Source organism: Lonchura striata, chromosome 1 (assembly GCF_050655825.1).
Source record: "Lonchura striata isolate lonStrDom1 chromosome 1, ASM5065582v1, whole genome shotgun sequence".
Classification (NCBI taxonomy): Eukaryota; Metazoa; Chordata; class Aves; order Passeriformes; family Estrildidae; genus Lonchura; species Lonchura striata.
Genome location: NC_140703.1, coordinates 64,693,298 through 64,837,476, shown reverse-complemented (window position 1 = coordinate 64,837,476; position 144,179 = coordinate 64,693,298). Strand labels below are relative to the sequence as shown.

The 144,179-nt window shown below is 40.4% G+C and overlaps 1 protein-coding gene and 1 long non-coding RNA gene across 6 annotated transcripts; one reads left to right on the top strand and one right to left on the bottom strand.

Annotated features, from left to right (window-relative positions):
* Nucleotides 1–25,378: 25,378 nt before the first annotated feature.
* RNASEH2B (ribonuclease H2 subunit B) lies at nucleotides 25,379–65,075 on the bottom strand. Of its 4 annotated transcripts, none has more exons than XM_021526626.3 (11): nucleotides 64,896–65,075; nucleotides 54,132–54,203; nucleotides 51,099–51,206; nucleotides 48,807–48,883; nucleotides 45,415–45,535; nucleotides 38,966–39,030; nucleotides 37,633–37,738; nucleotides 34,467–34,545; nucleotides 33,656–33,698; nucleotides 28,570–28,650; nucleotides 25,379–26,653 (listed from the first exon to the last, which is right to left on the bottom strand). In XM_021526626.3, the coding sequence occupies exons 1-11, from the start codon at nucleotides 65,011–65,013 to the stop codon at nucleotides 26,546–26,548; spliced, it is 978 nt and encodes a 325-aa protein (XP_021382301.3). In that variant the 5' UTR covers nucleotides 65,014–65,075; the 3' UTR covers nucleotides 25,379–26,545. The 4 variants fall into 4 exon arrangements, with proteins under 4 accessions (XP_021382301.3, XP_085434269.1, XP_085434270.1 ...); XM_085578143.1 differs by having other exon boundaries at nucleotides 45,415–45,532; nucleotides 64,896–65,056; XM_085578144.1 differs by lacking the exon at nucleotides 64,896–65,075 and adding an exon at nucleotides 64,435–64,799.
* Nucleotides 65,076–65,131: 56 nt separating this feature from the next.
* LOC144245912 (uncharacterized) lies at nucleotides 65,132–115,813 on the top strand. Of its 2 annotated transcripts, XR_013339491.2 has the most exons (4): nucleotides 65,132–70,915; nucleotides 109,957–110,052; nucleotides 110,678–111,053; nucleotides 111,382–115,813. It is a non-coding gene; the product is annotated as an uncharacterized LOC144245912 (long non-coding RNA). The 2 variants fall into 2 exon arrangements; XR_014954898.1 differs by lacking the exon at nucleotides 109,957–110,052 and having other exon boundaries at nucleotides 65,137–70,915.
* The last annotated feature ends 28,366 nt before the right edge of the window (nucleotides 115,814–144,179 follow it).

The following is a 144,179-nucleotide window of genomic DNA, read 5'->3' as shown; positions in this document are numbered from 1 at the left end:
TTCCATGCACAGTGCTCTCACCACAGTGCATGGACAGACTGCTCTTAGGATTTTTCTTTTCAAGGATGCCTTGCCAAGAGGGGAAAAACAACAATTCAGTTTTTCATTTTGGGATTGCAGTCCCCCCATTTCCCCCTGGGGCCAAGGGTCCAAGAACAGAGATCTTCTTCTCTTCTTCTTCACTGAAGACAGGGGGCATCACTACAGCTTTCCTCAGCTTTTCTCTGTTCACTCTACTCCTGTCTTTTTCACAGCTGCTGAAGCAGGTCTCTTGGCTCACCGTGCATCCTCCTAAAATACAGTCTCTCTTGGAGGAGAAATTGGTTCAGTCTATGGCTAACAAGAAAAAGTCCGGCCAAAAGCCACTCAATCATCTTCCCCCCCAACATTTTTTTTCCTAACATTTCAGGTCCCAGGCTGTCTCTCTTCCTCTCTTTCAAACAGAGGAGAAGTAAAATTTCACATAGCTTTCATTTCTCAGGGAAGGGTTAAAAGTCTCAATTTCCCTGGATGCCAGGCTCTCTGCCCAGACCTCCAGCTCCCATGCTGGGCACCTTGCCCCCCACTTCCTCTTCTGCCAGAGTACTGCTGGCACCGTCGCTGTCTCTTTCTCTCTCTCTCCAGAGAGATTCTGCAGGGGGAAAAACAAGCATCCCAGATTTCCTCCACCCTTCCATCCGCAGGGAGCCAGAGCTGGTTCCAGTCCACCCACCCTTCGGCCTACCTCAGCTTCCCTCCCCCACCCACCCACGGGCTGGGCAGCGGAGAATCTGCACTTTCTGATGACTGGAACCAAAGAGAGCGAGTTCCCCTGGGAATTCTGCTTTTAACCCCTCTGTGTTCTCAGAGGCGTGTTCACCTTCAATTACCCCAAGTGTCAATGAAGCAAACCAACCTGCATGTTTTCTTCCCCATCACTTTTTAGAGCAATCATACAACAAGGGTTATTTTGGAATTATCTACAGCAGGTTACTTTGGAGATTTCATTTTAGGGATGTCCCTAAGATCAGTCAAATCAACATGAATCAGTGGAAAAAGGTAGGTGATACAGGGGGATAATCCAACGTGTCTAAGAGAGGCATCAAGGGAAGCTGTAAGTGGAGGTGTTAGCACTGCCACCCACACACACATACCATGTGAACAGAATTATTTTCACATTACTTAATATTTCCACCCACCACCTAAAATCCAGGTGCTTAAATGGAGGAGTAAGATTCTCCTAACCCTCACCTTGTAAAAATCCTAGCAATTGCTTTACTCACACAAGACCCAATTGTTGGCAGACAGATCCAGACCTGTAAGCAGTAGCATGCTTCCATGCCTGGACAGACTTCCATGGGCTCAAGGTCCCTGAGAGCAACAGAGTGTATTGAGTGAGGTAATAATTTGGAAAGGGTGTAACATCCACTGGCTTCCGTGTTTGGACTTTTTTGCTGGCAGGCTCTTTTTTTTTCCTCTTGGGCTTCAACCTGGAGAAATTTGATCCACACAGGATCTAGCTATTTCTTGAGTATCTTAGACTTGTACTCTCTAGTGCTGCTTGGAAGGAGTTCTTCTGCAAGTTTGGTGCAAAATGCATGACAAAGGAGTTGGAAACTTTCTGTGGATATCCAACAAAGAGGAAGCACAGAATAGAGTGGTAAAGAAGGCAAGATATATACAGGATGCAGAGAAGTTGCTTGGGCACATAAACCTGAGTTCTTTGCAGGCACCTAAAGATTTTGTGGAATAATTGAGGCAACTTCCTTAAAAGCAAGAACTTCGGATTTATGTTTACCCATACCCATAGAAGAAAAACGAACCTATTTCCTAGTAGTCCTGATTCTGATTTCCTATTTTATATTATCAAGGTCTCCAGCAGGAACATGTCTCTGATTTATGATTCGCATATTTTTTATTGGTCATGGTCTTTCAGAATAATTCACAGATAAAGCAATTTTTGGGGCATATAAATGAGCAATGCTTAAAAATAAAATTTCCATGACCAGCAATTGATTTAGTACCTGGCACAAATCCTAACCAACCCTAAATTCAGCAATAAATAACTTACATAACAGCTTTCTTACTGTGGCATTTCTTCCTTCCCTAGTGAACAAAGAGTCTGACTCTGCATTCCACATCTAGGCAAAATTTCTGTTGATGTTAGTGTGACTTTTTCCCTCAGGATCCTAAAATCTGGTCTGCAGTTGTCATAATGGTGATACAGTGGATTGAAGATGCTCCACTCTGCTCCCTGTGCAAAACCCAAGGTTTTCATCTGGCTCTTACAACCTAGTCACATTCAGCATCACTTCATGTCATGCAACATAGGACAATTTTGAGTTTATCTGCAGGAGAAACAATTCCCAGTTTGTGAGATAAAGTAATTTACTTGTTGTTATAGAAAGGAGATAAAAATGCTCTTGTAATGTACTTTAAGAACCAAGAATCATGGATTCTTTCTGACTTTTGCTTTGGGCGTTACCAATACATGCTCTCCCAAGAACAGAGAGAAATACTCATTAAGTAAAGTCACAAAATGCTGCTTGCTGTGCTTGACATATAGCACCTTCATGTATTTCACACCACCAATAACTACTACAAAGTGCAATAACAAACAGGGAAATTGTGCAAATGAAGCCTTAAATGTCTAGAGCACACTCCTTTCTGAGAATTCTTGCAAAGCTCACTTCTGCTTAAAAAAATTGCTAGTAACAAATAATTGTTACTAGCACTGTAGAGCTAATGGAGCTGTAGCAGAGAACTCTGGATTTATTTTTGATTCATGCTTCACAGTGGAATTGTTAAATTCCAGTTGCAGGAATTTTTTTTTTTCCCTGGTGATGATCTATGAGCCAGAGAAGAACAGGGGCCAAATGGTTGCAGAGCTGGTACTCATGAAAGAGATTTTCTGGTATAAACTGAATGAATCAGACCAGAATCCACAAATATGGACCCTCACACTCTCTTTTTTATCAACTCATTTTTTCCTGGTTTATGTGTGAAATTTGGATACTTAAATGAAATATGAATTACAGAAGGCTTCTCTGAGCCCCAGCCCCACAACATGACATGCCTGGGCAGAGTGCTACATGTACAGGGAGGGAGGCAGAAGAACTCCATGTGGTTTAGCTATCTACCCATGTGCCGTGCATTAAGAGATACTTATTGAGAGGTTATTGAATTCTACTTATTGAATTCTACTTGAATTCTTTTGTACAACTCCTTAATATCTTGAAAATCTATCTTCCATCCAGCTTTTTGGTATCCTTTCTCAAAGTAAATGAGGTTTTTGATGTCTCTTCCACTGCAGGCAGACCCTTACCAGAAGTAGGAAACAGTGGTATATTGGCTCCTTGGAGTGTTTGGTCTGACACTACTCGGTGCTTTTATGCCATTCTACGTAAATGAGCAGAGTACACAGGAAGCTGTTTTCACCCAAAACCAAATACAGCAGAAAGTGACCTAGAACAATAAACTATGGCCTTGGATACCACTGCCCTGGCCATCAAAATGTATGCAGTAATAATGAGGGTACACTGTCATTTCAGTTTTTTAATTTCCTTCAAATAATTCTTAGTCCCCATGTTAGCTTCCTTATTCTAGGAATATTATAGGCTTCCTTATTCTAACTTCCACATTTTGTCTTGTTCAGAAATCTGCCAAATGATAAACTTTAAAATAGATGGAAGAAGAGAAACTAAAGAGGAAGTGAAAGGGAGAAGGGTTTTTCAAGGAAGCATCTGCAACTGAGGATGAAATCAAAGCCTCTCTGCAGCCAGGCTGAGCAGAAAGGTTCATACAGGAGGCTTGCTGGCCCAATATAAAGCAGCTAAAACAATATTGCTCTGAATTATAGGAAAAGGTAGCAAGCTCCATTTATTTTGAAGTGTTACGTAATTCAGCCATTCTCCATTTCAGGCCTAAAGAAAATCCCTCAAGAAATTCAATTTGTATCCCAGTGCCCAGCTGTACTTTCTTTTCTTCTTTCATGTTGGCTGTCAGAGAACACTCTGGATGATATGAAAATGAGACAGCAGGATGTCTTTTGAAAGTAGATATAGAGGAAACTTGATGCAGCAGACATAGAATTAGATCTATGCCTCACCATGCTGTAGAAACCATAAATGTAAAAAGGACTAAATATTGCCCTGGCCCTGAACAGATAGTGACCAAGAACCTTGAACTGGAGGACACAACAAAAAACCTGTGTGAATAAGATATCAAATTACATAAATGCTGAAGTTTATTTGTTGCTGTTACCTCAATATTTTTTGAGGCTGCTGGTGGAAGGGGAGAGGAGGGCCAGCAAGGTGGAAATAGGGAAACATGTCTTGAAACAATCTGGGTAAACCAGTAGAAAGACACGCAGAAGGACAAAGGAGCAGGCAAACAGCTTGGCAGTGGGTCAGGAGCACAAGTATAAATCTTCTGCATGGTAGGATAGGGAAGTTTAAGGGTTAACTTAGATTTAGAACCATGACTCAAATATCTGGTTTTGAGCCCTTTTCCAGCCCCACTATTTGGAATATGGACTGCCTCTTACCTTCACATGCAGCAGCCTATGCTTGCATAGACAGGTGTGTCTCACTGGGCCATGCACCTTCTGTACATGGAAGGCAGAAAAAATCTCTCTGATTAGCACATCTCTGCCCTCGAGACGAGGGGGTTTCACTCCATCACATGCTCAGTGACTTCTCTTTCAAATACCCATGGGTGAAGCATTGACTCCTACCCTACAGTAAATCAAACAAATGTCAGCAATGTACCATGAAATGCCCCAGGAACCTTGGTCCATATGCAAACACTTTGCCTGCTTGTTGGCTCATATATCACTGCTTGCAGGGATGGGACCTCACCTTAGAGTGAAATTCTGACAGAGCAGGATTACTCATGGCAGAAAGCAAGTCAGCAGGATCCCACTTCACATATAGAGAGACAAAAAGGCTATTGTTTCTGGCAAAGACTGTGTTTTTAACCTCAGGACTGTGAAAACATAACAGATTTGTGAATTTCTCTTCAATACATGAAGCCACCAGCCTTTAGCTAGCACATGTGAGGAACACATATCCTACAGAAGCATTGGGCATGCTGGGGATGTTGCTGGGACTGAGGAGGACAGCTAAGCTCATTCCCCACTCTTTGTGCCCGTGTTATATACAGGAATAACAACATGAAGTTGGCAGAACACAGTCAGATCAAAGGTCTGCCTAGGTCAGCATTCAGTAGAAAATCCTTAGGGAAGATCTTTAAGAATGGGAAATGCAGGGACTAAGGCTCTGGTTGGTATCCTGTCCTGGCTTCCAGCAATCAGCAACTTAAAGGCTTTCTAGGCCTGAGGTTGTGTCCAGACCACCAAGTTTAACAGCCACCACAGATTTACCCTCTCTGAATCTGTCTAATCCCTTTTTGGATCCATTACCCCATAAGCTGTGTGATAGCTGCACACACAAACCCAACTTGGCAACTACCCACATGCCTTTGTGTGGATGTGAGGATCCAAGCAAGCCTGTACTCATTAAAGGAAAAGAAAACGTAAGAAAACTTGGCTCTTAAAAGCCTTTTTTCCCTCCTGCTTTTGAGTCTGTGTTTTCCTGGCTCCTCAGAGCACTATGTATTGTCACCCCTGCTTTCTTCCTCCTCTGAGCCCTTCAGGAGGCAGATGCTGCAGGAAGCCTGGGCAGAGAAGTGGTAACTGCTATGGAGCATTCTAATACTTTATTTCACACAAGGGGAGGTGGGCTGAGGATGATCCAGATGAGCCTAGTAAAGCCAGGTCATACCTCATCTGCATGCTATAGCAAATAGCTCCCCAAGGGTCAAGTTTTTTTTTCTACAGCATTTATGGGCTTCCCTCCTCCTTACTAACATGGGAGAGAGGGAACTAAACCCCTTTAAAATCTGTCCCTTTGGCTTTGCTACTGGAGTCCCCACATCCTTAATGAGTTACCTCATCTTGAGAGACAGGAGGTGTAAACTGTGGCTTTGTTTGTTGACCTGGGTTTGTACCTGGCCCTGCCTGTTTCCAGGTCAGACATTCCTAATTGCTGATGCCAGTGGAAAGCTTTGCTCAAGGCTAATAAGCTTGCACAGCAGCAGAGGGATTTGGCAGATGTATTTACGTTAGTGCTAAACCCAACCATAGTTAAAGGGCACCACTACGAAGTCCACACCACAGCAAGCCATGCTAAACACCAGATTTCCAATTTTGTACCATGTGAGACCCACAAGCTGAAGCAGTTTTATAGTCTGATTTGTCCTTATTCATGCTGAACACTGTGAATAAAACCATACTCCATTAAATACAGTACTAATCTGATTTGATCACTGCAGAGTTCTCACCTTTATGTGTTGATGATAGGTGACCATGAGGGTCATTCACATTGTGCAGAACAAAGCACCACCCATCTCTCTAATAGCCATTTGTCTCACAGCAGCCTCACTTCAAAGTCTCCTTCATCACCGAGTTTTCAAGAATGTTTTTGAAGACTTTGAAGTTTCCTGAAGACGTCATAAAATTGCTATTGGCTATATGGGGAATTGAAGGTAGCGAAAAGTCAGACAGTTCAAAGGAAAAAAAATGGCTCTAAGGATGTGGACACCTACAGTAATGCTCCCACAGCTGTGGTCTGCTGGGTGATAGTCACAAAACAGAAGGGAATAATTCTCCAGGTTTTTCACTCCACTTCTCTGATCTGATATGGCCCTTCAAGCCACCTCACATGCATTTGCTGTGCCTGGTTTTGGTCCACTCCACCTGACTTACTCCATCTTCCATAAGGAAGTTTCTAGTACAGTTTTCCTCTGAGGTTTTTGGGTTTGCTGCTTTTGCTATGTGAGCTGTAGTGTTGGTGATATGGCAGATGACAAAAGAAATCAAAAGCAAAGTAGCAGCTCTGTCAGACAGCTGCATGCGATGCACCAGCCCTGCCACGGAGAATGAGCAAATCCCACAGGACGGCCCATGCATAGAATCATCATAGTCAATGAATGGTATGGATTGGAAGGAATCTTAAAGATCATTTAGTTCCAACTCCCCTGCCGTGGGCAGGGACACCTCCCACTAGACCAGGTTGCCCAAAGCCCCATCCAGCCTGGTCTTGAGCACTTCCAGGGATGAGGCACCCTCAGATTTTCTGGGAAATATGTGACAGCACTTCACCATTCTCACAGCAAATTCTTCGTAATATTTAATCTAAAACCCACTCCTTTCAGTTTAAAGCCATTTTCCCTCTTCCTACTACTATATATCCTTGTAAAAAATCATTCTCCAGCTTCCTTGTAAGCCTTTGTCCTAGGGTGAAGTTATGATGCTTGTATCCCCAGTCACCCATTTTGTTTATGCTGGATATTATGTTCTGTGCCTTCTGGACTGGCTCTGAAAAGCAAAGTTATGTTTTGTTATCAGCCTGCTCACTCCCCCACGGTCTGCTGGACACAGACAGAGGTACATAGTGCTGCTTTTGCTTTTTGCTTTTGCTTTCACCTTTGCTCTTGCTCTTTGCCCTTGCTCCTGCTTCTGTTTGTTTTGCTTTTTGCTTGTTAGTTTATCTGGGCAGTCTGAATTTTCCCTGGACTGTCTTTCTTTCCCTTTTCTTGGAACTATTTGAACCTGCTCCAGACTGGGACCTGGGAAACACCAAGAGTTTTGCACTTTGTGGCCTGCAGCAGGCATTCCCAGTGCTGGAGGGACTGATAACAGGGCGACCACTCCCAGGAGAGACTTTCTGAATTTGTCATCTCTTCAGAGCAGTGAAAGAGTTTTGTCTTTTTTTTTTTTTTTTTTTTTTTTTGGTGCTGGGGAGTGCTTTGCCTATTAAATAAACAGGTTTTTTCCACTTCTCTCCGAGGAAATTCTTCCTGAACCAGGTGGGGAGAGGGGCCATGGGAGTTTGCTTTCTGGGGGCTCCTTCCAGAGATTTTCTCCCAAATTTGCCCTAAACCAGGACAGCCCTCTTGAGGTACTGCAAGGATGCCAGAAAGTCTTCTCTTCTCCAGGCTGAACAGCTCCAGCTCTCTCTGCCTGTCTTCACAGGAGAGGTGCTCCAGCACTCTGATCATCTTTGTGGCCCTTCTCTGGACTTGCTCCAGTAAGTCCATGTTCTTCTAATGTTGGTGATCCCAGAGCTGAATGCAGCACTCAAGAAAGTGTCTTGTCAGCCTTACCAGAGTTTTCTCCTGAGGTGACTGACAAGCTAGATCTGTTCACACTGAGGACTGCTTGGAGATTTTCTTGGCACTTTTTTAATACCTCTTTTTGTTCTCACTTTTTATGTGCCAGCAACTAAAGCCAGTTGGCCTTAATGTAGAATGAAAAAAAAGGAACAATGAAGAGTGGCTTTCCAATTAGCAATGGCAACAGACATTCTAGGATTAGTGTTTTGTCATAATACATGGAAAATAAGGAACAATAAATTGCAGAAAGCCTGATATTAGGCACTTTATGAAAAAAGATGATGAGTTTTCAGTCCAGGCTTTAGTAATGCCAATACTGTGTAATAAAGGTAAACAGAAGTGTTCAGTGCTTTTGGTCTCAAGTTCCAAAATGAAAAAAGATGAAATTTTATTACCTATATTTTAAAAATCAAATACAGCCTACAGCCTTTCTCTTTGGCTGCTAATATAAAGTTCAAGATGAGCTATATGTCATTCCAGAGTGACTGCCCTTTAAAAGAGGAAAGAGCCCCCAAATTTCAGTTTGCTAATATATGACATTAATGAGATATTATTTTAATAAGAAACACACAGCATGAGGGTAGGTGTCTTCAAGCTGGATCTGGAGCCATAATTTAAGTCCTTTGCGTGATACAGAAAGTTCCGACTAACATTGACCATGAACTTTGGATCACTGTCTTTGACTTCATTCACAGGTGAAGCAGAGCACAGAGTTAAGCATGATGAGCCACAGGTTCAGCAGTAGGTGACCCATGTAATACCTTGGCTAAGAAACTGAGATTCTGTCATCCTGTAAAGTCTGGAAGAAGAAGCACCTAGGAGCCATTACTTTCAGTTATAGCAGAGATTTTCTACCTCAATTCTTTGAGATCAGGAATGCCTCTTGCTAGTGGACTTAAATTCACAATAAAGCAATGTGTCTTTCCTTTAGAAAAGCTTTGAGGGACCTGCAAAAAGGGAAAACTTGGAAGTCATGAATCTTTTTTCATTGAAGTGCCTAATATCAGGCTTTCTGCAATTTATTGTTCCTTATTTTCCATGTATTATGACAAAACACTAATCTATAGAATCTATAGAATTTTGTAGAGCTATAATTACTAGCCCTAACACTTGCATCTTACGCTGATGGGTTTTGTCACTCAATGTCTGCACTGACCTCTGTAAATATTTTGCCAGTGACTTCTTCCTTTCCTGTTGCAGGCATTCCCAAGGTCAAACTCTATAAACAGTTCATAGTAGCTTGGTTACTCCTCGAAGCAATTCAGATTCTTCATTGTAGAAGCTCCAGATAGGTGACAGAAGGAAAGTTCTGATGCCATCTCATCTCTTCACGCTTCTGGGGGATGCAGAGTTGAGTTTAGAGAGGAATGGAGTGATTGTGGTGAGGCTTATGGGCTCTGATGGGGCTAGAGAAACAAGAGACCCGTCAACAGCATTTTAGTGGATCAAAGAAATTCACGTTATAGACCAGCTCAATGGGACAGGCAAGGAAGGAATCAGGAGTGGTTGGATGGCCACAGCCATATGGTGAATAAGCAACCAGCAACAGGAAGGAAGTTACGGACTTTCAGGCAAGAGATGTTACCTCTAGCAGCCCAAACTTCTAGCTCTTTGTTAGATTTTATGCCTGGTTGTGCCATTTCATGTATGTGTTAAATGAAGCAGAAGTATTTGTGTCTTCTGGCATCTGGTGTTAAGTCTCCAATACCTCTGAAGGATATTCCAAAGAAGTTCTGCAAGCTTGTCCACTAGATATGAAAAAAGAAGCTTGGCCTCCTATTCTTGGAGCAATGTTGGCTGTGTCTCAGTGACACAAGGGGAGAAGATGAGGATATCATAGTCAATATATCATTCAATTAATCGTAAAAGGAAGTTCTTTCACCCCAAGAGTTGAAGATGGATATCAGTTGTGAATCTTATGAGTATTTTGCCTTCTTGGATAGTCCATTTCTATTTCCTGTTCACTGTTCTACCAAAGGGTGCCACTATAAACAGAGAATAGATAAATAAAAATTTGGAATATTTATGCTAATAATAAGAGTTTGTGGCTAAGTTGTGTTTTCTTGCAATGCTAAATCACCTGTAATCATGAGCAGGAAGCCTCTCCCACAGGACACCCAAGTATCGCCTCCAGTTATCAAAGACAGCATATCAGAGGGCCAGGCATCAGGGCAAAGGGTGCAGCCCTAAACTGCAGGATGACTCATTTGGGAGCAGGGGGCCTGTTGACAAGGCACCCCTCTGCTGTTTTGTGACCACCAGGTGATGAGCAAGCTGCCAACAGAGGTGGCCAGCTGGCTGTCCTTTGAAAGAAGGGCCAGTGAGTACAGCAGAGTGGAACTGCAGATGTATGACTGGAGGGCAACCGGGCCCTGAGGGAGAAGCCAGTTGTGGGACTTCCCCTCTCAGCCCATGAGAGATGCCGTGCGTGCACCCAGCACGTGTACTTTTGGCATTTCTGTCATAAAAACCAGGCCATGGGTGGAGGCATGAGACTACAAACTTTCTGGGCAGAAAGGAGTTCTTGAGTCCTTTGAGATGCTACTTCCTCAGGAGAGCTGAATGACCTCCTTCCAGCTATCTCACTTCATCATCTTATGGACTATATCTGATCTAAAAAATATTGGCAATAGGTGTGCCCAAATTAAAACTACTGGAATTACTGATTTTCCACTTGAGGAGGAGATTGTCCATTAAACTGAAACAGAAAAAAAAAAAAAATTCCTAATATTTAGTGGAATTAAACAATTCATTCTGTTTGACTGAAGAATTCAAAGTGACCCCAAACAAATGCTTTCCTTCCATTGCCTTGGGGCTTTAAAAAGAGTCAAAGAAAGAAAGACAGACAGCCAAAGGGGAAAGCTAGGTGTCCTGGTCAAAGCTATCAAGACAAATGCTGCCTTTCTTCTCACTTCGTGTCTGAGGGACTTCAACAATAGTGTGGGAGGTGGGGTAGGGAGAGGGGTTGGACTCTTGCCTGGGATGTGTACAAATGGGCTTCAAACTTTTGGCTTGCCCAGTTGAGGCTAATGAGCCTGCGCTGAAATCTCATGAGAAGATGAGGGGATGGACACATGCTCCAGGTGTTGGCGTTTTTCCATTTTCTAAAAGGTGGTAAAGGGAGAAAATGTGTAATGAGGACTTGAGACTGGAGCTGAGGGAACTGAGATCCAACTGCAGCCAGCAAATACCCATCTTCTTTTGCCTATTGACCAATAAACTAGTTAAGACAGCTTTGACTAGCATGCTGGGAAGAACGTGCTGATGCTGGGAAGATTCATTTTGGAAGTCCCTGTGCAGAACTGCACATGAGGCAGAACAGGTATTTGAACATATTTCCTGTATACTAGGTAGACAGGGGAAGTTCCAAAATCCCAAATCCAAAATCCAAATCCCCCTGAGAAACCAACTTCAGCAGATGAAAATGTTTTGTAGTGGAAATGTTTTGTAGCAGAAATGTCAGCACAGAGGACAAATAATGCTGGTGGCCACCCACTGTTGTCTTTTGGAAAATCAAAGCTGTGACCAGCTCATCTTGGAACTTTTTCCTTTATTCAGCATTGTCACAGGTCAAGCAGGATGCAGGACAAGCACAACATGGGAATTCAGTGAGCCTTTCAATACACATGTGTGGCACATTCATTTCCTAGACCCACTGGCTGCTAACTTTGTCATTTACTTGGGCTGCTTGTTCTGCCAAGTCCACATAGGTCATCAGTAGAAATGCAAACACATTATATTTTTTAATAGGCTTTCTTATATTTTTCTTTTATGGAAAATACATTTTTCTGTCATTTTCTACCCGGAAGTTTTCTTCCTACACATCATGCAGACAAATAAACAACTCCACAGTCCAGTCAGGGAGGCAAGCAGGCCTCCTGAGCTATGCTGTGCTATGTCAAACTGAGCCAGTCTTTTACATATGTTATATATTCACCTTTTCTCTGGCATCTGCATTGCACTTGGGAAAACACTCGCACGCAAAGGGATGGGCTCTGGGGAATGGAGAAACATTATCTAGCACGGGAATACTCAATTAATTTTCAGCAAGCAGCTTTTATAATACATAACATACACTTAACATAATACACTTTGGTCTTGTGCCAGAGATTCTAAATGATTAGGCTGTATCAATTTACTCTTGAAATACTGATTAAAATCTCAAAACTTTCATAGCAAATGATGCATGAACCAGAATCTGAAATGTGATGATTGAAATATTGCAATGTCACAGATTAATCACACAGCCTTTCCAAATCCACTCTCCATTTCAGCTGGCCCCTTAAATGTTCTACTCACACATCCTAGTGATCAGCTTTTTTCTCCTGTTCTGTCTCCCCCTCCCCAACTCTCTGCCTCTTGGAAAGATAATAGCCAGGCCTTAATTGAAGCAAACAGGTCATTAAAACAGTAATTTTGTAGATATTCACAATGACAGACATTCATTCAGTGCCAAAGACAAGAAAAGAATCGATGACTGGATATTCCATGCACATTAATTCTACCGTAGACCAAATCAAAGTTAAACATCCTCCTCATTTCTTACTGTGAAATTTCCATTGGGAACAGAATTTAAACAAAGAAAACTGAAAAATACCTATTCAATTCTTGCCCTCTGAATGGTGCCCCAGCCTTGAAGGACGCCTTAACAAATGGTGTCACAACTTCTCCAAAGAGAAGGAAGATTCTCATCTCCTGTTTCTTGGTGCACAGTCACAACTCATCATTTGTTGCAGATAAGAGAGGTCAAATCACCCTGATTATTTTTACAACCTCTCTGTAGGACAGCCCTCAGGACAGTGTCACAGAAATGCATTTTGTTCTAACTGGAATCCAGAGACTCCAAGCAAAATTTCCTGCTGCATGAAGCACATTGGCCAAAGATGATGTCTGTCCTAGGAACCATTGTACCAGAGCTTTTGTGAAATGATACTTTAGCAGAAAGCCAGCACTGTAAATTTCATATTGGGTCTCAAATGCCTGTAAAGATAAGTGCACTTGGACTTCTTCAAACTGTCAGCTACAGGTCCCTTCCTTAGCTGTCAAACTGCAGTGTCTCAGGGGAGAAACCATGTGTAATTCAGATAGTTTGACAGTGAGGATGTCCTGACCTGCTCTGGCAAAGGACAGCACTCATCACCCTGAAGGGAGACATCTGAGCCTGGATTCATCCCATTTCACTTCAGGCCAAGCTGAGAGTCTTATTACACTTTGACTTTTTCCCACAGTCTGTAGAGAGAGGCACCACCAGACCCCTTGTCAACACTCAAATGAAGATGTGTTTTTGTCCCCAGTGACCCTGAAGGAAACTGTTCCTAGCTAAGTATTCAGTTAAATGCCTAAAATGAGATGAGGTGGCCTGGACCAGACAGCAGCCTGGTGTAGCTGCCTCCACATGAACTGCAAATGTGCTCAGTTCAAGTCCAGTCTTGGCAGGCCAGGACCAAACATGCCAGGCCATGCCTGGCATCACACTAACATCTAAGGATGCTAGGTACTGGGACTTTAGGGAGATGACCTCTGCTCCAACTATTTTAAGGACCATCTGAAGTAGAGAGAAGTCAGAGGGAGAAGCACATACATCTTCATTTCAAGGTGCAGAGTAGACACCTGGCTAGACCCCGTGGCTATCCCCTGAGGGCTCTCCTCCTCCCAGCTGGCAGTGCTCTCCACTGTGCTTTGGCATGCTTGAACTGGTCCATCCAACCAGCTTTCCTGGTCCATCACATGCCACCATTAAGGAACAACTTCTGTGTTCTTTTCAGAACTTTTACTCTGCTCCAGCTCAAACTGTATGTATGCAAGGACAAAAAAAACTCTGAATGAGATCATTTTTCTCTTCTCATCTCAGACATTCAGCCTGCTAGCCAGGGTTACTGGAGTAAAGCAGGGAAGCTCTTTTTCCATAGCAAGCCATCTGGTTGACATAGACTCACACTGATGCTAATCTGTTGGTTTCTTTCTTTTTATTATTTTTTTTTTCCTGAGGAACACTTCATCTGCAGCTGTAAATTCAGACCTGCTCCCTCTGTGTGCGGAGCATTCATTTTGCACACATATTTATTACCACATTATGCCCCATTGTAGGTGTCAGGAAATCATTGTTATCCTTGGTGTGTCTACGTTGTTCTAATGTCAGGGATGTACTTTCAAATGGAAATCAAGCAATTATGTTTCACATGGGGAAACCTGACAGACGCATAGATTTTTACACCACTGGCAATGTTGCTGTCACAAAAGCAGACATTGTTCTCAGTGGACTGCCAAAGAAATATAATGTATTTCAAGAGCAAAGTGGGAGAGGGAGGGGAGCAAGAAGGGGGAATGTAGTGTAATTAACTGTGTGATTTGAGTTCATAGATCATGGAGCTGTTTAACTTCAAAATGCAGAAGCGACATGACAATGAGGCTACTTAACTCATCCTTGAAAAGGAGGTTTCCAGTAGCCTTTTAAAACACGAATAAATGCTTTCAGCACTGTCTTCAACTCCTAGTTAAATCAGGATGCTACTGCATGTTGATTATTTGTAGAGCTTATTTAGGAATCGGTCTTATTAGCTACTAAGTGCCATAGGAACAAAGAGCCATGCTGGTTCCCATTTTATTGAACACCAGCCCTGTAGCCCAGTCAGTTAGGTAGTGTCCCTGGGACAGGGAGCTGGGCAGTCCTTCACCTGGTGAGGAATGTGTGCTGGAGGTTGGTGCCATACATCCTCTAGGGATGGGAACATTCCGCTCGTCCCCCATGGCTCTGTTGTTGTAACGCAGCACGCAGAGTCCATCTGGAACCTCGTGCAGCACAACCCTCCTTCCTCCTCCTCCTCTCACCTCCCCCCCCAGCTATTTTTGGTTTGTTGCAGGCTTTATTCAGCAGCCTTTTGTGTAACTCTCCTCTGCCCTTGGTCATTAGCCTCATACTACTCCCTCGGGTGTAATAGACCAACAGCAGTCCAAAGCCAGGAGCCAGTGAGCTCAGGCAAAGGGCTGTACTTGTGCCCAGTTGAAAGCAATAGAAATCTGGGGCCCAAGGAAGAGAATATCTTAAAAAATGAAGTATTTTAAAAATATTTCAATCAAATCCTCACGTTTTATAAAGAGGTCTGTTAAGAAGCACAGCAGTGTACAACATAAACCAAGCCTTCACTTAAATGGATTTCTAGAAAATATCAAAAAGGACTTAGGACTCTTCAAGGAGAATTTATTTGTTTCATGGATATTTTAGATGGGCAAATCCCATAGCCCTGAATAAAACAAAATTCTTACAATTGAGATTGAGAGGAATAACAAGTGATCAAGACTTCTGTAAGCCATGAAGATGACTGAGAAAATAACTGTTGCCTCAATGAGCTCATAGCAAAATGCAAGGCACCACAAAACCACTGAGATGGGGGAAAAGTAGAAATTTCTATCCTTCCTCCCCTCCATGAGGCAAAAAAGGTATGTTTATCATCCCAGGTATCAATGGAGTTTTGGAGCAAGGGAAGAAATGTAATCAGATTTTTGGATGCCAGTCAGGGCTTTTAAGCTCCTCCTCTGGCTGTTCAGGTCACTTTTACCTAAGTGAGAGGGGAATAAAGCTCACAGATGTCTGTTTGGGTCCAGCTGGCTGCAGATATCCTGCTCATAGAGATGCAGAGCAGAAACACTTGTTGGCACCTGGACACTTCTGAACATCAGACCCTATCCTATCTCCACAGTCCAAGAAGGCTCAGTGGGCAACTGTGCCTCTTGTCATAGCTTTTGGGCTGGGAAGCAGTGCTGATGTAATTTCCTTCAGGACATGAACCTTTCTTTTCCCATCCTTCACCTCTTCCTGCCCACTCACCAACCCTGGTCACAGGATCTAGTTTAAATCTTTTCCTGGCTCCCCAGGGAAGACATCTCTTTTTCATTAAGACACACCACTCCTCATTCTTCTTCCTGTTTCATTTATGTCTTTCTCTATCTCCTGCAGAAGGTAAACCATATGAGACCTGGAAGCTTTCCTTGAAGAGATTGATGATCACTGGACAAACAGGTGCTGCTCTAACACCAGTAGATTGATACCACATAGCTTCCTCAACAAGAGGGAAAAATCTGTGTCCCACAGATCAGGTGGGAAAAATGAACCAACAGACACAAATTACAGAGCTCCCTGTAGGTGCAGAAGGGGAATCAGTATCAGCATCAGCTGAGTTTCTGTAAAGCAAGGCTGGGGTGGAGGGACACATGACCTTTTTTGGCCCTCTGCAAATACATCTTTTACAACAACTTGGAAAAATGTCCAAAATGTTTTCTAGGAATACTTGAAGGTGATAGGGTGCTAAAAAAGGTAAAAAAGTTAGTCACAGTGTCAGGACAGTGCGCCACAAGCAAACCATGAAGCATGGCCAAACCCAGGTGTAAAGAGCACAGACCATCCCAGGAAGCAATGGGTGTGAGAAAAAGGCATGATGAGGGCTCAGTGTACTCCTGATGGACCACCCTCACCATCCACTATATTGTGGCCAGCAGGGCGAATGTAATTCTTGGCTATTAAACTGCAAAATCTTGAGTAGGATCCAGATTTTTAATGAAAGACTCCAATCTAATCAGCTTTCCCCCCTGAAAAGTGACAACTTGGAGCACAGATGATGACTATGTTCTCCACCTCACAAATGGGGACAAAAACAAGCCCATCTCTTCCACAGAGGAGCTCCATACAGCCAAAAGGCTTCTTCACAAAGACAATAATCCCTCTCTGCATCTTCCCTGCTTTGTTCCTAAGCTTGTATCAATCTGCTACAACTCTCCATTTGGGCAAACTCTCCACTTTTTCAGATGCATCCCACCTGTTCCTAGCAGGTCTCATCCTCAAAGTGGGTTCCATAGTTGTCAATGCCTGATTCCTGTTGGCATCAGTGTGCAGCCAGGTGTTTACCCATTGCAGCTTCCCAAGCCCTTCCCTTCACTCATGGAGACCAGGTATTGTGAGCCTTATGGCTTAGGTTATGTCAACCAAAAAACACACTGTTTATACACACTGTTAGTTTAAGCTCAGTGCTTCCAAACCCCTGGGCAGAATTCAGATACACAACTCCCCTTCTGCCCAATAAGATTTGTGTGGTTACACTTTGGCAGAGTTGAAAATACTCACACACACGTGGAACAGAACACATGGACACAAGTATGAGGACATCTGAGAATGTCACTGTTTGTAGTTATTCTGTAAGCCCACTGGGACAGATACCTCATCTCTCAGTGGCTTCAAAGCCAAGTAGGACTGTTTTGTACACTGTAAAAATAAACAGTTTTCTATGAAGAACTGCTGAAAAAGGCCCTGGCAAACTGCACCAAGAATCTTTCTGATCCTTGCAAGTGCTACTGGCAAACTCATTTCTATAGTGGTTTTCTCTTAAAAGAGCCCAGTAACATTTTCTTCTTGTTGTGGAGTATTATGTCCATTTTAATGAGTTACTGCCTTTTGTAGTTGCCTGCTGTCTAGTGGTTTACACATACCACTGGCACAAGTAAAGAAGAACTTCCAAAGCACAACTTCCAGATAAAATGAGAGCATGGAAAAGTGCTGAACCATGATCCTCTTAGCTTCCCTGTGCTATTCCAGCTCTCTTTTCTCTCTGCCCTTCCTATCTCCACTCCTTTATTTCCAATCTTATCAGAGTGACAGAATTGTTTGGGTTGGAAGTGCCCTCTGGAGATCATTTTCCCTGCCCAGGAAGGGTCACTTGGAGCAGGTTACACAGGCATGCATCCAGGTGGGTTTTGAATATCTTCAGAGTTGGAGACTCCACAATCTTCCTTTGAGCCTTTTATTCCCCCATATTTTCCTGCAAAAAAAAAACCTCCAAACAAACCAACAACAAAACCCTCTGATCTCCATAGATCATTTGGTTCATGCTGCTTGTCATTAAGCAATAGTCCTGGAAGGGAAATAAAGTCAGGTATATGCATACAGGGACAACTTTCTTTGGAAAAAAAAACCACAGCAAATAATCCTTCCTGAAGGTCTCCTCTCTGCCAAAGCTGCACTCTAACCAATGGGCTGGGAAAAAAGCACATAGCACTCACTCTTGCTACAATTCTGTGGTAGCACATCCATTACAGATTTCACAGAACTGTAGAACAGCCCATGTTGGAAGGGACTCCAAACCATTCATGGTCCAACTATTCACAGAAGAGCCTAAGAAAGATTATCTAGCACTCTGTCCAACTGACCCTTGAAAACCACCAGTGATGGGGACTCTACAACAATCCATGAAAGGTTGTTCCAGTGAATTATTGTTCCTAATGTAAACGATTTCTGTCTATGTCAAGACAAAAGCTCTCCTAATGCAACTTATATTTGTTGCCCCTTGTCTTAATGTCCTGGGAGGACTTTATGATGGTATTCCCAATTGTTTGTTCTATTTATGCTGGATATTAAGTTCTGTACCTTTAAGATTGGTTCTGAGAGCGAAGAGGGGAGAGAAGAAGTGCAGAGTTTGTATCAGGGACTGCACTTGCTCCCCCACATCATGCTCCTCGACTGTGCTGTCTGCAGCACAGACAGACGGCCAGAGAGAGCTCTCCTTTGCTGTTTTGTTGGGATTCTTTTAGCTAGCTGAGGCAGAGAAGTTCCTGGACAGTTTTTCTTTTTCTTGGAACTGTTCAAACCTGCTTTGGACAGAAAACTCAGAAGTACACCATGAGCTCACACCTGTGGCCCACTAGGCACAGTGATGCTGCATTCCAGCATTGGAGGGACTGATAAGAGACTGAGTGAGCTGAGCTATGCCCCACGAAAAGGGCTTTCTGAATTTGCCATCTCTTCTGAACAGCAAGAGGTTATACTGTTTAATATTCATTTTTATGCTTGTGAATACTTTGCTTGTTAAATAAATAAACAGTTTTTTCTATCTTTCTCCAATGAAATCTTTTCCTGAACCAGCTGGGGGAGGGGTGGCTTGAATTTGCTTTTTTAGAGGGACTCCATTCAAAGGTTTCCTCCCAAAATTTGCCCTAAACCAGGACACTTTTCCATGTGACTCTGCAGGAAGACAGAGACAATTCTCTTTTGGGAATGTGACTCTGCAGCACCAGTAGCTTTTGCAAGTGGTACTCACTCATTAGGAGTCTTCAGGCATTGGTGCCACCAAGATAATTTTGAAATACAAGAAATGGCGTGGTCCAGTGGCTGCACCATCAAGAGATGATGTGGCAGGATGTGACTTTGCAGGAGGAAATTGAAGTCAGAAGAAGGATGAAACACATGTAAGGAGTTGCAGACACCACACAAGCCACCCAGTGCCATCTGCTGCTGTCTGGAGATGATGTGAGCCCTGTAAAGGGCATGACGCTTTGGGATCTACCTCATGTGGAAGGAACAGCAGGATTGAGCTCAGTGCTGCTCCATCTGCATCTGGAGGAAAGGTGCAGCAGCAAATCCCGCTGCTGACAACAGCAGCCCGATCTCCGTATCCAGTGTGCCCACTCAAGTGGCACCAGATCCCATAGCATGACTGATGCCAATAAAGGTAGAGGAATTCAGCAGAAATTAAATATAATCATTCTCATTTGCGCCCACATTGCTGTTGCTTTCTTCATATCCAACCTTTCAACAGTTTGTTTTCCACTATTTCCTTCCTCACTGCCTACTTTTCCTTCATTTTCAACATTGCCCTTTTCATTTGAGCCAGCTTTGCTGCCTTCTTCTTAATTTCCATCCTCATTGTTGTCTCTCTAACCTTTCTGCTCAGTTTGTCCAGCATAGGATTGACTACAAGAGAAGAAAATACATCAGGTTGGGGTTTTTTTCACTTTCACCCCTACTGAATACACTTTGAACTGTTTTGGAAGAACCTGTAGCAATGCCAGCTTGTGCAAGAAATTCAAGAGGAAGTGGTTATGTTTCCATTCACAACTAGGCCTGCAGAGTTTTGATTCTGGCTGTCCTCATGAATGTGGATTCCTGTTCTGAAACAGTTGGCTCAGTTGGCCTGAAGTCAAGGGGAGAGGAGGCTATAACAAATTAGCATCTTCTGAAAAACAATCAGATCCTCAGATTGAAAAGAGAAAGGGTGAACAAAACAATGACCATAATTCCAAATCAGAAGTCAAATTTTAAAGCAGAATTTTTCACCTATCTATTAGCTTCCTCTTTTGAAAACTGAGGAGCCTCACGGGGCATTGTTTTACCTGACACACCACTGTTTGCTTTGCAACTATCTCAGGGTATGCAATGCATTTTAAAAGGGAAATTTGGAAAAATTAGGGCAATTTGCAATGTGACAGACCCTAAAAGACAACAGCTGTGCACAGAGGGGGCACTAGAGTTCAGCTTGGACACTGGAGCTATAGAAGCTGTTTTCAAGATAACTTCATTAAACTAAGAAATGTAAATGCTACTTCATATTTAAATAGATGCTGTGCCATTGCTTTGTTTTTATATTGGCGCTTCTGTTTCTTCAGACAAACGCTGGTGAGCGATGGGTATATGAAATGGTACAAGCCTTATTTCTTTCCTTGTTTGGTTTCATAATACCAATAAACCAACTTGACAGCCAAATAAAAATACCCATCCCCTTTGCTTTGCCCCTTGTTGTCTGAATTTTATAAATGCAATGACTGTGAGTATCCTAACAGCCTTGAAGCTTCATGTCAGCACTTACAATACCAGGGTGATACCAGGATAATATTTTGGCAGAGGAACAGCTTTTCCTCTGTGCTTTATTAACTGTCTGCTATTAAAAAACATGGAAAAGAATTGTTCCATGTCAGTCTGTGATGGAGCATCTATGTATCACACATGTGATGGTGAAGAATGCAAAATACGTAAAAAGTTACACAAATAACCACATCATTCTCTTCACCTCCATGCTCTTCATCCCACAAACACTCAAAGATTCACCACCATGTTCACAAAAATGACAATGTCCAGAGTGTGTAGGCCAGCAACTGTATGTAGAAAGAGATGGGTTCTCTTTAGAACACCTGGACAGTAAGGTTCTTAGGGATTAGACTAATTGCATCACTGAATCTGTCTAAATGAACTTTTAGATTTGCATTTGTATCAGGATTCATTATTTCCTCCAACTCCGTCCAAGAATTACTGACTACCCTGTGGAGGGTAACAGCATCAGTAGCCTGACTGCACCGTGTTTTTCTTTGCATTCCTCTGTGACACTAGTGAAGAAATAATCAGCAAATTATTCCAAAGGCATTTATTTCTTTCTTGTACATGAATTAAAAATAAAATTTTACAAAATAAGAAACTACATACTGAAATATATCATCTTAATTTATACATCAAGCATTTTTTAATGTAAGCTAGAAAAATAGAAATTTAATTTTGGACCCCTATAATAATCTTGCTAAAATTCCTAATATTCCTAATAATTTCTAAAATTCCTAATAATATTCCTAATTCATAATAATATTCCTACAACTGATGTTTAAATACTTTTTCCTTAAAAAAGAGAAAGTGCACATTGATTCACCAGACTAACAAAAATAATTCAGTGCAATTTCCTAAAACAGGCATTCAGATTACATATCCTTTCATATATGATTTCTAAACAGTTAATAGTTCAGGTTTTTCATTTTCTGAAACAGCAATGAACAGAATTAGGTGAAAAAAAAGTTGAATAAAATATTGCCTCTGCCTGGAATTTAGTTTTCAGCAAGGTCATAACAAATTCTTCTTGGAGCTCTTCTTTACTCAAAGTTAGGCAAAATTTGCTAGAGTTGATGCAAAATATTTCTTTACATTTTACCTAGAACACTTCAAATATATTCAAGCTTTACCAGCCATTTTGGCCATTTGCTATAGGCATCTGTGAACCGGGGTCACAGTTGGAATTTACAGAAATAAACATTCATTCTGTTCAAAATTTTGTCAATTATTGACTTTAAAAATTTCTCCAGCAAGGAGTAGTTTGATTAATAGTAGTTTGATATCCAGGTATTTAAGTTAAGAACATCAGACTGCATAAGACACAAATCAATTCCAGTTCTCATTAGCATCCACTTTCTGCATGTTTTATATAGACATAGGCTGACATTTTGGTTGAAGCCCATTCCATAGAAAGTGTCACATTAATAAATAAAGGATGATTAGGTCTTTTTTTTAAAAAAAACATGAAAAAATACATAGGTTTTGGTTTAGTTCTTAACACAAAATGTACATGTTATCTTATACATGTTTGTAAGGCTTCAATCCCTTAGAATAAAAGAAGTAAAATAAAAAATACAGCTTCTCTATCTACCCTTCTCTACCTGAAGCTTTAGCACTTAAGAGTCACACTGTCCACACAACCTGAGCTAGGTGACACCTTCTGTGAAACACATCAGCATTGGACAAAATAATGTACATCAAACTCGGTGAAAATATTTTTAAGAATGTAAATGTCCTAAAAAGAGTCAATATTGGTTTTTTTCCATTTTGGTTGATTTTATGACTGAACATTGGACTTCTTATCCAAAAAGGCCACTTTTCTGAATTTGGATAGATTTTGAAAAAGAAAGAAGAAATTGCATAAAACATGCTATACAAACATATTTTGCTATACAGTTTTTAAAACTTGTAATTACAGTCACTAAAAGCATACATTCTATTAAAAAAATGAGTACAAAACATAGAAAATCAAGTATTTAAGACTTGCTCAAGGGTGCAGTTGGTCTGATCTTGCAAAATACTTGGGCAGGTGCTTAATATTAAGCATATGAGTCATTGTGCCAAGAGAGATTTTATGGTGAACACTAATGCACAAATATTAGACTGGCTCTTCCACTTCAAGATAAGCATGGACGTAAGTGCTTTGCTGGATATGGATCAGGATGCTCAGCACCTAACAGGGCTGCAGGCACTGATCCAGCAAAGCACTTACCCACACGAACAACACGGCTGACTTTAGGATCACTGCTCATGTGCTTAACATTAGGCATGCTCGTAAGTGCTTTCCTGGAAGGGCCTGATAGACCAATCGTGTGTAAGCTGTAAAATTTGAAGCAGAGTATGTTTAACACACTGCATATTTAACAATGCTAATCTGCTGAGATTTGCTCTTTCTTGGAACAGGGCATGTCTGATGTCAAACATTTATTTTTCAGAAAGTGCGTAAAAAAAGCCGTCAAAAGCAGCTTTGCGATTATGGCAAGTTACTATAAGAAAGTCTCCTTATGCTCCTTTCATTTCTTCTTTGCATGTCTTTTCTCAGGCATCTACAAAGGAAAGAGAAAACCCTAGTCAAAACCATTACTTATTCAAATAACCATCCATGCATTTAATTTTGCCCCAATAAACATCACACCAGATGCAACTGAACACCTGAAAACAAGCTCACTGAACCCTTCCAGATTTCAGATCTGAATGCAAGTTCTGCCAACTATGCCACCTCTTCCACTGAAAATATTCAAATCACCAATCACTTCTACAAATAGAACTAAGTTTATTACTTAAGACTAAAAATGATGTGCCAGTTTGACCCTTACATATTCCTAAGTCAGCGCTTGTTATTTCCATGTTTTCCATGCCCACTAACGTTAACCCATTTGCTATGCAGTCTAAAAAAGTGAAAATGTGAAAGCTGTTTAATCCCAGATAAACAACTATAAAATCATCACAGCTCATCAGATATTTTCATGAACATGTAGATATGTCATGTTAATCCAGAAAAAGAAATAAAGTAAGACCACATTTCTATAATAGTGCTTGCATATTGCTCCATACTATGCTAACCAAGGAAGAAATAGCAAACAGCACTTCATAATGATCTACTGCTACTGCTGGCCAGGCAGGGTAACTATATTTAAATCGTTATTGTGGCAGGAAATATTGTTTTATGCACTTGGCACCATATACTCTTCGTAACTTCTTACAGATACATGTAAGTATCAAAGTTACAAAATGTATTTCATGCCTTCCTTAAGGAAAAAGAGTTCTTGTTTTCACATGAAAGTTCTAAGGGTTTTTGGAAATGGCTTAATTTTTTTTGTCATGCACAAATTCCTGCTCAACTAAAACCACAGTCACTAATAAAATTACTATTGTGGTAAGTTACAGCATAGCTGACAGCTGAAGTTGAGATGTGGCACTAAAGCAAAATGCATCCCTGAACAGAGGAAGAACTCTAGACTTAGTCCTTGAGCACAGCAGCATATGTGAAAGTCATGGGGACAGCAAGAAAAAATAAAATCTGGAAGATCAGAAGTTAGCACTAAGACCTCTCATCTGTATCAATTTTTGTCTCTCTCTGTCCCAAATTCTGACCAGAGAAACTGGGACTTTTTCATAGAAGGTTCTTGAATAGCTCAGTCAATGAAAAGATGCACTTGCAAAATTTATTTCACAAAACCTTTGAACTGATAAAACCCACACCCCTAAAACTAGCATATTTAAATATCCAGATGAGCTTGTACCATATATCTGTTCTGCTCCATAACTCCTGTTGCTAACATAATTCTCCCCCATTCTTGGTTTTCCAACAAGCACCCTCCCATGCTTGTCTTTCTCAGCATTTTCTAGAACTGGCTTTTCATTAATAGATACAAAACTCCTTTTTTCTATCAAAACACTTCCTAACTTGTTGCTTGATGCACAGAACTTCTCCATTAACATGACAGAATGTGCCTGCTCTTTTTCTTTCTTTTTTTCTCATAGTATCATCCTGCATTTTTGACAGGTGTTTTTCAAAACTGCCATTACTTCTGCATCCCTTCTATTCACATGAATTTGGGAGGTTGAATGTTTTATGAAATTAACCCTTCCAGTTCATAACAACAATTGCTCATTCTGGGCTCATCAAACACTATTTATTATCAGAGAAATAATTCTGTAGATTTCCAAGTATTTTCCTTATCTGGAATTCCAACCATGCTGACCCTCTGTGCATTTGCAAACTACATCTGACACTTTGTAAAAAACACCAGTTTGAAAGGCACACAAGACCAAACAAGAACGACAAAACTGCACAGAACACATGGAAAGGCTTCTCCTTCATTTCTGGCTGGAACAGAGTGCCACAGAGCTTTTTAACCTAACAGACACCATTTTAATCCAAGGGTTGTAAATGACAGAAAGTAAGATTGAAGTGGAAAAATGGCCTAAGTACTCAAAAAGAGGGAATTCCTAATTTTCTGAAACTCACATGACCAAGGGATACAAGCAGATTCTCTAGTGAGTTGAAGTAGCAAAGACTGATGTGTTTTAAGAGGGTCTTTCAAAAACACAAATTGTAGTTGATCCACAGTAACGACTCAGTACAACAACTGACGGATGACATTTTTTATTGTATGGAATAGGCTAGATTGGTACAAATGATCCCAGTGACTCAATCTCTTTTTCAATTCTGTGACTGAGGGAAGCCACATCATCAGCTATCCCTCTAAATACACAGGAATACTCTCTAATGGTGAAAGAACACAGAAAAGAGTGGGTAGTGGATTTTAAGTAACAATCCTACCTTGTGCAAAACTTTGTAAAACTAAACCTTATCTAAGACACTCATACTTAAGCTTTTGAATCCAACGCCAAACAGGCTTCTTAAAAAAAACCCCACCCGTTCTTGCCTTTAAATCAATTTTTCCCTGATTATTTTTGTAAGGACCTTTTGACCTTGGAACGGAACATAAAAATACCCCTATATTGCTATGTGCTAAGAGATTTATCATGTAACGCCAAAGAGATGCCAGAACTCTTTAAGGATTACAATTTATACACAGAAAAATACTGAAAACACTTAAAAAATGTGCTGAAACCCAACCTAACTTTTGAAGCATACGGCAAATACAGCAAGCACAAGTTTGTTACACAAAGCACTTTATTGCATTACATGTACACTGACATTCATTGCCATTTGTTTCCAGCATATTGAAAACAACCCAAATCCCAATACAGAGTATCCTTGCCTCACTAAAATACCACCACTGACAATGCTTACGTCAGCACTTATATGTGGGTCCAAGTAAAAATGCAATAATGCCATCCTACTCTGATATAACACTGGGTAAAAAACTTCAGACAGTTTTAAAAAAATAATGCTCCTTACGAATTTAAGAAAAAAAAATCATAAAAGGTGGGCAAGTTTTCAGCCTAGAATGAAGTGTAATGGAGAAAACTCCACAGTGGGCTTGACTGGGCTTGCTCTAGAAGGAGCGCCAGCACAGTGTGGTACCCTGCTAAGCCTTGCTTCTAGCTCACAGCACCATAGTAATGCAGCTGAGCCATCTTCCCAGTCCAGGCTGGAAAATCAGTTATCATGGTACTGCCTAGTCTCACTAAGGCCCAACAGCTTTGTGCCCTGCCAGCTCACAGACCTCTCCATGACACTCATACCCAGACATGCCCTGATACACTATACTAACAAAAATCTGCAGGAGACATTTTTAGCTTAACATAAAAATAGCCACTGTATAAAATTATTTCAAGAACAAGTCTTCATTTTGATGTTTTAGGTTTGGAGCTGAAGAAAGTAGAAATGGATTTCATTCCACTCTTATCAACTTTGGCCAGAGCCTTCTGTGCTGCAGACATCTTGGTGTTTGCCTGTGAGTGAAATGGTGAACAGAAACAGTTAAACAACAACTCCACAGGGGGGAAACAGATGCTACAAACTTCTAAATACGGAAGTCAAGCAATAAGTTGAATTGCTTTTTTAGTGTACAGCCATAAAGATAATGTTATGCAGGCTTTGAATTGTAGGAGACAAACATTAAAAAACAAATTTGAGATTATTCAAACTGAAGAATACTTGTGATGAATTACTTAACCTCAAACAAAGACAGAAAACCAACTACAAGTAGAAGAAGGTGAAACATCTCTCCTTTCTGCAGAATGAGTTATCCCAAATCAAATGTTTACTTTGGGATAATCCCTGAGTGTACATTAAGAGGAATAATGCATGCAATAGAACAGATGCATTCTGTACCCTCCGACTCAATCTCATGATTATGCTGTCAGCAGGCTGAATTACAGACCTGCATTACAGATGATGAATAATTCACACTGATTTACTATCAAAGGCTATGCACAGTGAAATAAAGAGAAAAGAGATTAAGAACTAGGAATGAAAAAGGTAACTAACATTTCCAAAGCACTTTTGAGGCCACTGGGACAACTTCCCAGACGTCTACACCTAAAACACATTTTATGAACCACATTTTATAGAGCTGACCTCTTTTCTTTCTTGTATTTTAAAGTGTTATGTTTTAAATCTCTAGTTGCTTTCCCTATTAAAAAAAACTTTGCATTGACCTTTCTTTATGATACTCCTCAGTCTACAGGACTTCCCAATAATAGTACTTGGGATCAGCTAGATGGCTATGGATTGAATGGAGATAGGCAACAACTGTATGATTGTCTGCGTTACTCTACAAACAAAACCACTGCCAAAGTATTTTAAAAAGAGCTGTACAGAGTCCAAGGGCTATATTTTCTTTCCCAGATTCCCTCATCAATGTGCATTATTTTCAGAAGTAAATTATATTTAATGTTAAAATGAATTATCCCTCCTCAGTTTATTTCTATCTTTATGCTAAGTTCAAAAGCTATAGTATATAATGTGGAGAGGGGGGAAATATGCATATTTAAACTATTTATCACCTTCACTTAGGGGGCAATCCTCTTACTTCCAAACTAGAATGTGCAATGAGTACAAAAGGAAATCTGGGGTTTTGGGGGGGAGGAAGGAATACATCTGTCACCAGCTGCTTCTCTTTGCAAAGGGATAACGAGTAGTCAGCATTAGACTGAAGGTCACAAGACCAGCACAGCGGGCCATTTTGGTTCCCCATGGATTGGAGGAAGATTCATTTTCAATGTTCAGAGAAATAAGCCAGTACAAGCCTCACAGCTTTGGCAGACATAGACAGGATCTATTTCTTTTCACATCTCTGTTGCTCTCCTAGGAATAGTACAGTGGCAGGCATTGCTGGACTCAGATTTGGATTGGCCTCCAAACATGCATTGGAGCTGGCAATCAGTAAGTTCTGTGTTGTTTTAACTTCATTAAGTTGACATAAGTGCACAAGCAATATTTCTAGGTAAAAGTAAAGTCTGTCCTAGCATCCCTTGGAATTTAAGTAAATGCTGCCATCTTCATTTCTTTTTTGAGTTACTGAAATTTACCAGTTGCTATCACTAAGCCATAGGATTTCTCATCTAAAGATCTCAGAGCTTTTCAAGCATTAGCTGAGCGTGTCTGAGTCTGTGAGGCTTACTGGAATGTTCACTGGTGAAATACAGCCCAGCAGTAATAGTACAAAACAGTTCTGTATAGGAAATTAAAACTGTCACATTAAACCTGAGAAAAGGTCAAAGAGATATAATTACAGATGTCAGATGATTTTGTATTTGTTTTGTATTTGTGATGTATTTCGAAGGAGAAAGTTAAGCATTCTGTGTTAGTATTTGCTATTCATCTACACTTTGGCAAAACATGTATGAATGCAAGGCTTGCTTACCTTTTTGGTTTTCAGATTGTCGCTGTTAAATTTAGTATAGTCTTCTTGTGGTTCCACAGGGACATCTGACAATTTTCTTTTCTGAAATGTTAGAGTGAGGAAGTTGCTCTGTCAACCACTTTTATGATGTACACACATGGAAGTTCAAAGCTTTGGTTTTAAAATGTAACCATAGCACCAAAACAGGATTGGCAATCAACTGAAGAATCTGCAGCAAGAGTGGAAGATTTCTGTCTGCAATTGTCTTCTCTACATGTGAATATAAACCATCTTTACAGCATTCAGAAGAGAGCATTCTGTGTCAGAGGAAGCATTTTCTTCCTAGCCTTCTGAAGAATGTCAATTAGAAATCAGCCATGATTGTGGCTTTGGTGTCAGTCTATTTAGAGAACTTTCTGGAGCAGCTGTTGGAAGTTAGTGTCTGACAGTCAAGGAACTGTGGTGCTCATAATCTCATGGACCTGTGAAGCAACTCCAGTGCTGTAGCTATCTGCCAACACAAGTCGATCATCATCTAGTCTGTTGTCTGTTTGATCACAGCCTTTAGAATTAATTCCTTTTTACAGGCTGGCAGCAGTTAAATAGTGCCATAGCTCCACTGACTGCTTCATCACTTGAATCCAACAGCATATTATGGAAGTTTGACTCTGCATGTGCTGTGTGCCTTCTAACTTCAGAAATAATACATGTGAACGATTCTCGGTACTCCACATGATCAGGCCATAAAAATGAATATTTCTTTCCATAAACTGTGAGCATGTGTTTAGTTTAAAGGTGAAAACTTTCTGGTATGTTTCCAAAAGAGAAAAAAAAGTATGTAGTATTTTACAACACTGTATTTTTATTATTATTATGTATCTGATATTACTACCCTGTCCTTAATATCCTGTGAAATCTAGACCGTGGCCTTCCCAGCTTTTGTGCCAGAGAGTGATTTTGCAAGCAACTTGGATGGTACCATACATTTTAAGATCCTGTTTTATTCATTTTGTTTATGGTGCTTGTGATATCTCTCTCCTTCTCCCCCTCCCTCTCTCTCTTTGGCACAGAAGCCAAGTCTTCAGCCTAGATTTCTCAGCTCTTAGAACCAGATCCAGCTGAAGCCTTTTCTTTTGATTTCAATGGAATCTGGATCAGCCTCTTTAGGAGGCTGTTTACTGTGCTGTGATTACATTTTCAAATGACAATCTAATGAAGAATTACTCTTCTCCTCTTTTTGGAATCTGATAAACAAGCTTTTAAAATTTGTAACAAAAATGTTTGCATTTCAGCAAAGCATTTGCTGTTTAGCTGTAGCAAAGTCTTCATATTCTTTGTAAATGTCTCTCATCATCTGCCAATGGCCAGACTCCCTTTGCTGACAAACTGGACAGTGTGATGATTACAACACAAGATCAACAGCTTACAATTAATACAAAGAACATGCAATTTTGATTTAATCATTAAATCACAAAGACTAGGCTGTACCCAGTTTGTTCCTGTTCAAGAAAGAGAATGTGTTATTGCTTTTCGGCTGATCACTGAAGTTTCTACATCTTCCCTCCCTTCAGAGTTTAATGTAATGCCCAAACATGCAATTATTTTTCCAAAAAGGAAATGCATGTTAGAATCTTATTTTGGAATAACTATATATTATGTCTGTTAATACACCTTGTCCTCATGAAGAAAAATGTCAACACAAGTGATTAAAAATGGTCTGAAGGAGATGAAGTTTCCATGTATAAGCCTACCTTGCTCCTCTCAGATTGTGAAATAAAGGAGTGTTTTAATCTCTGAAGTTGCAAGGACTTATCATACACACCCTGGTCAGTGCTCTGGAAATTAATCAGATCCTCAGCAAGGTCTCACTGCCCAACAACTGAACAGTTCTAAGCCTCATTTCCTCTGCAACCTAACTGCTGAAATAAAACTGTTTTTAAAAATAGATTCTCAGAACTATCCCAATGGTATAAAAGCTATTCGTACACAATATGGAATGTACATCACATGCAGTTTAATACAGTTGTTTTAACATGCTTATACAGCTAATGACTATCAGTTGGCTCCTGATGTGTGCTTAATATTTCTTACAACATATAAAGATAATTCTTTAACTGAATCAAAGGGCCAAGTAACTGTGCAGCCAGAACAACTGTCCAGCCACATGGAAATAACATATCTCTGGATATCCATTGGAGAACAAATGCTATTAATAACAGTAGGGCTCAATTATTCTTCTATGTGCTAGCTGACATGCTGCTAAACAGAACAGTCACTGAACCAGCCAGAAATGAGGTTTTTTTTAGACTTTCTTTCGGTAAGTAGCAGGGACACTGCAGGAAAGGCCAGCATGGTATGTAATCTCATTTCAGCAGACATAGGCTGCTCAGTTTAAATTAAATAGAAAGGATTATCTGAAGTGGGGTTATTGGTTCTAGCGGGGCAAACCTTGCAAACCATATGCCTTACTTGTCTTGAGGCAAAGCAAAGGGACTTGATGTGTGAGAAAGATACTTGGAAGGTAAAAGACTGAAGAAGTGATTTTGGATCTTTTACTTCAAACAAGGTGAAAATCTCGGAAGAAAAAGCTTCTCAGACTAAACACTATAAATGCGGCTCCTTGCTCACACAGATGCACACATATTCCATCACCCCCATCCATCCCCAAAAAAATCCAACTGACACTAGGTGTAAGCAGAAGTATCTAATGAATGGAGGAAAAAAACAACTGAGGAAAAGAAATATTAAAAAAAGAGATCGGTTTAGGGGTCAGGTAATCCTGGGACTAAGTGGGAACTGCCAAAAAGTCAAGCTGAGTTAGACCTTGGAAAGGAAATTAAAACAAACAGTACAAGGTCGTTTAGCCACAGAGGCAAAAAGGGAATTAAAAAAGAGAAAGTGAAGCTGCTGTACTGTAGGGATTGGATAGGTATTAAAGTTAACCTATGTGTGGACCTAAAATCAAAGAACCATTTTGCCTCAATAAATAATTTTCAATAAAAATGAAGAGGTTAAGCACAGGGACAGAAGACAGAATAGAAATCACTCTATTTAAGATAGAAGTAAAACTCAAAATATGCTGATCTGGTTGGAAGACTGCATCAGAAATGACAAGATGAGAGACAGAACCTGGCATATATTTTATCAGGCAGGGACCATATTAGTGCAGAATAGCCAAGGACCCATCTCTAATATAAGAAAGAAGAAAAAGTGATAGTAGGACTCAGGAGAAGAGAGTGGGGGAAAAAAGTGAAAGAAGGAAGAATAATTAAAGAGGAAATGAAACACAGAATCATAGAGTGGTTTGGCTTTGAAGGGACATTAAAAGATCATCTAGTTCCAACCTTTCTGCCATGGGTGGGAATACCTTCCACTGGATCAGGTGACTCAGAGCCCCACCCAACCTGGCCTTCAACACTGCCAGGATGGGAGTTCACAACATCTCTGGGCAACCTGTTCCACTGCCTCACCACCTTTACATCTAATTTAGACCTACGTTTTCTCTCAGCTTAAGGCCATTGTCCCTTGTCCTGTCACTACATGCCCCTGTGAAAGTTTCTTGCCAGCTCTCCTGTAGCCCCCTTAAGGTACTTGAAGGTGCTCTACAGTCTCCCTGGAGCCTTCTCTTCTCCAGACTGAACAACCCAACTCTCTCAGTATGTCTCAGCCTAAAAACAAAACAAGGTAATGCCTACTAACTTGCCTTTATTTTCTCAAATATAACACATTTTCTGGCGACAGAATGTGAAGGATTGCCAGAGGACTTGACATGGTGCCACTTAAGCAGCTGATATTACAGAAAACAAATACTGCATAAGATTAAAGTAGGTGAGAAACTGGGAAAAATGGAAACAAAGGCAAATAATGCAGAAAGGGATGTAATTGGATCAGATGGAGATCACTAGTTAATTACTAGTTAAAAATAATAATAGAATGCTAACATTTGCTGAATGTACACCACTGAGTAGCATTATGAACACCTGAAGAGCTTTTAACACTGTGTAAAAAAGTCAGGGAACCTTCAAGACTGGAAACCTTAAAGCCAGATTAAATGTACAGAAGAAGTAAAAGGTCATGTACACAGAAACTAACTGCATGAACTTCTTGTAAATCTGAGAACTGATCAAGTAAAAACCGAAGTGGAAAAAAACTCCAACTGTGTGTCTTAACTACTCCCAACATAACAAAGAGCTATCTGATCACACATCAATAGAAACAAATGAGATTCTAGTCTGTAATGGGACAAAGTATTTCTAGTTAAGACAAGAAAGGAAGAATGCCATCATATTGTACGAGTAAAGGTTTTATCAGAAATAATTACACATTTTTCTGGTCACCTGCTTTGAAACAACTGAATTCATCTTGGAATAGGTGTAAAAAAATGTTTTCACAATGAGGGAATGGAGAACCCATGTCACACAACCAAACTGGCTTCTCAAAATGAAAACGCAAAGCAAGTATGTTTTCCCTTCACACATTGAAAGAACTAATGTTAGGGAGGGAAAGGAGCCATTTCAATTTCAAAAAACAATGATAAAGTTAGCACAAAAGGGCAGGGGAATAAATTGGCCATGAATAAATTCAAGGTGGAATTTACAGAAAGGTTTCTGAGCATCAGAGGAATGAGGTTATAGAACACGCTTCCAAGAGATGTAATGGAAATAAAAAATCCTAATGAGACTTGCAGTGAAGAATGATCAGTGTATGAGAGATTATTCAACATGGTTGTCTGGGAATCCATAACCCAGGAGGTCCCTTTCAGGGTTCTCATAAATTATATATGAAAGAAAACCTATGAGGTCATATTGTCCCATCAACCTCAATAAAACTAAATAAGCAAAACATGTATGAAAAAGACTGTTGACCAAAACCATAAAATATGCCTCTCTTTTTCCCCTCCCCTTTTTTAAACAGGAAAACCAACCAAAATATTCCTTATTAAAAATATGAGTTACCTGCTAAATTTCTTGAGTCTGTTTCAGACTGGCTTTTCACAAGGTAACCTTACTTAATGTATTGTACCCAGTGCTTGGTCTGGTCCAGTTTAAATAATAACTCAGAAAAATTGAATTATAACACATCTCTCAATATCTTAATGTTCTCCTACCTTCAGTGGTGGCTCTGGTTCTGGGCTTCTAAATTCTGGGAGCCTGCAGAACAGAAGATTTTAAAGATGAATTGCACAACCTAAAGTTTGGAAATCCTTCTTCATGAAAGCTGCTTTGGTTATCAGCTGCTCACACATGGCAAGCACTTGCAAAAAAAGCAGCTCATGGACTGTATTTCTGACTTATGAAACTGCTCAGCTATGGGGCTTCAGGCTGCAAATTACACACTTTTCCAAAGGCCACCATAACAGAAGCCTTTGAACAGAACTGAGCTGATGAGTAGGTGCAGAGTCACAATGATGATCCAAGCGAAGTCTGCCGCTGGCAGGGAACACCAGGAGGAGGATGCTGGCTCACCTTCCAGATTTAAATACAAACTAACATAGGTGAGATAAATAAGTCCAACCCAGGCAGCACTGAGTGAATAAGGAAAAGGAAAGAGGACTGGGGATGAAGACGCAATTCCTGGCTCTGCTGTTTGTGCTTGACAATTCTGGACAAACTTTTTCTGGATTTTCCTCCCACTTGCTTTCAAACAGGATACATTACTCAGGGTTTCATCATGCAACACTGGTAACAGACATATCCAACTTTAATATTACATCTCCCCCAGCTCACAGTCCTTAAAACCACAGGAAAGCCAAAAAATAACCCATATCTATGTTTGAAAAATCACATTTTAAGTGTGGCAAATATAATCTCATTGTGTCATTCACTGCAACCTTGATGAACAAAACTCAGTATACAACTGAAAAGACCAAATGGACATTAATCCATGTAAAGCTATAGGCTAGCTGGAACAATACTTACCCTAAGTATTTTAACAACTCCTTACTCAGATCTTCAGGAATATACTCTGATATTAACCCATGGGCATACCGTACATAGTCTTCAGGAGGAGGTCAGGGAGTGGGAAGGAGGAGAAAAAGAACATTCATGTTACATAGTCACGTTGCTTTAGCCATGTTGCATGTGCTACCATGAGGCACAAGGTTGAATCACTAGTAACAGACTCCTAATGGATACACTGTGATGCTTCTCTGTGTCGAGTAGTTTATGTTATATGACACTTGTAGGTTTATTTAAAAAGTAAAGACTTATTACACTCACTTTGTCAGCACATGTTATTAATATCTGCTGCATGTACTTTACAAAGCTGTTCACTTTCTGAGAGTACTAGATATCATGTATTTTTCCGAAGAAATTAAATTTTAAAAACCTGCAAAAGTAAAAAGCTGACTCAACAGAACATACAATCATTAATTTTAAAGCATCTGGATCTTACAATTATTTGGCAAGGGCTTCAGTACTAAAGAACATTTTCTGGCTTCAACTGAAAACAATTAGATGAGACAATGAGTCTATTTCAAAGTCTTGTACTTAATTTTCAGTACTTTATAGAAAATGCCAAGGCCTATCTAAATATCACTGGCAAGACAGGATAATTATCTGTGGAAATATGAACTACTAGAAGCTGTTTTCAGTACAGGGCACTCCTGCTATAAATGTTTTTCTGAGAGACTGGGGGAAAAAAAGTGACCATTTTATAACATGAAGTCCTAAACCAGATCTTTTCCGGTCACGTTCTACACAAGTACTTACTGATTGTGGGCTGGATGAGCTGGACTTCTTTAAACTTGCTGTTGTTGAGGCTGCTAGGGAATAACTGCACCATGCACAGGAAGCATTTGCCAGACAGATATTAAGTTAAAATCTCCCCTCTGAATTCCAACTCCAACAGGCCAGTTTATCTGCTCATGTGCCTACACACTTAGAGTTCAGAAGCACATGGCATACCAACCTTAAAGTGGCAAAAAACTATTACTTTAGTGCCAGAGATAAATGTATCTTCTTTTTCCCCATTTTTCTTTCTTTTTAACCTGAAAAGCTCAATGCAAACTGGCAAGGAGAAAGCATTAACAAACTTACAGCAGCTTATGCATTTCAACTGTTCTGATAAAAAAAATTTACTATCACCTATCTGCACTTCTCCTTCCTTCACTGTATAGATTCATCAAAGATTTTTCACTCTCTAAGCCCACTTTAGGGTCAGGAGAGAACAAGAAATAATTCCAACCCAAGAGAATTTCACCTTAGCACTTAATATGTCCAATTTCTTGCTTAAGAAACAGGTCCCGATCATTTCACACTTTGCATTATGAGTCATTATGGTGAGTCCAAATCAACTGCTATTATTTCATACTAAATACAAAAATCCATTCTCTTTGCATTTCTGACTTGAGGCAATCCTCACTTACTTCCTTTACCAATTTAAAAATACCACTATTTGCCTCCTATGGAGTCTGTGTTCGTACTGCACCCTAGCTTTGCTATTAATCTTTTGTCAAACATCAGGAATACTTGCACACCTCCCTTCTTTGTCTTCTGAATGAAATATTCAAGTCCCATATGATGAACCTCCCCTACTTCCCTATTTGCTCTTATTATATTCTCCACTCTTTTTGCCCTACAACATCTGTAGATGCTAACTACATGCACCCACCTATTTTTAAGGAGCTGAAATTTCATAATACCCCTATGAAAACAATTTTCTACAGAAATAAATTGCACTGTCACAGCAACGAAAGGATCAGACAAGAAAATGCGACTTACTAGAAATAAGTGTTGAGTAATATCCATTTCACTTCCTATCATTCACCTTGCCACATGCAGTGGGACTATCTCCAAAACTCACCTACTTTAAATCCCAGTATTCCCAGTTTCAATGCTGCTGTATCAAATATGAAAAACCAAGGTTTTTAAAAAGACTATTATAATCATGTCACTGGAAAGGTGGAAGAAACCCACTGCAGATGAAATATTTAATAATAAATTTCAGAGAAAAAGTGATTAAGCATAGTCAAGATGGTTGTTGCCAGGACTCTCCCCTTTCTTTAAAAACACAGGGGTTGGGAAAAAGATGAAAAGCTACCATGAAGTTAAGTCACAACTTTCGCAGCTTTGTCTCTTTTTAAAAACCATATATTACAACCCCTGTTCTCTAAAATTGTCTGTTTGCCTCATGAATCTCATTTATGTTGTTTCCTTTGATATCACGACTTGGTAGCTCATTTTCCACTTTGTCAGCAAGCTGCTTTGTTTCTTCTAATTTTCACAAGCATGAAGAGTTCTGAATGTCTTTGTAATAAGAAACAATTTGCTTTGATTCATCTTGCTCTAAACTGTTCTTAATTTTCATTAAAATGCAAAGATTTTATTATGAGTCCATTTTCAGGTTTCTCCACAGAATTTTGTGTCAGTGACATTCAGGACATTGCCCTCCCCAGTAAAATGGTGAATAAAAGCAAAGAAGATCACACCTGGTAACAGGATTGTTACAATTTAATACATATATCATTAAAATTTTGCCCTTATTAATTACAATTTTGTGTATTTGTAGTGGGTTGAAGCTGTTAAAATGCCAGTGAACTCAAAAAAAATCATCCAATTCATACATTTGTTGCATAAAGTAATGTTTGGACCAGGAGCCTTTTCCCTGTGACAATGACTTCCTAAGATCCCTTCAGCCTTTTGAAGAATTCTATGAATGCTAATATTCCATGCATCCTAATAAAAATAATAATAAAAAGAAGCATGTTCTAATACAGACACACTTACCAGGTTAGAATTCATATATATTATAAATATGTGTCCTATTCTTTAAAACAGCCTCAGTTCAGCAAATCACTTCAGCATGTATTTCACTGAGAAAAATGTTTCCTCCTTGAATTTTGAAGAAGCTAAGAGAATCCTAGCTGAGATAATTGTAATTGTTAATTACAGTGTCATCTGATTAAGCTAGCAAAAAACTTGGAAAAGCCAAGGCACAATCACAACTTATATGGAATTTTCTGTACAGGGTATAAATTTACCCAAAAGGCCAATTTCAATATATTTTAGTTTCTAATCATGTGTTTTATCTCTACTTATGTGACTTCACAAAAATGGAATTCATTACCATGTTTAGTTTTCTTACCTTCCTGAGCATCTGTGATCTGTTTACTGTTGATAAATGTACTTGCAAGCACTCTTTCACCTACTGATACATTGTTGCTTTTAAGTGCTTTCACTGTTTGATTAACCTACAGAAAACCAAAAAATGAAATGCCTGTATCAATATTGTTATGCACATGTTAATGCAGTGACAAAGCTCTTGTAATTTTGTTTCAAGCATATAAAACACTCAAGTTATGGACTGTGGTGAAATTTAATATACATTTGTAATGACTAGCAGATGAACTCAAAAAAACCAAAGAAACTAGCATGTCTTTGAACATGTTGCCTTGGCAACACAGCACCACTTTTGCAGCACCCTAAGATGAGCTGATCTACTCAGACTCAACATCCATGATTATACAGGTGAGAAATACACCTGCTCAGAGAACACTCCTGAGCTCAGCAGGATGGCAAAGGCAGTCCGGGTGGAAATCAACTATTAAAGACTTTACAGGCATTGATGTGCTGGATCCAACAGAGAGAGATCTGTCAGATGAAAGTATTTTCAACAACACAAACAGGTACCTGTTCACATGTAAATATTCTATTTGGGTAATCATTGCAAAATAGGTATTCATTCCCATGCCTCATCACTGCAGAAAGTGGACCAGATTTTGTGCTTGTATTGATTAATTTAAATTACAAGACCGTCTCATCATTTGATGCATACCCTCTTTTTCTATAGAGTGGCATCATGTTAAGGGTACATGTGTGTGAGTAAAATGAAATTCACCTTCTTTATACCAAAACAAAGACCCCATCAATCTCAGCTTTAACACTAGTTTATTTCTGGCAAACTCTACAGACCTCTTGAACAGCATGACTGGATCAGGATAACAGCAACCAAACCAGGATCGTTCTGAGTGAACTGTGCCAAAACTTCAGGAAACACATTTGTAGTACAAAACCAAGGCAGTTCTGTCCAGCTTCAAAGCACAGCAGAATTTAGAAACTGTAACAATCAGAACTCTCCTCTAGCCCATCTATGAAAGGGACAAAGCAAAAGCAAGCCCCTCATATTATGCAAAGCCTACAGCTATAAGCTGACAGCTTCTTCTTCCTTCCCACACCCCATATGAGCCCGTTTCATGGCCAGTCTCATCAAAAAGTGAAATGCAACAAACTTATTAACATCTCTTAACACCTGATCACATTCCCAAGTGGAGCAACTTTACTGTGATGTCTGTCCTTGGACAGGACACATACCTTGAACTGAGGCACAGCACATGGCTCCAATGCAAATATGGACAAGTTAATAAGCATTTCCATTTTGAACATATAGCAATTTTTAAACCAAAAGGGAAACACAATACCTTTTTCTTTAACCACTTCAGTGTCTTCTCTTGGCTGTATTTGTGGAATTTCTGACTGCCAATCTCTGAGAAAAAAGCAAGCAACGGGAAAAAAGTCACGTCTGGTTTGGATTGCATTTTCAATACCTTTAAAGTCTTTTAACTTGTAGATAGAATACAAATGTTAATTTGCATCTTGCACATGTTTGATATCAGGGCAGCAAGTTTAAAAATATTGGAAGCAAAAAAAAAATAGACTGAGCTGATATGAAGAAGTCTGGAAAATCTGATGGTTCTTTAATTAGAACCTAATCCAGCAAAGCACATATTTTATTTATTTATGTGTAATCTTGGGTTCTCTTATTCACTAAGACTCTTCTCAAGCCCTTATAGTTTCACTTCACCTTCACTGCCCTGTATTACCAGAATGGTGCTTTTAACTACATATCTCATAACACAAAATGTTGGTTCTATGATTTTCTTTTTTTTCCCTTTTTTTTAAACAACAGATTATCTCAAATCTTTATGTACTGAATTCCAGCACTTAGTAAGGGACCAGGACAGAGAGTTGGCTACTGAACTATCCACCTCTTCAATAAACCATTTCCCTATCAGTTCTCCTCTCTCGTGTCAGAGTGACTAAAGTAGAATTTTTATTTCTATCCCCCTTTTACATAACTCAATATAATGCTAAAAGAAAATACAGAATCCAAAATAGTAAAACTCACTCCTTGTGGGAGGAAGTACATGATTCACTCATGATTTATGGAGCAACACAAATTAACTTGATGATATAAGAACTTTGGAGAGTGTTTCCCCTGCGATAATGAGGGCATTATGAACACTTGCTATTCAGATGTGATCAGTTATCTGGAGGTAAGCGAGTTCAGAACATCCAGGCAAAAGAGAAAATTACCAAGGCTCAGGGAAATTTCAGTATAAAAATTCAGTATTAATTCACAGAAAGCTGTATTTGGGAAATGGAATCATATGCCTAATATGATTTCACAGGAGATTTTTGAGCCTGCTGCTTCAGTCTTATTCTTTAACAGGTATTTCAATATGTTTTGATCTCCGGTATACTACCATTCCCATAAATACCTACATCTGTTTCATGTAATTTACTGATACAGTGTCATATTCCAACACTCATTTCATGGATTTCCCTTCTCCCCTGGCAAACAACAACATATTATTTATGATTCCTTCAGCATTTCCTTCTTTGGGGTTTATCTTGGCTCTTCCAAATTGCAAACAGTGAACTATTATGTGCTCTTTCTGTACGTATGGCAGGGGGTATGGAGAGGTCGAGGAAAGCTGTTTGCAAGATAAAAGTTTAAATCTGTCTCAATAGTTGTACAATAGCAAAATACAAAAATTCTTCAGGGCAAATAATGTACACTTTGCTTTATGATGAGCTGCAGGTAAAAGAATTAGCTGTGACATGGTTGGCTGCAGGCTTTAGGACTTAGAAGCTTCTAAACGGCTATGAAAGAAAAGAAGCAGAAAATGGAGAAACTCTCTGGACACTTGAACCTGCTTCTCAAAGGGCTAACATGGTTTGGGTTCAAGCACAGTGAGTACAATTCATGGATTCCTCTCTTATCTAAGAAAGTTCGAGGAAGGAACATCCTCTGGGCACCATCCCCCTACCCATGCTGAAAAGTAATTCTAGTCTGGATTCCCAGGCAGACTCCCCCACAACAGCATGATTCAGAGTGACTCAGGGAAAGGAAATGTAGAACTGTGAAGCCATTTTCATTAAAACATGTGAAAAATAATTACATTGAACCCTTCAGAGATCACTCTGTTTGAAAATATTTTGTGTGCTTGACAGTTTTGACTATTAAACTCTAGAAACTGACAATATTCAAGACCTCTGAAGAATTAAAGTGAGTTATGAAAGTCACAAACTGCTGACAAAAGGATTCAATATTGGAACGTGGATTTAACATGTGATGCACATTTGATATTGGTGAGAGTTAGTGACTATGTTTGATAATATGAGTATATATTGGAAAGCCTTTTGTTCCCTAATGTGTCTGGTGCCTATAAAACTGGTCGGAGACATCTGGAAAGATTGGGTTTGAGAAATACAGATGGAATATAAGTGGTTCTACAATTAAATAATATGTTCAGTGATCGGGTAATCACTATGTAGACTTGGAAGTTTCCCTGATGTATTGTTGAGCAAACTGCCTAAAGCACATTTTAAAATCCATTTTCTCAGTGTTTTCCATAACTCTGAAACTTAGAGGGCCCCCTTTTTCCTACCTCCTGGGAATACAAGCTTGGCAATATTATTTAGTTCTTCTAATCAGGTAAGTTTTCTTGGCTCTTCATGTTAATCACATCAGACAAGATCATAGTGCAGCTTTTGCCTTGCAAAATGAAACAAAGAGTAACATTCTAGAACTGGAATTCATAACCCTTTCTTAAACTTTCTCTACTGTACATTCAATCCAATGTCAGAATTTATTAGCAAACAACCTGCCTCACCCAGACTTAGTGAGCTGTAACACACCCTTTCCACAACTACTAAAGCAGGTAATTCAGAATTTAATTCAGCTAAATGAATTTTCAGTGCCCTTCAAGAATGAGGCCAGGGAAGGTGGATTTTCTGCTAATTCAGTAAGTGTAAACTGTGAGAGCTCTGGGGTAAGAATTTCTTAGACAGATGTTAAAAGTCTTAAGACTAAATGAAGAGTGAAATAATTATGTTGTTAAGTTCTGTCAAGCAGAACAGAGCTGCAGAAGCCTTAACACAACTGGTATTTCTTGCCCTAATGTTCTACTCCTAAAATGAGAAAGGCTACAAAGTGGACAACAGGTCTTAAGAACCAGCAAAGAGTGAGTACCTCAAGTCATAATGCCGGTATTTTTTACAAGCAATAAAAGACATGAGAATATGAAACACATAGAAGTGGATTAAACAGAAAGGTGATGTGTGCATGACAGGCAAGCAAGTGCCAATGGGTTCATTGCATAACAGTACTCTTGGTGTTCCCAAAAAAGAAAGAAATCCTAAGAACAAGCCCCACTGTAATCCAATCCAAATCCGAGCAAGAAAAGAAGCAGCATGTATATGCAGGTACATGCCTGGGAAAATACAAGAACATCACATAAAGCTGGCGTGTGCACATATGTACAGCTTTTATGACAAAAGCATTGCTCACCTCACATTTCAGAACAAAACCCAGAAAGTGAACTCACATTTAACAGCTAATACAATTTGTTGTCAAAACAACACAAACTTATAGGTGTACATAATACATTACTTAAAATGGGAAAAAACCAAGAAGTGAAGCATCTTCACTACTGTCTAACAGATTACAGTTTATGGGAGGATGCTCCCAGACAGATAACTGCAAATACAGTATCAGAATGGATACGGAAGTTAGACCAAGACACAAGATCTTGTCTATAGCAAACACTTTTTTAAAAAGCTTTGTTTTGGGAACATAAGTACTGCCCAAAGTTTGTACTGTTGTTTGGAGGAAGTGCCCTTTCAAAAAAATAATCCAGATCCTGTCCTAAATTCCTATGTAGACTCAAGTATGACAGTCAAAAGGATGTGGCTCCATTTTTCCCCTTCTGGGATGGGTGATCAACCTGACCTCCATTATGATAATGTGAACTCCTTAGTAGATGAGGGAAAGGCTGTGGATGTTGTCTATCTAGACTTCTAGAAAGCATTTGACACTGTCTCTCCCAGCACTGTCCTACAGAAGCTGGCAGCTCATGGCTTGGACAGGTACACTCTGCACTGGGTAAAAACCAGTCTGGATGGCCAGGCCCAGAGAACTGTGTTACATCCAGCTGGCAGCGAGCCACTAGTGACCCCAGGGCCAATTCTTTATCTAATATCTTTATCAATGATCTGTATGGGGAGATTGAGTGCTCCTCAGTTAGTTCACAGATGACAGCAAGTTGGGCAGGAGTGTTGATCTGCTGCAGGGTAGGAAGGCTCTGCAGGGGGATCTGGAAAGGTTGGATTGATGAGCTGAGACTCAACAGCATGAGGCTCAACATGGACAAAAGCCAGGTCCTACACTTGGGTCAACAAACTACAAACCTCTGCAGCACTACAGGCTGGGGGCAGAGTGGCTGAAAAGCTGCTCAGCAGAAATGGATCTGGAGGTGCTGGTCAACAGTGGCTGTATATGAGCCAGAGTGTGTCCTGACGGCCAAGAAGGCCAAGAACGCACCCTGGCCTGTATCAGATATAGGGTGGCCAGCAGGACCAGGACAGTGATTGTCCCAATAAGCACTGATAAGACCACACCTCAAGTTCTGGGCCTCTCATTACAAGAAGGACATTGGGGTGCTGGAGTGTGTCCAGAGAAGGGCAAGAGAACTGGTAAAGGGTCTGGAGCACAAGTCTGATGAGGAGCAGCTGAAGGTGCTGGGGGTGTTTACTCTCAATGAGGCTCAGCAGGGATCTTATTGCTCTCTACACTGAACAGAAACAGAAAGGAGTTGCACTGAAGTGGGGGTCAGTCTCTTTTGCCATGTCTCAAGTGAAAGTACAAAAGGAAATGGCTGTAAGTTGTACCAGGAGATCTTCACATTAGACATTAGAAAAATTTGTTCACTGAAATGGTGGTCAGGCCTTGGAATAAAGTGCCCAGGTCAGTGGTGGAATCAGTCTCTGGAAGTGTCCAAGAGGAGGCTGGATGTGACACTTGGAAATACGGTTTAGGAGTGCTTATGGTTGACACTTGTATTAGACCATCTTGAAGTTTTCATCCAACCTTAATAATTGTGTCACTCTGTACGCAGAAGTTTAACAGCTCTTCTCTCACCCTGGCTATTTATCCCATGATACACAAGTTGTAAAGCACAGCAACTGCCTAAAAGCTTAAAAATACTTTTTAATGGAAATATTTGCCACTTCATGAGAAGCCAAAAGTGGTTTTGCATTTCAGATGCACCTGTCCTAAAGAAGCCTTCTCAAAAGTCAGAACTCACCCAAAGAAAAAGGTTGTTTGGTCCAAATGATACAAAATGTAACTAGATGTTTCTGTTTTGGAAATGAAGGAGGAATAGTAATATTATTCCACAATTATGTATTTATGCATAAACACATAATTCCAATTATGTGTTTATTCCAATTACCCCGGTCCCAAACAGAATGTGACAACAGCCTTGCTACCTAGATTTTCTGCTCCCTTGTGAAAGTGAGCATTTTCAACAGAAACATGTCCTGCCCTGAAGTTCAAATGCAACTTCCATACCTTACTGCACATGCACCATATCAAGTTCAAAATACTTAAACTGGTTCACCTAAATAAACTTACAGCTTCTGCCCCCACAAACATCTTAATGTTCTCTACAGCTAGAAGGAGGTCTGGTCATTTACTTAGCAGACTTTATTTGTTCATCATCTTTCCTTAGCTGCTTCCCAGTTATCTGTAGATCATCAAAATATTTCTTCTAATATATATATCAATGATAAGGGTGAGCTTGCTTTGTGAAAGCAAATTTTTAATGTTTGTAGTTTTCAATCTGTTTTTTAACTTTAACCTCAACTCCTTGGACGAGCTCTAGTGCATAAGAATCAGACAGGTAACTAGTTTTGTACTTGATGGTGCAAAAGATTCCTGTACATTCTCCTGCAGATCTCCATGTGCACATAGGGAAATCTCAATTCCCTATCAGGAAGTTAGCAAGCTTACTTAAAGGACTGAAAATAAAACCTGAGGTCTTGCAAGTTTTGCATATCTGCAAACCTGCAAAAACAATGTCATGTCCCTGTCCCTTCCCTAGAAAGCATATATTGTCCTCAAATAAAATTAAAGCCCCCACAAAGGGAATTCTGAGCAAAGGCTGAGGAAACTATGTACAGAATTGATAGCCTGCTAACCTTTTCTATTTGAGTTTTCTCTCTCATATACTTATGCATCCCAACCAATTTTTGTACTTTAAAACAATTAAGTCTCTAAGCTTAAGCCCACAACACTAAATTATGCAAAGCCAGAAAATTTGTGTTCTTTTGTCTCAGCAGCATATTCGTTCTTCTCCAGCTTTTTTCTACTTATTGTTTTAATGCTTTGTGACAAAGGATGAAAAAAAATAAAATGGACCACTTCCATGCCAGACCATCCTACACTAAATAAAGAATAAAGAGAGATGTAAAATTCTGATCAAAGTCAAAGAGACTTCATAACATATACAATAATGTCAAAAAGCCAGCTCTGATTGGTTTATCATTTGTATGACACCTAGCAACAAGACTGCATGAGATTTTCAGAGTTACAGCAGATAATCTGAGATCCACATATTTCTATTCACAAAATTGCAATGAAAGCCTCTAAGCCTAAGCTTCTGTTTTTTGAAGTACAGCTGTGTCCAGCACTTTGGTTGTTTGGTAAAGCAAAAACCAATATTTAAATACATCTTGTAATGAGGTGACACTAACAAATTGAGTATTTTTTTTGTCCTCCCTCCCCCCCACCCCTTTTTTTCACCTTTTTCTTCTGTTATGTGCTGTATGTACTGTTTAACATCTGCACACTTCAGCAGCAATGGGCAGCTAGGGTACTCTGAGTCTAGCACAACTTGATCAAGTGGCTGGAACTTTCCTTGCTGCTGAAAGTACATCAAAGGGATTACAAAAGCATTACTAAAATGTTAAGACACATATATACACACTACACATATGTATATAAATATATATGCATGCAATGGCAATAGTTTTAAAATAAAGGATTTAAAGAAGATTGTATTTTGAATGGTAACACATGACACATTCAGAAACTGATTACAAAGCAAGCTATAAATATTTATTTCAGACGAGTAAATACCTGCAAAATGCTGAACTCCTCAAACACTACACTTAAAAGGCCAAATTTAAAACATAGGGAGAAACTAATGTGAAGTACAGCAGAATTTTTTGGAAGATGACATAAGACACAGTAGTCAGTGTGAGCCAATAGTGTTTTAGACCAAAACCTGTTGGATTAAACCCAGTGTCATAACTTCCAGTCAAATTTTGCTTTTTCTTCCACAAAGATAAATCTCGAAGGAGCAGGGCAGCTTCTGGAACACAGTATTAACCTTTCACCTCTGCAAAGTCAATTCCAGTTTGGCCAGAGTAGGGATATAAAGTGATTTTGGCACAACTTAAATAGCCCCACACATGACAGAACCATCAAACAAATTTTGCCATTGCCAAACAATGTATAATCATTCAGCATGGTTTGGCACAACTGGCAACCTTCCCTTTGGAAAGATCCGTTAGTGCATCAGTACAAAGACTCTGTGAACTTCTCATGCTCAGAGAGTGCATGATCTCTGCAGCCAAGGCTGAACTCATTACACTGGTCAGCATGAAAAACCCACTTGGAGTACACTGCTTTCATTATTAATTAATTCTCTTGCTAGACACTCAGAGGCTTAATAAAAGTAACCATCTATTGTTAAATCACAATAAAAACAAGGAAAAAAAAATCCCAAACACACAAAAAGCAGAACTAAGAAAGTATTTAGAGGGTTCCTTCTCCTTAAAAGGGAAAAGGCAAAATAACCATGGAAAAAAGAAGTTAGGAGACACAAAAATAAAACTGCAACAAGCTCTTTCTTGTAGGTAACTTACCTCTTTGTGTCCCAAAACAAGATAGCTGCATTTACATCATGCATGGGCACAGAACTTAAGCCAAGAAAGGTGCTGTATAGGAGATGGCTCTGCTCAGAGACACACCAAGCAATCCTGCATCACACTATCAGAATCAAAGGATAGTGCAAAGGATGATTCTATCATATCCAGTGATATCCATTAGTTCAAGCTGGAAGTGACTGTGCTTCAGTCATGCTAACCTTGCCACAAGACTGTAGAATACACTAACGTAGGCAAGGTGCTGCAGGAAAGCATTGGCCCTTTTTTAGGACCCACAACAGCTCTATGCATTTATGTGGCATCATGCCTGGCCCAGAAAACCTAGAAAACAATGTACTGAAAAAGTGAAGGGCAGCACAGGACTCTTCCTAAGCACAGAAACAACAGAAGTAGCTGTCCCTTACTCAGGCTTTCTCAACACCACTCCACATAAACAGAGGAGATTTACTACTTCCCTAATTTAAGTTTGGTATAAAGCTTTCAAAGGAATTATGAATTCAGAGTGCAGTGCCCAGGGAACAAACTGAACTACTTGTGGAATGACCTCTGAACTACTTGTGGAATGACCTCTTCTGATGGACCAGCCTGACTGATATACAGAATACATCTGCACACCCTATACCTTAAATAATTAAAAAATCATGATGGAACAGTAACATAATATAACAGAGGTATAGGAAGACTTTATATCTTCACCATAAATAATCTGTTCTCCTGTGTTGGAACTCAAAATGTCTCTCAGACATTTTTAGAGGTTCCAGGCCTTGGTCAGAAGCATTTTAGACCCTGACAGGCAGCTGCAAACAGCTGTGATTTTGAGTTTGAGCCATGGAATGAGTTACCAACTTTGAAGGTGGAACAAGCAGTCACAAAGGGTTAGATAGTATAGTAGAAGTAGTTACAAAGTAGAGGGGAAATTTTTTTAGTATTGTACAGGGGGGTTTTAGCACCTGTACAGGGGGGTTTTTACTTTGTACATGGGGGTCAGAAGTTCTAAGATGGAGGAAGGTGGCCTGATCCTGTTCTTTCTCCTTTTTCCTTGCCTCCATGTTCCTGGTGATGCTGGCACTTATGGATTCGTTTAGAGTAGAAAAGCACCTTGTAACATAGGTAGTAGGTATTGGAGAAAAACTGTAAACATGTAATACATAATATATCATATAAAAGATAGCAGCAGCCCTGGGCAGGGAGGGAGAACAAGAAGACAGCAGACAGAGAGGATGTCAGTGTGTGTGTGTGTCTCTGCCTGGGCCACTGACCAAACTGCAGTAGCCAGAGAAGACAATCTTTTAGATAACTAACAATAAACTGCCTTGAGACTGAACAGCAAGAGGTTGCGGAGTTTTTCTTTGGAAGCACGGGTTGGAGGAGAGACTTTACCACCACACGGGACCCCAGAGCAAGGCCGGGGTTCTCACACTCCTGCATTCTCCACAATCTAAAGCAGAAAATAGCAAGCAACCTTATAGAAATTCTTTTAGAGCAAAAACTCTTAGAATGCATAAAGTGCATTGTCCACAAAACAAAACAAACAAGAAGAGAAATAAGAAAAAAATCAACATTTCGATTTTATTTTGTGCCCCTTTTCTTCACAGGTTGCTTATTAAAAAAATCAGAAAATGTGCCTATGATTTTTGATATATTTCAGAAATTAAGTGAGGTTTTGCTACACCCACGATAAATCAATGAAGCCATTTTTTAATTACCCAATACTTGGATACTCAATCATCCCATTCTGTTCTACGATATGGCATCTCTACAAATGTGGCTGTTTCCTTTCAAGTTCAAACTGCCACAGAAATGTTCCTCCTTCCTCCTCCACAGCATCCAAGTTTTTCTTTCTTTTCCCCTTCTTTCCCAAAATAACCATTTTATTGATGCCTCAGAAAGGGCTCTGATCAAAAACTCAGAAAGGTTTTGATCTGATGACATGTCAGCATTTTAAATTCAACAGTTCTGAAAGAGTCTCTCATAAAAAGACAAAAGAGATTCTCCTCTCTTAAAAAAGGTGATTAGTGTTTGTTGAGATTGAAAGCTGACTCTTGTAACATAATGTACCAACTAAAAATCTTGATGCAAACAAAAATACTTCTAGGTATTAAGATAATTCTGCTTTAAAAGCAAATTAAATTTCCATTATTATGGAAGCCACTCTTTGTAAAATTAATAGAACTGTTGCGTAACTGAAGTCAGAAATAATGTTTTCTCCTGGGAATTCCAGATAGAAAAATAAAGCAGGCTTACCTCTTTGTCTGCCTTTATGAGGTAGTAAAGTATCAGAAATAAGGGATCCATTGGTGTAACAAACAGCAGGCGCCCATCTAGGTGACAGACATGCAAAAGTAAGCTTCTACAATAGATTGACTTTTTTTTTAGTAACTATCCCAATATTTTAATAAAACAAACAGAAAAATTGTATTTGTGATTTTATATTAAAAAACCAGAAATAACTCAATTGTCTACCCTGCCAAACCAAAGCACAAACTCCAGTTCTGGAGTTCTGCTTTATGTACTCTGAGTTTTGCCTTTTTTCTGGACTGTATTAAAACCAGCAAAATTGAAGCTGCCCTCTATGGGCAGATTTGGGGGCAACAGAAATTGGATTGGTACACTAGAGATATTCAGCAATACTCCACCTCTAGCACTGGACAAGGTAACACTGTGCTGGCAGGACAAGAAAGAATTTCAAAGGCTAGTTAAGTGAGAGTTGCCTTCATTTGTAAAAGGAGAATCTGTTGCAGTCTCCTAATGGAACAAAATAAACTTAGATCAGAAAATATGGCCCAGTGTGTTGCATTCAAGGTTACACACAGAGGAAGAACTTGGTCTCCCACTGAAAGAGACACCTCTGCCCATCTGGAGTTCATTGCAGGACAATGGCTTAGTCAGGCCTTTTGTACAACTGCAGATAATTGGAAACAATGTAACATCAAGGAAATTCACTAATGAAACCAAGTAATTGATGACAATTTGATAGTAATTAGTAAACCAAAAGCAAATAAATGTAATATATTTTTTGTTTTAAAGCACATGATTAAGATAATTAAAGAAAAGGAAATCCTATTATGGTGACCCTAAAATTAACAAAAGATCATGTGGGAAGAATTTTTTTTGGGCAAAGCTGGTATCCAATCTACCATGTACTACCAACATGATGCTCAGTGTGAGGCAAAGCAAGCATCAGGACTACCTACAAACACAAAAGCTTTGCTATTGAAATTGGGAGGAAAAAGACCCACTTTCTCAAAGCTTCCATTTAAATGCTTTCTACCCAAACTCCAGGAAGAGTTATTTTTGTTTGTTCTGAGGATTCAGATTCACTAGAGGTGTATAAAGACCTCTGCCCTTCTCTGCAGATAACCAGATAATTTGTTTTAACTGCAAACACACAGATTTTTTTTTTTTTTTTTTGTGGTGTTCTTCTCCTGATCATTTCAGAGATACACTAGCCCTAACATTCAGGAACAATTTTTCCACTGTATTTTTAAAAGAAAACTGAGGGCATGATTTCTTAAGCCAACTGTTTCCCAAGGGCCAAAATAAAGGTTAGAAAGGGAGAGAGAGAACACAATGTGGACATAATTGGGAGCAGGGAGCAGACCCAGTCTGTTGGCTCACCCCCAAGACAGAGAAAGGAAAAGCTCAGAGACATACTGCTTGCATTGCTTTATGTGCCTGCAGAGGATGTTTAAAAGTTAGCACACACTTTGGGATATTACCGTTAAAGAAGGCATATGTCTGGAAGGGTTGCTTTTATTTATTACTATAAATGGACTTTTCTCTAATGGAAAGAAATAAAACAAATATACCTTAATCTTCTGAATTAATACTTATGGACATGCTGGTCTGTGGACATGCTGGCAGAGAAACACTGCTATAATGACATCTGTACTGAAAATAGATTGTGAAAACCATCACAAGTAAGTTACACAAGCTTCCTCCTCATTTCAGAAGGGTGTGCAGGATCAGAGAATGTCCAGGATAGTACAGACCAGCTGCCTTCGGAGAGGACACTGAAATAGGAGCTTCAGACCACTCCTGAGAACCCAGCACTTAGGCTACAGACTACAGAGGCAATTTAAAGAATGCAAGACCATACATTCCAGTGCTTAGAGCTCTAACACACCACTTCACTTGGCTAGCTAAGGCCTTCCAGCCCTTTCTTTTCTTTCCCGTAGGATAATACATATTAACTTACACAGAGGACTTGCTGGTGTGATTGACATGGAAAGCTAACTATTTTATGGCACTTCAGTTTAAACACAATGAATTACTTACCCCTCCTTTCCCCTTCAAGAGATGACAAATGAACATCTGTCTAATTGAGGCTGCCAAAGGCAACATTTTAAAGAGAAATGACAAAGCCCCCAGCCCTGGCTAAATCTATATGGCAAATGAGTCTATCAGAAGGTGGGGATATGATGCAGCATGTCTCAAGCAACTAGGAAAACACCTGTAAATTTACTAGAAGAAAGAGGGAAAGTCTGTGTACAAACATTAGTTAAAGATGGGGGAAAGACACATTATCCAACTCACCCTGTTGAACAGTCTGACCTATAAACCAGGAACGACATTCCTCGTGAAAAGCTTTTACTTCAAACAGCTGCTGTGCACCACTATTGAATAAGTAAAGGGTTGCTTCCCCTGTTGAAAAGAAATCTGGTTTGTGTTTGTAAGCTTTCAAAAAAATCAAAAGAATAGCCAATATGTTTGAAGAATGCGCCTTATATACATACAGACACACAAACATACACACAGTCTATATAAACTCACTACAAAGAGAGCTCAGACAAAAACCACTATTATATACAGATGTTCATTTACCAGCTCTATAAACGAAACTGAATTTGAATCAATAAATAAGATGTGTGAATAGTTCATCTTGCAACACAAAGTCTTTGATCCAAACCCAAATCAAAATCACTCAAGAAATCAGCTTTTTTCTACAGTGAAGAGGGAAGGTGAAAACCAAGAGAATTCCCCCTCCTCCCATCATGTTTATCTTGAGGATATCAGACTCTGGGTTAGGGAAGCAAAAGTCTCAACCCTTTCATGGACAATTTGAAATAATCTTTTTTTTGTGCACCAAAATAGATTGTGATGACTCTGTATGGGTAGATATATAAGTAAACGAGGAAGCAAGAAGAAGTTGGTTTGAAGTGCCCATCAGAACCTTAATAGTTGGGAAAGGAAAAGAAAAGCTTTATTTTAGGTCATCCCATAACACAGCTCTACCATTTTACATTAGTTTTGGGTTACAATGAAAGGGTGACAAACACACTGCAAACAAGACTGGCATTTTCCATATCTGAAATGGGAAGTTGCCACAACTACAGAAGGGGCCACTGAAATGCAGTCAGCTGAGTCTGTTGGCTGGACTGCTTCTATCTTAGTTATCAATCCATCTTCAAGAAACAAGGACAACTACAGCAGGGCTGTCCTGCTCAGAGCACATAAATTGCAAAGGTGCAATAACTTGCAGATGATGGGCTGGCTCAGAGAAGTCTCAGTGTAAGCCCTGAAAGCTGACATCAGCACTGCTCTTCTCAGTCTGCAGACACCCCCAGGTGCAGAGGAAGGTCAGCAAAAATGGGCAGACACATGAATTCCCAAAAATTACTGATAATGCATTTTTTCCCCCTTTATCCAGAAGGCTGACCAGATGTTTAACCTCACTTAAGGATATACTTTCAGTACTCTGATAATTTTTCTTTTGGGTAGGGGAGGAGGGGAGCAATGAGTAGTCATAAGGGGGAGCAGAGGTTTCAATCATTACCATGTGCACCCTCAAAAAGGGTCTACACCACAGTTTGATCAGCCCCATATCAAACTACTCACAGAAGTGCTGACTGAACAACTTAAGACTCCTACCAGTGATTGTGCTAGCCAAATCCAGTGGTGAGCTATGAAATCTTGGGAAAAGGATCCTTCTTATTACCTAAATACAGCTCCTTAATTTATGTCATTATGCTATAAGGACAGCCACCACAGGTTCCCTATAGTACTGTTAGACAGGAACTGCAGGGGATGGAGAGAGAACCCTGACAGCTTTGCTCACAGCTTCACTGGTGGTTCTTGTGGTACTTCCGAATTGCAGTCTGATCTTACTTTATAGTCTTTGTAAGGAATAGAAATTTTGTTCTTTTTACTTGTCTACATAAAGGACGAAGTATGCTTTTATTTAATAAAGTTAGTATGAATTCTATAGTGTGCTTAGTGCACTGAGTCCTTCAGTGCCTACTTATACAGTATCTGGCATCAACAATTCATCTGGTAGACCCAAAGGTAAGGAAAATACATTAATAGTGTGTTCTCAGTTCTTCCATTTTCAGACTTTGTATTTATAACAGGCTACATAACTGAAAGTCTATGCAGGCCTATAAATAAGGTCCTGTAAATTCTAAAGGAACACACCCAGGCGATTACACTTTAGGTTTCCCCCAGAAAACTTTCCCAAGATCTCTGATTCTACAAGGTAAACAGATCTTTTTTTACACAGAGAAAAACAAATTAACATACATGCTTTTAAGAATATAACAAACTACAAAGGCAGTATGCCACAGCAGGAAATAATAACACAGGTGGAAAATAAATGTGGCTTTATATTCCCACTGTAAATCTGAGCAATCAAGAAACAGGTATAATGATGAGTAAGTGATTTAACATTCTGTATTATTATTTTTGACAATTTTCCTCTTTCAAGAACAAATATGGTTCCTATACTGTGACACTAAAATGCATTTGAAGACTCAGTTACACACATATATGTAAATACATATAAATACAAGCAGTCAATTTCAGACCAAAACCATAAAACTTCAATCTACAGAAAGGAAACAAGCTCAGATAAAGGAAAAAAGCCAGTATGAAAAACATTTTTCAAACTGAATGTTAACCCTAACAAAGCCTTACTGCAAGGTTCTGTTGCAATATCACATACTCCAATTATTAATTAATCATAGAATAATTACAAATCCTTGACAAAAAGAACAATATGACTAGAGAAAGTAATGGTGGGATGGTGGTGTCATTTGTATTGCCTGCATTTGCTGGTCTTTCTCATGTATTTTGAATTCAAAATGCCTCATCCTCTGTTAAGGGGAAATGAGACACCATGACCTGGGCCACAAAAAGAAAATTAGATTTAAACATGAAAAGATCCACAATGCTTGGTAAGTACAAGTGAATCACATGTTCTAACTCTGTTTATTTTATAGCATAAGATGAATGCTAAGAAGCCTAAATTTGGATTTAAAAAAAAAAGCTTGGACTCAACACCCAACACTGTATACTCCCCAAAACTAATGCACTTAAAAACAGAACTTAAATTACACCCCCTTTTTTGTTCTGCCAGTATTTCTGATGAATAAACAGTTCAACCAATTAAAATTATAAAAGAAATCCTAAATGTTTGCACAGCATTAACCGTCTGGCATAACCAGCAGTATCTTTGGCACTTAAGACTTGTAGCTATCATCATTATTTCAGCTCTGCGAAATATGAATCTTTTGGTGGCGGAGAAAATCAACCAGAATTTTAACAGGCTCACGTCACAGTTCCAGAACTTGCCTGTGCTTGGGTTGCGCAGTTTTGTAAACAAGGGTTCGCTGTCAGGTGTCTTAGGGGGGTCAAGAGCAGCCTCTGTAGGGGGAGAGGAAAAAGTTATGAACTTGTAAATTGTGAAGTATTTCACATCTGCTTCACCAAGACATTCAGAATTAATTGGATTGACACTTTTTGAAAACACACACACACACATCTGCCTAAAAACTGTATGCCTCAGCCCAAATTCATCCTACCTGATCAAGGCACTTAAATTATGATTCCAGACTTCCTGGCACTCTCTATCTGTCACAGGAAAGATATGCACCTGGGGATGATTTAGATTTTGAAAACCACTTCCCCCTAGAGAGCCTTCAGGCAAGAGAGCTCCTAAATTTGACATCTCAGTTAAGTAAGATGAACTGATATGCTGCCCTGATTAGTCACAAAGACAAAGAGAATGCTTTGGTTAGTTAGGCCAAACACAACGTGGACATTAAGGAAGTCCAAAAGGTAAAATACACACGGGAAGAAACTATCCTTTAAGACTTTCACAAAGTCAAATTATGCAGGAATTAGCCTATTCTAATTGTTGTATCTGTGAAAAACATGCACACTTATTTATCTGTTATGTATAAACTTGAAATATAAAGACTGCATTTAATTTCCCCCACAAGAGAAAGAAGCTCAGAGAATGTAGTATCTCTGGCTGAAGCCCCTTACAGTTATTTTCTCTCCTGTATCTTTGAACAAAGAGAAGATAAAAAGCAGAGCCACAAAAGCATAAATTTTTCCTGTGAAACTGAAAAAAGAAGGAAACAGCTACCACAAGGACGCTGACTCAAGTACAAAAAAACACATCTATATCCATCCCCAGTTAATTATATTCTAGCCAAGTTCTCTTTGTAGGGAAAATCTAACTTATATTTATGAAAACAACTTCCCACATCTCAGTAAAGAGCACCATGACAGCATCATCTTTCTTAGCCTGCAAATTGCCAGTTCTGCCTCAATTCCTTTCATACAGGCATTCATCAGAGCAAGGAAAATTACTAAAACATTTCACATATATAATGAGTATCCAGACCCCAGAGAATGGACTGACAGAGATCAGGCTGATGTTTGTGTTACAGTGCTCCTGAGAAAAGCAGAGAAGAGCAGTAGAGGCAGACTGCATGATTATTCAAAGGAACAGAAGTGCCCATCAGTTATGGGAAGAGGGAGCTGACACAATTCTTTGGCAAACAGGGAAGTAAGAACAACTGAAAGTAGCTGTCCTCCACCCTGCCTGAAAGCCCCAACATATCTGAAAAGGACAAGTGGACTTCTCACACTTGACTCTTCACGAACACCTCATGGGCAAAAAAGAAAAAGGTCCAAATAACTCCAACCTTCGTATCCACTCCTTGTTATTCAGTTGTGCCACCAACAGAAGTTACCCAGATAAAGACATTAAGTGGGACACAAAAAACAACTGTGTTCAGTGATAAGAGTGTTGAAGGGTAATAATTCTCAGAGTTGTTCAGAGAACTGAAAGACATTTTCTTCCCTTCAATACTCAACTGAGTCTTCAGGTGGCCTGAAAAATACTTCAAAATGTTTCAATACAAGTTGAGGGCTTTTAATGGAAAAAGTCCGTATTTGCTAACCAGACTTTCTTCATATGCTGATACATAAACATATGGTTGTCAAGCTACATTTGCCCTGGCAAAGGCGACTTTCCAATTTCTAGAGCTGTATATATTTCAATTCTTGACCACAGTTTAACGTTAGTGTATTTTTTGTTACTTTTTAAAACACTGAAGTGATTAATGATAGTGAAAGAAACACACTGCACGTGTTTACTTTGATGTGTTTCACATGAACATATTAAAATATACACAGTAAATGTGAGCTTCAAAATTTAAAACAAAAAGCAAAACAAAAAACCCCAAAGGAACTTTCAGTGCTCACTTGTTCTGCTTTCTTCATGCATAGATTGATGAACACCGGGAATGAGTCCAACTGAGCCTGAAGTTGCATCTTGTCAGCAATTAAGTCGACAATCCTTCCTAATTTTTTGTTGTTTTTAATGACATTTGCATCTTTACTGGGTTGAGATGTTATCTTCCTAACCTGCTAGTAACACACTGAATTTATCCATCTCTGCTAAGTCTGCCCCTACTGGCCCTGCCAGGAGCTCTTCCCCACGTGGTGAAGAGCAGCACAGCTCTGTCCAAAGGGGTTCTTTGGTGCTCCTCAGGCTCCAAGGGGCTCAGCACAGCACAGAGGGCAGCAGGGATCAAACCCCAACAAACAGTCCGAGTTGCAGGCTTCTGTCCCAGTATCTCATGGCAATGGGATCAGAGCGTCTATCACACTCTCCATGGCTGCCACGGAAAATAGTTTGCCTGAAGGAACATGCACACACACAAGAAGAAGGGAAGGACCGGGCAAAGGCAAAAGCGGTTTCTTTGAGTTTCTTTAACATTCAATTTCCTCAAAATGTAGGCAGTATTCCACTCCATTTCCAGGGGCATCTGAAGTATATTTTTGTTATAGATTGGCTTACTATATGTCAAGTTGGCAGACAAAAAAAAGAGGCAATTGGGAGAATGCCTGCTTGGAAAACTGGATGCAGTATTAATATGGCCTTAAGGGCAAAGAAGGCCCTATTTATCTGAATTTAAATACCTCATGACTAGGAAAATGCTGAGCAAGGGATTTTTAATGTTAGGTGTCCAAACCTAACTTATTTGTGTTCTGGACTTTAGCCAGGAAAGGTAACTGGATTTCTTTAATGCCATTACATTTATCAGTCCTTCTATTTCAGCAAGGATCTCTTATAGCTAAGTAAACATGGACTTTTAAAAACAAGTACTGTAGTTATTTTCTACCAAAACTGAGAGTTAATCTGGGTTAGGAATTTTCTTTCAATTTTAAGGTTCACCTCCAGATAAGAAATCACCTTACAGAAAATAAACAGTAAAAAGTAACATACAGGAAGAGCTGTTTTGTTAAATTCTAAAGAAAAACATTGGATGATTGCCACTATGCTTATTATTTTCTTTTTGGTAGTTCCCATAGCTCAGCCTTGAGGAACTTTTTCCCCCAAGAATACTTGGGGAGAGATAGGTAAAAGCTTTTTGAACAGTACACTTTCTACCAACAATGGCCCACAGTCAGGTCAGCTTACAGGTAATGTGTCATTACCACATGACTTTCTCCTAGGACAACATACACTACAATGATGTAAAAACTGATAGAAGGGTATGGAGGGGCTCAATTAATCCTGTCTCAAGGAGGTATCTCAGCCAGCAAGTCACTCTTTAAACTGCCTGGGAAGACAGAAGGCAGAAACCAGGAGGCCACTGAAGAAAAGGAGAATATATTATGGTGTTTCATGGAGGTCAGACATACAATCAGGCAAATTCTATAAAATACATAAGCAAAACAAAGTGAAAATGAACCAAAGGATTTCTGACAATAATTTCTTCCACAATGGATAGATATGAGGTACTAATGAATCTGGTAATTAAAACAAAAACGCGTTACCTGGTACAGCAACATAAATAAATTGAAAAACAACGCAAAACTCCCACTAAGAGCTGTGAAACTGTTATGGATGATGCAAAGTCTATTCACCTTCTTTTTGTTAAAAAATGCTTATAGAATACTACATATAACAGACTAATATCAAGTTATATGGAGTTCCCATGCAAAATGCTGCCAGCCAAGCAAGCAAAAAGGCTGTAAATATCTGTCAAATGCGTAAGAGGAAAAAATCCTCTGAGAGCACAAATTTCCCAACCACCACCACCCTGCATAGAAAAAGGACTATTTAAGTCTGGAAATATAAAGTTAAGATTTCATTTAAAAACAGATATTAAACCATACGTCACCTATACAAGTCTTTTCCATTCCCTTCTTAACTTCTAACTGTGCATGAAAGGTGTGTCAGATGGAGACATTATGATGGAGCCCATTAAATAGACATTTTATGGAAGACTTTAAACTATGTAGCCTAAGGGTACAGATAGGTTAGATCTATTAAACATTTTATTTGTGTTCTTTTCAGAATCTCAGCCCTCAAGAAAGAGGCTTTAATTCACTGTTCATGTCTTTGTTGTGCAGCATGCCCTGAAAAAAGCCTAGTGAAAATAATTAATAAATCCAGTATTTGTATCACCCAAATTTTTGGTAACTTTTCTATGTTACAAGGTAATCAACTGCAAGCATAATAAATGAATTCAGGTATGCACAGACTGAGGATACAGTTTCATAAATGGCTTCAAATGACCAAAGATCACAGTCCAGAGAAAACTGCAGTCCTGGGGTCCCCAACCACGCTCCCTTCTTGTTTTGTACCTCTTCTGCTTTTTTCCACCAAAACTAGCAAGCTCATGATCCCACAGCAAGTCAGCTCAGTTCACTCATCCAGCTGAGAAGTAACCAATGAAGAATTAAGTAGCTTTCAATCCTATCAGTAAGCCCACTGGAACAAGAGACAGACAGAACCCACAGCAGGAGCAGATGGTATAGAATATATTCTACTCCATATGTGACACAGGTCTCTTAGAACAGTACACATGAGTTAATAAACTAGATCATACGTGAATTTACAGAGTTGAGAAAGCAGGAGATGACCCACAGGTCGACATTGTTGCTTCCTCAGCTCATTTCCCCTCTGCAAACAGCCAATATTTTGCAGGTGCTTACATGGAAGGTATGGGTTTGTACCTGCCCAAACTTGATTTTTGGAAATAATCTTAATTGTTAGTCAGTTATGTAAACTTGATGTTACCTCACCACCTTACTCCTTCTATGACTGTACATAGTACTTGCTTCTGTAAGGGGACTTCTGCCAGGCCTATTGTAAAAGACAGAATGATAATCAGTTTGGTAATGGCATTTATTATTTGGTGCCCTAAGGAAACAATGTTCAGTGTGACATAATTTAGAATATTCTACAATAAAAACACAGTATCTAAAAATGGCACGGTTTTCTATCTTGACCACAACTTCAGAAAGAAACTTGACAGTTTGAATGGTCTTTTCACCAAGACACAGCTAGGCAATACAGCTAAATTTTAAGACTTAAGCCTGAGAGCATCTTTTGGCTTCCCCTTATGCTGGCACAATTCACTTCTTAGCCAAAAAACCCCTATGTTCACGGACTCACTAGTAGCAACTGACGCTAATTCATCCATGACTGAAGTCAAGATACTTGGCAGAACATGCCAAGTTTCAGCTGAATAAAGAGGAGGTCAGTCTTGAGAAGTTCAAGAACTGGTTATCACTTGAAAGGATAAAAACTACAGTCTTCCCTTCTCAATATTTATAGGGTCAGCACTGGGCAGCTGTATTACTGGCTGAATCAGCCCTATTCCCATATGCAGAGAGGCCTAAGTTGGCATAGGTTGGTCTCTTCCAAGCCAGATGGCAGAAGGCAGAAGTGGGAGATGGTGTTACACATTAAAACATCTCTTTTCAGTTATTTTATTTGCTATGCTTCCTTCTGGCTCCTTAGCTTGCCAGTTATATCTGCTTTATTCACAGCAGAGCTCATATGCCTTTTAGGAGATGACATGTAAGAAAGAGTGCAAATTACCTGCAGGCAAAAGGCTTTGTTCAGGAGATGCAAATGCCAGTTTAGGGGGAGGTTTAGTAAAATATGTGCACAGAGTGCTAATTTCTAAAATAAGCATATTCACATTCACCTTATTAAAAAGGTATATAAACATGTACAATTATTTTATATAGGTTTTCTGATGTTTTGACTCAGGTATTAAAAAAATACATATTTGTTTATTGCAAACATTATTTCCAAGTTCTTTACCTAGATTATTCTGGAAATTATTAATGTTCAATTATTCTGCTTAATTTCGATACTCATTACAATTTTTCATTCAAGCACTCTAACAGCCCAGCAGTGCAATCTATTTCGTAGCAGATAAACTAAATTTTTTTAAAAACACTAAGTGAAAGCCTGTATCAAAGTGCAAGGATGGAAAAAAAATTAATGCAAAACCAGTCTACTTCTGTTTTTAAAGCAAACCACTTTCACAAATGAAGTATTCCACAGCTTCTTTTGCTACGACACCTTCTCTCACTAAGACCCAAAATTTTCAAGTCAAATACTTCCTCGGTTACTGCATGAAGACAAAAGCTCCTTAGTCTCAACTGAAAGGATGGAGGATTAATTTAATATGTGCTGATGCCCCATAGTTTGGCATCACAGTCCATTTATTTCTGCCTCCATTTGACTTTTGGCATATATGAGATTTCTTCAAACAATTTGCCAAGTATAATGTGAAACTGCTCCTTTTATTTTGAATAAGTAATTCCTAAAAATAATAGGATTGTTAAATTTCCCTCCCCCATTGAACCCTTCCAGTTCTATTCATACGGCAGTTCCCATAAAACAATAAAAGAGCTAATCAATTTACTGTTTAAGAAAACAGCAGACTGAAAAAATGTGCTCAGCTAAATTTGTCTAGCTCAGAAAAATAAAGGCTGACAGTAATTTTCAGCATGCAGCTAACCCCTACTTATTTTCCTAATACAGACAAAGACAGAACATATTAAATACATCAGTCTTAACTTTAGGTGTAGAGTGGAACATCACACTTTAAAAACTGCCTTCAATTCCTGACCTCTTTGCTAAAACCAGTGAAGGATATAAATAGTTTCAGTTCTGACATAACACCTGTCCTTGAGGAATACTGAAAAAGAGACTGTCCTTCACACCAATCCTGTTAAGCAGCTAGTGTGATTTTGGTAAGACTGGTTTGAAGCCATTGCGTAAGAATATTTATTTGTTCTACAGAGCTCAGATCACATCTATGTCAGACACAGTGACTTTACCGCAGTATTTGAGTTTTCCAAAGCTCTGCCTTTAGATGTAGATAGCCCTAAAATTAAAAATCTTTAGATTTAGATAGCCCTAAAATACTGCTGGGTCTCAGCAATATTTCTCAGTCTGGAACACAACTTCTAGCTCTTATGATTTTCAGAGAACACATAAAAAATGGTAGTTCCACAGTCCCAGCTCAAAAGGCAGGTAGAAATTTCCTACATTCACATTAAAAAGTAGCAGTATTTTTTTTACAGTACATGGATACTCAGTAAATACAGACAGAATTTGCTCTGTTAAAGCACATCATTAGTAACTTTGTAGCTGTGAGAGAGCCAAGGTTTAATCCCCAAGAGCTACTATTTTTCTCTTGTACCTGTTCAGTAGCTAGACCAGCAACAGAAAGACAGTACAGGCATTTCTACATTCTCACGGGTAAAGAGTTTGCATACAAGTGTAAGGATTACCCAACCCCCACTAGAAATGCAGGAAAGCACTATCTGGAAACTCAGCCATCCACCAGCAAAGCCCGTGTGGTCCTTCAGGACTTGTTAGCACTTTGGTGTCTCTGTACCATGATTCCTCCAGAACTCCAGATTCAGGAGGTCTTCTTAACCATCGACGTCAACTACTCTGCACAGAGCAAGCTCACATCCAGATTTCCAGCCAAGCTAATAAAATCCCCTGGAACATGGAGCACAGCACAGAAACACCCAAGTGGGTCTACAGAGCCAGCTTGGTCCATCAGGACTCATTAGTTCAGACACTGTCTGAAAGCAGCTGCACTGCAAAGCTGGTTCTGGAAACAGCAGAGATGTGTTAACATGGCATAGCACTTGAACTAATAAACTGCTAGTTCTGAGCCGAGCCTGCCCCAGGCTAAATCTGGAGCCTGTATATCCACTGCACAGTTAATCTGCAACTGCAGAAAGAGCCCAAAGAGCTGACTCTATTTCAAGGCCAGCATGCACAGCTCTACCACTACCAACACAACCAAGTTCTCTGTCCTTTCACCTTTCTCCACAACAACCAATCCTTCCATCTACCCTCTTCCTGTTTGTTCACTGTTTTCTCTCCTGGCCACCCACCTCCATTTCTCAACCTTTCACTACACATCCCCAATAAGGCTGCACAATGTACATCGGCAGCTTCCAGCCTTTCTGGAGTGATTAATATGGTTGCCACCCTCTTCTCACCCTGTCTGAGCAGCACTTCTGGCTTCCCTCTTTGTCCTGTCCTTGGTGGTTCAATCTCTAACCAAGGAACCATTGCATTCACAAAAATAAAACAAAAATATGATTGTATTTGCATGTCAAATTGTCCCGTCTTCGTGGAAAAAAGCAAGTATCAGTAGAAACATCAGCACAAGACCTCTCACCAGGCCAAGGGCAAGCTACCAGCTCTAAAGGTAAAATTTGCAATCTCACCCAGAAGAGCAGACTTGCTTAGCAGTCATATCAGATATGGCTGAGGCACTCCTCTTCCCTTCCTACTTGGACTCCCCTTTGTGCCATGCTCCTGTGCCAAACAGCCCAAGTGTCTTGGTGTGGCAGAAGAGCTGATGAGGACAAAGACTGGGACAGTCAACCCTGCTTCCCCTCCCCACCTTCACCCACCTCTACAAACCATGCAAAGTAACTGCTGAGCGTATGGTTTGTAGCTCTGTCCTGTGATGTGCAGGCATGAGAGGACCATGAATTACCAAACTTTTAAAGTACTGGAAATATGACTGAATTAATCATAATTATTTTGCTACAGAAAGTAATAGTCTGTCTCTCTAAAAACAGTTCACACCATTGGTAAAAAACTCACTCTGACTGCATTCCTCTAGCCAGAATCATGACTTCAACAAAGAACATGCTCAGTTCTACCTGACAGAAGAGATTCCTTGCTTCTGAGCTGTTTCCAGAACACTGAAACCAATATAAAAACTACGAAATCAAAAATAAAACTGAAATTTGTCCTGTCAGTCATCACACATGCTCTGAATGGCAGAGCAGCAATTCATTGTCCATGCAATAGAACAGTATATAAATGTGTACTTAAACAAGGAAATCAGTAGTAATTTCGTAACCTTCAATATTAAAGCAGACAAGCTTTTTTTAGTAGACTCAGGAACAAATGGCATTGAACTCGCACCCAGAAACAGATCCTGCAGTTATCTGTACCAGCTGGTTTTATGTATGTATGTATCATAATGCCATACAGGTATTATGAAGATAGAGATTGTCATATGAACAGAATTTTACCATCAAAGGACATTTTTGTTCTAAATCCAACTGCAACCATCTTCATTCCTGAAAGTAATCCTACTACACATTCTGCTAAACAGCCAATGAAAAATTTCTGAGATTCATTCAACAGAGCAGTTATGAAATGCAAAATTCTGAAAAGTAACATACTAAGTAACATGTTAATTTAAAAAAGCTTTTCTGAAAATAATGTTAAAATAAAACTAAAATCATGAAATGTTTTGTTTGGCTGGCTCTAATCAGCTGTGGAGTTCTGAATTTATCAGCCACAGACGTTTTTTAAAAATCACTATGTGCTTTGAAGTTCAACTAAGGCTTAATAAACTTTCTTACAGGTCTGGAGTACTATATAAATTTTGTCAGAGCTATGCTGGCATAACTGGTAATACAAACTGTCTGGCTTCATGAAAGTTACAAGCTCTGGCTCCAATCCTGCAAACACTTACTGAAGAATTCAACTTACTGCACAGAACTGACTACTCATGCATAAGCTAAGCATATTTGTAAATATTTGCACAGTATGGACATCTGTTGGCATAGCCAGTCATCTGATACAAGATTCAGCTTTAAATCCTAGTCTTCATAGAGTCAATATCAAAAAAAGGAATTCCTTGCTTTATAAATTCCTTTCTTAGGCATCAAGCATGTCAGATACCAAAGGGTGGAACCAAAAAGTTAAAACTAGAGGAAGAGAGGAATCAGTGAAATCATAACAGCTTTTTCTGTTTCCCATGTAACTAGAGAAGCCTGGTTTCTTATGGGCACATGTCTCAAGATAGAGTTCTTGCCTTATTTTCAACCTTTGCTGAACAAAGCTCTTTCTATACCTTTCCTTCAGTGATGCCATTTACAGCATTTCTCACACCACACCCAAAGTTCACTAAATTACTCCAGAGAACGCATCCTCTTTATCAGGTTTGGTTATTAACACTCACCAGTTATGGACGAGTTAGGAAATAACCACAGCACAAAGCTGGCCAACAGATAATCATGAAGGTTGCATTTCCTTAAAAACCAAATTAGAAAAAGACAGCTCTGTCTCCTTCCTCTTAATGTCTTGGCATTTGAACATATCCCGTTTCACTCACATCCTGTTTTCACTCTTTAACAGCTAAACATTTTGTGATCTGTTTGTTTAAACCTGTTACTAGACAGAAATACATGTAAGGAGCAAAGGCATCCTTCCACTGATTCAGAGCGGCATGGGAGAGAGGAAGCCTCCACAACACAGCGGATATCGCACCTGCAGAGCTGCCATGTGGAGCTCTGCTGCGGCACATTCGGGAGCTCAGATCTCACTCTGGCTTAGGACTGGAGTCTGAGAGCTGTGGCTTAGGGCACTGAACCCTTTCCTTCAAAAACTGCAGGAAGGGAATGAAGGCATGGAGGCAAGGCGGGCCGCCAGCTCCGGGGAGAAGATAGCGAGACCCCATCAGGGACATGGGCGGCAGAAGCCCTTGGCAAAACCCTAATGACAGAAACGGGGTCCCTGGAGAGGGGAGGGCGGGAACCGTGCGGGGCCTCGAGTAGAGGCCGTGCCTCAAAGCGGCCTTAGCACAGCCGGGCGGGGCCCGGCCGCCCGCCGCAGCCCCGGCACCTGCCCAGGCCCCGGGACGATCGCCCGCCTCCGGCCCGAGCCGGCGGCGGGGCGGAGAGCTCGGCGCTGCGGCAGAGCCGCCCCGCGGAGCGACCCCGCCGGGTTACCTGGGGCAATGAGCACCCACTGCGCGGGCTGCGCGCCCGCGGGACGCCGCTCCGCGCCCGGCCCGCTCCGTGCGCCCGGCCCGCTCCGTGCGCCCGGCCCGCTCCGTGCGCCCCGCATGCTCCCAGCGCCCCGCGGTCCCGCGATCCCGCCGCTCCCGCCGCCGCCGCAACATGGCGGGCGGGGCGGGCCGCGGCCGTGAGTCGGGCTGTGCCGCCGCTCCGCCTCTTCCCCTTTCCCTTCCCGGCACCCGCGGGGAGCGGGGACACGGCGGCGGCGGCGGCGGGAGGGAGTGCCGGCGGCGCAGCTCCTCCTCTCCCCCGCCCCGCGGGACTCCGGCGGGCGGGATGTCCCGTCCGCAGCGGGGAGGGAGCCCCCGAGGTTCCTAAAGGCTCGTGGTCCAAAGGAGCGACAGAAGTCACACGGTCCGCAAACAGTCGGAAAGTTTTATTATAGTGAATTGCACGCTTGGCGCGGAAGCTGTTTTGTTAGTCGCTGACCTACTGTGTAAGAGCACGGGAGTGGGTTTTGGATATAGGGGTAGGTTGAAAAGAAGAGAGAAAGGAAGAGATGAGTTAAAGAGGGGCAGAGAGAAAGAGAGAGAGGAAAAGAGATCACCAGTCCTGATTCCAGCATTGATCTAGCTCACGGTCCTAGGGGTCTCTGCCCAGGCTTGGGAGGGGTACCTGTTTATGGACAGGCTTTCTCCACCCTGAAGACACGCCTCTCACTTTCCGTGTAATTTAGTTAGCAAGTGCAGTCTGATCATTCTGGAAATGGGTCAGAGGGCTTTGAAGGGCTTTGGTGGTCTTGATCCCCCTCTACAGTCCATGCTTGTCTCCTAGCTTTATCATTCCCGTGCTTAAACTGTACTGTGTTATGCTCATCTCTAGGAACTGGAACAAGGGTGTTTCTCCAAGAAAAGTGCTGCCCAACCTCTGTATGTTCCCGTTCTCCAGTCACATCTTGTTCTATCTCATGACATGTCAGTACTGTAGTAGTTAGTTCTTTCTAACTGTGGCAGGGGTTGACACAAACGGTGCAGACTGAAAGAAATTCCATTTAAACATAAAAAAATGTGTCTTTAGTGGAGCAAGTTGTCATGAATGACTGTAGCATGTCTATCAGGGGTGTATCAAAAACCAGGCTGAGTGTTGCTCTGAGCAGCCACTGTAGCTATAGCCCTGAGAAGGGTGCTGGACTAGACCCTCTCCAGAGGTGCCTGCCAGCCTTGGCCACTCAATGGAACCTCAGTCCTACAAGGCTGGTTGAGGGCAGAGCCACAGTTCTCTCATAGCTGCCATCCTACCAGCTGTGTGGGTCATGTGTACAACATAGGTAAATAGCTTCTTTACCTCCAGATCGCACTGAGAAGCCATAGCCACAACACAAAATGCACATTTTCTTGCACTTGTACATATATGTACATAAACTTGGCTTTACCCGCACAAGACCGGATTGATGGCCACCTTCCCAGAGATTTAGGAATAAATATTATGTTATCAAAAGTATTAAAGTATACATTTCAATTGTAAATCTCAGAGATATGAAAAAAATATTAAAAACATACTAACATCTATTCCCCAAAATAGAGCAGAACTAACCAAGGCCAGCATATGCAAAACAGCTGAGTTGATGTAAGGCTAAAAAAATAATTTCCTGAAGTTTGAGCATATACCTTCATCACTGAGATTACATTAATCTAAATTTGTTTTATTTTAATTTTTGTGACTTCTTTTCATCTGATTGAAGTAAGGCAAGATTTAAGTGCCAAAGACCGCACTGCACCATGTGTTTTGAAGTCCCCAGAGAAATCACTTGCTCTCAGAGTGATTGCAATTTGCCGTGGCGTATGCCTGGATTGCAACGCTCACTGATGGGTCTTGTAAAACTCTCCTCACTACTTGAGTTAGCAAAGAGAGAAAGAAGCTCACCAGTTCCACTGTAATCTGTACAAAACTGCTGGAAGAGCAGAACAGAGCCGATCGCTGTGTTTGAAACCTTCCTAGAAAGAAAGCCTTCCATGTGGAAAAAATGGTTCTCCATAACATTTGGCTTCTAGTCCTGAAAATGGCAACTCATAGCATGTTGTACACCACTGAGTTTTATAAAGCTCTGGAAAAGCCAGGAATCCAAGTCTGCCAGCCTCCAGATGCAACATGTGTCAGGATCAAGTCTAGAAGCATAAGCTGCAGTTGTTCCAGACCTCCTATTTCCTTCCTGACTGTAGTATGTGATGGAAATGTAGCAAACGTTGCTGTATGTTTACAAAACTGACTTATTAAGCTCACATTTTTCAAAGCACCAATCTATCCTTATTTAGGCACCTGGTAAGCAAACTAATTTTCAGAGTTGCTGAGTACTCCTACCATCAAATGAGCTGAATGGACATTTCAGCCATTCATTTCTTTTGATTTATGAGCAACTCCCACAATCTCTAGATGTATATTGGCCCTGGACCTATAATGTCCTTTTCCAGGAACCTTCAGATAGAAATGTTTTTCTCAGATACTTTGAAATGCCCCAAATGGAAATTCTCAAATAGGCCTGGATAAGGCTCTAGAATGACATCAGTTTTGGAATACAAATAATGCAGTAATTTATATGTATTAAATATTTAAAACTTCCTGTTGTTACTCATCCACACTTGATATATACTGTTCCCCTTTATAAACAAAGGATATACTATATCATTATAAGCAAAAGATAAACTAATTAGGGATTTCTGTCAAGAGTTGATGATACTCTTACTTGCTTAAGAATTAAATACTTTACATTCAGGCTTGCCAACACTTTTAAACTGTAGTGGTGTCTCCCTGAAAGAAAATGCTGATGTTTAAAATATTAGACTGATCTGATCTGCTGTGGTGATATCATTTTAAATAGTCAAATCTTAATTTCATGCACGTGGGTATTCTCATTTGGGTCCATATGACTCATTAAATCCAGAAAGTTAAATACATCCAATATGGGGCTAACCCTAACCCTAATCTGAGGACAATTGTTTTCCACATTTCAGAGCCATTTGATTTGCATTCAGACTTCACCTATGTGCTGTCTGTTCATTCATTTCTGCTAGGCCTGCTTCTTATAATGCAAACGTCTGTGCAAATGAAAGCATCCCTTTTTCCAAACAAAAATTACTTTTGGTGCCAAAGAAATGCTACCTCTTGTCCACCTGCAGCTGCAGAATTTACTCCTTCCTTCTACCCTACACTAGTTGTAAGTGAAGGCAGTTTTAAGTTTTGCTCAGAGCAAGAAAAAAAGACTGTCTAGAAAGAAGTGTGATTAATTGTTAAGAAGAGGTTGTTGTGTAAAAGACAAAATTATTTCCACATAATTATGTTTCATTTTACACTGTTTCAACAAATATGGGCCAAGTTTAACTAGCTTATGCTTCAGTGGTTCAAGCATTTACATGCATGGCTTAAAATCCATTGCTCTGCACATTTGAGGGTCACCTGTATGTAGGTATGCAAAGGTTACATTGAATGCCAGTAAAAGGCCTAGTGATACATGTAACTAGAGGATGTACCATGATAATTATGATCAATTTTAAGTTATCTTTTTTAAAATACTGCTGCAAGTTAATCACAGGCCAAATTATCACTTTGTTTGGTTTTGTTCAAAACAAAGCATATGTGGCGTTAAAACAAATTGAAATATGGAGGCCAGACACAGAGATGGCATTGACCTGAAAGGACACATACTAACATTGCAAACCTGTAAAATATCATTTGAATTTCTAACTGAAATTTCAAGTCAATTTGTCAGACTGAAAAATAATTATTTTAAATTGTTTTTCATGACAGCATTTGTCTAAGCAAGTGTTTCTCTTATTGAAAATAGTCCATTTTAAGGAAATTAACAGTATTCATTTAAAAGCATTCAAGCAATGGTGAAAAATATTCTAACCAGCTCTGAACAGAAATCACTGTCCTTTGCACTGAACAAGGTTGCATCACCTTGTGCACCTATAGGTAAAAATTATAGTTTTTGGCCTTAATAGAAATACCTACTGAGTTCCAGGGTTTGCGAGTATGTCAGGTCAAATAGCAGCAAGAGACAGAAAAGGAAGAAAGCTGAATTAGATGGGAAAATGGCACACCCACAGAAACCATGGGATTCATATCTCCTACCTTTATACTGTAAATGTGTAGTTTCAATCTGATTATATAGTGTCTTTTTTTACTAAATGGAGAGAAACAGACTAGCATCCATCTGGACTATTTCATTAGTTTATGTCAGAGTTAACCCACCTATCTAGAGATAGGTATCAAAACTGGCGAAACCTCAGATGAAAGGTAAGAACTTTCTTCCACGATATTTTTTTTTGTCTGTACTGGGAGAGACCCCTGTTTACATACAGTTGTGATCATTGTTGTCATTCTCCCTTTCCCCCTGTTTTTGGTGCATCCATCGCACCCTAAGAATGTATGAGGACCTTATTGTGGGGTTAGCACAAACATATATTTATTGACACAAGTATGCTAGATAAGAAATGTTATCGTTCCTCTGTTCAATCAGCCAGAAAATCCACTTATTGGAGGTGTGTTGCTATAGCAAGCAGACCTTAGTCTGTTTATAGAAGCTGCTCAGAATGATGTATACTGTTTAGAGAAAAAAGTTGAATGAGTATACAGATTGTGAGCTGGCTTGAAATGAACAGTAGCAGCACTTGTTTAAAGTGCTTGATACATTTATCCACAGCAGTAAGTTACTGCAAAATATCCTCATTATGATTCAGACACTGATAAAAAACCCAAAACAGACACACACACACACACACACACACACACACAAAAGCCCAAACCAAAAACAAACCCCCCTGCCCCAAAGCCAACCAACAGCAAACAAAACAAAACAAACAAACAAAAAAACCCCACACCAAATAAAACCCCAAAACCCAACCAAAAATAAAAAAAGCCTACAAAGCCCCTGAAATATGGGGTTTTTTAAAAGTGAAACATATGAGACTTTACTAATATTTTCAGATTAAAAGTTATTGCATCAAAAGCATTGTAGCAGCCATATTAACCCTGCTTTCCTTTACTGTGTATTTGAACAAATTTCTCAGCCCCATTAGGACACTCTCAGAAATCAAATGTTCACTTGAAAAACAGAGCATGAGTAAAAGCTATGAAACAAAATGTCCAGGTTGGTAAGAAAGAAGCTAACACTTGAGATTGAATGTTACAGTGAAACTTTTAAGTGCTGTGTGATGGCATTATTATTGCTATTTTTGCTGGTATTATTATTAGCCAAAAGTACTTTGTTGATGTTATTATTATGAGCCAAAAGTACTTTGATAGTCTGGAAGCTGCAATTTTCCTTCCAGAGTATCAATGATTAAAAATGTAATATCTGTAAGATAAAAAAAATGTTAACAATACCTTTCTACCACAGTTTATATACATGGATACATACACTGTACATATATCTGTGTATACACCTGGCCATCCACTTCTGCTCTAGCAGGCACTGTCTCCCATAGGTCTTTTGTCATAACCTCTAGCTGCATGTCCACATGTCAGATACCTTAGTGTATCTCAGATGACATTAGTGACCTTTCTAGGGAAGAAGAGGATTGTGAGATAAAGAAACACAAATTCTAAATGCCTTAGAAATGAGTGTTTCAATGTTCAAATGCTGTAAAGCAGTGGGATATCAATATCATAGCCAAGATTTCTCTCTCTTAATTATTGCTTCTTGTTGTCATGCTTTCGGCTGGGATGGAGTTAATTTTCTTCTGAGTAGCTGGTGCAGTGATGTGTTTTGAAGTTGGTAGGAGAATATATCTCAATGTTGACAACAACTGACGTTTTAGTTGTTGCTAAGTAGTGCTTACTCTGAATCAAGGGTTTTTCAGTTTCCCATACTCTGCCAGCCAGCAGGTGGACAAGAAACTGGCCAGAGGAGTATTCCATACTGCAGAGTACATGGCCAGTATTTAAACTGTGGGAATTTGACCAGAAGAAGCAGATCACTGCTTGGGGACCGGCTGGGCATCAGTCAGTGTGTGGTGAGCAAATGTATTGAGCATTGCTTGTTTTTTGGGGGTTTTATTTATTTCCCTTCCTTTTTCATTATGAATATTGTTGTTATTAATATAATTAATATAATTAGAATTATTAATATATTTTATTTTGTTTGAATTGTTAAACTGTTCCTACCTCAGCCCACGAGGCTGAAGATTTTCTGATTCTCCTCCTGATCAGGAAGGGTGAGAATGAGTGAGCAGTTGCAATGGTGCTCAGCAGCCAGCTGGGGTTAAACCACCACACATGTAGGTGTGAATATTCCTGAAGGCTTCCCAGCTTTGAATAATAGCATTTGCAAAATGGCTAACATGTGCATGGATTATGTGATGTCTAACAAGAACTTGAGCTTATGCCACAGTTAAAAGGAAAATTCAATCACCTAAAAAACTCAAATTCATTAGAAAATGAGCTTGATCCAGAACATTGTTTTGTTGTTGTTATTCTAAAACCCAAATATTTATAAGGGTTTATCTCCCTATACCCATCTTTGGTCATGCACAGAAATCCCTCCATGGGGCCAGAGGTGTGGGCTGTGTAGTGGTTGTGTGAGAACCGAGCTTTGCCTACAAGTGAAAGCAGAGTGAGCTGTAAGCAGAAGGCACAGGTAGTGGGTTTAGAAAGAACACATCTATAGCAGTTTGAGACACCCGAGTTTTAAATCCAAGAAGCCTCATTGATGCAGAATACAAACACTGCCCTCACAGATGAAGAAACATGTTTAAGACAAGTTATTGGTTCTGGCAAGTTAATAGAAGTTATTGTATCTGGCCACTGTTGGAGTGGCCAATTCCCACAGAACACAGATGTCTTCTCCTGCTTCTTTCATAATTCCTGGTTGTGGCTTCTTTACTGTAACTGTGACTGTTACTAATATCAGGAGAAGTAAAATAAACAGGCTTAGAACATGGCCTCAAACACTGTCCAGAAAGCATCTGTATTTTCTAATTGATAGCAACTCCAGGCTTGATCCTGTGCCATGTAGTAAACTTCCCAGACATTGCACCAGCACAATGCCAGGGACAACAAGACTTTGCCCAATTAGTAGTGTGAGCAGTGTGAGTTGGATTTGCACGGCAAGGTTTTGATAGTAGGAGGGCCTAGAGGATCTGCTAGAAGCTTTCCCCATGTCTGAGAGACCCAATGCCAGCCATCTGCAGGACAGACTCTCCACTGGCCAGGGCTGAGCTCAGCAATGACAGTGATAGTGCCTCTGGGATAGCAGAGTTAAGAAGGGGAAAATCCCTGCACCATTGCAGACAGAAAGAGGAGTGAGACTACGCAAGAGCAACAGTTCTGCAGACACCAAGGTCAGTGCAGAAGGAGGGGCAGGAGGTGCTCCAGGCATCAGAGTTGAGATTCCCCTGCAGCTGCAGACCATGGGGAGGCAGCTGTGCCCCTGCAGCCCATGGATGTCCACAGCGGAGCAGAGATCCACCTGCAGAATATGTAAGACCCCACCCAGAGCAGGTGGATACCCCAAAGGAGGCTGTCACCCTATGGGAAGCTTGTGCTGGAGGAGGTTCTTGGCAGGACTTGTGCCTCCGTGGGGACTCACACTGGAGCAGCCTCTTCCTGAAGGACTGCACCCCATGGAAAGTGCCCACACAGGAACAATTTGTGAAGAACTGCAGCCTGTGGGAAGGATTCATGTAGGAGAAGCTTGTGAAGGACTGTTTCTTGTGGGAGGGACACTATGCTAGAGCTGGGAAAGAGTGAGTCATCCTGCTGAGAATGTGTGATGACAATGTGTGATGAACTGACCACAGCTCTCATTCACCATCCCCCTGCGCCACTGGCAGGGCAGAAGTAGAAAAATTATGAGTGAAGCTGTGCCCTGCCTGAAGGAAGGGAGGGTGGGGAGAGTTTTAGGATTTGGGTTTATTTCTTATTACGCTGCTCTGTTTTGATTTGCAATAAATTAATTTCCCCAAGTTGAATCTGTTTTGCCCATGACAGTAATTGTTGAGTGATTTTTCCCTGCCCATATCTCTATTCACAAGCTTTTCCTTATATTTTCTTCCCCCTATCCAGTTGATAAGGAGAGTGACAAAGAGGCTTTGGTGGACATCTGGCACTCAAGGTCAACCCACTGCACAGGGCCACCCTGTGTTGGGGAAAGAGTATCAGCATCATGCTTCTTCCCTTGGGTCCATGGAAGGCACTCTGGGTTGGTTTATTTACTAGTTTAGACACAGCCATGCTTCACTACAGCTCATAACATGCCCAGTGAGAATTTTTTCCAAATTGGATGGCTGCAAGCAGGCACAACAGGTCAGTAGTCAAATAAATCTTGCAAGGCTCACCTATTTCTAGGACTTGTGGATGAAGATTTCATAGGCATGGATAGTTCATGCACTGTGAGCTTGACATTTTTGTAAGTGTAAGACTGCACACGAAGAAAACTTACTGCAGATCTGCATCTTTGTGAAATAGACTATGTAACAACTGCAGGTGTGTGCAGGTACTGGTGCGCACACAGTGTCCATTTATCCAGAACTACCAGCCCAGACAAAGTGATTGCCATGGCTCCAAACGGACAGCCCAGCATGCAGGAATCCTTGACCATGTTTTCTTCTGACAGTAGAAATTTTCAGGAAGCAAAGAAGGTCTTTTCTATGGAAATGTGAAGATATACCTAAGAATTTAGGCTTTCCAGTTGTTTCTGAGTTAATGGTTTCAGCTCCTATACCTTATAAAACTTCTCACTTCATAGCAGTTTTTCATTTATCTTTTTAAAGTCTCCTGAATTCATGTGCAAAATAAATCTTACTAGAAATTAGGTATTTGGTGAATTCTTAGCTTGCTGCATGTGTTAATCATATTGAAACTAGCTATACTCTCAGGTTACTTTTAATTCAGACTGAAAATCAGTATTCTCAGTTGAATTATGTATTGTCTTATGAAGTGTTGTGTCTTCACTAATGCAATTAACTCTTATTTTGTGAGCACTGCAAAAAGATTATATTGTTAATATATATAAAATTTTATTTCAGCCAAGTATGTTCTCAAGGGAAATTCTAGGAGGAAAAGAGTCCTTGTTACTTGGAACATCATTAATAGTATTTTGTGACCTTCAAGGCAGATAATTAGAAGAATAACTTGTTAAGGTTTACGTACCATCCATAGCTTTATTGAAACAAAGTACCTGTGTGAGATGCTGTTTCAAAGATTCTATACAGATCAAGAATTGTTGTCTTTGACATAACCCTTATCAAGAACATCATACCAGAAATAAAGAATTGGCAATAAAACATCTCCTGTACTGGATTTGGGAAGTAACCAAACTGATTACAAAGAAAGATTGTAAATTGATTTAAAATGTGAAAGGGTTGTATTAAACTTAAAGACTGCTGTACTTGTTCCATATCTTTAGAAGTGACTGGCTGAAGACTGACTCGCCCATAGTCTGAAACAGACCTTTTATCATCTGTCTGCTGGATGGAACAATACAGGCATCTTTCATTTATTTAGAATATGGCCAGGGGCCAAAGAAAGATTAAAAATGTAAGCAAGAGTCAGTGCAATGGTTGTTCCTGTAAGAGTTAGGCTTTTGGACTGCAATATCAGCAAATCCGCCCACAAAAGATATATTCCTACAACAGAGGATTTTCATTTGATGTCCTGAAAAAGCAATTGGTATGGTAAGGACAGGCTTACCCATTACTCCAACAGTTGAATTTGGAATGCATTTGGCATTTACAAGAGTAAACAAAAGCAACTGACACACTTGAATTAGTTGTTTTGTGCTCAGCAGAACTAATGAATGCAAACAAATTCTAAAAGGAACAAATTGTTCCTTATGGAATTCTGTCTTTGTTCTTCAGCCTCCCTCATCATAACCCCAGCTCCCCTGCCCAGGTCCTCTGCATTTTAGAGGCAGCTGAGACTCATCATATGCTGCAGCTTACTCAGAGCTGGGGTGTGCTGTTGGCTCCCAGGCCCTGCCATAGCTGAGCTCATTGTGTCTCTGTCTCAGTGAAGACAAGTTGTCTGAGGACCTCTGTCCTCCAGAAAAACTTAATTGTTTCATAGATGCCTGAGAGGGGCTCGAGCTTGCTTAACTGAGGGACCTAACTTGAGCTTAAATTCAAGAAAGCCAGAGAGCCAGACTTATTTCAGTGTTTCTGCCCTACCAAAGCAATAGTAGATCATTGCTGCCTTCCTGAGACTAGGCATGTAATTTTTTGCAGACAAGGTCTGCCTTCAGAGAGATCCAAAGGTATTCACCTGTCTGCACTGACTGTAGAGGGAAACTTTATTCTAGGAGAGCTTATTCTTCAGTTTTCTGAAATGTTTGGTCAAGTTGAGAACCTAGGGTAAGACTCCAGTTTGAGCCTTGTTCTCTCAAATTTGGTTGAAAATGGCCATGGATGTCAGGAGGACAGACAGATTGCCCCATTGTGAGAATTATCGGAAACTATGCTAAGAGTAATAGCAATTAGGAGGCACATGTATTTGATATAGTGGTTTATATGCTTTAATATTGCTCTAGATACTGTAGAAATAGATTAAATTTCCATTTTGTTTCATTAAAATTTTCTTTGAATAGTTGAATGCAAGTTCAAATTTGTGTCTATCTGGAATAATTTAATTCAAAAATACAGAAGAGTTCAGTCCAAAATTTCATTTCAGGTAAGGCAACTGATTCTGCTACATACATTGGTACTGAATTGAACAGAAGATGAAAACTTCTTGAGCACAAATTTCTGTAGAAATGCCATGCATCCCCAGTTGAACTCAGCTTCTCTAATATATCTGTGTCTTCTGAAAGTACCCAGACGAGTGGCTGATGTGATTCCTTAATCTTTCTCCAAAATATATTTTTAATTTTTCCTTGACACTCAGGTGGAACAGAGATCTACTATTTTATGATTTAATTCTCTTTGTCTGTTTTGGAACATGTACAGCTCATTACACAAAAAGAGCAGGAGAACTGCTGGTTCAAAGGGATAGTAACAGAATTTTAAATAAGTCCATTTGAATAAGAGAAGAAACCAGCAGAGCCTGTAGTCAAAAATTTGGACTGATTTCAGATCTGACTGAAAATCTGGCTTAAATCTTTTGCACATTTGGATAACAAAAACCACACTATAAAATGAAGGTTTGTGCCTTCTCATCCTCTTGGAGTGAAGCCAGAGTGAGGGGATACTCTGATGGCAGTTCCACTGTGCCAGCTCAACTACAAGTGTGACTAGAAGTGGATGATGTCTCACAGGAAACCTGTTTCCAGCTCAGCTGCACAACAGACAAACTGAGCTGTTCAGGAGTAAGCATACCTAGTTTTCTTCAGTGAATGCTTGAAGACTTTCCTATAAGACCTTGATATTCACAGTATGGAATACCTATTTGTCCATCTTTTTTTTGGTTGGTTGGTTGGTTTTTTTAATATTAAGTGCCAGTTTGGCCAAAGTATGCATTCATGAAAAGAGCTAACAAATCTCTGATCACCTGGGCTGGCTTTGTTTCATAGACAGCTCCCACAGGAGTGCTGTCCCCTCTTCTGTGAGCAGTGACATTGGCACAAAGAAGAGCAGTTCTTGCCACCAAAAACCAACCTTCCTTAAGAGGGCAAACGGGTGAGTTCCTTCACTTGCAGCCAGGCTTTGTTTCTTTTCTTTTCCACCATTCAAATACTCTCTAAGCCTTCTATGGTCTGGCTCTAGACCCATCTGCAGTCACATTTTTCTTCACAGTTGAAATAAAATTTTACAAGTCAGTTTTGCTTAAGCAGCAGAATGCTTGGGGAACCATCTTGGACTCAGGGAGAGGTATTTCCAATGAGGTATTAAAAATACTAAAGTGCTAAAACTATTAATAATTTGAATATTTCTGAAAAAGAAGAAAGCCTAAGAAATATAGAAAAACCAGCTGGGTTTATTTATGCAATATAGAATTTGTGAATTACATAGAACACATCTAGGACACTATCAGTCCTTGGGGAGGCTATCTTAGCTCTGCCTCGCAGGATTTCCACATTTAATGCACTTAGGAGTAGAGAGGTAAACCAAAGCTAACACCTTTTTTTTTGTTAAACTAAGATTTCTATGCTCAACTCTAAAGTGATTTAATGAGGAAATTCTGAGGGACAAAAAGCAGAAAAAGGAAAGAGCAATTGTAAATAAACTCACAAGAAATAAGGAGGATTTTGGCAAAGGAGGATAAAAAGATAGAAACAAAGAAGTGAAATATGTCTAGTGGGAGAGAAGGAAGGAGTAACTGCAGGGGTCACCAGAAATTTCCTACCCATGGGACAATATTAGCAACTCAGACAGAAGTAGCTGTGAGCTGCAGAGCCACCCAGATTTTTGAGAGACCCTAGGCCTGTCTTGACATAAACTAGACACATCTTCCAAATGCCAAGCAAGACAGGGTTAGAGATGAAGAAAACTTTTTACCTTAAAAAAAAAAAAATCTTTGCCTTAAATAAAAACTTTCAAAGGGCTGGCCCCTTCTCCTCTGCTACATGAGAAATAGAAAACTTTAGCAGTCAATGGCTGTTGGGCTCTATTGTCAAGGACTTGGTTATAATACAGCTTGGAAAGCCACAGTGGAAAAGACCAATGGGGTATACAAATGGAATGACCTTCTTTTGTTGCATTTTGCTTTTCGGTTTTTATTAAAAAAAACTCTTTAGCTGAAGTCTCTACCTAGGCTTTTTTTTTTGTAACCGAGATATAAAACAGTTTGGCTCCATCTTAACTGGCCAGCCAAACTTACAAGGTCAGGCCATAAACAAATTTAACAACTGTTGTTAATTAAATAGTTATTGTAGTATAGATGGGGTCAAACAAAGGGTATGTGTGGGAGGGGAGGGAAAGAGAGGGCCTAAGTGGCAAAAGGTGGGGGAATCTTGGCTCCTGACTTAGAAGGCGTGAACAAGCAAGAACTCTGTGGAAAAGACCTCTGGGACATAACAATAACAGTTAGCATTTCAGATTTTGGTGCAAATATTAAGAAATTAATAGCAAAAACCCTCAACTCATGTTCTCTCATTTGCACTTTCCTATTATGTGAAACCATCCTGGTAAGACTTGGCTTTCCTCCAGCAGAAATCCTGTATCTGCCTCTATCAGTGGTATCACTTCAATGACATATTAATGCCTCCCCATGCCAGGATGTTGTCCAAGTTCCAGCTGTTTGAAGGAGTTGTTACAGAGTGGGAATTCCAGTTGGAGATTTATAGAACAGCAACAGGGAAAAAAAAAAAGGAGGATTACATTTAATTTTAATACTCAGAAATGTGCTTTTCTTGTCATGAAAGTGGAACCCTGCCTGCGTGTCTGCAGCCTGCCCTGCATACTGATTTTATGTGTGCCTAGCTAAAACCAGTGCCTGTGATATGATCTGATTGTGATTCTACAGAGAAAGGTAGGAGGAGCAAAATTTATGTTTCAGGTCTGTAAGGCATTTTAAAGTTAATCGGGTCCTTTGGGTCTGATATAATTTGTGTAAGATTGCTGTTGATGATTAGAATAGCTATTTAAGATTTTTGTTAATAGTCTGTTACATGGACCCAGTGGAAAGATTCCAATAGCAGTCTGTTAGTTTTTCCCTGTCACATTCAGGTTACAGACCCTTCACAGATGTTGTAAATAGACATCAATACTAAAAGGGAATATTACACAAATTAAAATCATAAGTGTGCTCAAACTGCCAACATAGACATTTTGTTAAAAACATCTGTCACATAAAAGCAAACATTTAAGGCCATTATATTTATAACAATTGTTTTCATTTTTAATATGTACTACATATTTTTCTTTTCTTCTGTTATTATTGATTTGAATTTTTTTTCTTAGACTTTAATACTTATTTTTTTCCAACATTACTTATGTTCTTGACCATATAAATAATAATGTGGACTTTTAATGAAAATAAATAAATCTCAGTGGTTGGAAATCTAGTGGATACTTTCACAATGAATGAGTCAACAGAGAATCCAACACCATGTTCTCCAAAAAATATAGTTACCAAATGTTACAAACACAGGTATTAAGCTGGATGTCTGTTCAATTAGATCCAGTTATTTCATTCTGTTCTGAAATTAATTTCTTAGGTGAAAAGGATAAATGACATATAAATGTCCTATTCTGTGCCTTTTTGTTGCATTGCTGCTGATGCAGCTGTTCTGACTGCACAAGTACTCACCATAACACCATGCAATAGAGCCCCCCAAAGCTGGACAGCCCTGAGGGGCTTTCTAACTAACTACTGCACTGATATTATCTACCCTTCCTTCTCCCTTTCCCATATAGTTTCTGGGTAAATCTATGGAATCTCTAAACCCAAGCTGCTCTAGGTTTGTCTCACCAGTGCTTTTGTTTCTGCTACAAAATAGAAGAGGGTTAGAAGCAATCAGTGCCCCCTTTTACCCTGCTTACAGCTCCTCTCTTTCTTACGTTTGCTTTGTGGAGAACTATTTGGAGCTAAGGAAGAAAAGAAGCTAACAGTAAAGAAGTGGGGACACCTGGACCTTGTGCTCAAGTTCAGCCTTAGCTCCTTCCATTTGTAGCAGCACACCTTCACACCTCCTAACAGCTCAAACTTGTCAAAAGATCATATAAATACAATGAATTGTCACAATCAGGAAGAATTTGCTGCTCATGGAACAAGAGTCTTGGTCTAGTTAAAATCAATACTTGCTATTTTCTCGATTATCTGTGTTCTGAAAACCTCTTACATATATGATCAGCTTTAAGTTCATACTCAGCTTTTCCTTAAGTTGGTGAGATATTTCTCCATGTAAAGCCTCCATATAATTAGATCCAGTTGAAGAATACTTGCAGTATCTTGAGACACTGTTATTTGCATGGCACAGAAGGTGTGCTGGACCCTTTACAAATGTAGAGATACAGCCCTTTGCCAGGGGACTTGTTGAACCAATTCAGACTCAAAAAAAAAAGTCATTAAAAATGTAAATACTTCAGGTTCCACACAAGAACAGAACAGATCTTGTGAAGAGATTATGAAGGTGCTCTGTTGTGTAGGAATGAGTAAGCCAGGCCTGTAGCATCATAGAAATGTCAGATGGAAGAGATGCCTAGAGATTTCCTGGTCATGCAGTGTAACGTCCCTCCCAAAGCAAGATTGCCACTAGTGCTAGAGCAGCCCTTAGTCTGAAAGAACATTGTGATTTTTTTTCATTGCTGTGCATCATAGTGTATAATTATCGTTTGAAAGTGTCACGTACAGCTTCTTCAGAATTATCCTGCATGTCAGGATCAGGACCAGGTCACTCAATAAAGGCATGATATATTAAAAAGTGCAATTATTATAGTAACAAAAAAGGCAAAACCAGAAGTCACTGGGCTTCATTGAATTGTTGAAACATAGTCAAGAGTCAGATAGTAAAGGGCATCTTTGTAGCATCCTGCTGCTGCAGGGTTCTGGTTTGCCACGTGTCCTATCCTAACTCTCTGTCACATCTGCCAGCCTGTATAGATGCCTCTTTATGGAACCAGGTAGTCTCAACTAGACACATATTTTTAGGAACCCCCAATAACAGTGGTAAATACATTTCACCTGACTGCAATGGGAGTTTACACAATATGCCCTCAGATAAATACCTGCATAGACACACCTTTAGGATCCAGATCTTAGCTGGAGTGGCAAAGGAGGAGGTTTCTGGAAGAAGAGTTTTGAACCCTGCTTTGAAAAATAATATGTTCATCACCTGTCTTTATTGTGGAGGTACATATTACATGTCCCTGTTGTGCCCAATAAAATATTGAGGAGGCCATGCTGTATATGCACTAAACCTGCCTCACTTTTCTCACATATTCTACAGGGTTTCTCTGCTAACACTTAACTGTGCAATCATTGCAATTTTTAAAAGAATTTAATAGAATATGTTCTATTGTATTATGTTCTTATTTTACATTTAACAGAAGATCCCCAAGAAAAACAATAAGAAAATAAAGTGAACGTGCATAAAAAGATTAGCTATTACAGTTTACAAAAAATGAGATAACGCATTTTTAGGGGTTTTCAGTGAGAAAACAATGGAAATTGGAAACACAATGGGTCACAAATAAAATGTTGCACTCAGAATAACTGCTTTTATTAACTGCAAACCAGAACCACCAGACATTTGGGCAGTGTGTAGATAAGAACCATCAGCATCAAGGTACTAAACTGACAGATTCCTGTAAAGCACATTGCTCCTAGGTATGTGGCCTGCATGGGAAAAATATACAATTCCTGAAATATGTCAGTTCCTAGGTTTTCTGCTCATTTTAATTTTTTCTGTGTGTCTTACTTCAAGATGCCTAATTTGCTGTGTTTGGCATTATTTTCAGCAATGATCTCTCAGCATGTATGTGTGTCTTGTGTCTTTATTTCCACTATTTTGCTCTACAGACACAGTTACTGCTGTTTGCAACATGAGTTCTGGTAGTATTGTCCATCTCTGATCTTTATGAGCTTAAAAGTGCATTAACTCAGGCATTTATCTACATGTCTTTCTAATTTATTACCAAATTATGCCATCCTCTAGAACTTGTCAGTACTTACGCCAGTAGAGATCTCAGAGAACAGGTTTAGGGTGCATATACTTCCAAAATATTTATCTAGAGTTTAAGGAAAGAAGGTTTTTTAATGGTTTTTGTTTATTTGTTTGTTTGGGGGTTGTGTTTGATTTTCTTTTCTTTCTGGGCAAATGAATTGGAAGGTTTGGCAGGAAACAAAATGCAAGAATCAAATTGCTAGGCTATTTTTTTCAGAAAGAATGAAACAATAGAGTCTATGTTAAGAGGTAGCTGAGGGCCAATGTAACCTCTGTAGGGGTCTGGGGAAGATTTCTCCCCTGTATGATTTAATTGTATTGCAGCTTTGCCTTGCAATTAGACTCTGCTGGGATCGAGGTAAGCTACCATGGGGAAAAGACAGCATGCAAATATTAGCTGGAAATCCACTGACATCATCCCTCAGTAACTCCATGTGCCCTTTTGTCTTGCAGAAAAGTGGTCCTTTGAAATCTCTTGCCTGTCAGCCAGAAACAGGTTGAAAAGCAACAGTCCCCTGGTGCCAGAGGGGAAAGGCTGTGCTGGCCAGCACACTGGCAAAACACAGCTGCTACCTCTGCACTCTGTGACAGGCTGGGAAAACACAATCTCTGGGGCTTGTTCTAGGTCCTTCCAGACCTCAGTTGGAATGTTCATTGCGTTTTCTGGTACTGGCTGAGATCATCTATGCACAGATTTTCCCAGTACCCCATTCAGATCCTACTTCAGGCACTCCCTGGCAAACATGATTTTGTAAACACTTTGTAGCACTCTGCCTTTGTGCCTGACTGTTGTGTCTATGGCTGATCTCTTCCTTCAAGCATACAGCTGTGCAGGAACCTGTATTTATCCTCATATTCATTGTGCTTTCAACTGTGTTCAGCTCTTACAAGTGTCTTCTATTTGTTATTTTTCTGTTGAAGCCTTTGTTTGCCTAAGTGTCACACATGTCTCACATATCCAAACATAAATATTCTCTCAAACACTGTACTCAGATGGCCAGAGGAAGGAACAGCCTTTGCAAATATGCATTGTGTCAGTATCTCAAAAATCAGGCAAAGTCAGATCCATAAATTATCCTATATTTATAAGTCAGTAAAGAGTAGGGAAGCTTCTTATCACTGCACAGAGCAGTCCTGGGCAGGAGTGGAGAGGTTCCAGAGGGGGTCAGTCTTGTGCTGGTAAGGTATTGTGGTGACATGGGGCAGGGTGAGCAGGTCATGGGAGTGCAAGAAAGTCATGAAACCTTTTCCTGCTCTCGCCTCTTCCCCAGCAGAAGGCTGAGGTCCCTTACAGTCCCCATAGCGTGGCTTTAGGGTGGGGGTGATTAGGACCAGTCAGGGGTGGTTGGGGAGCACGGTGTCTTCAGGTACTCTTCATGGTTGCTACAAGGGAGGCTCTTAGAGCCAGCTAGTTCTTTGGTCTCCCTAACAGGACAGCTGCCTTGTGGAGTGGGAAGGTAGGGATTTGGCCACTGTGATTTACTTTTGGGCAGTAAAGTCGAGTAAGAGACAGAGATGTGCCTTGCTTCAAAATGCCTGGACACTCTGGGAGTACTGTAAATGGTATGACTGAGCTGTCATTTCATAGGGGAGAATCCGAGGATGGGCTGGTAGCTTCATGACTTCTGCTGTGGCATATATATGCTTTCCAGTTGATATCTCCTACAAAGATGGCCTCCCAGATTCTTTGGAATAAACAGAATGAATGCGACAAAAAACCCAACCCCCAAAAATGCTACTTGCTTACTTCTGATATGACAATAAATTAAATGCATGTTTAAAATTAAATGTATGTGTTTCTTTATGCCTAGAATCATAAACTGTTTTGTTAAGGATATTTTTTAAATGGATCAAATTCCAGACCCAGTTCCTCCTCTGGCATGAATTCCCACAGATATCTATGCAAACATATCTGTTTCCATAAATTGTGGATCTGCTCCTGGTAATTTAAAGTATAAATTTTAATTTTGGAACAGTTAGACTCTCTGTCTTCTCTAGAGAGACCATAAGTCACTGGGGTTTACATGTTTTCAACACCTAGAAACTCTGTATCCATACACCGACAAAAGAGGAGGGTCAGTGACTGGTCAGAAAGCAGTGTTTGTAATAATTCTAGTATTTTCACCTTAGTTTAAAAAAAACCCAAAACATTAAAATATTATTATAACTTGATTGGCAATGACAGTGCTGGAGGGTGTTAAAGAAAAGGACTCTGATGGCCTTCAAGGCATAGTTGTGGAGGGCATTTATAAGCCTGCAAGCTTCTCTCCCAGGAGGCTAAAGAGTCATATAGTCATAGAATGGCTTGGTTGGAAATGCTCATCTAGTTCCAGCTCCTGTGCCATGGGCAGGGACACCTTCCACTAGATCAAGCCTGCCCTTGAAAACTTCCAGGGATGGGACATCCACAGTTTCTCTAGGCAATCTGTGCCAGGGCCACACCACCCTCATAGTAAAGAGTTTCTTCCTAATATCTAATCTAAACATACCCTGTTTCAATTTAAGGCCATTCTCCCTTGTCCTAGCCCTACATGTCCTTGTAAAAAGGCCCAGGTCTCCTGGGCCCCCTTTTAGGTATTGGAAGGCAGGTACAAGGTCTCCCAGAAATTTCTCCAGGCTGAACATTCCCACCTTTCTCAGCCTGTGTTTGTAAGAGATCTGTTTCAGCTCTCTGATCATCTTTGTGGCACTCCTCTCACCCTCTCCAATAGATCCACATCCTTCCTATGTTGGGGGCCACAGAGCTCAGGGCCCCATTCTCTCACACAGTGCCTTCCCCAGCCATGGCCCAGCACACTTGCCATGCTGGGCAGTACCAGTGCACCAGCCATGAGGAAACCAGGTATGAAGAGAACACAAGCTGTGTTTTCTTTGGCACTGTACAAATTTTCCAAGTATGGTTGCCACAGCAACAGCTGTCAGCTACACCATGAGTTTGCCATGCAAAGTGGGTGAGAAACTCAATCTTTATTTTGTGTCAGTGTTGTGAATGGACTGTCCACCTCTACCTATGGGATCCATAGGGAGTATGTTCAGAATCTGCACTGCCTGCCCATGGTGCCTCAAGTCTCCTAAAGCATAATTTAATCTCTCTTCTGCTCTTATTCACTTGCTGCCATTCAGGCTTTCCCTGAGTACCTCATCAATGGAGAGTAAGTGCAGTACTGGATTTGGTCCTTTCACTTCAATTTTTATGGTTTGTTCTTATATAAACACATTTCAAGGAGTTTTACAAAAGCTGCATAATTCAAGACAGCTTTTGGCATTATGAAAAGAAAGTGAAAAGAGAGGAGAAAAGATCCTTTCACTCTGATTTCAAAATGAAGGAGTAAAAATTGTCCCAGACATCTGAGATGGGAAGGTCCAGAAAAGACTTCTTAGCAGCCCCTTATCTACATAAACAGTGAGACAAATGAGCCAGTATGAAATGCTGTGAAAAGCCACAGCAGCTCTGACTGTACTTTTCAGAGTCTCAGAGGTTGAAAAAACCCACCACTTTCTCAGCATAGAGCTTGTTGGAAATTTTTCGCTTGGGCTGACCTTCCAGACAAGAAACAGTACTCTCAGCAAAAACCTACACTGGAAAGCACTGCTTTTGCTGAAAAAAAAAACCAAAAACCAAAACCAAATCCAAAACCAAAAAAGCAAACACCAAACAAACAAAAAACAAACAAAAAAAAGCAGAAAAACCAACAACAACTAGTTTTTGTTTAGAAAAGTCTAATTAAATATTTCATTTGAGGTTATCTATTTAGCCAGTTAAAAGGTATTTAAAATCATTCCAAAAATCAAAGTGCAAGGCACTGCAAGAAAGAATCAAAGAGTGCACATTGCTGCTTAAATGTAAACCACACAATGGTGACTGAGGTGTGTTGCTGTACCTCTCCTGCTTTCCAGCTGCTGCCCTAGACAGGTGCTGGTCTGCCACAGCCTTGTGTCTCATCTGTCAGCCCTTCGGGGATGTCTTTGGATCCTTTACAGCACCCCACTCTCCTTAGAGGCTGCAGCTGACCCAGACCATTTCTTCCCTGCCACCTTTTTTCAGGCCCAAAACTGAAACTCATTTACCAGTGCATGCTCTGCAGAGGCCAATGATGAAGTCACAGAAGTCTGACATCCATCTGTCTGGTTCCCCACTCATCTGCTGAGCACACTGCTAGGTCTGGTTTGGGAGCCCTGTTAAACTGGTTCTAGCTCTGCCATGAGCATGACCTACAGACTTAACTTTACATATATTTCACCAACTCCTCATGCAAAATTCAGAGCAAAAGCAGAGAGATACCTGGAGAGAGTCCCAGGTAACTGGGAGGGATACGGGAGAAGATTTCTGCAAGTTTTTTCTCACAAGCTTGGGAAGAGATTGAATATGTATTGTATCCAGTGCACGTCCTTTTTACAAATGTTCTTACATTGAGTAACTATAACCATCCATAATATAAACTCTAAATTACCCACCACATGGTATGAATCTATAGGTAAGTGAAATTAGAAATGGTTCAAATGAAGTCTTCCAGAAACAAAAGTTTCCCTCTTTTTCTTTTTTTTCTTCCTCTGGCCTGTAATGGAAAATAGAAAATTATATCCCTGGACTTTTCACATCTTCCAACTAACTTTTAGTATGACCATGGGGCATTCAGGTGAGTGAAGATGCAGAGAGTTCATTGTAAAATGTCCAACAGCCCATTACAATTTCAAACATGCGTGAATGAAGATCTAAACAAGAAAATTAACCACTTCCTCCAAGTATTCAAGAAAATGACAGCATCTTGCCTTATATGAACAGGACTAAAACATGTATATGTGTTTTACAATCCTGTTAACACATCTAATAGAATCTGATTCCTTTTAGGCACATTGCCTTAATAGAATCATAGAATAAAAATGAGACATTGTGTTTTGTCTTAATTTCTACTCTAAGGAACTCAATGCTCTTTGGTCACGGACATACCTTAGCAATGGTAATTTAATTGAATTATGATTTTTAAATGCTTACCTGTCCAAACCATATTATATATTACATAACAGAGCAGAAAAAAATTAATCTGGGTTAATTTTTCGTATTATAGTAGTGGAATGTTAATTTATAATGACATTAAAAAGCAAATCACCTACGGCGTGCACCAGGAAGTTGTTGTTAATTGAGGTGGGTTTTTTCCTATTGCAAGGACTATACTGTGAGGTACTTTCAGGGTCAAATATAGCTCTGATCTGGGAGGGGGCCTGCAATGGAAATACTCAAGTGCTCCCATGTCATGCTGCTCCTCTGGCTGGTTATAATGTTAACAGGCAGCCATATAATTTTCACCTTTCCTTGTAAGCCCATCCCTGCTTCTGCCATTCAGTTTGACAGTTGTGTTTTGGGGGGCTTTTTTCCCTTTTCTTTTTTCTTTTCTATTCACATTCTTCAATTTTTCTATAGAAATTGCACATTTGATTGCCACACCTCTGACAGAAAAACACAATGTGAAAACAGATAATGCTGTATTTGTGGAAGGGCTGGCGTCCACTTCCATGGATCTAAGCCCAATCCTGCAGGCTCTTCCCTAAGATGCAAAGCCACACTGAATTTAATAGCGGTTCATGACCATGTTTGCAAAATAAGAACACACACTGCATTGGCCTCTCTTTCTAGAGAAATCAGGTTTGTATTTATAGCCTTTGTAATAGTCTCCATTTCTACATTTGGAAGAAAAACAAAAACAAACCCCAAAGTTCAGTATTTTCAGCAAATCTCTAAGGAAACTCCCAACTAAATTATGCAAACCATCAAGTTTATGGCTATGGCTGTTAAACTCAGTTGCTGTCTAATTGTATTAGTGCTTTAGCCTGAGCTGTAGGAAAGGGACTGAGCCATAATATAATTGGATTAAAAATATAGTGTATCCTATGTAGAGACCCTGGTCCTCTCCAAGACTAGATGATAGAGGGATTTGGATGGAAGCAAACAGGCTGTCATCACTTCTTCCTATACTGAAAAGCTAACTGCACATATAAGATTTTTCTTCCAGACTGACCCTATTTTTGCCTTGCCACTTCATCATGGATTCTTCCAGTCTTTGGTAAAAGGTACAGACTTCCTTCTTCTCTGATTAAGCAATAGTGAGGCCTGGGGCTTTAGGGACTGTCTTTTCTGAGGCTTCAGCAGCATGGGCTGCTGACCTCCCTACCCTAAATGTAGGTACCAGCACAGCCCCAGCTGTAGGGTCTACACAACCACTATTCCAAGAAAAACTGGGGTTCATTTGAAAAGAACCCTAAGCTGAAGGAAAGTCAGGGCATCATCTGAAAGTTGCAACAGATATAATCTCTGGTTTCTGTTAATCTGGAACCTGGAAAAAGGTTTAACTGGATTAAGAACGTCCATTTAGCGGGCACCAACTGGCTTTAGTCTACACTGTATGGGACAAGCCTTTTCCCAAGCAAACTGCATCCATGGCCCCTTGGCTCAGGATTTCCTGCAGGCTTCATATAGCACATCTTGCCCTCAGGTGTCAGCATTATCCTATGAAACATTTTCAGTTGAACCTTTCCAGAAAAGTTCAGACCAAACCTGCCAGTGATGTTTTTAAAGCAAGATTGTGAGGTCAGGTTTTATGCCCTGGACTGTGACATAAAAGCATATGGAGAAGTTTGACAATGAAAAGTCTACTGGAATAGCATTAAGGAGTGCTATAAATGGAGTGAACCAAAGCTGGCACAGGCTTCATTAAAACCATGATTGGGCACTATCTTGGACAGAGTTATTTGTGGTCCAAAATAAAGCCCAGGAAAAAATAAACCAGTAAGTAGTGTGGGTAAATAAAGGGTTCAGAAGTGGAATTCATTCCCGGTCCTCTTTTCCTTAACACTACAGAAATACTCAGAACTGCATTGCACAGCTCAGTCTGCTGCCTGCAGTTATTGTCAGCAGGCAAGGACAGTCTGCCTATAAGCCACACTGGGCCATATGTTCCACATCACTGCCAGATTTAAGCTGTGCTGCTTGATTGTACACAGGTATGGAGAGAGTTGGTACTACCCACCGAGTGCCCTGTGCTGCCCTCCCAGCTCTGAGAGATTCTCCAGGAGCTGGAGCAGGGGTGAAGGGACTCAGCAGTTAACCATTTACCTCAGCTGAAATTGTGATTGCAAATAGGAGGAGGAAATTATCCAGCAGGGCCCCACTGATCTGTGTTCCGCAGGGACAGAAGCTCAGGCTTGCATCCACCTTCTTGCTTCTGGACTGCCCGTGGTGAGTCCAGACCCTCTCCTTTCTGGCATGAGGGCTTGGCAGCAAGTGTGACACAACTGTCATGTACTTGGCTGGGCACCTGACTAGCTGTTGGTGGGTTTATGATGAGGACAGCACTAAGGTCAAAGGGATGGGCGTGGCAGGATTCAGGAACTTGATGTGTACATCCTGAGCTATAACAATCTTCAAACCCATTTCTGTGGATTGAAGCAACCTGAGTGTTTTTGTGCTCACTGCCAATGGCATTACTTTTCTACTGTCTTCCTTTTCTTTCACATATGGCTTTCTGAAAGGACTGGATAAAATGAGCAGTATTACAGTTTTATTAAATAACTTTGGTTTATGTTAGTACATGTCTCAGCATTGCCAGCATATGTCCAATTTCTGAGTATTTTTAAGCTGGAGTAGGCAAGGTGCTGAAAAATACACATGAGAAATCATCGGAGTTAACAGAAGAGATGTCTTCCTGTGAAAAATGGTGACACTGAGGATTCTCAAAACCAGCCTAAAACCCCTCTCAAAAGATCCATGGTTTTACCTCAGTTACTTAAAGAAACCTTTCCCATTTAAATGTTCTCTAATTCTGTAAATGAGCAATATCATTCATCTTAGGTTTGTCAGATAAAGAAAAAAAATATACATATGAATTTAATCCCTCAGTTGGTTTATAACCTTACAATTCCAGCAGGAGAGCCACAAATCCATGTAGACATCCAAGTGCTGACTTTTGCATTTAGATCTCTGATTTAGTTGAAAAAAATATAAAAAACTTGTGTAGCCAAACAGCTCCCTATTGGCTACACATCTGTATAGGCTCAAGAGCATCGTATATTTCTGCAAAGATCTGGAATAAATTGTGCTCAATGCATTGGCCCCTCGCATGCTTGTTTCAAACAGGAGACTTGGATGAACTCATGTATCGTGGGAGTATCAATAGCAAAACAATACCTCTTTGGTCAAATCTAGTGGGAACTGCCATCATAAATATGGAAGATGGGTAGATGCAGAAATAAATAATTTTGAGGGAGATGGAAATGTACTTACAGATCAATATTAGCAACTGCAAGCTACATTCAGCTTCTCAAGCATTAGTTTTAAATTTTGAAAACTCCACAATAACTCTGAAGAAAAGTACTTTCTGTGGTTGGGATTCATCCACCTAACTCAGCCATCTTAGAAAAGAGACACCTGCTCTGAGCCACCCACCTGTATACATCCTTTATAGGGAGTTCTGTGACAGTTTGACAACAGAATATGTCCCCATGTGAGATTGCCTCTTTTTCCATTGACAAAAGGGAAAACATACAGGACTCCATTTAGAGTGGTACGCTCAAGTTTTATCCAGCTAAAATTAGAAATCTACAGATGAATGTGTACTCACTTGGCCCCTTGCCCAGCCCACATGCATAAGTGGCAAGTGCATAGTACCGACAGCAGATTTATTAATGGTTCTGTTTATGTAACTTCATCCACACCCCACTCTGAAGTCCTTACTCAGCCCCTTTTGTTATACAAACAATATCTTATCCTTTTTATTCACCTGACACGACCTTGTTTCTTTAACAGTGGGATATTTGTATGCCATTCTTCTTCTGTGAACATAAACAGCTTTCTGTTTGCAATCACTAACTCTTAACCAACAGCCAGCCTCTCATTCAGCTGCTCAGCTGAGCATTCACCCATAGAAACTGCTCATGTGTTGCTGTGCAGATCTCAAGCATGAACATTTGGTTTTCCTTCATGTCTGGGATTTTTTGAGAGCAGGTAAAAACTGTGCACAGATTTATGATTTCTGCTGTTCACCCAGCCTAATTTTTGGCTCTGCTTCCACCTCTTTCTCTTCCTGTTTTCCCAAGAACTTTTCCCCTTTGAAAGCCAGCCTCATTAATGCAAATTCAAAACTTTTCAGAGACCTCCCTTCCATCTTCTTTAGCCAGCTCACATCCTCACTAGGAGCCTTACAGGTCTGTCCCTACCAAGCCAGGCTCCTTTTCAGGCCCCTCTGGTCAGAGTCAGTTCCTCCTCCACCACCTGATATCCTGTGTTCAGCACAAGCTCAAGTCTCTCAGGTCTTTTAAGCTCAGTTTCCTCCCTCTGGACTCTTTGCTGAATGTAGGTGACCCATAATGTTTCCCAGAAGGTCCAATTATAGTCACTTGCTGCTAACATCCTTCAGCACATCTGCAAAGTGAACTATGGCTAGCACAGGTGAGACTTAGCCTCCCTTCCATGCCAAATAACATGCATTTAGACTTCCAGAAAAATGTAAACCATTCTCATGGCCTCTCTTGTAAAGACACAGAACTATATCTATTTGTGGTTTTTAATAAATAAATATCTAGTCCCACTTAGTACTGGCTAATATTAATATTTCTACTCTTAGGTTAGTGGGGTGACAGCCTGATGAACGCTGTAAATTGGCAAAAGTATTGCTAAGGAAAGAAATCTCTGATATTCCATCACTGGTTCATGCCTCACAGCGTTCTTCCCTATGCTAGCACAGCAGCCTCCATATCTGCAAAATTAGCTTTTCTGGGGAGGGAAGTGGTTTTGCTGGGTAGGTTTAAACCTAGATCAGCTTCTCACTCCAGTTCTCTGTACAACTATGACAGAGGAGGTGATGCACAAGCAGGAACGTGAGGCCAGATTGGGAGAAGGAAGGGCTGTGTCTTTCTGCATCAATGCCCCTCTAAACTGACTTTCAGTGTCCATTGAATTGCAGCTTCCATTAGTTGTGCCTAAGGAAAATTACATCTTTTTCAGAGACTCAGAAAATTTTAAAAAATCATGAACTTATATGGTGGAAACTGTCCTGAGAACAAAAGAGTCACTTCAGATAATTGCATTTTCTGCAATTCCTGTTAGACTTTACACCCTAGATTTTATGTGGAGCTCTTAATGGTTTCAGAATTAAAGAAAAAAAAAATTTTTGTGACTTATGAACCATCAGTTAGCCATTAAAAAATGCGTATACAGCATATGAAACAGTTAATGCAGAATGATAAAGCTGTACTTCACTCATCCAGGACAAATAAGAACCATTTTTTTACTCCAACATCAACATGTTTACCACTGGGCTGGAGGGAAGACAACACCCCTGGATATACTCTAAAGAATAAAGTTATTTTCACTTGCAGGAATTTTCATTACTTTTACCCTCACAAATACAGTACAGATGTGGATATTAGGAGAAAGCATCTGAAAAGCCATAAAACTGCTACTCATTTTATCATGTACTTATAGTCTCTGTATGATTACACTGTCTTTAGCTACAGCAGTGCATTAGTCAGCTGTGTTTAGCACTGACACGTCACAGATGAACCACTCTCTGCGCTGCTCCTGTGGTGCTCTAAAGCTGATAAAACTCAGCAGCTGTTATTTTCACTGGCTCGTGCAGGACATAGTGGGTGTTCTGGTCACTTTATAAATATCACCTTTACACTTCCAAATGCTTATAAGCACATTTATTTCTAACAGAGTATCTCCACTTAGGTGCAATGTGTATTTAGCTGGTGTTATATAAAAAGGCCGGTTCTGAGGGCAAAATGTCTCCCCAGAATGACACATATGAGACTGAAAATATTTTTGTGTTTGTATCCTAGAAACACGCACCTAAGTCTGGTCAAGTGCTCCCCACAGGAAGAGCCACAGTGGTGGAAGAGGCTGCAGCATCCAGCTGCTGTGCCTGACCCTTGGCTGCAGAGCCCAGAGCCCAGGGCTGAGCCAGCAGAGCCAGCACGTGGGCTGTCTGCACCACACCAGTGCTAAGCCACCCATGCCAATTCAGTTTTTCAGGGTTTTGTGAGCGAATTGGGCTGACTACATTCTTTCAGGAGAAGGGACAATCCCAGCTGGCCTTCTGTGGGGACACTAACCTGTAGCAGGGGAATGGGAAGCATCAGGAAAGGAACATCAGGAAAAAGAGATCTGCAAAATGCTGTCTGCCAAGAAGAAGGATTGACTATTGACTTGCCCCTTTCAGTGTAAGACAGATGTGCTATGAGGGACAGATGTGCTATCAGGGAGGCAGGCTAAAACAAACATAAAGTGATTCCCCAAGTAACCAGTGGGCATGACTTTGTTGCCAAAAGACATTGTGTCTGCCCAGGTTTAAAGGGACAGTGAACAGGCACTTGGATCTACTATGGGTTACTAAGCAGGAGAAACTGTCACAGGCACAAGAAAATGCCTCCAGTTGCGAAAGGTCAGAGACTGAGGAAACACTTGACAGCTTACTTGCCTTTTTTAATTCATCAACAAGCATCACAATGAGGACACTATTTTTCTTTTTCCCTGGGGGAGATCACAAATGTGGTCCCCCATTGCCACAATTCAGGGAGATGAGTTGCCTCAGGTGTTTTGGGGACACCTGCAAGATGAGTGCAACCAAAATGCTAGGGATGAGCCTGATCCAGGGAAAGCACTGAGGGTATCGCCTGTGACTCTTGGAATCAGAATGTGGGCTCAAGTTGCCCTAATCAAAACCATCACAGCTATCAACATCCAGCCAAAGCAATGGACAAGTAAATGGCAGAAATTATGTCTGTGCTCAAAACTGTGTTCCTAAAAACCTCTGCTTGTTTTCCCATAAGGATTTTACTGGGTCTCTGAAATTCTCTGGAGCATCTGTAATTGTTCAGCACCTGGCTTTTGCCTAAGATCCATTAATATGCACTGGGCAGGTATTTCTCTGGATGAATCCCTAAAGGCTTATCTCCAAGGGCAGTTGCACAGCACTCAAGCAATCCCCAGCACCTCCATGCTGGACAGCAGTGGTTTCCACCCCTCTTTGTATAGATGGTGGAAAAAGGGGAGGGAAGGGAAAGGAAGGGAAGGGAAGGGAAGGGAAGGGAAGGGAAGGGAAGGGAAGGGAAGGGAAGGGAAGGGAAGGGAAGGGAAGGGAAGGGAAGGGAAGGGAAGGGAAGGGAAGGGAAGGGAAGGGAAGAATTAGGACAGCCTAATCAAGTTCAGATTAGAACTGCAGAATTCTGGGAAGACATGTGCCACATTTCCTGGAAACATTATCTCTCCTGAGCATAAGTACTCCCTAAGATCCTGCACCCCCGGGGCCATGCCACCAGCACTGTAAGGTGCAAAGAGCAATAGCAGCAACCAACAGCAGTGCAGAACCCAACCATTCCTGCTAAATGCTACTATTACCAGCTGGGGACAAAGGCTTACTGATTCACAACCCCTTAAACATTTTTAAAATTAGTATCAAGTGGGACTGGGCTTTGGAGCTAATTGCTACAAAATCTCAGCCTCCTCTTGCAGTCCAGACTCAAGGATAGGGGAAGCATCCCAAATCCATGCCACCAAAAGCCCCAGCACTATGTCTGCGAGGCGTCATAGTCCCAATACCTTCAGCGTGTGCCAACTCAAACAAGAAACAGTGAGCACGGCGCAGGTGGGGGAAATAGGCTCCTCCCCATGTGCCAATGGAAAAGGAGTGGCACGTGGCACCAGCCCGGCAGCCCCTCCTTGTCCAAGAGGCACAGAGCAGGGACAGCATACTGCTGCAGGTGCAGGAAAGCCACAGAGTTTGAGTATCCCCACAGATTTCCTATGTTCCTTCCAAAGTCACAGTGTTTTAATTGATATTTCTTATGAGAATTCAACAGGTGCAACATAAATCCCATGGATTGTGCTGAATCCCACAAAATCTTGACTTTCATTTTGGAAGGGCAGGGGGGGAAGAGGAGTTTTCTTGCTCTTTGGGTTTTCAGCCTTGAGCTACATGAGACAGAAAAAATGCTGTATTTGCTCAAAGTGCTGCCAGATTAAAATAAGCAGCTATTCATCTTATTTTTCTGAAAGGATGGTTAAGTCATTGCGAAAAACTCATTGAATATAGAAATATTTTCAGCTATAGCAAAAGTACAGAGGGGAAAAATTTGGCTGTTCCCTTAATGTCCTGGAGTGGGGAGCAAATGCTCCTATGTCCACTTCTGCCCCTTCAGGCACGCACAGCAATGCAGATGGGACAGCAGCAGTGCCAGGAAAAGAACCTCTGGGCTTATGGATAAACACTGGAACCCTGCTAAAACCAGTTAACTGACCCATCCTGCCAAGGTTTTAGTTGTGAGGTGCTAGTGGTAACACAGGTAGATGTCACAGCATATGATTTCTTTAGCAGGAAGTCATGATAGATCTCCTCTTGGATTACTTTCTACTTGACCAATGGCTCAGTATCTGCAGGACTCCACATAGTACACAGATAAACAAAGAGCAGATAGAGAGGTAGATGTTGGAAATACACACTTCTACTTCTTAATTTGCAATTGGCCTTGTATAGTATTTCTTAAGAAAACTCCTGATACAAGTTTGTTAGATGGTTTAACGATTTTTAAGTTTCTGTATTAAAAAGTATTATAAAAATGCTAATTCTGCCCAAGACTTCAGACCACCTAGGAAGATCATAGTTCTAGCACTTAGGAAGAGATAAAGCTGGTAAACTGCAAATCTGCATGGTTTTCTCCCTACTCCTGTACCCATTCTTCACTATCTGCACATTTGCAGTTTGGTCTGAGTGCCTGATATGTGTCCTGCACTCATGCCAGGCCAGTCTGATAGTCCTCAAGAGGAAGGAACAGATATCCAGCTGCTGACAGATGTTTATCCACTGATAGATGAGGTTTACATCTTTAGGAAAACAACTGTTTTCTTCTAACATCAACGCTAATGCTCAGCACCACAACAACAACAACAGTAAAACTGCTGGCAGTAGTAATAAAATGGTAACACTGAAAATAATGACAAGCTTTACTGAAAACATACTGAAGACCCTTAAATCCTATAATACTGATTTCACTTAACACAATCAGGTGTGATTTCAAAGCAGAAATAAAAAACTAGGCAGAGAGGACAATTTCTCATTTCTCTTCATTGTATATAGCAGAGGGGAAGAAATGATGCCTTTTCCTCCCCCACAAAAGTCTGAGGTTTTTCACTAGAATGAAAATTTGAAATATCACAATTTTTGAAAATGAAAATCTAAAGCAATACAAAAGACAAAATACCTTAGTCCTCCTTGGTGCCTGTTGTCTATACCTTGACTTAAAAGCAATCTAAAAAGTCTTTACAATATATACTTGGGTTTTTAAAGGTGTTATTCTGACTTTCTAAGCATTTTTCCTGATTTTTAACCAAAAAAAATTATGAAAATGGCTGTTCTCCAACAGAAAGTGCATGTTTATGATGCAGAATTTTTGACAAAAAGACAACTGCTTAATACTAAAACATTGTCACCCTCTTCTAAAAGCCTGCTGAATTTTAATACCTGACATTTTCACTGTACAGTTCCTAAAACAGGTCACCATGGGAGTAAACATCATTATCCCCATTTGCCACAGTGAACAACTGAGGGAGTCACCCCAGGACAAGCAACATACCATGGAGCTGAAACAAGAGCTTTCCTCTGCTGGTTGCAGTCCAGTGCTCTTTGGTCTTAGCTGTGTAACCAAAAAATAGTCTCTGAACAGATAGTTTACTATCTAGCCCTGATTTTGGAAGAAACTGTGACAATAAATCCCGTCTCTACAGAACAGGAGAAAGACCAGCACTTCTCCGCTGGGAATTAATGTAAGAAATTCTGCTGAGTGATTGAAGCAATATAGTTTGGTGGGGGGAGCATCTAAAGGGACTGGGACCTGGCATGCCCCTCTTAATTTCCCCCTAACAACACAGATTTATCTACATTTATAAAAAACACAACTCTGAGAGGATGTTACCTAAAGTTTAACTAGGGAGCGTAAGGAAAGTTTGAATAAAAGTCTTTCAAGGAAAAATAATGAGCAAAATTACAGCAGAAACAGTTGCTATCTGGATAAGGCAAAATATTTGACAAGAAAAACATCTCGGAGGAGAAAGCACAAGGGCAGAGCTATTATAGCCTCACAGGCCTTTTCCCTCAGACTTCTTATTTTATAACATATTTCTAAAACACAACACCCACAACTGTTTTTCTTCATCTATCAAAGCATAAAATTGCCAGTCCTTTGACCTAACTTAAATGAAGGAAGTAGCAATGTTAGGTTTAATTAAAAACAGCAAATATTTGTACAGCTGTCCCTGGTTTCACAGCACAGAAATAGGTTTAGCATCAAATCTTACAGTTTTAAGTCCTCTGGGAACTATATACAAAAACATATAGGATCCTTCTGGCTGACTTGCTAAAGCCAAAAATACGTTTTTTTTGAGTTATTTCAGGTGAGGCTCATTCAACCTTCCCGTTTCCAACCCACTGTTTTCCTACTTGAGGCTTTTTTTTTCCATGCTCCAAACGTGATATTCTCAGCTTGACAGGTTTGGATGCATTTGATGCATTTTGGGGTTGTGAATAATAGTAATAAAAATGGAGTTAGTCTGAGAAGTTTTGGCTTATCATCAGCCTTTCTGGTGGAAACCCTGATGGCCAGACTCATCTGGGCATTTCCAGGTATCTCTGCCTCTCCTTGTGGGCGTCACTGGGAGGTACCTGCCATGGGATGAAGGAGTATCAACCAGATCCATCCCCAAAACTTGGAGAGGTGTGGTGTGGGAACTCAAAATGTCTTTCAGACATTTTTAGAGGTTCCAGGCCTTGGTCAGAAGCATTTTAGATCATGGCAGGCAGCTGGAAACAGCTGTGATTTTGAGTTTGAGCCATGGAATGAGTTACCAACTTTGAAGGTGGAACAAGCAGTCACAAAGGGTTAGATAGTATAGTAGAAGTAGTTACAAAGTAGAGGGGAATTTTTTTTAGTATTGTACAGGGGGGTTTTAGCACCTGTACAGGGGGGGTTGTTATTTTGTACATGGGGGTCAGAAGTTCTAAGATGGAGGAAAGTGGGCTGATCCTGTTCTTTCTCCTTCCTTTTCCTTGTCTCCATGTTCTTGGTGATGTTGGCACTCACAGATTGGTTTAGAGTAGAAAAGCACTTGGTAATATATGTAGTAGGTATTGGGGAAAAACTGTAAACATGTAATACGTAATATATATCGTATAAAAGATAGCAGCAGCCCTGGGCAGGGAGAGAGAAGGAGAAGACAGCAGACAGTCAGGGTGTCAGGGTGTGTGTGTGCCTCTGCCTGGGCCACTGACCAAACTGCAGTAGCCAGAGAAGACAATCTTTTAGATAACTAGCAATAAACTGCCTTGAGACCGAACAACGAAAGGCTGCAGGGTTTTTCTTTGGAAGCACGGGTTGGAGGAGAGACTTTACCACCACACGAGACCCCAAACTAAACCCGGGGTTCTCACAGTGTGGTATGAAGGACTTTGCTCCTGGCCCTTGCTCTCATTTTAAGTTACACATTGCAACACCCTGCAAAATCCTTCGGCACCAAGGTTGCTAATGCAGCCTTCAGAGGGCCGACTCCACACGCACCTCAGCCCCTTGACTGGGCCAGCCAGGACAAGCCCACTCCCAGCAGGGACCACGGGAGGATTTTCAGCACCATGAGCAAGAGGCTTGGCAACCCCAGCTCTGGACTCACCTGCCTGTTCCTCCCAGGGACCTGCAGCTCTCAGCCTGCTGGGGGGTGTTGGAGAGGCAGGTGGGGTGGGTGGCTACCCACCACAGAGCCAGAGATAAGAGGGAAGAAGAAAAGAAAGGGTCACACTGGGCTAAAAAAGCCTCACCCAGGTCTGGAGCAGGAAGAGAGTTGGGAATGCTGATGGCCAGTTCGGGTGCTCTGCTCTCACCTGTCAGGCACCAGGCAAGGGCTCTCCTCCTCCTCTGGGCTGCTGCAGCCCCCCAGCCTCCCCACAGCCCCCACGGCCTTCCCACACCCAAACCTCCAGCACCAGCACGGACCAGGAGACGAGGGGAAGGTGTCTGAGCATGGTGGGGCTCAGGGGCTGGAAGGAGAGAGAAAAGCTCTGGAGAAGAGAGAGCCCTAAGGAGGGAGAAGAGAGTGGAGACCTGCCTCTTAGCCCTGGTGAGCCCAGGCCAGGTGGGCTGGCCCGGCCAAGGCTGGAGAGATGTGAAACACTTCAAGAGATAGCTCTGCGCAGCAAGATGTCACTACTTGTAGAAGCAACTTCCCATCTTCTACATGTTGAACATCTCCTGTTGCCTCTCCTACAGTGAAATCCTCTTCCTCCTCACCCAAGCCTAAGTAAGAGAGAGATAAAAAGTAGACTGATCTCAGGTTTCTGACAGAATGGCAGTGGACTGCACTCATAATTGCACATGCTGGGTCTTTCCATGTGAACTGCAACAGTTTCAATTACAGTAATTTTCAGTTAAGTAATTTAAGTCTAAAAACCGTAAAACAGAAAGCTACTTGACAGTTAAGTGCAGTTGCATCACAGGAGTTCAGGGGATAAAAAAGCTTTTTTGGCAGAATGAAGGCTTACTGACATACTCAGTAGCCTGGAAAGATTATTTAGAGCTTTTTCAGAAGCCAGTTTCATATGTCTAAATTTCTAGAAATATACATAAAGTCTTAAACTGCGAAGCTATTCTCCAGTCCTCAAGGAGCCTCAAAGCAGCACAAGATGCAGAGTTGTAACCTGCAAGTGGAATATGACTGACCCACAGAGCTCAGAACTGTTCAAAACTAATACACTGGGTATATTTATCCAGCATAAGAGGTGAAATGGAAAAATCCTCAATTTTCCAATAAATACAATTGTTATGCATATTAGCCCAGGAAGAAGTCTGAGAAAAAGCCTTGGTGTGGGCTTGTGATTCATGGGTTTAGTTGTCCAATATCTCTCCAATGTCTTGTCCCCAGTCAGTTTACTTTGACATTGTCTAAAATGTTTTTACCTTATTATCTCTTGGGTATACCATGTAGAACAAGATGGCAGTTCTTGTCCAATTTTTAGCACCGAGGGTGCATGCCACAGAAACACCATCAGTAATAGACACAAATTACTGGGCCAGGTGAGCTAAAACTAGAATTTGTTTTTGCTTCTATGCCAATTTTCCCAGTAAAGACCAGTACAGTGTGGGAAACTGGGGCATACTGAAGCAGCAAAGATGTAACCACTTCAAAGTCTCATCTGGTGGATAAATATTTGTGAATTAAGTTTTGCTGTGTCTTTTTGTTTCTCAGTATCTGGATGATGAACTTGACATATTTAAGGATGCTGTTTTCATGCGTACCGTGTCCAGCTTTGTGGTTGTTCATAATGTGTTAAAAATTAAATCCAAGCTATCTCAAATCAAGATACATCTCAGTCATAAGCTCAGTCACCAAGAATTAGGAGTGCCTTTAAACGTTTGGATCCAAATATTTTCAGTCTCCAGGAAGACTCACCTGAGAGTCCACTAGAAACAAATATAAGCTGAGGTGGAAAGGATGATAATGGAAACTAAAAAGAGTGTGTTAAAAAATCAAATTAAATACTCAGACATTATTCTTTAAAATTAGAGGATAGTGACAGACTGGAGTTCTGCAATACTAATTTTCCAGTAACTTCTTTGTTACTCATAATTTAAAATAAACAAGGCTAATGACATTTGGCTTTTGCTAGTTTGATGAAATACAGCCATCTCAATTAAGGTTTTATTTTCTTCCTTTTCTTTCCCAGAACAGCTTTAATATCTACTTGCATGAAAGCATGTGTTTAGATACCGCTGGGACTATGGTTTACTTTGGGTTCTGACTTTTGTATACTACTTGAAGCAAAGTTAGGTCCTATTTTCCCATTATCATGAGCTGTTGGGACTTTCCATTCCAAGCCTCTTCAGTGAAGGTCTATACATTCTATAATAGGTTTCCTCAAACACTGTAACTAATACCTTTAATTGCAAGTAATTTCACTGCTGCAGATTTGAATTTGAGGTAAATTGAATGCAAGTGATCCATTTATATTCAAACCTTTTTATAAATTCCAATGAGCAAGCCCTTAAAGGCAAGCTCTGAGATGATGAATTGGCCAAAGTCTCTTCAAAATGGCAGCCCTTGATAACATGTTTCTCCACTCATTGTTTTTAAACGAAAGCTCCAGGTTTATGGCTCAGAGACACTCATGCTAGGAGTCAGTATTTGATACTTCTCATTTATTGCTACAGTTACATCTCTTTCAGTTAGTTATTGGGAAACCTGATTTTCCTGTTACCCTTTTGTTTTAAGGTTGTTCCTTGTTTTCCCCATATTAGTCGGTTTAGCAGCTGAACTGCTAAATTTTTTAAAAAATCACTCTATAAAATACTCCCAAAACACAGACGCAGTCTTGAAGAAAATACAGAATCAAGGACTGGGGAAATCACACTGAAATAGCTCATCCTCTGTAGGTACTGACAACACTTCATGTGGTGCATATCACAGTGCAAGTCCTCAGCAATTAAAAGGCAGGTGTCAATTTCTGATGAACAAGTGACACCTTCACAGCAACTTGGAGCAAACCTTTTGCTACTGACAGCAAGCATGTTGTTACTAAGCTTGCAGTACAACTGTAGAGATGGCTTAGCCAAAGGGGAGATGGAAGATGGGGAAGGCCAAGGGGCCCCTTTCTCCCATCCCAGGATCCAGGTGACTCCTTCGCCCCCCTGCCTACCCAACTGATTACCCACAAGCAAACTCCTCGTGCCTTCTGCCCCCACAAAGGCACCCTGTATTAATGGCCGTGCTGTCTCTCTCCTGTAATTATACACTGCTAAGGTGAACAGAACAGCCTCTTTTAAAAATAGATTCTGTATTTTAAGCAGCAATATGACTGCTTTTGAAAAGGAAAAATACAAGGTATAAAAGCTTCCCAAAATAGCAGTGTGTGGCTTGCCCTGGCTGTGCTCAGGTGCAGTTATGCATTACTCCAGCTTTTTGATAACATCCTGTCTCCTGCACTGAAGTTACCAAGGGGTTGTAAGGGTGGTCCTAAATCAGAAATGTGTAGTGGATAGGACTGGGCCAATCTCAATGGCAGACAGAAGGGAATGGAACATAAATCACGCCAAGTTAAAATAGCCATCCCAATTGCAAAAGAGTCATGGTGTTTTCTTTAAGGGGGAAAAGAAAATAGTGTCCTTAAAAGGTGCCAGATTGGCAGAGAGGGATAATAAAAAACTTCTGACAGTGCAAGTTTCTCCTGCCCCTCTGCTATGGTGCTGCTGATCTGCCCAGCACAGAGAAAGGCTTGGGACTCCTAGACAAAAGGAGCAGCATCACAAGACCTACATGTCCACCTGTAGTTCCCTTGCTCTGGATCTTCCATCTGGGTGAAACAGTGCAGTTAGTGTGAAATCAGCCCAGTAGCACTTAGTTTGTACTGAGAGTGAGTCACATCACCAAGACTCAGGTGGTGGCAGAGGCAGCTCTGCCAGGCTCCTTGCAGGCTGGCAGGCAGGCAGGAGGGCAGTGCATTGCCTCTGCCAAGTCTGCCACAGTGGTGCCAGACACAGGCTTTGTTTTCCTGCTAGAGAGAGACCCACCCCTAGGGAACAAAAAAGAAACGTCAAGTTCACTGAAGGCCAAACAGCAGCACATCATCAGGCATTGCTGGCTTTGGCCACAGGTGACCTGAAGATCTGGAGATGTCCTCAGGAGATCAGCGAGGGCTGGTGCAGCCAGGCAGCTGTGCCAGCTGCTCAGCATAGCATAAACCTAGGGCTTTTCACCCTGGGGATTTGCCAGTTTTGGGTGATGAATATGGAAAGGTGGCAGTTGCTAGATGACATTTCTAATGGTAGTTAATTAGCTTGTTTTCTGGTTGCTGATTTCCTGCCACAAATCAGAGATTGGTCCTCCATACCAAACTAACTCATTCTTCCTCATGCAGGAGATCTGATGACTGATTCATAAACAAGAGCTTCGGGTTGGCGGAAACCCGAAGATAAATTGCTTTCATTAAAATTCACATAAAACAGAAGCAGAGTCCCTGCTTGACACCACAGATTGAACAAATGTGCCAACATGCACGTTTTACATTTTGCCGCCACTGATATTATGAAGTTGTTCCTGGACCAAATAGCTTTGAATGTTCATTTTTTAAAGTAATTAATATGAAGACTGATGCTGGAAAAAATTGCCTCACCCTCCTTAAAGTTATTTGCAAGCTGTAGGCATCAATACTCATTTGTGTAGCTATTTTTTTTCCTTGAATACTGAAAAATGAACAATTTGAACTTTTTCAGGTGTGGATATGCTTCCAAGATCTTTCTGGAAGCTCAGAGGAAATACACTCAGGTGATTCCATTTTATTAATATAATAGTGCTGCACTCTGCATGAATCTGCACCTGCTGTGCTAGAAAAAGGCTTTGCAGTTACAAACTGCAGAATAAACTACCTGAGGGGCTTGGGGGACTTCTTTTTTTCCACAGGAACAGTAACTTTACAAGAAATTATTAAAAACTCCACCATTCTCCATGGTATATGTCTTAGGAGATATCTTCCAAATGCAACCTTTTTAGAAAACAGACGGTGAGAGATGAATACAGACTTGAAGTGGGGCTTATCTGTTTCATGATGTTTCCTGAGGATGAACTGCTCAAACCATGTTTCCTTTTAGGATCATGACAGAGAAAGAGGCACTCCAGATTCAGTTCATCCTGTAGCAGCTATCTAGGCTGGGTCAGATAAACCATTCCTATTGCTTCCCAGTGACCCCATGCAGAGCCTCTCTGGAAAAGTTTCAGTTCAGACTTTTGTGTACCCAAGGAATCATTTTCTAAAATGGCCATTTTATTTCTCCAATAGTTGAGCTATGCTGAGAGTTTATACTGGAAAAATATAAAATAGGTCAGATGGAGGTGGTAGTCCTGAATTACCAGAAATGGACATTAGAAGCTCTGGCACTTCAGCCATGATTCCCAGATTTTGGCCCGCCCATCATGGAGCACATCCAGCACCTGGACTAGGGCACCACCACTGCCACTCTGCCTGGAGTGGAAATTTTGTCTACCAGAACACATGGAGATTAAGCAAAAATGTTGAGGGTTGGCAGCAGGCCTGGGTCTAAAAGCTGAGTGTGCTGAAGAAAAAGGCAGCTGTCTGTAACAGCCAGCTGTAGGAATCTGTTTGATGGGTCAGGTTGGCATCTCTGAGTAAAACAAAAGATGGAAGAAAGCTGTTTGTATTTTCTCCAAGGAAGCTTTTATAAAAGTGGCTTCTTCATAAATGTGGAGCAAGTTGGTGGATAATATCAATTTAATGTTAAGGTTCAAAAATAAAAGCTGGGCCATCAGAAACATCCTGAAACTTCAGCCTCCCACTGAATGACAACTGCATGAAACAGACCCAGAGCAGTGGAAAATTTTAAGCTGTAAATTAGCCTTGAAGCTAGTAGGCCATGTTGTTTTTATTCTGGGGGAGGTTCTTTATTAACTCATCTGTCTAAACATATGGGTCTTGACAAATGAAAGCTGCAGGGAGGATCTGCTCCTGTCCTGCAATTGAAAATACTTAAAATTAAATTACTGCAAATATTCTTGTTACCCTCTCTTAAATGGCAAAGTACCACAGGAGCTGTTGCTCTCTATCAGTTCAGCTCACAAGGGACCTATTTCCTGACGCTAAAATGGAAAAAAATTTTTTAGTCTGAAACATTTTCTTCAGTTAGGTGCTGCCCACTTTTACTGAAAGGAGATAAATAAGTTAAGTTTTTGTTCTCTGTCATGTATCCTAACACTCCCATGTGCTGGACACCTGCAAAAGCTAGCAAAGCCAGCTTGTTTACTTAGTGCAATTTATTTGACCTTTTAATATATTTGAGTAAGGATTTTATATCTAAAGCAACTTTACAGAACAGATTTGAAAGGTGACCTTCAAAGGAAACATCAAAATCTTTCTGAAAAAGGAAACTTTGGAAATATATGTGAAAAAGGCTGCTTTTCAGCTAAGCTCCTGACTCAGGAATCCCTGGCTTTTCGGCACAGGGACATACCATTGCAGTGAGTTCACCTTGCCTACAGCAGACCTACAAGCACTACCATACAATATTGAAGGGCTCAAGAAAGGTTTTGGAAGGCCAGTTACAGAGTTTCCATAACAAATGCCTTCTATCTTCTGGCTGGAGCAGTCACTCAACACTGGTTTTGATGTTAACCTGCATTTTAATTCTTAACTGCAAATCTTTCTTGGCTTTATGAACCTGGGATTGTCTAGGTCAAGTGGAGCTCTTTTAGGGAGGGATGGGAGGAGACAGAGGCAAAAGGGAATGTTTTCCTTTAGTGATTGTATAAATATGCACCCCCTTACAGTACTCACAAACTTATGCTGGCCCTGGTCAGTGGCAGGGAGAAGGCTGTCCCTGCCACAGGCAAGGTCCTACAGCCAGCAGCACTACACATCCTTAGGGAAAACTGTCTCCACTTGGCTTTTATTTCCGAACACAGCAGACAAGGGGTTCCATGAGCTTCAACATACAATGTTATTTTGACTACATTAAGGAATGCGTTTATCTCATGCAGAGCATTTCTTCATCACAGGCAGCTGTTAGAGGAGCACTTTCCATGCTGCAGGCCATGCCACCTCTTGGGGACTGGGAAGCCTTCAGGATTTGTTATGGTGTGCAATGGGCAGAGCTGTTGAGTTCACCTGCCTTACTGGTGATCTCATTCCCATCACAGATGAGGAGCACTGCATGGAAGTCATGCTTCAGCAAGGGCTGCTGTCATAAAGTCCCCTCAGGAGCCATTGGGAGCTCTCCAGAGACCTCTGGATATAACATTTCCCTGAGGTCCTACCCCTGCCTAATGGGGTAGAGGGAATTAAATTGCTTGAGGACAGATGCAAAAGGTCTGTCTGGCAGAAATAAAATTTTTTAAAAATTAATTGTTGAGGCCTAGAGAAGTAGGTGCCCATTCATACTGAGCAGGTGTAATTGCTATCTAGGGCTTCTTGCCAAGACAGCTTGCAGTGGTATTTAATGGTTACACACATTTATCTCAAACCTGAAGATCTTTCACACTAAATCAGAAAACATGCATAATTAGGAAAATTCTGCTTAGAAAATCATGCCTAGAATGCTTGTGGAGGAGTATTTTCCCCTCATTTCTTTTTGGTAGTTGTTTTAGGCTAGCATTGAGTAAAGAAACATCTGTAGTCATATGACTTTACAAAGAGAGAGACAACAATTTGAGAAAGACTTACTTGAAGCTCATCAGTATTTGAAGGCCATCATTAAGAAACTCATTTGTTCATTGGCAGTTTTCCCCTCAGATTCTTATATTCCAGTCCGATCTGCTCTGAGACAAATCCTGCAAAATCCCTTGGCAATGTGAAGGAGCAGGCTGCTTGCCCAAGGAACGAGCAAAGCTTATGAGCTGTAACGTTCCTATAAAAATAACAGATATCTTGAAAGGTGAATCCTGGAGATTTCACTGTAGTGAGAGCTCCTGCTGACTTTACATCAGTGAAGATTTCCCAGAGGAAATGGTGTTCCTGCAAAGTAGTGAATAGCCTTCTCATATCAAATTTATACCAAAATCATGTTATTAGTAGCTGGGAATATCTCCAGAAGTTGCTCTGGAGGAGCAAGAATTCATTCTTAAATAATAAGGTCTTGAAATGAATACAGAAATGTGGAGGCTGAGAAGACAACCATCAGAAATCTCTCTGTTTTCATCACAGCTCAGGAAAACGTGTTTTCAAGTAATTCTTTATTGAGTGAACACTTGAGAGAGACAGAGAAAACAGAGTGCTTAAGTATGGACTCTTTCATAAGAAGGTATACAGCCTGATTACGTTGCAAGTAAAGACAGTCTGCTAGATCTTTACTGAATTTTACCATAATAAGTCAACTAGCCAATGGAGAGGTGTAAGTGCAGTATCTTCTGTTGAGAAAAGGGAAAAAAAAAAAAAAAAGAAGAAGAAGAAAAATATGTGGGCCCAGTGGGATCAATCACTTTAAAGCAATAAAAGGTCTTGGTAGATGATCCAGTGACGGTGAATGGAAAGCAAAGCAAAAGAGGCATTAACACAGTGAAGCGAAGGTATTTATAAACTGAGGTGAAACATTTGTGAAGATTGCTTTGCAGAGCTTTCTCAGCCCCGTGACTGTGCAGCAGACAGCATAAAACTCTGCTCTTCTATTGCCAAATCAGGATGGTTTATGAAGTCACTTACTTCTGTCAAACAGCTGCAGCTGTAATGCTGAGAAGAGACATTCCCCCCCACCCCCTTTCTGTAATAACATTTAATGTCTGTGTGATTGCTGAGCAGGAATAAGGGCTTGTAATTTTTTTTTTTAAGGGAGAAATTAAGCTACTTTAAACTGTGATTTGGGCAGTAGGTGAGGGAATTTTGTAGACTATGAGATAGAAAAATATCTCTTTCCATTGGCTTAAAGAAGTAAATTTCCACATGTGATTTTAAAATTTTTTATTATTATTTTTTAGAATTTGCTAACATGTGATCAGGAACATCATCAGCTGAATACTTTCCAAATGTGGTTACACAGTCTGATTGATTTGCCATATTTTATGTTCACACTTTAAATGTTACACTGGTGTCATTCTCACAACTACAATTAAGTCTACCTTAAAAAACTTACTCATTGGTTCTTGGTGTGAACGCAGATAGCTGCCTGGGTTGGAATTTTGCATGGGATATCTTAGCTTAGGAGTTATTTAGAAATAGTAAAAAAGTGCCATGAAGGTCCAGCCAGCACTAGATACCTGTTTTCTTTTTTCAAGTGTGACTCTGTCCCTCAAGGGAGGAAGGAAAAGGGCTCTGTTGGGAGCACAACACGGTGGTGTTTGCTGAAATGTTGTGATCTCCAGGGCAACGCTGAGCATAACAGCAGGCAGCAAATAAACAGAGAGAATGCACACAAAGGTGTTATACACATTCCTACACTGCTTTCTAGTGAGCGTGCATCTACTGTTGTAGCACTACCCACCATAGGGAAGGACAGAAAGCTGAAGAAGTCCTATGAAATGAGACTTTTGGCTATTTTTCTAATGGTATCCTCTTGGAGGGGAGACGTGGGCAGCAGAGAGGCCAGGGGAGGAAACCTGTGAGAAGGCAGCTGCAGCTGCAGCCCTGAGATTGCCCTGCTTTGCAGAGCAAAAAGTGACACCACCAGCCCCACACACTTTGGTGTGACAGCCACCCGCTGGAGCCCAGACCTCTGCTGCCCCAGCTTCAAGGGGCTCTTTTGTTATTTCCTACTATTTAGGCTTTTTACAGTTGTTTCTATAAGTTCACTCCATCTGCTCTCACAAACAAAAATACCCTATTACAGGGCCTGAGTTCCAGTTTCTTCAGCAATGCATTAGCCTCAAGCACAAATGGTTTTATCTCCAATTCAATTAAAAGGACATTAAAAAAAAGCTTCCCAAAGAATCTCTATACCCCTCACTTGTAGGCAGCTCAGTGTGTTGAAATCCTGGTCTGAAGATCACTAGGAAGATCCCATTGACATAATCAGTGCAAGAATCTGAGCTATGCTGTCCAGGTCAAAGCTCACTTCATCAGTGCTGCTAACAGGGTTGGCATCAGGAAGATTCTGAAAATAAACAAACAAACCAACCCCTGGCTGATTTGAACTCTGTTTGTCAGGTCACATGCATGTGTACAGAAAACTAATGAGAGAATTGCAGAGGAGTGAAAGTATTTGGCAGATCATTTTCTCCTCAAGCTTCCTAGAAACCAGCAAGTCCAGCCACAGTTCCACCAAATTGGACAGGTTCCTTTGTGGATGGCTCAGGGCTTGCAGAGATTCCTAGCTGAAGAAACACAAGGCCCAGAGACTTGGGGGGAATTTAGGCCTTCTGAATATCACTCTTCATGTCTTTTTACAAGAACTAGTGTTTATGCTGAAAATTTCCAGAACTGTTTCTTTCCCAAACATTCCCACTTAAAATGAATATTTTGATTCATGGTCATTTAAAAAGAAAACATTGTTAAATTCTTTGAAATTCTGGCTAGAAATTCAAGAATCCCTTGGGAAATTCATCTTGCATCAGAATATACAGCACAGGTTTTCAATTCCTCTCCCTGTCCTCAAGATGACGGTGCAACGGAATGAGAGGGCAATGGATTCTGAGGCCCTGAGTCTGCAAACACTTTGGGTATGGTTTCATGACTCAAAGTGCTCACATTACTGTGGTTTAATAAGATACCAGCCATCAGCTGAGCTGTGGCAACTGCCTGTGCATATACAATTAGCTCACCCTAATTGCAAAATGCGCAACCCCTTTCAGGAGATACGTGCAGCTGCACATTTATCTCAAGTTACCCCTTGGCATGTTTGCTGCTCAAGGTCCCGTTTCATCATGCCTTAACTGAGATGAAGTGTGCTGGAAGAGACAAGCATCCGACATGCCCCTGGGGTGGGGATTCACAGCTCTCCTGGCCTCGGCAGGCTGGCAGTCCCCCACCAGGGTGAGCAGCCCTTGGGCCAGGGTGCAAGGTGCTCTCTGCAGTGCCTTGTGTTTGCTTTGCAGCTGGTGAAATTTAGAGCATCAGAGAGAAGAGCCTACATTCTGCTTCCCTGCCCTAGACACGTGCAAAAGGACCTGCTGTCACCAGCTCAAGTGTCACACACAGTGCTGCCACACCTAAATCGCTCAGATTTTAATGCCAGGATATTCTACTTTGGGTTCAGAAGGAGAACGAACACTGCTTGCACTTCTGTGATTCCATATACCCACCCCAACATCCTACACTGAAGCATCTTTGATTCAGAGCTCTCTGTATGCACCTTTTCTGTCATGCTTTCCAAATGACACCACCCAGTTTAGCACAACTGCTGTGCATATGATCCACAAAATCAGCCTCTTTGCCTGGGTTATGTATTTACATCTCCTGCTACCAGGCTTTTGATGAAACAGCTTCCTCCTCCTTACCAGTTCTTTTGGGCTTGGATGACTCACATGAGCAGTCCTTGCTTGAGCACACACTATTGTTTCAGCTGGATCTTCCTACAGTAGCATCTAAAGGATCAGGATGTTTCCCAGCAGCAGGCAAAGTTTCAAACTCAAGGTATCCTTGTTACAGCAGGGAACTAGTGAATAAGAAACGGAACCAGCAAGGAAACCCTGAGCATGAATGTATCAACAATTCCAGCTGATAAAAGTATCCTCCTGTTGTACTTTGCACATGAGGCTCAGGTTAACAAATGAGGCAAAGTAGTCCAGGAAAATAGAAAACTTGCATAGTAACGAAACAAAAAATGGACATATACACCATTCTCATAGCTTATATAGAACTACTTGAATTTTGTTTCCAAAATCTAGGATGAAGTTGAAAACTGAAAAAAATTAATTGGAAAAAATTATAATGATTTTTCATATGGATATTTTTCCTTAAATAAATCTCATGCTAACTGCCCTGCTTTTTTTTTTGTCTGTTTGTTTGTGTTTGGGTTTGTTTTTTTTTTTTTTTTTGTTATGTTTTGGGTTTTTTTTAGCTGCTTGGAACATTTTGAGATTTAAATCATAAAAGAAGACTGGAACAATTATTTCCAGAAGGTGTTGGCTTTGCTCTGACCTGTGCTACCACTTGGGTAACCTTTCCATATCTCTGTAGCACATTTCATCTGTCGCTCACCTTTGAGCAGCACACCTGAGCTCATTAATCCCTGCTCTGAGATTGCATTAGCCTTCCAAATTCCTGACCAGATTCAAAGAAGCAGAGCTCCTTGTTTGTCAGATATTAAAGTGTACTTCCCTTACCATCAACTTCAAATACTCAGTGCCAGACAAAATATGCAATATCTGACAGGCCCCCACAGCTAGAAATTGAGTTTTCTAAACAATTTTAAGCTGAATATCGCATGGCTTAGGTGTGACTGTCATTTTGAACCTCTCCAGACAGTGCAGAGGTTGCGAAATTTGTGTTATGTGCAAACTTACACATCCTAAGAAAATGTCACGCAAAGCATCTAAAACTTCCCTAGGAAAACTGATTTTATAACTGTATCACACCATGGAATGTTCTGGTTTCTTCTTTAGCCATTAGAGAAGGTCAGTGTGCAACGAGCACTGTTAAGGCAGTGCCATCAAACAGGCAAAGGAAAGAAAGAGTTTTCAAAGTTTGGTTTTTTGCCAGTCCATCAATACCTCCCATTTGGACAGGCGTAATGTGAAAGTTTTTTAACTCCAGACCCTTTGTCTGCTGCGTTTGCACAGGGGACAGAGAGAGCATACTCAGGACAGAGGGAGCCTACTCAGGACAGAGGGAGCATACTCAGGACAGGGAGCGCTTCCCGACGGAGCATCCCTGCGACCTTTAGTATCTCCGTGCCTGCTGCCCGCGCGGGGCCGCCCTTCCCGCGGCCGCCCAGCGGGTGGCGCTGGCGAGTCGCCGACGGAGCGCGGCGGGGGCTGCGCGGGAGCGGAGCGGGAACGGAGCGGGAGCGGGGACGGAGCGGAAACGCACCGGGAGCGGGGACGGAGCGGAAACGCACCGGGAGCGGGAACGGAGCGGGAACGGAGCCGGGAGCGGGAGCGGGAGCCCGGTCTGGCGCGGCGGCCCCGTCGTGGGTGGCGAGAGGCTGCGGAGAAGGTGAGAAACTGGGCGCGGAGCGGGCGCGGGGAGGGAGGAACGCGAAGGTGGGAGGAATGAAAAGCGGAAAAAGTGATGCTGCCGCGGGGGCTGCGGAGGGCTCCGCGAGTGGTGGGAGGCGGGGCCGGCCACGGGGGCATGGGATGGGGCGGCGGAGGAGGAGAGGAGGGGAAAGGAGGGAAGGGAAGGAAAGTAAATAAATAAACAAAAGGAAGAAACTTCTCTGTGCGTTTTCCCCTCAGCTTTTGCAGAAGGTCAAAGCAATTAAGTTAACTATCGCTATTTTTTATCGCTATTAAATTTCCACCCACTTCCACGCTATTTGCAGGGATTGAAAGCGCAGGAACTCAAACGCCACGGGAAGGCTGTTTTCCAATACAATGTTTGCTGCACTCCCCAAAGCACTGGAGATCTACAGCTATGACAAGAAACAGGTTTCTCTCTTTTTGTAATCACACGGTTACTTTGGTGATGCCTCAAGTGCAACTCGGCCTTCTCTAGTGGTAACACGTGGCAGTCTAGCACCTACCTCTCCTGAGGCGTCAAAAATTGCACCAGTGAAGAGGAGCCTTAACTAAACTTACCAGCAGGACTGTGCCGCTTGCACTGTGCCGTGACATCCAACAGGTACGTTCTGTGCTCAGAGTCTCACTAATGGGCTCCACACTTGCCAGCAGCATGAGACTACACGTGAGAAAATGGAGTATCACTGGACATTCCTCATTTTAATGGTAGTTCTGGAAATGCTGAAAACTTTCTGCATAAAACCAGATGAGGGAAAGATCCTTAGTGCTACAATAATAGTCTTTAACCCAAGGATATAACTTGTTTGGGTTATTATTGTTGGGGGTTTTTTTAGGAAATAATATTTTCCAGCTTTTTTTCTGCTCCCTTGCATTGTCCCTTGGAAGGCTGCTAATATTGCAGTGTCCAAGCCCTGAGTTTTGTTTGGCCCCTGCCATTGAACACGTGTGATGGTGGCCACAGTACTGCCAGGAGACACAGCAACACCCACATGCACATGAAGGAAAATTACAATAACAACTTTCCAAAGGAATCTGCTAATCATTTTTGTTTTACCTTTTCAAATGCTGCTGGTGACTCAGGCTTGACATGACTCCCATAATCTTCACACATAATTAAGCAATTTATACCTTGTATCTGTGGGTAGACGCTGCTGTCAACACTCAGGCCGGTTCTGGAAATGGCTGAATTGTTTTCTTGGGGAAAAACGAACTAACAAACAACAACCACCTCTTGCTTTCTGCCACCTTTGATTAAATAATCTTAAATAACAAGACTGTACAGTAGGGAAATTTACTTGTGTGGGCCATTGCTTTTGAAGCTGATGTGACAGCTTGTTGCACGACTCTGTACACGTTCTTCCATTTCACGGTGATGAATGCGAGAGATGAGTGGAACGAGAAGTTTTTCACTTTTGTTACTCTAAACTGATAAAATGAGCTTTGTCAGCTGTGATGTTACACTGATACCAGTGTTTCACACCTCAGTAGTCTGAAAGTGGCCACAGTGTCTGTGGGATGGGCTGAGGAGCACCAGAGTGGACTCCATACAAGCCAAACAGTTGCTGGCACCACTCCCACTGCAGCATTAGTGTCAGAGGGAGCAGGGAGAAGTCCTGCTGCCCCCACAGGTTACCATTTGCCTGTGTTAGCAGGATATTCTGAGGAATACATGTGTTGTCTTCAGTTTTCTGAACTTTTCTTGGATGGATAGGGTTGTCCCAAATGTATCTATCATCAAGGAGCCCTGCAAGGGCCCCAGGACATGTAGACTCTGAGGGGGAAATAGGAAACTTGTGCTGGGGGTGAAACAGGCTGCAGTGTCAAACCAGAAATTTCAAAGAGATCCAGACTCTGTAACACATGGACATGAATTAAATTGGGAAAAATATAGTGTTAGACTAATGGAATCCTCAGTTAGAAGTGAAAAATACTCTTTGTTCTTCTCTTCCCCACAGTGAAATAGGATGGTTTCTTTCATAACTGCACTGTCCAAACCACTTTTTAGACTTGTGGCTTATTTCCATTATTTTAGCAAAGGTGTGTCTCATTCTGCATGTAATATTTGAAATAGGGGAGACTTAGTAGCACTTTCCAGGTCAGCCAGTCAATAACCACACAGACTACTATCTTGAAAGAACAGCTCATGCAAAGGGAGGAGAAATTGAACACAGTTAAGAAAATGCAGATGAAACCCAGTTATTGGGAGGATTTTTCCAGTTGTTGGATGCTACAGATGGTGGAAGAGTACCTCCAGAAAATATTGGTTCACTCTTCATCCTGGCACATGCTGAACTCATCTGCACAAAGCAAAAGGAGACACTAGAATTAAGTCAAGGAATCAAACAGTTTTTAGTAGAAAAGCTCATAGACCATATTTAGGTATTTCTCCCCCATTTTTTTCCCCTATGTTTTGTTTTTTTTTTTTAATGAGAAAAGCAGTTATGTTAAAAACATCATGGGGAGTAATTCTGAACTGGCAGAGAGATGCGATAGATGATTGAATAGATTCTTTCCATCTCCACATTTTGTGATCTATGAACTCACCTTCGGGAAACTTTTCTCATTTCAGACTGAGTTTCACTCCCTTAGGGTTGTCTGAAGAAGGTGAGATATTTAACCTAAGCAGCATTAACACTACCGCTGTGATTTGGCTTTAAAAGTTAGCAAGATGTCTCAGCCTGAAGAAGCCATCACAGCGGGACTCTTCTCTTGTTTGCTTTCTTCCTTGAGGTCTCTCCACAATACTTCCTGCTGGTGCTTCACACTGCAAGCCAGAGGTGCAGTCAGCTGGATGTGCTTTGAAGCACATGCATCCTAAGGTGTGCTGCACCAAGTCCCCTCTGCCTTCCTTTAGCTTCCTGGCTTTGTTCCTCACAGGCTGAAAGCTCACATGTGGGACACCACTTAAATATGGTGACTGGTGCAGTTTTTAAAGAAAAGCTCATCTTTCTTCCCTGCAGTGGATGGTCCTCTTGCCAAGGACTGTCCAGGTATGTGTAAACCCTAAGAAGTTCTGCAGCTCCATGCTGCTTCCAACACTAGGCTGGTGCTTAGTGAGCATGGCAGTGTCCTTAGCCAGTAATCCCATTTAATGGGGCTCATTATTATGCAGGGGAACTGGGTGACAAGCATCCAAGTAATTGTTTTTAAATGAGGAATCTGCAGAGACCAAACAGCAAATTAGGGGAGAGCCTTCAAAACTGAAAGGTGTGGAGGATAGGACTGAAGTCACCCAAAGCAGTCCAAAGCATTTGATCAAGCACCTGGGAGTGAAGAGTGAGAATAGTTTGTAGGAGTGACGGTCTGTGCACATGTGGTGATGTGGTGATGATATTGTGAGGTTTGCAAAAGGATCAGGGAGATCCCCAGCTATAGAGCAAGTGATTTTCCTCTGGCTTCATTCCAATAAGAATCACTTCTGTCATAGTACCCAAGCATTGCTTCTCCTAGGTTGGTTTCTTCTGGGTGGTTGATTTTACTCCAAGCAGCTACATTTATAGCCAAAATGTTTAATTAAATTTACAGCTCAGAGGATGTAAGGAGGAAATAATGTGGATATCAGTTCAGGAAAAAAACCCAGTAACCTGGAAATAGAGACGTAAGAGCACATTCACTCATTTCAGCTAGAACTGTTTACCATCACATGGTGCTAAGAGGACAGCATCAGGCTGATATCTAGTGATCTACAGGTTTTCTTTCTATTCTCATTAAACTTTCCAAATTACAGACAGTGCAAACTTATGTAAATAACAAACAGTATGTAATACATAACTATTTTTGATGTAAAAATGACTCCTGGTGCCAAGAAACAATTAATATTTGAAAAAGAAAAACCTCAGAAAAATCTCATTGCATTTATATTTCTTTTCAGAATGGAACTTTGTGGCTTGGAGAATGGATACACTGACCTTTTGCTGGTGTGCACTTCAGCTCTTGCCACAGGCATCTGAGTGCAAGGGAGCTCAGCTGTCCTCCCCAAACCCCGACACATGCAGACTCCTGTGATCAGGAGCCTATGCTGGTCTTGCCACAGATTTCCTGTGCGGTCTTGGATAGGAAGGTGTCTGTGTGCCTCAGTTTTTCCATCTGTAAAATAAGAATGATGTTACACTGCTTCACCAGTGCAGCTAAATTTCTGCTTTAAAAGCACTCTGTGACCTTTGGGTGAATGGTGGTAATGAGCTGTTTGCGTTATTTATAAGTATCATTTGCTGTGATATAAATATTTTTTTGTATTGTTCATACTGTGTTTATTTTGTGCAAGTGAATACAGTCCCAATGAAAGCAGGAGACCGAGTATTTTGCTTTCCCACGTAACTCAACCAGCGTTCCCAAATTCTGATCTCTAACACCTCTGCTATTGCAGTCCTGGGCCTCTCTTGAGCAGAAACTGCTGATCATGCCAAATTCTCTGGTGTTTTGTAATGTGGGCTAACATGGGCTGAGGTTTGGATGAGACCAATAGACTCATTTTCACTTAGGGCCTGCAGCAGCACTGAAGCTGGAGTGAACAGAAGTGAAAGGTCAGTGTGTTCCCTTCCCTGAGCCACACAGCTCCTGTTTGAAAGCAAATAAAAATGTAATATGACTCCTAATGTTTATAAATATTTTTGATAGCTTTAGTGCCTTTCTCCCAACTTTGCACTAAGAGGACATCTAGATGTTATTACTGTTATACATTTGCATTGTTTCTTGGAAGGTTTGCTTGAAATAAAAACAACTGTAGACCTTTTACTTCTCTCATTTTTCTAATTTTGTGTGTCTCGGTTTATGTGTAAAGTGTTAGCCAGTATTTAGTTTGCTTTCTGGAACAGAGTGGGTGAATATGACCATGCACTTTGAGAAAATAAGGTCTGATTAGACATGAATAAGCAATTAAGTTGCCACAACTTAAGGATTGTCTTTATAGAATTATTAAAATGAGCACTTAGCTTGGGTGAGCTGGGATCATATACACAATAAAAAAATGGCTTGGTATATGAAGAATAAATTGTTAAATCACAATAAATGGAGAATTTACCACGTCCATGTCCAGAAGGACATGACAGCATCCGCTCTCCACTTCCAAAGGGTGGTTTCAGCTGCTTTTCTGGATTTCCTCTGGAGTCAATCAGTGAGGCACACACAAGCAAAGAGATGATCCCACTTATTTTGTGCATTCTGTTTTGGAATGGTGGAAATCAAACACTTTGATAGCTAAAGTTGGTCAGGTGAATCCTACATTAAATACATACAATGGTATTATTATCAGAACCTCTTCTTTTCTTGAAGGGATGTAGCTATTGAAGGATAGAATCCTAGAATGATTTGGGTTGGAAGGGACTTTAAGAATCATCTAGTTCCAGATTCCCTGCCATGGACAGGGATATCTTCCACTAGACTGGTTTGCTCAGACTTTCATCCAACCTGGCCTTGAATGCTTCCAGGGATGGGGCATCCACAGCTTCTCTTGTCAACCTATTCCAGTGTTTCACCACCCACACAGTAAATATAATAATAACAATAACAACAACAACAATAATAATAACATATAAAACCTTGAGACAAGCTTAGAAACTCAATATACACATCAAATGTCTGAGAAAGCTGGTGATGCAGCCAAGCCCTCAAATACCACTAACACTACCCCACTTGTTTTGAGAGGAATTCTGCTGTGGATAACCCAATGATTGAAGGACTGTTTCTCAACAGGTATACTACTTGAGACAGCCATGTCATGTTTCTGAAGGAGCCATCCAAGCAGCATAGAAGGAATTACTTCAGTACAGAAAGACAATCCACAAGGACATTTTATCTCCAGTTACTACATAGCATCACACCCTGAAACCTACATAGAAAATCACTGAGCAATTTCTGCTTAAGCTCATATCTACCTGTAAACGCAGTGCTGCCTTCCAAATCTTTGTCCAAGACCTGACATCCAGAACCCTGTTAAAGGAGACACTGGATGGAATGTATTGCATGGCACTGTCTCATCTCAAGCAGCACAGTATAAAAAGTCTGTGGAAAGGTATACAGATCAAATCCCAGAAACAGTGACTAGCAAATAAAGATGAATCTCCAGAAGTCTAAATCAAGTGGTCACTAAAAACATTGAATATTGCTGAGAATTTTATGAAAAACATGAAAATATACTCTGATGAGATTGCTCATCATTTTCATCTCTAATTACATGAGAAAGACTACAAAAAACATTTTTGTGTTTTTCATTGGATCTTCTGCTACAGGTACTCATTACTATGAGAAATGTGAAGCTGCAGAAGAAGCCAAAGAAGGAAAATAAGCTGTTGTGCAACTTCTGTGAAACTTTGAATTTATTTGACTGAGATCAGGACTGCAAGTTAACCCTTTTATCAGAAACCAACATACCTACATTATAGTCTGCCTGCCCGACATTGCTCTTATAAGAATAAGGTGGTGAGGGTCGTTCATTGAAACAGAAGTACAGAACAAAAGTATAGAAATAGAAGTTATTGTTACCCTGGGTATAACATCTCACCCTACAATAGTTGCTTTGTGACTGAAATGAGTTTTTGACCTGGCAGAGTTTATGAGGAGCCAACTTTGAGCAGTTACAGCCCCAGGTCACTTGAGCACATTACAGGGACAGAGTAGAAGAGCATGATGGTGATCAAGCAGCTGGCTGGGGAAACCCTGCTGGTGGAGTCCTCTGCACTTGCTCTTCATCAAACCTCAACAAACGTTTACAGAGAACAAGCAAGCAGTCTCTTCCCTACTGAGCATAGTATATTTTCATGTGGTAAAGAATTAGGTGGATTCATTTTCTGCTGTAATTGAAGAAAAACAGGATACCAGGATATAAACTGTACTGTATATATGATAGGCATAATGACATAATTGGAAAAGGGGCTCCATATTTCTCCTCTTTTCTGGAAATAAATTCCTCTTAAAATATAACCAAAGGCAATAAAAGTATAAGTAGGGAATAAATAAATAAAGAAAAAAAGTTCTGTGCTGAAGATAGTAAAGCAAACAAGAAGGCATGGATTTATCAGCATAAGGAGAGGAAAAGGAGAGAAGAGGAATAAAGTAGAAGGGAGCACACAGACAGATGTGTCACTTGTTTGCTAGGAAAAAGATTCCTTTTCCAGGGATTAAAGGAATCACTTTCTCTCCTGCAATTTTTTTCTTAAGAAAAACAAAAGGCAAGACCAACAGAACTTCCCAGAAACAGGCTTAATGAAAACTGAGGTGAAATCTCTGCAGGCATCAACTCGAGTATCTATTAGTGAGAAGGAGGGGGAAGACTCAGCACCCCAGTGTGCTGGAAAGGGAGGCACTTTGGCAGCCATGGCCATGGAGGAAAGCCTGGAACAAGCAGTCCTAAACAGAGGTTCAGATGCGGGGACCTCTGTGATCAGGCCACGTATCACAAGATAAAGTGAGTCCACCAACAAAACCTTGTGAGTTGTTTGCTAAAATTTTGCTGAAGGCATTTTAATATTTGGCTAATGAAAAAGCTACATGCTCCTTTCTGGACTTGCTTAGGGAAGAAGTTTCTCTGCCCCAGAGCTCTCTTCAGAGATACGAGGGGTAACTCAAAGTATCATTACAGAACTGTTTGTCATACATGGGGCACTTCAGTTTTTTTGTCCACTTTGATAGGTCTGTTTAAAGTTCACTTTGATGCTTTCACTGAAATGACCTTTTCCTTATGTTTTCCCTACAAGAACTGCTATTTGTGTACCAAGTCAGTTGAGGGAATGTGGCAGTTCTCAGCTACTACTAGAAATCAGTTATTAGACATGAACAGTAGTTTGGGTTAAATTTGCTTGGAACAAGTTGTTAATAAAAAATTATTATCATCAGTACAAAAAAAGGCTGAATAATTCTAATACACATGAACACATTAATTATTTCAAAGCTTCTCACATACATTTTAATTTGTTATCTTTTCTGGTTTATAGCCTTGTGCTGATTGATGCACCTATATGTAATATTTTAATATTCCATCCATATAGCTTCTCATCTTTTATGTTATTTTTATTATATTCTTCAAAATTACCTTTAATAAACCCCAAAATTTTGGTACCACTGAAATTACCAAAAAACATGCTTTTGAGCTCTATCTCTTTAAGAACAAATATAAAATCAAACTGGATTTTTTTTTTTTTTTAGTGTAAGCTGTTTTCAACTTCTAAATGAACAAGGAAAGCTTTGAAGAAATTTTTGAAGTGTTCTCTGAAATATCTCCTTACTTAAAACAAAGTCATATCATATCAACCATTACAAAAATATTCTCCTTTGCCAAGAGACCACACGTGAAGCTTCAGGTGGTAAAAAATTAGGCTTACAAAAGAAGAAGAAAAAAATATTGGGTGTTCCAATAAAAATCAACATGGAACTGCTACTGAAGTTCCATTATAAAGTCTCATAAAAACATTTCCAGTTGCTCTCTAGTAGGTCTCATTTCCATAAGCAAAACCCCTCTTTATTTCTTCCACAATTTCTTATAGGTCTTAAAGGAGCTATGAAAAGTCTCTTGCCAACAGGGAATTTCTTGCAGAAATAAAGTGTCTTAGGAAACATTTTTTTATAGATCTGGAAACATTAATGATTAAAGGGCTGATCCTTCAGAGCTGAGTGTTTGCAGTTTCCATTGGCTTCTGTGTGAATTACAGATGCTGGGCATCTTTTCATATCAGCTATAATATCTGCATACCTCATGTGTTAGATGATTGCACCAGGCTTGTCAGAAACCTTAGGGCTTTGCCTTCTGAACCACACAACAGAAAACAGGTTCTCATATTGAAACCCATGAGTTTCAAATTCAGGATTCAGGTCCTTAAAATCATGGGACAGATTTAAATTAATGATATTTTTCAGTTTTTATGTGATTCATGACTTTGCATCTTTTTTCAAAGATAACTCTTGCCTTTTAGGTTTTCTCTGCAGAAATCCAGGCTGGAAATTCACTTTTCTTTAGAATAGAAGGGTTTACTTACCTGTCTCCTGCATCTAAGGCTAAAGAAAGATGTCAAACATTTAGTGTTGCACTACAGGCCTTGATGTGACGAAGTAATTGTCCCTCTTGCAGGTCTGGTGCCGTGCTCCTGCTTGTCTGTCCCAGCACAGCCCTGTGCTTTTTCAACACTTAGCTGGGGACACAGAACCAGAGCAGAAAAAAAAATCTGTGGGAGGCAGAGCTGCAGCTGGAGGAGCTTATTTTATCTGTCAGCAACTGTATATGAACCCTCTCTACTGCAGGATAAAATCTGACAGAGAGGCATAAGTCCTGACAGAGAAAGTTTTATGTACATTAAAGTCCCCATCAACCTGTCAATGCATAAATGGCCATGTGCAATGTAAGTGATGATTAAAAGTGATCCAAAAGAAAGCATTTAAAAACCAAATGAACCAACCCACTACACCAGATCTACACCAAAGCTTCTTGATAAGTTAAACTATTTTTAAGACAGAGATCAGCAACAAAAGGCCTGACTGCCAAAAGGCATTTTAGACATTCAGCAGATTTCCTTTTAAAACCTAAGATAAGAAACCATCAAAATATAAATGAAAAAGACCCCAGTCAACGGTATAAAATTTCTTGAGGAATCAAGGAAAGTGTGTCCCATTTGTGAGTTTGCTTCCAGGGCCTTCTCCCTCTCCTTCAGCTTTTGTGCTTTTGTGTTTATGGCAAAACCAGTTTAGAATTGGAATGGCCACATTCAGCCTACAGCCCAATAGCAGCTCCTCTTGGAAGGGTGTTTATTATTCCTGCTGCCTTTAATTGCCTGGTTAATCTGTGTAACCAAGTACTGTAATCCATGTAATCCCATGGCCTTTTCACTTGTCCTTTATTGACCAGACAGGTATTTGTTGTGCTTCTACTTGTGTTCTTCCCTCCACGCAGGCTGTCAGCTCTTCACACATGAGGATTTCCCACCGCACTCAGTGTTTGTACAGAGCTGGCACAACCAGCCTGAAGCTTCCAAGGGATTATTTGCCTATTTATACAATTCAAGCTGGCAGAGGGCAAGGGAATGAGGGCAAGGGAATGAGAAGAAAAATGACATTTTCCTTAAAAAAAAAAAGAAAAGAAAAAAAATAGAGAATCAGGTGTTGTGGGGAACCAAGTTCCATCTGTTTCATAATGTTCTGAGACCACTGGGTAGTCAATTTCTAGTGAGGTACCAGAAAAAAACTAATTTTTCAAAGATGAAAGTCAGCTCAATGAATTCTGTAAGGCAATGACAATTAAGTCAGTAATATTTTCTCAGAACCTTTCCATCAATATAAGGTACTCCTTTAATTGTGTCACTCAAATAACATTGCGGTTGTGGGTCAAAAATGTAATTCTTCATTTTCTTGCGTTTCCATACCACTGAGGTTAACAGATGTACCTACTCCAGTGATATGTCTGTATGAATGTCTTCTCTAGACCCACACACTGAATAAATGACAGGATATTTGTCAAGCTGCCCCTGGGAGTGGCCTCATATTTTTTGTATAAACTTCAGATAAAAGTCTAAACATCTGGATACTTATAAAAATCATCCAGAGCTCCTGGATGCCGAGTCTTTTCTCTCATTCATTTGGACTGAAATTGTCAGTGGGCACAGAAGTGTTGTAATGTGAGGCGCAATCAGCCAGTGGACAGAAATAGGAATCAGATGTCTTTCAAATAAAACTCGCCTCTCCACCAGCAATCCTCCAGCGAATCTCCCACACCTGTGGATGAGGGTTACACTGCTGTTACTGCCATTTAGAACTCTTTTAATGCTGGATGTGTTTTTTAAAAGACAGCTCTCACAGCTTATAAAGCAAGGTTTTGGCTTTGGCTAATGAAAAGCATTAGTGTACTGTGGGAGGTGCAGGGAGAGAAAGATTATAATTAAATCTCTCCACTCCTCTCCTGTCTCTAAGGGCTTGGATAAGAAACAGTTCTGCTGGGCAGCTGAATTTTAGCTAAATAAGATAGCTGGGGGAGGGAGCCTTCTTGGTGGTTTCATATATGCTTGCACATGTGGTAGGGCTAGGGAACATTTCTGATGAAAATAAAATTGTTCTGGGCTCAATCCAGCTGAAAATACCGGCAGCTTGCCGGGCCCTGCAACTTTCATAAGGTTGCAGATCCTGGCTCCTAGCAGGAAGTTTGGCCCAGCCATCAGAGAAGGCCCAGCAAGCAAAACAATAGTTTCATGCCTGAAAATTGCCCATCAAGTTGGGAGAAGCAGGAGGACGTGTGCCAACATGCTCCCTCTGTCCCAGGAGCCGAGGTTGGCTCCTTGTGCCTTCAATCCCCCTTGCCCCACAGCCTGTGAGCACAGCCAAGAAGTAACATAGGGGCCCAAAGCTGGAGGCTGTGGCTCCAAAAAAGGGCTGGTGGGCTTTGGCATCTTGTGGGCTGTTGGTGATGACCACTAATGGTCTGCTGCAGGATGAACACAGTTGTCCTCTCATCATCCTGTGTGTTGCTTTCACTATCAGCCTCTCCCGAGTTTGATTTGGTTTTGAAGAGCAAATGTTTGTTGAAATGATTTATGATTTACATTAATTTATATAGCACCCTTTAAGTACATCACAAGCGGGTCTTTATAAGAAGTAAGTTTGAAACAATGTAGGTGCAGCATGCCAAAAAAATACAACTATTGAAAACAGAAGACTAAAACACCCCAAACAACATTTTAAAACTTCTGAAGGAATTTGATATAAAACCTTTTCTTGGAGTGTAGGAGAATGTAGGATTCATGGCTTTGGATTGCTGGGATTTCAATGCACTCTTAGTTTGAGAATGGAGACTGAGCCTACGTTGGCCAAAAAACAACAAAAAAATCTGAGCTCATAACCTTAGATATTAGAGACATGGGCAACAAAAATGTTTTAAACTTAATGCTACAGAAGTAATTCCTGCAGCTGTTTTGACCAGGCTCAGCTCTGCATTATCTCAGTATTTGCATCTAATTACCCTAAAATCACTAGTGGTCATGAACTTCTCCCACCAGGACAAGATGGCCTATTCCAGGACCAGAAACAGGCAACAAAAGTAGGGTGAGTTCACCTCTCTGACATACAATCAAATGCAGCTGCAAAATTTTGCTCTACATTTCTTTTAGAAGAGAAATAGACAAGCTTCTACCAAAACACAACCCTGATTCTGGCAACTCTGTACCTTTCTCAGGATTATACTGCTCAGGAGGAGTAGAAAGGCTCACAGCCACACGGATTTCCACCCATGGAAAGGTTTTTTTTTCAAAAAAACCTTACTAGGAATATTCACAAGCACCGAAAACATGGAATATAGTGAAAAATAATGTTGAAATAAAACCAAGCTGTTAATGCTCCTTATCATCTCTATAATCACTGATAAGCCCTTGCACCCACAGACATTTAGTGTAATTTAAACCAGCAGTAATTAATCACCATCCAAAAGAGTACTTAAATGCATACACCCATCTGCCATGAGGACTGACACCCTAAAATACTACACATGCACTTGCACACTGTACTGAAGCCTTCATTTTCCTTTTCCTGTAGGGGAACAGCTCTTTTTCCTGTGACCATGGAGTTAATCTGAAAATGTGCCTATCACTCTTTTTTTTTTTTCTGGTCTAGCAAAGCTTTCTCAAATATTTCAGCTGTGGTTGGATAGCAGGCCTGATTCTGTACTTGGGAAGTGACTGAAAATTTTGCTCTTGATTTCAGTGTATTCAGGATGAGATCTTACCAAGCAGCAGAAATCTATTAAGTATGCATGTGACCTGTGTTTTCAGAGTTTCTCCGCATCTTGGACTACCAGGCCAGTCTCTTTTTAGAAGCATATATTTGAAGAGAATGTGAATACCAATTATAGAAGCATATGCATACACACACACACACACACACTTCATGCATGCATATATATATATATATATATATATATATATAAAAAATATATATATATTACTACTAATATAATAACATTACTATTTTACCAGAATTGTGCAAACCTGTTACCTGATCAAAATACAAGCCAATATTACTTTAATGATGGAAATCTTTGCTTTTCACTGCAGTTGTCTTTGCTGAATCAAACTGAGAAAACACTTTTATCAGAAATATATCTAGACATGTATTCCAAATGACACAGACCCCTGTTAAGCACAGAGAGGTATTTTATTTTAGTTATACCAATGTAACTGCTGCTCAAGACGAAAGACATCCCTCTGATCTTACACCAGGAAGATGTACTTCTAAGTAAAAGACATAAAAGACCTGTCAGACTTGTGCTCCTCAGTGGGATTTATATCTCTGTAAGTGGGCCTGCTTGAGTTGAAGATGCATTTACATTCTTTATGGGAGCTTTTCTTCTTCCCCTAAGTGCAACGTATGCATACAGACACAACTGCATTACATATAAAAATGTAATAAATAAAATGTTTTGCTTGCAAATGTGCAGTAGAACACTAAGATAATTTTATGAGATAGTAGTTGTACATAATCTGATTCTTAGGTTATAACATGTTTCAAATACAGTAAAATGCTCTCTCACTTTGAAGTGGTAGCCTGCATAGAACGATGTCTCATGGGATAAGCCAAGAGCCCCTTGCTCTTACAAATACACTCTGAAAACAGGCTGGAGCACTCAGAAGCAATGCACTGAATAGGTTTAGACCAGGGGCTCACTGGTCTGGGTAGCACTCCATAGGACCTTGGTAGAATTGACTTGGAAAGACCCAGGACCAAGGTCCCAGCAGTCCACAGCTCCCCGGAAGAACCATCTTCTCTTAAAGCCTCATTGCAGCTTGGCCCATAATGGATAGGAGTAATGTAAAATGTGTTCCTCTTGTAAAAATGGCACCTCCACATCAAATATTTGATGTGCTTTCCAGGGCAGTGATGATTAATTTAAAATAAACACTGTGGGGAGGTCACACCTCCCTCCATGTCCTATTCAGCTGCTGCTTTCTGCTGAAGTGTCAGTCTTTGTGTATCACGCTGAGAAGCAACGTGTTATTCCAGATAGACCTGTGAGGGCTCTAAGAGTCCTTGCCATGGACCAGGGCAGCTGGCAGTATTTCAGACCACATAAAAGCTGCCACATGATGGAGTCAGGACCATTTACAAAAAGCTGTGATCACAGTGCATCTGGACAAGGGTACAATATGAGCAGGGAGGGATAACATGACAAGGGATGGGGACAGTGAGACGTGCCTGATGTAAGTCTGCAGTAGAAGGGACACATCTGCACACAGAAATGAAGTCAATAAAATTGCAGGGTTTCAGGAAGCCTCTCGGAATAGGCACAGTAATCCTTGCTGTATGCATGTCTAGAAATGCATGTCACAACTTTAGTGACAGACTTCCATAAAGAAGCAAAAGGGATTGCTTCTTCCATCTTAAAAATAATTTCCTTATTGTAATGATGGTTCACAATGACACTGTTCTCTCAGTATTTAGGTACTGAATTGCCCTTTTTTAGAAGGGGCTTAAACTTGAGTGACCTGTGGACCTACCATCTATGTACTGAACCCTCTTTGTTATTTGTGCTTTTTGGAGAGATTATGCTCTCATGATTTATATAAGGAGTCTGCAATCTTAGGGAGGATTTCATATGACCCCATGATCCCATTATTTAAGTACTAAGATCCTTCTTGTTAGAGGTTACTTTAACCACCATTTAAACACTCATCTCCCCAGAATAGGGCTTTCCCCACCAGTGTCAATAAAGTTAGCTTTTGTTCAAGTGTTCTTCCTCTGCAATTAATCACACTTGAATGGCAACAATCCTATTTTTTATAGCATGGTCTCAGTCTGGCTGCATCCACCCGTATCAGTGGCATGTTAAGCAAAACCCAAACCCAAGAGTGGACTGTGGGTTGTGCAGCCCCACCAGTCAGCACAAGAGTGCAAGGACTGAGCATGGAATGGTGATGGCATCCTAGAAGACTGTGATTAACTCCTTAAATAACACGTGCTCAGGCAAACCCTCAAATCATTGCCACAGCAAACTGACATGATGAAAAGAACTAACTTTGAAACTACTATGTCCTGGCTTTTTTATCTTAAGCATTTCACATTTGTGAACCATGAGCTTTGTAGGCAGTTATGATGGTAGCATAATATTAAAAGCTTTGTTTCAGCATGTTTAGGTAAAGAATGCTTAATAGGACTCACAGCAAATAAATACTAGGATAGTTTTAATAATAAGTGGAGATGGACTCTTGCAAATTTCAGGGATCCAAAAGAAAAGCCAGGAAAAGGCATAGTGTGGAATAATGCTTTTTAGAAGACAAGTACTGCATGGACTAGAGCATTTAGATCCCATAAACAAGAGACAGAAGGAGAAAGAGAACTAGGTATAAAGGAACTACAATGATAATTTTTAAGGTGTGGCAGGAAAAAGATGATGTAGACATGAATATGGCAATGTGGAAAAATAATACAGAAAGTAAAGGCACAGGGAAATAAATGGGTCCATTAAATACCTGTCTTTCCATTGTAGAACTGTAGGTGGATCATGAAAGGAAAAGAGGCCAATGAAGAAGTCCTATAGGAATTTCATTGTTTAGAGGGGGCAAAAATTCTTTTAAAGATGTAGCCAGTGATGTTTGAAATAAATCATTCCATGAGGCACTTCACAAGCAACAGAAGGAGATACGTGCTGCTCACATGAGTATTACAGAGTAATATACCTACAGAAGCTGTTAAAATCACCTGTTCCAGAGGAAGATACATCTGAGGTGACCTTTGGCTAAGTGGTCTGATATTTAGGAGATAGATTTAGGGGATAGATTAATAGATTTTAGTGTATCAGGATAATTTCAGATAACTGAGATATTGACTTTGTGCCAGGATTCATGTTACATAGGTAACTCTAAAGAAAAGTAATGAGAGGTTCGCTCATCAGACAGAAAATTTAAGAAAAAAAAAGAAGTAAACATAGTGAAAATAATCAATAAAGGAGGCAGAATAGAAGTCTTTCCTAGTTAGTTTGCTGTTCTGTTCTTTAAATTGTTCTCAACTGATGACTTAAGAAAACCACAATAGATTGAAGAAATTACTTTATTTGACCCCATAACAATATTTTATTTGGTATTCAAGTATAAAATGTTCGTATAATAAAGCTGAAGCAAATTTTGAAATTAAACATTTCAGACTAAAATATTTTAATACTTAGTTTTTAAAATGTCAACCCAATACTTTTCAGCTGTCTTTTAGGTTCTCCTTGTACCCCTACATATATGAAAACACATGTTTTCAGATGTAATAATTTCCAAGATGTAAGATTATTTCAGAAAATGTATTGGTTTCAATTTGCATTTTTCAATGGGTTAAAAGAAGTCTTAAAGAAACTTTTCACTCAAATGTAACAAGGAAGTAATATATGAGAAAATATCACAAATCAGTATGGTTGGAAATAATTTTACATTTGTATATAACTGCAGGAACACAGATGTTGGAATATTATGTACAGTTCTGGTCTTCCTATATTTATAAAAATACGTTGAAATAATGAAGAAGATGTAAAAAAATGAGCCAGGAAAAATATTCCAGTGCGGGAAAAAAAAATTCTACGCAGTGCAAGACCTCAGAATCTGATCAAAATAGAATGAATAAGTAACTTGAATGTGCCACACATTCTTTCATCACAAGATATTCTGGGACTAAAGTGAAGAAAAGTACAACTAAAGAAAATGTTTTGGAAAGCCAAAGCACTTTATTGTCCCAAAAGACTTCACTTCATGGTTAGATGTCTATATGGAAGACTGTGATTCAGAGAAACTCAAGGTAGGAAACGTGATATGGAACATATTTAATTTAAAACAAACAAACAAACACGAAAAAATCCCAAACCCAAACAAATCTGAACAAAATCATGGCCTTTTTTATCTTGGTAAATAAATCCTGATGATCTAATAGCCTTTCTGGGCACGTCTGTGTGACTTGCTGACTCTGTTTCTATGGATAACACTGTGGAACAGTCCAAGTCTTCCTGCACATCCAATTTACCTTTTTTTTGGAAGAGCACTGAGAGAAGAGATAGTAGTGCAGCTATTGCCAAAGCTAACAAGAAGCATATCTTAGACACGACAAAGCCCTGCTTGCAGAGAGATTTAAGCTGAAGTGATGTATATCTTCAAGCAAGCAGTGAAGCAGGGAAGTCATAATCACTCTGAAGCCCATTCTGGCTTTGCTTCCTTGCTGCTCTTGCATGGTGTTAAATGATGGGTGAATTCAGGGCTGCCGTTGCCCTCCCTATGCCCATCTGCACCTTTTCATTTCTAATGCTTCATGGTATTGAGGAGACAGAAGTTCTGTAACTCTCTTGTCTCCCTTCTATAACAACGCCATTAAGACCTCATTTAAATCAATATCTCTCCCTTGATTCCTAAAGGTTTTAGTGTCTTTGAAATTCATCCACAGTGGTCTGCTGTACCCAGAGCTGCCAGCTCAAATTGAGTTACTGTCTTCAGAGAGGCCTGAGCCCTCAAAAGGTTTTATTTCCTACCCCTGTGCTTCTTGGAGTCTTCAACTTCTCTTATACAAACTGACAAAGCAAAAAAGAATTTGGGGATCATGTCTAAAATTATTTGGAATCTGACTCTCATAAATTCTTATCTGTCAGAGGGCTGGAATTTTCCTTTTCCTAAGAAAGCAAACAAACCTAATTTCTTTTTAGAAGTCCAAATATCCCAGAAAGCTAATTGCAAAATAATACTAACCATACAGACACCTGTGCAAAGTGCTCCTGACTATCAGCTAACATGAAAATTCAGGTAATCAACACCATTAAAATCAATAGGAAACTTGCTTTCTGGGAAAGTGAAGTTTGTTGGACCCAATCTTCTGCATAGTTTCTTTGTTCCCAGAGATATTTTGTGCTTCACTAAGTAAAAAAAGTCATCATATTTCAAGGTGAAATTTTGCAGGCCATTGATCTAGAATGAGAGCTAGTTCCTTTTGGTATTTTGGAAAATCAGAAACAACATATTTATTTAATTTAGAAAAATTACTTCCGTCCAAGGCTGTTTCTCAAGAAATATTCACGACAACCAAACTTGCAAACTCGCTACATATACGTGCCAGGCATAGCATAATGAAAAATAGCTCAATACTTTGTGAAATCTTGCTGAAAAAAATTGTATATTGGATTGTAACAGATCTTAAAAGAGCTTCCAATGTCCTGGAAAAATAATCATAATTTTAAAGGGCTAGTAAATCTTCGCATGGTAGTTATCAAATGTTTCAATAAACTGTAAAGATTCCTTCTAACAAGTTTCATACTTAGTCACTGAGTGATTAATCATGTTGCTTTTTCTAAAGTTTACATTAAAAAAATAAGCAATAGACTTTCCAAAATAGTAAGACATTGTGATACTTATGCCAATAGAAAAAGCCGAGGGCATTAAAAATTAAAGATGACATCTCCAATCTGGATTTTGACCCTAGCTGAGTAATTTTCATGCTTCTGGATTCTCTTGGCCCCCTGAGAAAAATTGACAAGACCATTTTCCCAAAAGCTGAGGGTACACCTGGCCTAAATTCTTTCAGACTACAAATTTAGTGAGCAGAAACTAAGGTTGGCTTAATTATTTAATTTGTTTGTGTTGTTACATAAGGCATGGTACACTTTGCAGAAATAACTGCTGAAATAACTAAGTGAATTATGAGCAAAGTATAGTCTGAAAAGAAAAAGAGTGTTTGGTTATATTACCTGGTTTAAAGGAGCTTAAAATTTCTCTTCTATGCTTCATTATTTTACCCTTCATGTCTTTTAAGTATATAACAAACTTGAAATTTCATAAAGGTTGGGATTTTTTCTCTAAAAAAAGTCAATTTTTTGTAATAAAAGCCTCTGAATGTTGGGCTGTGTGTGTGGGCTTGTGTGTGGCATTTGTTTCGGGGCTTTTTTGTCCTGAAAAGCATAAATATAGAACATGCAGAAAATACTCAGATGGAAACAAAATTTTGCTCCCAGTCAGAAAGCTCACTTCTACTTCCCTGGAAACAGAAGATTAAAGATTCATTTTGCCCTGAACCAGCCATCCAGTACCAAACATCAAAGAGCAAACAAATAGCAATTCTTCACTAGAATACTGTTTAGTAGTCATGTCTCAGAGACTTTCTGTGTTGGAGTTGGTGTCTTTGTAATGTAGTAGCAGACAGGGGATTTGTCCCCCGAACCTTTATTGACGTCGTGTTTGACGGACATCCTCAGCATAAACACACGTGCAAGACCTTCCTTTTGCTTGCTCTCAGCCTGACATCTGCTAGATGTTCTTGTACTGTGTTAAAGTGAGATGGTTTTATTCACCTTCCCACCTCTGTCATTCAGCATTTCAATTCGAAACTCTGAGGTCTTCATGGTATAGACCAGAACAGAATAATTTTTGGACAGTTCAATAGAGCTAAAATGAAATGCTATGTTTACAATTAAGTGCCAAAATTTCAATGAGATTCTTGTGAAACATTTCCATTTTGTAAATTCAGGGAAACCTCTTTTGACAAAAAAAACCTGTCTTCTGTAAAATTTTCAAGCTTCTCTGAGTGTTATGCTACATTTTTGGCTAAAGAACCTCAGTAAGGGCTCTTTATTTTTATTTTAATACAAGGTGTCAAAATTAATTATCAGAAATGTCACTGACATAAAGGAAAATATTTGGGCCAGGGAATTCATTGTTATAAAGACTATTATGAGGATTTTCGTGCTGCAGCCATAACCACATATTCATGTAGACTAACTAAATAAAATACAGATTTCAAACAAGCAAGGGTTGAAATTTTGGCTAATACACACAAGGCAATATCTTTCATGAAGTTTGACTTTTATCAGTTCACGTTGTTCAGCTTTGACTACAGATATTTTGGACTCTTAACAATCTGCTCATTTAAAGAAGTTGACTAGAGTTGACTCAGAAATGAGGAAGGTCAGAGGCCTGCCAGAGATTATGCCATCCCTCTTATGGAGGGAAGTCTCAAGAAAGAAATGGGGAAAAGGCAATTTTGTGTTTGGTATCTGTATCCTGTCTAAACCCCAGTTCAGCTGCCTAGCTCCTGCAGAAGACTCTCTGTTGCTCAGACATAATTTCCCCTTTATAAATCCATGCTGACTTCTCCCAGTCACCAACTTGTTCTTAATATGTTTGGAAATGATTTTGTTCTATCACTTTCTTAATGATTGGGTTGAGGTTGAGTGGCTTATAGTTCCCTGGATACTCTTTCATGTCATTCTTGAAGATAAGAGTGAAATTTGCTTTTCTCCAGCCTTAAGGAGTCTCTTGAGATACCCATGACTTTTTCATCAGGAGCAGCTTTACAATGGCCACCACAGTTCCTCCTCATGGTGTAAGTTGCCAGGTCCATGGGCATGGGTACATTTGGTTTGTTTAAATATTCCCTAACCTGATCCTTCTCTGCCAAGGGAAGTTCTGCCTTGTTCCCACCTCTTCCACCAATTTCAGGAACCTGGGATTCCTGAAGGTATATCTTACTAGTAAAAACAAGGAGGAGAGATTTGAGTACCTTGGTCTTTTTCCATGTCCTTTGTCACCAGGTCTCCTGCCCTATTCTGCAGTGTGCCCACATTTTCCCTGGTCTTCCTTTTGCTTTTGCTGCTGTGAAGCTTTTCCTCATCACCTTTCAGATAGGGTCTGGCTTTCCCAACCCCGGTGCTGCATGCTTAGGCAGTATCACTGTGGTCCTCCTAGGTCATCTCTCTCTGCTTCTAGTTCTTTGATTGAAGTTAAAATGTTGAGTTTTTTAAAAAAGATAGGAGAAAACATCCCAGAGAGGAAAGAATAAGCCTGACAAACTTATGGTAACTCACATTGCTGAAGAGGCACATGGACCATATTTCCTGAGTGTTGATGGCTGCTGTCATGTACCATGTTGTCCAGCTGAGGAGTGACAAAAATATAAAAAAACAAAGCCTGATTTTATTCCAGAAACATTATTCAAAGATGTCTTTGTATGCAAAGGCTCCAAGGCTTCACTAAAACAATGGCCTGAGCTGAAATAATAGGTGTGTGATATATCAAACACAAGATCATGAAACCTTGTGCTCTTTTAGAGGGATATTGGCTGGGAAATATGGAATATTCCTGAAAGGTTTGGCACGAAAAGTGGCACCCATTATTGTGACTTTTGCTCATGAATATGGCAAGAAATGATAATAAATCATATTGTTAGGCATGTAAACTATTTAGGAGGAAAATTTAACTTTTTGTTTTTCTTCTTGGAAGAAGGAAATTCCACATGGGAATACTGAATATTGGGTTGTTCTCCTTGAAGATGCTGGATAAAGAAAGGATATAAAGAGGATAAATTGAGAAATTTTTTTTCCACCCAGTTTAAAAAAAAAATAAATCCTTGTTTCAGTGGATTCCAAGTTAATTATTTTTCAGAAATATTCAGAGGGAGAGACAGTGTGCTTAACACACATTAAAATAGTTGATGATTTCTTGAAGCACAAACCTTGGAGGGTGTAGACACTGGTTAAATCTCTCTCTCAGAGTTTGGTGCCAGGGCTTGAGCCAGGTGTCTGAACCTTCAGCTAAGCAACTGCACCAAGATGGGCTTCTACAGGAGTTCTCTTCTTTCTTTTTGGAGGGAAGCTTGGTCTAGAGCTTCTGAACAGGAGTTTTTCAGGAAAGGTTTAGTTATAGTAAAGATTTTCTTGTTTCAGTAAATAGTAATTTTCCAATTTAAAACATGTGCTGTGGACTAATTTTCCTGCTTTGTTCCAAGGCTGGGTGTCTTCAGAGTCTGGAGACGTTCAAGAAGGTTGAAAGTACTTCACACAAGGGGCAGTGGGCCCATCATGTCATGTGACTGCACAGCAAACACAGGAGATGCAACAACAGGAATGAGCTTATGCCAGGGCTGTTTTATATTCATCCAGAGCTGACCAGAGCTTGTTGCTTAATGCAGCAGTTTGGTCTGGGGAAGACTTGTTCTCTTTAGGTTGTTGTCCTGTCCTGAAGGATTAAGCATTTTCCAGCTCAGGAGGGATTGATAAGAGACTGAGCAAGCTGAGCTACAACCCTACAAAGACTTTCTGAATTCGCCATCTTTTCAGAACAGTGAGAAGTTTTATTGTTTAATTTTTTTTTTTTTTTTTTTTTTTTTTTTTGCTTGTGAACACTTTGCTTCTTAAATAAACAGGTTTTTTCCACTTTTCTCCAAGGAAATATTTTTCCTGAACCAGTTTGGTATGGTATGGGGCCACTTTAATCTGCTTTCTAGGTGGTCCCCTTTGGAAGTTTCCTCCCAGATTTTCTTTAAACCAGGACAGAAGGCCTTAGGAAACTAAGGACGGGAATATGGGAGACTGGTGAAACTTCTCCAGAAAAATAGTTATCTATCCAAAGGATTAAGTGAAAGTTGGCTTTTCTGCAAAAGTCCAGGTCTGGACATATGCATGCTGATGGAATAGCAAATTCCTGTTTTGCAATTACAGCCAGAAAGAAAAATGTTTTCCATTTGCCGCCTCTCCTCCCACTTGCCCAGTGTTGGATAAGGGTATTATTCAGTTCAGCCAGAGAGATGGAGGGTTGGGGGATAACAGGAGTTTCAGGGACAAAAAGAAAGAGACAGGAGTATGAGGAGAAAGGGGGAAAGAGGGGGAGGAGGAGGTAAGAGTTCTGGCACAAATATATATGTGTTCAAACTGTTGCAAAACTAGACCTTGTGAGAATATAAACCTTGTGCAATGGAAATGCAGGTTCTGGTATGATTATTTCTGCTGCCTGTGAAGCTAGGAGGTCAAAACAGGGAAAGGATAATTCTAAGCAGCAGATGTGGAGGCTGTCCAGGCACTGGTACACCCCCACACACTGGGTAGCAGGCCTGGACCTCTGGCAGAACCAGAACCCTGGCCAACTTTCCTTTTTTTTCCCCCTTCTCGCAAGAAAAAGCATGAGGTTAAGCTGACCAGAGAAAGCAAAGCTACCACAGCCTTTTGAGGCCAGTAAAGCCAAGTACAGACTGTCATTGTCAGGCTGTGTAACACAGTCCACTTTTGCTGTTTACTTGCAGCAGCGGGTGAAAGGAACTGCTCTAAGTTATATTTGGTGATTAGGAGCCAGGGGAAGGGCTGTTGTGGGAGGAGGCTCTTCTGAACTTTCACTTTTGATTTTCAGCTGAGCTGGAAACACGATTCTATTTTGTTATTTTCTTTCAGTGCCTGGATCTGAGGCGAGATCCTCAGCTGGAATAAATCAGCTCCTCTTCCCTGTGGCTGAGGGAGGTAGGAAGATGCCCAGCGGTTCTGGATACAACTTGCCTTGTTTAGAGACTGGGCCGCTTCTTTTCCCTGGTAAAATTGAGACCACCATTTTCATGTGCTCAATCATGAAGTATGTGAACATTTTTCAAAAGCACAACTTCCCAATGACCCAGAGTGCCTTTAAATAAAGAAGTGCTATTGGGCCTTGGCAGTGTGAAAGGAGCAGTTGAAATCCCTGTCTTGCCCAGCTGTTAAACCTGTGTTTGATTTCTGAAAAACCTATAGAGAAAAAGGGTTAAAGGAGACCATACAAGAAGTAGAAGAAATAAATTGAATGCACATGTGCAATCATTATTCATACTAACGTTTCTTGTATTACTTCATAACACAGCTGTATACACAAAAAAAAACCAGTCCAGTTTGGTTTCTTCCTATTTGAATTTTATTAATTTCTGTTTAATGGAACACAAATGTTTGTGCTCTTCATTTTGACGAATGCAGCCTCGTGGTGTATTTGTTAAGCATTAGCTAGCACGGTTGTGACCATCTAATACAAATGTCTCTGGGCCTTTCATGCCTCCTGACAGGACATCTTTTGAGCATGACAGTTGCCATGGGGACGGGTGCAATGCCTATTTGGAAGGAAAATTGGGAGCAATGCTCATTACGTCAAAAACTACATTGGGGAGGGAGGGAAGGAGAATGTTTGCTTCTTGTGCTGACACTTAGCTGCTTGTTTTACCCGCCACCCACACACTTCCATCAAACAATATCTCTTTCAAATGCAGAAGTCAAAGTTTGCATCTCCTATCGTTCCAGCTGGAACAGGCAAGGGCTGTGTGAAATGAATATCATCGTGCTCAGGGCCAGGGCACTGCCTGGCTGGCTCTATCTGTCACTTCATAGCACAGCAACACTGAGCCCTCTCAGTTTTCCCCTCCTCCCACCCTTGGCCAAACGCTTTTTTTCCCTGGGGCACGGCGGGGACACCAGGGTGGTGTGGGGAGGGGGCAGCTGGACAAGTGTAACCAGTTTACTGAAAACCATTGCATTTATTGTGGGTTTACCCTGGTGAGAGAAGAATCAGCATCTGTGTGTATCATAATTTCCAGAGATAGGGAAGGTGGCAATAAAAAACACAAAGACTGTTGTATCCTCCCCACCTTCCAGGACACGGTGAGAAGTCAAGGAAAAAGCCCCTTTTTGTACAAAGAGTCCAGAGCTTGCTCTTTCCATGTATTCCTTAAGTCTTCAAAATTGTTTCATTAGAAATTAGCCATTGATATATTTTTCACAGACTCGTTCTGTTGATTTAGACTTTCAAAAAACCCTAAACCCACACTGAGAAAACCCCCAAACCCCACAAAAACTGGATACCAGCCAAACAGTTGAAGAGAGAGACGAAGCAGACTCACCATGAGGCCCAGGTTTGAACAGAGGGTGTTTTCAAAGTGCTCAAATGTCTGACTTTGGGTGCTGGTGTAATATAAAAAAATCATCTTGGTAAAATACAGGATTCATTGCTGCAACACCTTGCTGATACCTGTGGTGTGAATTGTCAGGATGGGATGGATGCTTAGTCCTGGAGATACCTGCATCTTGAAGGATTTGCCTTAAGGTCCTGCTTTGCTTTCTGTGTTTTACAGGGGCTAGGTGTTCATGGCAGCACCCAGGGTGTTGCATTTCTCCTGCCCTCAGGTTCATACAATCCAGAACCTATTTAGTACATGCTCTAGACTTCTTGGAATTACAACTTCCCTAGCATCTGGGTGAATACAAATTATCTCCCATATGGAACAGGGTCAGGATGGTGGAGTTGAAGTTGGCCTCTACTTTGTAGGGGCAGAGTGTATGTGTGTGTGTGTGAGAGAGAGAGAGAGCTTGGGGTTATTTCATGCTGTCAGAGCACTTCTCTATTCTCTACACCATAAGATTGAAAACATTAAGCATGATGCAGAGAAAGAGGCAGCTTTGACATACTTGCAAGTTTCCTGGCCATCATCAGTCTGTGGGACTGATGGATACTCCACCCCGGAGAGGCTCCTTGACTGGCTCCCTACCTGAAGGCAGCAATTAATTTCTAAGGCTCTATTTACATTTAAAAAAAGCCCCAAATGACCAAACCTCAACCTTCCCCTCCTAGAAATAAATGCCATTTTATGCAGCTGTAACAATTCCCCCTTCCACCCCCTCACTGTTCAGTTGTGCATTGACAGCTGCCTTTAAACTTAAACTTTCTTTACTCCTGCACAGCCTGCTACCACTTAAACTGCTTGACTAATATGACATCACCTCACAATTGCAGCAGCAGCAGCAGATGTTATCTTGTCTGGGAAGAGAGGTTTCCAGGTCCCAATGCCAGAGCTGCAGTGTGTTTCTCATGGAGTCACAAGCCCTGGAGTCATAAAGCTGATTTTGCATTGGGGTGACAGTGGGAGTCCCAGGTAGTGCCTGGACTCTCCTCTCTCCCCTCTGTATCTTTTTGTGGCATTCACTAAAGCCAGGAGTCCATGTCTGAAAGGAGAAGGAGATTGCCTCTCCCACATCATGCCCACCATTTGATGACCACTTGTGGAAGGCTCATTTAGCCCATTAGAATGCTCTTCCTGTTCATTAGGGTGACACATGTGAAAGTCCAGCTTCTCTTAGCTTTCCTGCACAGCCAGCTGATGCCCTCCAGATTAAGAAATTAAAAATTTTTCTAGAATATTGTTTTGTCTAAATACTGATGTGTTTTGCATGGGTTCATTGTCTGCTACATCAAAATCTGGAATCAATTCAATATTTATTCTCATAAAAATTATATAAATGCATATTTTCTCTCTAAAACAGTTTTTCCTCTCAGTAGACACAGATAAAAAGAAATAAAACACATGAAAACTAGCATTGTAGCAAGTTTCAGTGTTAACCTGTGGTATCTGTTTGCCTAGGGCACAAATGAAGCAATTGAATTAATTTAGTCATCCCTGCCTAGTCATATCCTCCATCACCATAATTTACCTAGCCAACTGATCATTTTGTTTTGTTCAAAATTTAGGCCCAGTTCTTTCTCCAGACTTATGCTTGCAATGACATGCATAAGTCTCTTAGGTTTAGTGGAAACTTTGATTACGTCTCTGAAGGTAGAGCTCTAGACCAAAAGTCTATATGTTTTCACAAAACTTTCATGAAAACTATTCTGCAAAAGAGTAGTCTATAATAGATCAGTGTGAATTTATTCTCAGTCTTGCATTTTGCATTATCTGAAGGTACGATTTTCATAAAAATCTAAACTTAGTTGTAAAACCCTAAATTTTCATAATATCTGATAAAAGTTACCAGTTCATCACTTTTAAAATGAAAAGCTTACAGAACTTCTTTATTCAGTTTTGAAGGGACTTAATATTTAAGTTTTAATTTTTTTTAATTTTTGCGCAATGTTCTGGCATTTATGCCAGTGTCAAAATTAAAGTAGGAGACTCTTTGAAATAAAAAAGAAGATAAAAATCTAAACTTGCTAGATGACACTTACCTCTCTTGCCTCTGTCATTTTTAAAGGTAATTTAAATAAGAGCACTTTAGAGAAGTAGTTGCATGCTGTCATTAATTACACATTGTATAATACTGTGGAAAAGTAGAATAAAAGTTAAAACCACATTACATTAACTAAAAGAAAATAAATTTTTTAAAAATTCTGAAATTAACTTTTTCAAATTATTAGGCATTTCCAGTTTCCACTACACTGAAAATTTAAGCTGTATTTAGTGATGTTCTAAATCTCTGACAACCTCAATAGATGTTAAGAATTCGGAGCAGGAAAATATGTCATTCAAAAGACTACTATTACAATTAATTCTGCTTTCTTACAGTGACTTTTTAAGCAAGGAACAAATACTGGCCTAAGTGTTTACTAGGAAGAAACTCCCCTTTCCGAACACTTGAAGTAACTGCTTTTTGTTCTCTGGCAACCAGGTTTGGAAATTAAGAAGTTTCATTCTTCTCTGGTACAAACCTCCAACACACTTCTGCTTTCTCATGTTTGCAGTGGTTCACAGAGCTGCACTTTGCAGGCAGGGACCCGAAATCAGCCCTGATGCAAACAGCCCCTGACTCCCAGGCTGGCCTTCAGCTGTCTTTAGACTTGGGTCTGCTTTTCTGCCCAGGGTTCAGCCTCCCATGGAGCTGCACTGCTTAGGAAAACTATGTCCCTGGCAAAAAACTCTCCTTAGACTTTACACAATCTTTAATAGTGCTCTGCCATGAGGTGCTCACTCAAGCATCCTTTCTCCTGGGCTGTATTGTATTTTACATATTCAGAGGCTGTTCTGAGTGCTGCATTTCCCTTGGCACTCTGAGGACAAGGATATCTCCACAGCCTCATCATGGTACTTTGAGGACAAATTGCTCCCATCTATTGAAAACAGCACTATTTCTACCATTAGAATGAGAAGAAATTATTTTATGGGAGCTGGACATCCTTTTTTCTTTCTTTCTTTCTTTCCTTTTTTTTTTTTTTTTTTTTTTTTTTTTTTTCTGCAATAGTCAATCAGTCAGGAAATTCTTCCCTTTTTGAACTTGCTTAGCAATACTATAATTGTTCAGAGAAACAGCTTCCCTTGAACCAACAGTATCAAGAAAGCAGACAATCTTAGTTTGTTCCAATCACCTCTATCTTTCTTTCAAAGTTCAGTGAGCAGTCCTTGTGGCCAGGCAGAAAGATGGAAAATCCTCCTGTGGTCTTAATCTCTCAAGAAGAAAACAGTAATTTAGAGAAAGGTAGGAGAGATTCAGATCCAAGAAATACTAGAAGATGAGAAATGTTTGCCTTTCCAGAGTTTTCTGGTCTTGCTGAAGGCAGCAGTTCCATAAAAACTAGTCAGGTGAAAGGCTTGCTAAGTAAGTGCAGGGGTTACTTTTAGATATCCTCTCCTTGCTGGTGCAGGAATAGCTGGGATTACAAAGAATGTGAGTGTCCTGTACAGCTCAAATATGTTTGTGCAAGAACTCCTACAATGTGCTCCTGCTGTCATGGCCCCTTGCTTGGTCATGCTCATTTAAAATAAAATCACTGGATGGTGATAAACACACCTGCACGCGTGCGTACACACACACACACACACACACACATACACACAATAACAAAAAAAAAAAACAACAAAAACCCCCAGTTATAGTTTGATATATTTGCTGGGTCTGCATCACTGGTACATGTAAAATACCATTGTTTTAGCTGGAAAGATTGCCATCAGAGACTGAGTACTGGGGTTGCATCCAGACAACATAGCACAGGTTGTCCAGCTAACCACAAGACACCATTATCCAGACATCCTTGAGGAAAGAACTAGGAGAAGATGTGTCTGGAGATAGTACATCTGTGAAATTTCCCTTTCCTGAGTCAAATGACTGAATCACATAAGCAAGATGATGCTCTCAATATGTTCTTGGAGTAGCCTCTCCCTGGACTGGTGACTTTCCCTTCTTCTGCAGTTCTCTCTTCCAACACCAGCATTATTAAGTGTAATAACTTCCTTTTCCATAACTGCAGCCTAGATTTATGCAGCTTTGTGTATTCTGCCACATCAGTCTGTGTTCTGGCCCACATGACACTTATATCAAAGTTGGCATTCTCAGTAAATTTGTTCAATCCCTTAATGTATTTCAAGCCTGAGGCCAGTATCCCCGTTACCCACTACTGAGATAATTCCTTGTAAACCAGTTCCTCTGTCCCTTCTAGGAAATGGAAGTTCAAAATCAAATGAGAATAACTATGTTACCATATTTTTTATAATCCCCTCTTTCCTTTTGCACTATCTAGGTCCTTGCTTTTTCAAACTGTTATCTTCTCTCCCCCTCCTCCTTCCCATGTGTCCTTCATGAATACAAAGACCTCTCTCTTGCCCAAGGCATTTACTTACAGTCATACAGGAATTCAATTTGCTCCTCTTTGACTAATACCCTAATTCAGGCCCTAAATGCTGAAACCACTCAAAACAGCAGGAAACAATTCCTGCTTTACGTTTTCTTAGGGCTACATCCTAGGCTTTGCAAGCCCAGTACTCCAGCAAACCTCACACTGTATCTTCACAGGGTTTCACACAGTTCATACTTCTTAGAAAGGACCATCTGTGTTGCCTCACCCAACATACTATCCTAGGTTTTCTTCCATCCTCTCTATTGTGACTGAATGTTTCAGGAATTCTCCACAAATAAAATGGCATGGAATTTCTAGCTTCCTGACAAATAAGGAAGAAAACAAATAAATTTTTACACAATTTCTCCTCTGAAAAGTGAAGCTATGTTTAGGGAAAACAATGAGGATGAAAAGCAGGTTTTATTTCTAACCTTAGCTGCACAGGATGAATTCCCTTTGAATTTGTTCTAGCCAGGCACATACGTAAGTCTTGTGTTTATCATCAATTTTCCATCTCTGCTAGTGTTTCTTCAATCCATGTGGCCCAAAAACCCCCATCAAAGATACAGATCCTAGCAGGAGCCTCAAGTTTGATTCCCTCCATGTTCTATAATAAGCAAGTACTTCGCCTGGGAAAACATTTCTATATCAAGCTCTTATTTCTTCATTCTCTGAAGAGGAGTGTTCTATAGTTACTAAAGACACTTGTGCCATATGGTCCCACCTACATGTTCTTCCTTCCTGTTTTCACAGTATATTTTGCGCTACTTAGCCACTTTTTTTTTTGTTTTGCTGTTGATGTACCCACGGTGATCCAATAACAACTCGTTTCTTGCCGTTCAACTGTGGAATTGTGACAGCAACCATTCTGTGCCTGTATGTGATTGAGTCTAATAGAGGGATGGTCATTTTTCCATAAACTGTTCCTTCCAGTTACATCCTTTCTCTGATCTCCCATTATTAGTAGTGGCAACAGTGTTCTTGTAACAACAGCCAGAGGCTTTGGCCTCTAGCTACAAGAAGCATGGAAATAATTTTTTTTCCTTTTCTTTTTCACAATCTATTAAGGTCACAGCAAGAACTGCTTTACTTTCTCATCCCCTTTATTAAACGCAAATATGTTTTTGTGTTGCTAAATGGGAATGTTGTTCAGACAAAAAGACAAGTCTGCAAAATTAAAGGAGTGCCAAATGCCCTGTGCAGAATTAATTTGCTTGTCCCTGCCCCCATCTGCCAGTGCCCACAATAGCTCAATGCTTTTTTCTATCATAGTCAGAAAAGGGAGAAACTAAGAAAAAAAGCACAAAGTAATGACAGGAAAATAGGAAAATTGAATTTAAAAAATCACAAATTGGAAAAAATAATAGAATTTATTATCAACAGCTGGACAAGAAACTCAATGATCTACAATTCTGTTATCCAACTGAGGGTCATGTCCTGAAATATCTGTGGAACATTCTGAAAATTTCCTGAGCTATTAGAAACTTAAACTATTTAAAATCCTTATTAAAAAAAAGATTAATCACAGCAGAATGTTTTATATTATACCTGCTGTGTGAGGATCACTCCACAATTTATAACGTCCAATGTTACGGCTCTTCTGAAACAAACATTATTCCTATTGTATGGAAAAATGCATTTAGATGTTCAGAAAGTCAGGCTATTTTAAAATAATTTTTATACTGTAAGTTATACCATAACTATAAATGGAAATAAATTTAATTAAAAGTATACAAAATATTTTCTATAGTTTCCCATGTTAGTCCTCAATTTCTCTTAATTTCTGTTACACTTTTTTTTTAATATGTTATAGATACAAATAAAAAAAAATAAAGTTACACAGAATCTATACATCTATCACTTACTCTACAGCATATAAATTCAGCATCTCTGGCTACACATTAAGGAGGTTGACTGTGAAGTTACCTCTTTTTTGTTTCATTATCTTGGGAAATCATCTACTGTTCTAGGTTTAGGGAAATCAAAAACAATCAACCAACCAAACAGAAAAAAACTTCACCACCAACAAAATTTCATTCCTCTTACTTTTTAAGGGATGAAGTCTTTAAGATTTATACATCATTAAGATAAGATACAATCATCATCAGACGTTTGCAAGGCTGTTTCCAAAGTAAAACACATTGTTTTATTGGCATGATTATGATTAAATAATTAAGCAAAACTTGGTCAGAAAAGTAACAAAGGATTCCTTGACCATTTGGTGATTTTTTTTAATATAGGCAAAAACTAGGTTAAACTGGGCCACTTAAATGATGGGTTCAGTCCTGAAAATACTTGTGAGAAAAATCCAGATTTTTATATCTGAGCAGCCTCCACCAAGTCTAGAAGAAATATTCCCATGTGTAAAATTTACTCAGATTTGTAGCACCAGGAGTTAAATTAGGAAACAGTGCTGCAGGCCTGCTTGGGGGGAAAAATAGAACAGCTGCACCTAATATGTGTCATTATTATTAGTGGTTTAATCTGTCCCCTGTGTAAATAAAATTATACTAAAATGGCATTTGCCTAAACTGAACTTGAGAAACAATTAGCAGATGTAGTTCCAAAGCATAACAGAGGCTGGAGGATCCTCTGCCACTGGTGACATGCATGGCTGTGTGCAGGGACATGTGGAGATGTGCAGAGCCAGGGGCAAGAATGTCCACTTGATGTCTCCTCCTTCATCCCTGGCTATGCAGTGGGCAGGCTCCTGCACAAGGATGGACTTTTTTGGTGGTGGACTCTTTCTCCCTGTATGGCCTCTCAAAGCCCAGAGTCTGGTACTGAGTACACATGGCTTCTTTTAGACATCTCTCTCCCTAAGCACATAGGATTTAAGGATATTTCCAGGAGATCTGTGTGGATCAGTGGTCACTCAGATCATGGTCCACATGAATCTGGAGGGAATGAGGGAAAATTACAGACTGTACAGGCTGAGTGCAGGAAAAGACAGCTGTAAAATGAAACATTGAGAGCTATTCCCCAGGAGGCTGCTGAATGAGTGAAGCCTACTCAAGGGCTGCTTTGACTTGCACTCAGTCCAGCAGAGGTTTTATGTGAGCGCTTACCACAGCAGCTGCAGCAACCCACAGCAATCCAGAGAGCACCTTGGAGATGCAGGGAACCAAAGCTATGCACAGGCTGAGGATGGGGGCTCTCAAACATCCTGAAAAGGGGAAGTTCTTAGCAAAATAATAAATGGGACATGTGAGCCTATCAGCATATCCTGTATAACATCACTTTGTTGTGACTCTCATGCCCTTGGAGAAAATCTTCCTCTGTGCAGCTGGACTACCAGGACTGCAGTCAGGTCTTGTTGGTATAGTCTGTGAGACTTCAGTGGTGCTTGGGTTTTGGGAAAAGAAGAGAAGTCCATGCCAAGTGGAAGATGTAGAGGGAGGAATTCAGAAATCAGAAAGGATCCCCAGCAGCAAGTATCAAAAGACACTATATTTCTGGATACTACCAATCAGACACCTTTAAAAAGCAGAGATGAAAGTATAGATGAAAGTTGCTTGTATTGAGAAATTGTCTCAACAAGCCAGAAAGTAGCAAATGCAAATTAATTCTGGAATAGTTAGAAGGACTGTGGTGGCAGGTATGAGCCCCTCTTCTCCACCCCCGCACTGTCCAGTACAGTGTTGTACACTGAGTGCTGCAGAATCTTCTCTACCTAGAGCTCTGCAAGCCCATGTGGAGCATCAGGTTCTTCTGGGGTGGCATCAGTTGTAAGAGATAGGCGTCATTGCCAGCCTTAATTTTCTTGGACTTTGCACAGGTGTGAGTTGGAGAATGGGGAATGTTCTGAGGGCTTATAAGAAGGAAGTCATCCTGGGCGTTTCTGACTAAACTGAGTGGTGTGCTGCCCACAAGATACAAGAAGATGGCACTGGCCATCTGGAGAGGCCTTGGTTTCACCCAGGACCCTGGCTTGGACAGCTCTGGTGTTGTAGGATCTCTGCATGGTGGTATGCCATGGTGCAATGTCTTCATTCATGATGTAGAAACATCCCCATGAGACAGCTGGTGATGAGCAGGTC

What these genes read in the sequence shown, in the direction of transcription:
- RNASEH2B (XM_021526626.3), bottom strand. Translation starts at nt 65,013, where the DNA reads ATGCGGGGCGCACGGAGCGGGCCGGGCGCACGGAGCGGGCCGGGCGCA. An exon ending in TGAAGTGGTTAAAGAAAAAG is followed by an intron (nt 37,739 to 38,965) that starts GTATTGTGTTTC and finishes GGTTTTCTGTAG; the next exon opens with GTTAATCAAACAGTGAAAGC. An exon ending in GAGTTGTTAAAATACTTAGG is followed by an intron (nt 33,699 to 34,466) that starts GTAAGTATTGTT and finishes TCTGTTCTGCAG; the next exon opens with GCTCCCAGAATTTAGAAGCC.